General features: G+C 41.3%; 2 protein-coding genes across 4 annotated transcripts; both read right to left on the bottom strand.

Annotated features, from left to right (window-relative positions):
- Nucleotides 1-21,180: 21,180 nt before the first annotated feature.
- Nucleotides 21,181-72,927, bottom strand: LOC147890068 (uncharacterized). Of its 3 annotated transcripts, none has more exons than XM_087390591.1 (7): nt 72,601-72,927; nt 72,145-72,296; nt 47,232-47,302; nt 46,823-47,112; nt 45,388-45,465; nt 33,118-33,180; nt 21,181-21,250 (listed from the first exon to the last, which is right to left on the bottom strand). In XM_087390591.1, exons 1-7 carry the CDS (start codon nt 72,643-72,645, stop codon nt 21,200-21,202), a joined length of 750 nt encoding a protein of 249 aa, XP_087246717.1. In that variant the 5' UTR covers nt 72,646-72,927; the 3' UTR covers nt 21,181-21,199. The 3 variants fall into 3 exon arrangements, with proteins under 3 accessions (XP_087246717.1, XP_087246718.1, XP_087246719.1); XM_087390592.1 differs by having other exon boundaries at nt 72,145-72,451; nt 72,601-72,926; XM_087390593.1 differs by having other exon boundaries at nt 72,145-72,456; nt 72,601-72,617.
- A 20,278-nt stretch (nt 72,928-93,205) lies between these two features.
- LOC147890067 (uncharacterized) lies at nt 93,206-94,174 on the bottom strand. Its single transcript, XM_087390728.1, has 2 exons — nt 93,784-94,174; nt 93,206-93,640 (listed from the first exon to the last, which is right to left on the bottom strand). The coding sequence occupies exons 1-2, from the start codon at nt 94,052-94,054 to the stop codon at nt 93,327-93,329; spliced, it is 585 nt and encodes a 194-aa protein (XP_087246854.1). The 5' UTR covers nt 94,055-94,174; the 3' UTR covers nt 93,206-93,326.
- Nucleotides 94,175-107,854: the final 13,680 nt, after the last annotated feature.

The raw sequence follows: 107,854 nt of genomic DNA, 5'->3' as shown, positions 1-107,854 counted from the left end.
TAAAGACAGATGTTTTTCAATGTCTGTAGAAAACTTGTTCTTCAAAACAATGAAAATCTTAGTTCGACAAGTGTTATTGCCCACATGGAAGGGTAAAATGAGAGTTATGACACTCCAAGTAAAGATGCATTGCACTGCTTGACATACACATTGAGAAACTTTAGCAATCCCAAATTGGGTACTATGATAGCAATCTATGACTTCACCTACCTATGGACATCTGCAGACTACAAGCAAAGATTGAAAAAAAACCTCTTCGCCATGGCTAGATAGTAAGGTCCACCTGCTTTTTTTGTAGCATTCTCTATCATTGAAAACTTATGGCAACCATTGGTAGATTGTTTGTGTGCATTGCAGCCCACACCAAGTGTTGTTGAGTCGAGCAACCCTTCCATTGACACTCGTAGCATCATTCGCTCAGCTTTAGTTACAATAATGCAATACTATGTCGACAGAAACCAAGCTATCAACACCTTACTAAAGCATGACGCTACTATTTTGGGCGCCATTCTTGACATCTTTGTCATTGAGTTTCAAAACAAAGCCAGCCAGCACGGCCATGGGTTGCTTTGGGCTCAATACACACCTCTTCATGGAATGCCTTTGAACATATAGATAGATAAGTGTGTTGATCGATACATCACAATAAACAGTTGAACTCTTGTACAAAGAGTTGCAAACCCACAAGCACAAGAAGGCATGAAAGAAAAGGGGAGGAAGATCATGGGCTGGATCTTCAACAGGGACTTGTGAGGGGCTGCACAAGTTTGCGGATTCGGCTTTCCATTATCACCTATGTACAAAACACACATCTTGATCCATCTTAGCACTTCAGCAAACTTGCAAGTGTCACAAAGATAACTTGAACTGCATCTTTCTTTACTTTCACAACAATCAACTTTACTACTGGATTTTGACATGTTCTTCAAAAAACTTGGATTATCCGGAGAGCAATATGTACTAACTTTACGGACATTCACTACAAAGATGACATTGATCTTAAGGAGACACCCAAAAGACATGTTCACAAATAACTTCAACCCAGTTATATCAAAACTATGGGGAGCCAACACCTGCTCAACCCACACAAATCTACTTCTTACTACACTTCCTACATTATCAAGATTGACAAAGACACAATTGAAGCAATAAAAGCCGCCCTTCCCCAAAGCTTGCGAAGCAATGCCTCGCCAACGAACAGATAAAAAGAGTTGGCGACGCAATATTGAACACACAACACAGCAGCATACATCAAGCTATTTACCTGTCATTATTACTCCCACTTACAAGCACAACCAGAGAATTCATATACATCAATACAAGCCCTACATACAAATGCACTTTGCTATTGAAACATAAAGCACAGCTCAAGAAGATGGACCCATAAAGCACCAACAGGTCATTTGACAATATCGTTAGCAAATGCCTCCAACACAAACCAAGCTTGCAACATATGCCTTGCAACATTTGCTAGCCAGTACACAATAACAAACATAGAAGAGAGAGAAAGAAAGCATTATATGATTTAATAACTACAACAAACCCAAAGACCCTGAGAACCATTATAGAGAGCTTTGCTTGCTATTTTTTCCTTTTCTTTCTTGCAAGCATTCATTGATTCGGAATCTTTCACATGGAATGACATATACAACCACAAAAGGGACACAATATAGACAAATTATAAACACTTCAATCAAATCAATTCCTATCCTACTCTATCAACAAGCACTAGTACCAATGCTTCCACATCATCTAGCAACCCAGACATTGATATCGTTCATGCATTTGGCCTGGGAAGAGAATGAACTTACAAACCAAATCAAATCAATTCCATCAACCTCAACAACATACATACAAGTTCATGCCCAATGCAAAGTTCTATGCCATGCTCCAAAAACTCAGGGAAGCATATGTTCCTGGAGGACATAATGCTTAAAAAACATGTAGCTCCAAACCATCACATGCACTTGTTCTTGTCAAGAAATGCAAGCACAACAAAACTTTCACCCTATTTCTTATAGTGCTATTGTTGCTTCATCACTACACACACAAGCAAGCTTCAAATGTGGACTTGCCTAGGGCACTACAACAAGAAAAGTAGCACACAATATAAAAGGACAACCATACACTCAACCCTCCATTAGCCCCTCATGACATGGAATTACACAAGCCTTTTAGCAAATAAACTCCCAACACTATCTACATTGTACAAGCACTTAAGCCTTATTGCCCTCAATGAAGTCTCTTTGATAGCTCAAAAGACATTTTAGCCACCACAGCTATACATTTGGACAATCACTTAGACCCATTTGGAGGCGTTGATGTTATTCTAAACGGTGACTTTGTGCCAAACAAACCCCACAAAAGACTCATGGATTTTCTTGGAAATTTCTATGTACTTGGCAATGCTACCTTCTCTTTTGGAGGACCAATCTATGGTACTATGAGCTGAAAAAGTGCATGCACCAAAACAATGGCCTCTTCATCGACCTTTAAACAAAATTCAAGTGGGTGAAAATTTCACCAATAACCTCTCAACTAGTGACTTGTACATCCAAGAACCACCAGAAAAACATACAATGGCACACCTTTTTTAAACAAATGCTTCTAACAATGAACTCAATGATGACATCTTCAACTTGCTAGACACCCCTCCACACATACTCAAAGCAAAAGACATTTGATATAGAATGTGTAGCAAAATAATAAGCATACCAAATGAATCCAAAAACACCAATTTAGGGTTGCATGCCAAACTGAGTCTAGAACCAAGCATGATTGTCAAAATTTGCTCCAAGACTTTGGAGATCAACTATGGCCTTGTCAATGTTGCAAACTAGGATCTTCAAAGATTCCCACACAAATACCAAGCGTTGGGTTCTTTGGATTTGAGTTCAATGATAGAAAAAATAACAAGCTATGAAAAAATAATCGTTTACAAAAGAAGTTACACCTAGAATATGAACTCCAATCCTTCGAATTGCACATAGTTTTAAACCGGGAAGAAGCGCCTTAACACTATGTGCCACCACTAATTCCCCATCCAGCCCGTTGTAGCTAGAACCATATACCACTCACAAGGCCTCTCTCTAAACTATGGCACATGCGACCCTACAAACATCAAGGCTCATGGCCTAGTTTATATTGTCTCTCATACCCCTCAAAGCTTTACCTTCTCACAAAAATTGAAAAGAGATGCTCATTAGTCTTGCAAGAAATTGCATGCCTTAACTCTGATTATGTATGGCAACTAGACCAAGTTGACTTTAGATTGCAAAGGTACACCGCACCAACCTTGCAATCCTTGAACACGAGGTCATTTCCTTGTCATGCAAATGACTTCCTCTGTAGGACAAGCATTCTCAATGCAACAGTGCTTTGTCTCCCCAAGAAATCGACATGGGGTAGCCAAATAGTATATCATTGCCAAGATTCTATGGTGTGTCATAAAAGGAAGGCCTATGGATTGCCACTTGTTATTACAACTAAGAAATCAAGCTCCTAAAAGAAATCCAAGAAATCCACATTGGGTGGCCAGATAGTATATCATTGCCAAGATTTTACAATTTGTTAAAAAAGGAAGGGCTATGGATTGCCACTTGTTATTACAACCAACAACTCAAGCTCCTAAAAGGCATTTATTTGCACAAGCAAGGATATGCATTATTGCTCTCCATATTTCAGTCTGCAAACCTATACCATTTATAAAAAATTAATGTTTACAAGTTACCAAAATTACTTTTTGGTAAGCTGATTATATTATGTCCTTTTTAAGAGCTGCCTTTTAGGCAGCCCTCTATATGTTTTTTTGTAAAAAAGTGTCCCACCTTTCTAGTTGAAGTTACTTAGCTCGTCTGTGCCACATTGCCCATGCTTTACTGCCCTTCTCAAGGTAGTGCTCATGAATACTTGTACTCTCTTATTTTGAAATTATATCACAAAGCAAAGGTACCTTCAGCCTGTCCTTTGCAAATTATAACCCTGCTAAACCATGTCCCCTGCCCCCCAGCTCCCCTGCTTACCAGCACGCACATGAGCATGGAGGTGTGTACCTTCCCCACTATAACTATCTCTATGATATCCCAAATCAGCCAATCCCTAACCTATCACATATGCCACGCCCCACATCCTGCTAGTTAGGGAGTAGTAGCTTAGAGGAAGGGGCATGTAGTATAGAATGCATGTAGCTCTCATGGTGGTCTAGATCTCTAGCTCAAGGATGGCTTGAGGTATTGAGCTACAGAGGAGAGGTGAGCTACTAGCTTGATTCCTTATGCGATTTTATGGGATTACCTCATGGTACCTTGGACTCGATCTTTATTTTGAACCCTTCTAGGGTCAAAGAGTTACTTGACCAAGTTTGGGGCAAAATGAAACAACCCCAAACTTGTTCAAGTAACTATTTGACCTTAGAGGGGTTTTATTTTGAGCTAGAGTCCAGCAAATCACGAGATAATCTTGTAAAAAAAGCATAAGGGTTTGACCTATTAGCTCACCTCCTAGCCATAGGCTTAGTATGTTGAGCCACACCTGAGCCTTAGAATCATGATATTCAACAAGATATTGCATGAAACCTACTTGAACCTTAGATGGAATTGAGTAAGTGAGAAAGAAACAACACAAAACCTATTAAGTAGCTATCTAACCCTATTAAACTTCCAACCAGAGTCCAATGTACCATGGGACAATCCCACAAGCAACCCATAGGGGTTTGAGCTAGTAGTTCATCTTCGAGCTTAGTCTCAGTATGTTGAGCCGCCCCTAATCTTGAGCTCTAAACCCCTAGGCTCAATATGTTGAGCCACCCCTGAGCTTGAGGTCTACACCACCATGAGAGCTAGTCAAAACCTCAAGGTAAGGACATTGATCCCATATGCCCCAAAAATTTTGTATGTTTTTGTGCACATATGGCTATCGATAATGTATATCACGAGTGTTTTTGCATACCATCTTTGATATTTCATCCTTATCAATACATTTTTTCCCCACTTTGTCAATGTCTATATCATCCTTGTGTTTGATGATAAATTTCAAGCATTAAAAAGTGTATACATTTGACTTCTCTCTTTCTATCTTGGCACTTTCACATACTTCACGTTCTTTTGGACATTCACTATTTGGCTCCAAATAGTGCACACGTCATAATTTCTCGTGTTATCTTTTTGAAATTTAAAAGATCTCACAATCAAGTATCCAAGCTCAAAACCCAAATTGGATGGATATTTTCTTTTTTGAAAGAATTATAAAGTCATAGTCATCCTTCTTCTCATCAACATCATTCAAGGCCATGGAACCCTAGTTCTTTCCCATCTAAGGTTATAGTCTCTCCTTTATGAACATCATATCTCCTTGAAGTCATATAATAATATTCTTCCCATAGAAATATCTCACAAAAATATCACAAGTTGAAGGTAGCATGGCTACATGCTTTCCACTTTCCATTTCCATGTACAACCATCGTAAGAAAATAGGAAACGATGTGACATGCAAAATTCTATTTTAGTATGATAGAATATTCAAAAAGCCGAGTAGATTACATCCCTATTTTCAGAATATAATGGCAAGATACAATACATCTATACATTTTAAAATAGTTCATATTTGTTGTATTTTGCTACACGCCAAGATGTTTAGTTGCTATACATGTTGATATAATGATGACATCTTATGAACCAACATAGAGTTGTGATAAGGAAGATATGTGAGAGTTATAATGAATTTATGAGCACCTTAAAAACATGCAAACTTATAATATCATGGGCCCTTACAGTTTTAAGGTCATATATTACAACCTTCAACTTACTTTAAGTCACCTTGCAATTTCAAGGTCCGTTATTACAACCTTCAACTTATTTTAAGTCACCACTTCCAATGATGAAGTTTGTAACTAGCAAAGATAACTCCATTTGACTGCACCAAGTATTGTCTACCAAAGGAAGCTTTTAGTTAGTCTTTGACAAGTAGATTAAATCTAATGTTTCATTGACAAATCTATGATGATAGAGTTAGGACCTCACTAAGTGACATCCCTTAACAAACTACAAAAATGTAGAGGAAGAGTATGCATAAATGGACATGACCATTATGCACGGATGATGTCAAATTCATGCACACCTCTATAAATTGAGAGTGACTTTTTTGTAACAGTAGTCTATTATGTTGTGTGCCCACATGCACATCATGGCACTCTTATATAACATAAATATGGCCGAATTTGATCACTTATTGCATATAGATCACAGTTTACCTTGATGACTTAAAGGCAATGTCTTAGAAGTAAAGACAAGGTAATAGATGATATCATCACTGGCATACAAATCTACACAAAATTGCACCAACATTATGGGATTAACAGAGAACACTTTACGCTGTCTTGATTTTGTGTTATTATTTCATGTTAAAGTTTCCATTTAGCCAATGCTATTGTTTCATGCTACGATTTTGATTTAGTGTAGTATTACTAAATTTTTATTGGGGAAAAAATATTACTTATATAACTCTAATTTTATTTTGAGATATTATACGATTCTAAAAAAACAAAAGAGATTAATGAGATTAATATAATTAATGCTATCAAGTAGGTTTATAGCTTTCAAATTCTAGCACCTAAAGTACATGCAGAATAGATCTATCAATTCTTGTTTGTATTGCAAACATGATTAAGGAAGAAATTTGAGAAACTATAGTTTATTTTTCTCACCCTAAATTATCAATCCATAGGAAAAACATAACATAAAAAACGACCAATGAAAGCTTTATATGTAGTAGCTTTAAATATTTTACCACTATATCAACTAACACACGCATTGAAATCAATTCAAGACTACAATAAGGGAGAATGGAATTAGAACTTGTACTCAATTATGTAAATACATGTGTTTTTAGTATTCATTTCCCTTTAAAATCCTTACAAACTCGTGAGGAACTCAAAAGATAAGTAAAAGGAAGAGTAGTCATGTACATGTTAATAATATTCCAAGATTCAAGCCCTCAGCAAACTATGCTTGTAAGAAGTGTTGAGAAACCATCTCAACATCATGTGTTAAAATATTGTGCATAGCACTAACACATAGAGTGCCATAAAGGAAAGGGTTAGAAACCCTAACCCTAACCCTGACCCTAAAAGGGCTTGTATATATTCTACATTTTCAACTAAATCTAGTGTACAGTTAGTCATTTGTGGTGTGCTCTCTAGCTGTGCCCTCTTTCCTCATCTCCACTTTTCTCCTCTCCTCTCTTCATATTTTGTCATGGTATCAGAGCTCCCTTGCCTTCTGCTGAGGCATTATGATCCGTGTGAGAGAGTGTGATACATTGAGTGATCGAAAGATTGAGAGATTAAGTGTTCCATTCACTTCCATAGAGTGATAGAAAATTTATGTCCATTGAGAGAATTCCGTCCATTCTTTGTGAGAATTTCCGTTCATTGTTCATTATAAGATTTCATTCTTGTGAGAGAGAGACTTAATCCTCTTCTTCTTGCTTGAGAGATCCGAGAGAAAAAGAGCGAGTCCTTCAAAGTCTTCTATGTGAGGGAGAGAGAAGATAGTATCTACATTCTCCTTGTTCTAAGATAGAAAGAGAAACTATCTACAGCTATCTATCAAAGCAAGTAAGCTACGTCTGAGATATCCAAGGCATCTACAATCCAATCGACTCTACAAGGCACATGTTATCGACTCTACAAGGTGGCCAGCTCCGACTACATCTACAAGGCGCATGCAACAACAACTCTCAAGGCAAGGCGAAATCTCATAGCGTAGCTTTGTTGGCTACTGGCTCTAGCACAAACTTTGCAACAACAACATCGACTGGACCTTCAAATCCGCCACCTAATGACTTTAGATGCCTCTCCACCACCTGCAGTGTCTAAGGCTCACGGCCTACTATAGTGCTTCCTCACAACTCGGCTCACCAACAACGAACAACCTGCCAACATCCTCCAAAGCTATACAACATCCAGGCGGCTTCACCTTCCCTCAAGATCAAGATCATCAAGTAGGCCTCCCAACACTAGCAACCTACACCTCCATCGATCTGCTGCCAACAACCGCCATCAATGTATTCAATGACTAGCTACCAACGCTCATGGGTTGAGCAATAGAGGCTCAGCCATGCTCTCAACCTCCAGCCATGGAACATAAATGGCTTAGCTCAACCGCAAGGCAGCTAGCAACATTCACCACGGTGTTTGCAGATCTAGATGGATGGTTGATCTAAAGGTGACCATCGATCCAACGCAACATCTTAAATGCTGCAATCGATGAACCGCTCCAGTCACTCCTCAGCAACAATTCCTTCAGGCCATGGGTGGCTCTCCAAGGCACATCCAAAGATGGCTCAACGTCTAAGCCTCTCCAGCCATTGACTCTGTAAGACTTGCAATAGCACACGACTATTAGGTTGGACCTCCAGCAATAGCCGTCGCCAATGCTACACCAGCGGCCACCTCTAAGTTGCTCAAGTCGTTCAACGCCTCCTACAACGATTGAGGCAACTGCGTACTAGAGTGCCCTCCATACCTTGCCATCTACAAAGATCTCCTCCAAAGTCTTCAATGTCTACACATGGCATTGTAAAGCTTATTTGGCTATTTTTCGGCATTGTTTACACATTTGAGCCTTGTAAAGCCTCTTTGCTATTCCCGATATCATTTGCCACAAGCTTTGTAATATTTGGATTATATATTGCAGTTCTATCTTCACCGACAATTGAGATTTCACTTAATATAGTTAGTGTATTGCAATTGATTTGGACAGTGATGTTACATACACTTTGAGTACATTTCTTGCACCATGTCTACCACTGGCAACCTCAATTTGGAGGCATCTGCTATGCTAGACAACTCCAATTACGGCACATGGAAATACCAATGGAGACCATTCTTGTACTTCAAGAAAAATGCGAGTATGTCAATGGGTCTACTCCTAGACCAGTGATCACACGTGTAGTAGATCCTGCCATTGCCTGAGCGTAGGTAGAATGGGAGAAGAAAGACAAATATGCATATCATTTGATCAAGAAGAATGTGCAAGATGTCATGTTAGGACATCTCAACATAGTCAAGACATCAAAAGAAGCATGCAATATTTACAAGTCTAAGAACACTTCGAGGATTCTCACATTAAGAAACCAGATAAACGAGAGTTTCTGCAAAAGCAATAAAACTAGTCATGCCAGGATCAAGGATTACAACAATCAACTCGTAGCAGCAAGAGAGACCATGAATCCCGTAGAAATGGTTTAAGTCATCCTGAATGGACTAGGAGAGGGATATGGGAATCTAGTCCAGAGTATTGCCATTCAATGGAAAATTCCAACACTTGAAGAGCTCCAGTCTAGTTTTAGTTGGTGAAGAACTCAGGACTCATGCCATTCATGCATGCAAAGGTCATTCCAATGATCGAGCGTTCACAGCTTCATATAAAGCAAAGGAAGAGGCAGAGGTAGATCATTTCAACGAAGTGGTCATCATCAACAACAAAGTCATTAGCAAAGTCAGCATCATCCTCATCCTCAACAACATCAGCATCAGAATCCAAAAGGAAATCATTCCAACAGAGTAAGATTCCAAGGACGAGAGAATGCATCCACCAACATGTCAAAAATTCAGTGCAATTACTGTCATAAGTTTGGACACTATGAAAGAGATTGCCACAAGAAGTAGTATGACCAAGGTGGTCAATCCGACAGCAATCAAGGGAATTTTTAAGGAAGATAAAATCATTGCGGTGGACATTCAAATCACAGTCATTATGCCAATGAACCTAAGAATATGTTTCTTGCAAGTGAGAATATGCAGAAGACTGAAACAGTGTATCTTGACATTGACTGCAATTCAAAAGGGGAATGCAGTTATCAAGTTGATCAAGCAGATCAGGATTCTTGGTACATCAACAATGTTGCATCATCTCACATGACAAAACATTAGGAATGGTTCAGAGAGATGAAACCATTAGAAGGACAAAAGAATGTTATCTACACTACAGATAACACACTGAATCGAATTCAAGGGAAAGGCATTGTCCCTATGAACAATTTCACTAGTATGAAAGGATTGGTGAGAGATGTACTCTACGTTCCAAAGCTCAGCAAAAACCTCTTGTTAATTGGGCAAATGACAGAACACAACTATCGAGTCATCTTTGATGGAGATGAATGCCTGCTGATCAGAGATAAATCTAGAGGATATGAGCTAGTAGGAAAAGCATTCAAGGAAGGATGCTTGTTCATAATCCTAGCTTCAGTAACAGACTTGCATGCCATGTTAGCTCAATTGCAACAAATGCCACTTTTGACAGTATGGCACAAGAGATATGGACATGAGGTATTCTTGATTTGATTCATACAAATGTATGGGGTTATGCCCAGACCTGCAACATCAATGGTTCACTTTACTACTTGACTTTCATCAATGACCACAACAGATATTGTTGGGTCTACTTTTTGAAAGAGAAATATGAAGTCTTTTCCAAATTTCAAGAATTCAAAGCCACAATTGGCAACCAAACATGCAGAAAGATCAAAGTCATGAGATCAAACAGAGGAGGTGAATACACATCCTAAACATTCATGAACTTTTGCAAAAGTAATGGCATTCGAAGACAATTCACTTGTGCAGATACTCAGCAGAATGCAAGAGTTGAAAGGAAGAACGGTACTTTAGCAGACAGTGCTAGAGCAATGCTCAGTGAGAAGCATCTTTCAAATTAGTATTGGGCAGAAGCAATTGCCACTACAAACTACTTGCTTAATCAGCTTCTGACCGAGCCAATTCAAGGTATGACACCTTATGAAGCCTTCACTGGACACAAGCCATGCATCGGGCATCTCTGCATATTGGGTTGCATAGCATATGCCCACATATATGACAATCATCACAGAAAATTAGATGCGGTCACGTAAATGCATCATGGTTGGCTATAGTGAAGAAAGCAAAGCGTACAAGTTGTATGATCCCATCAACCAAAAGGTCATTATCTCTAGAGATGTAATCTTTGATGAGGAATCAGAATGAAAAACCTCAAATACACAAGAGATAGACACATCGATTACTCAGTCACCTATAGAGAAGCTTGACGAAGAAGAGCAAGAATTGCCAGAGACACCATGAGAAGAGCAACAACAACTCAGACAATCTACTAGGGAAAGTAGACCACCAGCTAAAGAAAAAGCACTTCAGGTTGAAACTACTAATTGTGCTCTTATGACTACCATCATGGCCACAGAAGAGCCAGTGTACTTTGAAGACGGAGTTGACAAGCCAGAATGGCAAACTGCTATGAATATGTTCTACATTTTAAAGTAAATCTAGTGTACAATTAGTCATTTGTGGTGTGGTCTCTAGCTGTGCCCTCTCTCCTCATTTACACTCTTCTCCTTTCCTCTTTTCATATTTTGTCAACAAGAAGACTAATTGCAGTGATGCATAGAGTCATGCTATCTAAAACCTAAAATGGCAATGACTATGCTACACATATTTGTTTGTCAAGCTCTAAGATTTACACATTAAAACAAGCTCTAAAGGAATTGTATATGATATGTTAATGGAGGAATCACACATTTACATATTTAATAGAGGAATCCTACATGATATGTTAATGTACCTTTGTCCATCCTTTGGTACATATTCAAGCTAGATAAGAAACCTTTTACCAATGGAACAACATCGAAAGGATTGGAGGCCCCCTGCTACTATAATACTATGAGCACTGATATTTTGTCAATGATCATTTCATATTATTGTAGCAATTGTGAGTGCATTGAAATAAGTACATTCACATCACTTCAAAGACAATGATTTGATTGCATCCAACTACATATCGTATGTCACAAAAGGTGGTAAATTTCTATGAGTAAGAGATTATTTACATGTGATAGAGAAGCTAGAGCCTCACCATTTTCCTTTTAACAATTTCCTTGGTTTGCAAAAGATCTTTATGTCTCAACTGGACAATGTCTTGTAACTAATCCATGGGTAATGGCTTCAGATTATTTTCTAGTAGGTTTGTTGTTGACTTAAAATGTTGTCTTTTGATTGATTTCAATGGTGCTCTATAAGAGAGATTTATACACCAAAATTGCATATTATGTTACTCTTCCATCAACTTGAAAATATTTTGATAAGGATGATCCAAAAGCCAGCATTATTATGGAAGAACTTTTGACTAGGTTGCATGCACATACACAACATCTAAGAGAATGCAGTGACGTGACCTATTCTTGAGATCTAGGCATGTTTTTTATAAATGAGTTCTGAACATATTTTCAAATTCTATACTATCCTTTATAAAATAAACACTGTATAACTATTAAATATATATATATATATTTATTTAAATTAAAAAATGTCTCCCTACAAAACATCCTCTATTAACTTGGATATCTTTAAAGGAAAAAGATTTTTTTAAAACTTATATTTCATGATTCCACAGAGAGAGAGAGAGAGAGAGAGAGAGAGAGAGAGAGAGAGAGAGAGAGAGAGAGAGAGAGAGAGCTTAATATATGATGTTAAAAACCATGTATAATATTAATGAAGTTATTATTATTATTTGCTTTCAATAGTCAAATTTTTAAAGCTAAGTGTTTCACATCCTAAAAAGTTTTTTTAAAATCACCCCCCTAAATTTACTTTTCTTAGCAATATGGATAACACAGTGACTCATTTACAAGAAAAAGATGACTCCAAATTTTTTTAAATCACACCTAAATTTAATTTTATTAGTAAATGTTAGCACTTAGCCCTGGTATGGCCTTGTAGGCTAGTATTAGGACTTAGTCAACCCTTAGGTTGACTTTATTGGTCAACCATATGGTTGAGTTCGGGGCCATATAGGCCACTACTTTGAACTTTTTTATTATCCATTTGCAAGTACTCACATTTACTTTAGCTTGTTCTTTGCTCCCTTGCATTCCACTCCATTTCCATTGCTTCCCGCACCCAATGGTGGTATCAGAGAGGGATCTCTTGTTCTTACCTGCCTCCCCCCTTTCTCATTACTTAACCTCCCATTGCTCCTACCTGCCATTTTGCTCTAGTTCAGTCATGTGCCTCATTTTATCGCCAAAAACTTGTTTTGGAGGAAAAAAACAATCCAGCGGTTGTTTTTTGACTTTATGAGGTCTGATTTTGACGCTTTTCGACATACAAACGACCCTGTCCCGCATTATTTGGGCCAAAATAAATCTTGTTCATACATGTGTACAGATGTCTGTATGGTCGTACAGACCTATATGGACACATGCATGATGTTGCCAGGAATCCATACGACTTGTCAAAAGTTGATTTCGAGAATTTTTCGGCTGTTTCTTGAGGTTTTTCACTCAGATCTGGACTCTTTCAGTAATTCAGGCCTTCCTCTAGCTGCTCCAACTTGCTCTAGCACCATTTCCAAATTTGGGGCTTTTGCTAGATTTGCTGATATTTGCAGCATTCTTTTCTTGACACAACCAGTTTGGGTTGCATTTGCATTTGCCCTTTCATTCAAGCCATTTTCTCTTTGACATTTGTGGCATTTAGCCATCATTTGGGACAGATTCAGCTCAGCTTTGCATTGGACAAATTTGCAAACATTTGCCCTTTGATTTGGGTTGGTCATTTATAGGACAACTATTTGCAAGGGGGATCCTTTTATTGGATAGATATTTTCTTGTAGGTCATTTTTTGGGGATAGCTTGTCAGTGTTTGAGTAGCCATCTTGGCATTGACACTTGCAGACATTTGTTGTCATATTTGGTCTGACATTTGTAGCCAACAATTAGATAGTTGGGCAGCCAGCTTTTTGCATTGTAGGCTTGGGGCTGTAACATTTGCAAGGCACTTTTATTTTTCATTTTTTGGACAAGTCACATAGCAAAGGCTACAAGCTATTTAAGCCTAGCACAGGCAAGGTGATTGTCTCAATAGGGACGTGGTTTTTGATGAGCATGCCCCTTTACCTTGCCTAGACTGTGTTTTTGAGTCTCATTATCATTATGTTCTACCATGAGCCAAGTTTAAGTCTTTTCAACATGCCTTACACTTGGCACCATTTGTTACGTGAGGATCTCCCTGTCATATCATCTTGGATGAATATGTGCAACCATGATATAGTTTCCAGGTCTACCTGAGATGTATCTAGGATACTTTAACCATACCATGGAGGGGGGTTTGTTAGCACTTAGCCTTGATATGGCCTTGTACGCTAGTCTTAGGACTCAGTAAACCCTTAGGTTAACTTCACTGGTAAACCATATGGTTGACTTTGGGCCCATATAGGCCACCCCTTTGTACTTTCTCATTATCCATTTGCAAGTACTCACGTTTGCTTCAGCTTGTTGTTTTCTCCCTTGCATTCCACTCCATTTTCATTGCTTCCTGCGCCCAACAACAATATGGATAACACCATGACTCATTTATAACAAAAAGATGATGCCAATTCTTTAAATCTAACCAAAATGGATAAAAGGGAAGTTGTAGAACTACAAGTCATAAAAATTAAAGGTATTGTTCCAAATATGCATAGTGTTGCTTTTGAAGGTATGATAATTAACCATTACAAGACATACAATTGAGGAAAATACAAATATCCAAATGTTAGAGTAAACATAATATAAGAAGATGGATTGACTACAAGTATGCTTAAATTAGACGGTATTGATCTGACTGAGAAACATGACAATGTATTCAAATGAGGTAATATTATGAGAATTGAGAACTTCATAATAAACACAAGAAAATCCATGTATGACAAGGGTGAACTAGACGTACTCATAAAGGTCAAACTGAATACGAAGATTACTATTCTTCCACCTCCACTATTAATGCATGTTTTTATGAACTATAATATCAAAAATCCTAAAATCTAATGATGATCATCTTATCACTAGATGGATTATCAATTGAGTATGCTTCAAATGTAAGGAGTCAAATATTTAAATTTCTAATACATCAACTATATAGATTAAATAATTAATACTTTTTTCTCCCATTTACATTTTACTCAATTGATGTTCTATGGTGAACATGAGGATATAAAAGATAATATGCTCAATACTTTTTGTCTAGCTACTTACACAATTAAAAATTAGACAACCTCAACAAAATCGATAAGCACACAACTATTATTTACAAGATTTTCAATAGTAGTTTGACCCAAAGACCCTGCTTCCATCAACAAGCCAAAAGAATTCCTAAAATAGCTTCAAGCAAAAGGGCATCACAAAATGTACTATATGTTCATTAATTTCCCTTTTCTTGATTGATGTACTATATTTCAAATTCTTGACAAATTTACATGATTTGATAATCTAATTTTTCAAAGCTTGATTGTCTTGATAGGTTTGTGAGTAAACTAAATTTTAATTTAACAATACTATGTTTGCTCAACTTGTAGAAATCAAATGACAATATGAAAAGGATTCCATCATACTTACATAATGTAAAAGAATATCATAGCGGAAATAATCGATTTGATGTTAGTCAAGTTATATAAACATGTGAAAGTGTCATTGGATCAAGCCAATACTACGAACAATGTAGCAGTAGATGAATTCAGCAAGAAGAAGGAGAGATGATTTCATTAAAACATCAGCAAGTTGCACGCAAAAGAAGAATTTATATCAAACAAAAATTATATAATGACTAGTTCTAGCTGCATTAACAAAAAGGGGAAACCAATATGATTTTGGTATCATCTAGCTTCTTCAATAGGAGTAAGTTTTCCAAAGTGGATATGGGATTCACAAGACATAATATATTGGAAACAAATGATTAAAACAATAAAGCATCATTGATTCAAGTTGTGAGAAGGCGTGTATTGACATCAGACAAACAACTTTGATTTGATTGACAATGTTCATAGGAATTGACAAGCTAGGGACTATGTTCAATTAATCACATTGAGAATGCACAACATAGAGAAGAAGATAATTCAAATTACGAAAGCAACTACAAGGGTTCATGTAGACTAGATAACAAAGATGCAAGCAAGTTTCAATGAAGAAGATTTTAAAAAAATGAGCCATCTTTTCTACAATCAAAACAAATTTCAAGACAAAATATAGCATACATATTTGAAAAAATAGTGATATATTGATTTCCACAAAAAGAAAGGATATTTCTTTCTATTTGAAGTAGCTATCAAGACACAATATATGGACAACATCGTATAGTAAAATTTGAAAAAGACATCAAGTTGTGAATACTTTCTTCAGTACTAAATGGATTAGAAAAAAGCACTCTCATCATAAGAGAGACAAGTTAGCAAATGAATTAGAAGCTTGGGAAAGTATCATGGAGAGTTTTTATCTATAATATGTATTGAAATTTGAGGCCACAGTTGAGCTCTAAAATAGGGATTCAATGTAGATAAACTCAAGAAATTTCCAACCATCTTGGACTGGGTGGCACTCCTAAGGTATGCTTGCCATTGGGCTACACATCCAAGACTGAAGAACGCTAAGAACAAAAATTGTAAGAACTTTCTAGGAAACTCATGACATAGGGGTGAGCGTGGTGGAGTTAGTACCCCTTTAGTTTGACAAAGACCACGTCATCCTTGAGGATTTAGTGGAGGATAAGTAAGTCCTAATCTTAGGACTACCCTCCTTTCTTCATGGAGCATACCATCGAGGAGATTAGCCTCATTGAATGACAACTCATGCTAAGGGGAAAATGATGTCAGCCCACACGAGGAGGATTATTCTAGACCAACCCTTATGCAAAAAGTGAACTTAGGCATTGAGGTAGAGCCAAGAATGGTTAATATTGAAACTCAGCTGAGCAATAGGAAAAGAGAAACTTACATAGAGTTCTTGACTGAGTTCTAGGATGTTTTAGCACAATCTTATAAGGATTCACTATAGATATTCACCAACATAGATTCTATCTTGAGCCCAATTCAAAGCAAGTTTGCCAACATCCCTATCATTTGAACCCCAAGTAGTCTTTGCTAGTCAAAGAAAAAATTGACAAGTTAACAACCGGCCTTGTATATCCAATATAAAACCATCGTCGTAATGCCCAAAAAGAGTGCAGAGCTCAGAGTTTGCATGAATTATCACCATCTAAGCCCAAGAGAATATTTGCTATTGAGTGGAACAGGTATGCATGTAGGGTCATGCCTTTTGAGATGTGTAATGCTCCACCCATGTTACATGAGTAGTTATTATCGCTTTCCAAGAATGTATGAGAGACTTTATGAAGATGCCCTTGGATGGCTTCTAGGTACCGTGTCACAAAAAGTGGATAAAACGATGCCACAAATTTCTAATTGCATTGAATCTCAAAAAGTGTGTTGTAGTTCCTTATGGGTGGTGCTATAGATAAAAATGACCAAGGTAAAGGGCATAAATATGTGTGTGTGCTTGTATGTGTGGCAAATATGGTGTGCATAGGGCTAAGGGTTGAGGTGGCAGGGCATGACCATGTGCCACCCTTCCACGTAAGACGACCCATAGGTGTGTTGTACATAATCCATGGTAGTTATATTATAAAATGTTGAGGTGGCATGGTTCCTTCATGTGCCACCCCTCCACCTAGGCGGCCCCATGTCTGCATTTAGTGAGACATGGTCTAAGGACCATGGCAAAAGTAATATAAAATAGGTGGAGATGGATATTATCTTAGATTATACTCTCCATATAGGATAGACTCATGTCGGGAGAGAAGGGGGGAGTGTAGATAGTCCAAGAATGCAAGTTAATAATGGGGAAAGTAGGATGAGGTGCAAGATTCCTTGTGCCAACCCTCCACTTGTTCTCCTAGATGTTTGTGTATATTATAATATAGGAAGAAGCCTTGTTTGTTACACTATAGAATATGGGGTTGAATTGAGTAGAAAAAGACTTGTCGCACACAATTAAGAGTGTGTATCCACCAAGCTCACATGGAAGAAACCTCCTCTCACACCATGCAAGCTTGGGATTTGCATATATTAGGAAAGGCCCCTCTTTTGGCTATAAAAGAAGAGGGCTATTTCATGATGGGACACACTCATCCTTGTATAGCTACCATTCTATTATTTTCATTTCCCCATCCTTCCTTTCAAATAAAGCACCACTCTCTTCCCTTGATGTCTCCATCTCTACATCCCCCCCCCCTCATCATGTACATGCTCTTCTTCCCCCTCTCCCTTCCCCCTTGTGCCATAGTCTCCTTCTTCATCCCCACCCCTCTTGGTTCCTTTCCCCCTCCCATGTTAACGCTTCCCCCCACACCTACCATTTCTCCCATGGCTCTTGAGCATTGCCATGTCCGACGTCTGGTCTCATGTGTTGGTTTCTTTTCTTGGTAACAGTGGTTATTATTTTATGCGATATCCAAGAAGAGATTGATAATGGCTAAGAAAGATCATCAAAGATATTAGGTCTTATGGTTCGTGAGTTGCACTAAGCTTCAATCTTTTGGGACATGTTAGATTCTATAAATTACTATGATGATACATCATTACATCTCACCAAGTGGCTAAAGAAGGATGCTAAATTTACATGAGACAACAAATGTGAGCAAACTTCCATCAACTCAAGCCATCTCTACCAATTCTTACTTCCTCTTGATTGAGAGAAGGACTTCCACATCCAACTAGATACATTAGCCTATGCTATTGGCAATGTGTTGTAACAAGCTAACCCAAAGGGTTAGTTCATCCTATCTGTTAGAAAGTACACAATTAACCACAACCAAGCATATTTATTCTACCACAGAGAGGAAAACATCTTAAATGAGGTTTTTAATGTAAAAGTATAGGCACTATGTATTAGCAAACTCATTCATGTTTTATGTTGATTATCAAGCCTTGATTCTAAAGCCCACATTACCAAGAAGGATTACCTAGTGATTGTTAATCATCTATGAGTTCCAACTTTGAGTAGGAAGGACTCATTTAAAAGCTATAGAACTAATTAACAAGATACTTCGTGATTTGTTGACTAAGACATGTAATCTACACTTGAACACTTAGGATAAGAGGCTACATAACTCGATGGGCTTACATAACAACTCATAAGGTTACCACGAATTCAACCCTATTCATGCTTGTTTATAGCCAAGACATAGTGCTACCCATGGGATTGGAGTCTTAATGGGTGGCAATACAACAAGGATTAGGGGCAGAGGACTCTATTAAGGAAAGGTAGTTTGGATGAGAGCAAATTGATGGATATGTAGACAAGAGAGATCATATAGAGATGTCAGGAGGAGTGGTATCATAGGCTCTTGAAGGACAAGAAGACCTTTAAGAGGGAATACTTGATACTATTGTATTGAGGCATTTTACCACATTTTTTGGCTCCCTAAAACCTCAATCATCCATTGAGATATAAAATTACATGGAGTGTTCCATGTGACAATTTGGGCACTCAATTTTCCATCATGAAAGCATGTAGCTCAATAACAACCTTAACTAAAAGATGATAATTCTGTTTTGCCAAAACAAAAATAAATAAAATCTTCTAGCAAAAAAAATTCAACCTTTTTTGGAAACCACCAAGGAATCCATAAGGCACTATACATCAAATGCCAACAAAATGTAACCCATCCAATAATATTCAAATAAGACAAAAAGCAAAGAGAATGCATCTCGATCTTAAGCATCACTAGGACCGACTCTTCACATTTGCAAGCATGGAGTTTTAAAAACCAATGAACTTATGGATCAGCTCTAGGGATATATGATCCCTTGGTATGCTAGAATCCCAATGGTGTGAAACAATACAATCACTATTATGATCAAAGCTTACATTAAAGTACAATTTGGTGTGAAATCTAATCGTCTTTTTGTGCACATCAAAAAGATATCTAATTATGAAAATGTGGCAAATATGTTTCCTCGTTGAAAGGAAAGCAATTTCAAGTGAAAGTATTCCCTAATTAGTTGGATACCTAGTCACTGATGCAGCCCCTTCTAATCATAACACACTTGTATTGTTTCATTACTCCCAAAAATGCATTACAAGTTCTTTTCCTTCGGGTCAATATATTATGTACTGTACTTCTCATAGATTATATATGTACTCATTATTCGTAAATAAATCAGTTCCATAGGCTCAATAAGTCCTCTCTTAGACAAGCTTTTTAGAGGTCCTGAAGTAAAATGTATTGATGTTTATTTTGAGCCTGTATGTAACATTCCATTAAATATTATCAACCTAATATATTCCAGCCGTAGGTTGTCATATTTGAATAACATAGATTTACAAACCATGAAAGGCATTCATACGTGTTTATTGTTTACTAGCGTACTATGGGAAAACAATGAGTCTTATTTTTAGCACGCACTTCTAGATTTAGTTACTAGATTGTAATAGATTTTCCAATACACAATTCCATATCATAGCACACTTCAAACTTATTTCTCTAAATCTCGTAAAAGATAATTCAAAAATACTATTTAGTAAAGGTACGCCACACACAAGAGACTTGGTCCAACAAAATACGGTCCTTGGATTGACTTAATATCCTTATTGGATAAGGCTATTGAGGTCCGAAAGATGCTTCTTTTTAGTCTGATAATTGTAGATTTGGCAATCCAAGACTCAAGATGTGTCATAGAGTATCATCAAGAAACCCAACCTTAAACCGTTCTATGACCAGGATGGGTGGGCTTCTGTGTACAGGGAGAAGGGGAAGAAAAGAGCGGCATATATATATATATATAGTGTGTGTGTGTGTGTGTGTGTGTGTGTGTGTGAGAGAGAGAGAGAGAGAGAGAGAGAGTCCATTGGATATGGACAGCTATTCAAGCTGGCAAACATGTCTGTGCTCTGGAGAGATGACTGAAATATAGAGCTGAGAGTAGTGCAAGCATTTGAATGCAACAGTGCAGTACACGAACAGGCAGTAATGTACAGTTCAACTACTGAAAACGGAAACCTATGGCAGAAGGCGAGCCATTAATACAACTTCTATATGGCACTTGGCAAGCCCAGTGTTAATTTTGTTACAAAACATATGCGCTCGCAGAAAATTGCACAGTCCATATCACACCTCTCAACTGCTAGGGACCATTTTTCACCCTAGACCCTTCCAATCAACTAAGAAAAAAGCTAACCTGGTATGTAGCTTGCATAACTTCCACACCTGTCCAGTCTAGGCTCAAAACTTTTGATCTGCATCCCTATGTTTCCTGATTTGTAATCCCAGGATTTTCAAGATTGTCTGCTCAGCACTTACAAGCCCCGGCCCCCCCCAAAAAAAAAAAAAACACCACAGCACCTCCTCCTAATGCTTGGATTGTGAAGCCAAAGCCAGAATTATCTTCTTTCTGGGTCCCTGCATCAAATGCAAGATTTGAGATCTGTTTATAGCTCCAATTCATTGTAGCACTACTGTAAAAACTGAGCAGTCACCAATCTGGTTAAACCCAGAATGTTCAAAATCTGACACAATTAAAGATTCAAGTGATCACAAGTCGATGCCTCTTAAAAATTGAAGTTTACAGATGCCAATGACAACCGATATCTGGACAATATATAGGATAATTCATTGATTATAATCTGCTTGCAAAGTTCATTGAAAGTCTTCTTCCTGATTATATTCTGCTTGTAAAGAATAAGAAGGCGATCCTTGAATGAAATTAGCACAGCCATCTGCTTACAATAAATGTCATACCTTCTTTCAAGCCTTGTGAAACTCTAATATTGCCAGGGGTATTCTGTTACTTTCAGTCTGTTCCAAGGTCGTAATCTGCTGGCGCCTAGCTACCCAGCCAACCCAAGTCAGGTCCGAGTGACGCGGCAAGGGTGATCATTGAGTTAACACCGAGAAGTTGAGGAGCGCGACCCCGAGCATCCAGGAAAATCCAACACAGAAAACGCCGTGGAGCCAATCCCTGGCAGCGGTTTTGCGGGTTCGGTTTTGCTGCTCTTAGTCAGTGTTGTGCCTCAAGCTGAGGCGAGAGAGCGTGAGAGCACACACCCTTTGTTGCAAGAGCACAGTTGCAGCTACAGCTCTTGTTGCCGGCTGCAGCCTATTTTATAATACCAGCATTGGGTTTGGTAACTCGGCTTGCTATTTGGTTTCTTGCAACGCTCATGTTTCCTTTGTGCATGCTCGTCTACCTGTCTTAATACGATTTCGCTCACGCAGCACAAACCATGTGATAGAACAGTCGACGTCTAACTCTTGCAACCGAGCACCAAGGAGGTTCTGCACACCAAGCATTCCCCAGACTGTAAAACCCGAGCGCTGCTTCTGGCCATGCACCTAGCACCTGCACGAGCACCAAACACTAGGTACACCTGTCACTGAGGGGTGAGGAGAAAAGACCGTCAACATTGGCGATCTGTTGGGGATAGACGTGCTGAAAGAACGAGTGCGGAATAAAGTGGAATGAGCATAGCAGTTGCTAGAAACGACATCGAGAGCAGCAATTGATGCAGCAACCAACAAGCTACAGCAATTGCATGGGATATATTATTTATCTCCGACTGTCCAAGGACTCTATCTGCGGTGTTTGAAGACCTATCCGACTACCAGTGTGTGGACAGAGGAGTCTTCCTAGGCAACCTAAAGGATTCTTCAAGCTTTGACCGATGTCTGACACACGGTAGGAAAGGCGCGGCTAGGGGAGAGGAGCACCTACGCTACCGAGGCGAAGGGAGTTGGAAAAATCTAGACATGGAAGCTGGAATGGAATCGGAACTAGCAATAGACGCTCAACGGCGACGAGTGGAGGTAGCCGAGGCCACTGAGCAGTAGAGAGCTCGAGAATGGAGCAGGCCTACCCACGCATCAGCAAGGCGGCTTCCGACTACTACTACAACACCAGGAGCGACTGAGCTTCATCCGAGACATCCAAAGGGGCTTGTCATGGGGAGTCCTTGAGGCGATGGCATGAAGATTCGGAACCAAGCCATAGATGGAATTTTTCAATCCGACCAGGTGCACTGAGGAGACTAGCACCGGTCGGTGGAAGGGGAGTCCATCTAGAAGATATATTGGAGTTTGAGCAAGCACCTGTGACTGTTGGGTGATGCAATGGCCAAGTATCAGCTCAAACACCCGGAGAGTTTCCGAATTGCCAAAACAGCTCGGCACTCGGGAGCAGTTTCCCTTATTTATGCATTGCTTTTGAGCACCTTGATGCGTTCCAACAATAATTTGCGCTCAGCCTTCGTATAAGCATCTTCTCCACAACAGTAGCATCTGATCTGTGCTGGTCTCTGGTTTTACCCTTTGTCACCGATTTTGCCTTTGCCTTTGCCTTGCTCGGACCACGGTGGGCATCCATGAGTTTGTTATCTTGTGTTACCTCGTGGACATCTGTAGTGCAGTTTTGTTGTACCAACACTTTTGAATCATCATGCCCAAACTGGGTACACCTGTTGTAGTGTCCGACTCACTCATACTCAAGTGTGGCCTGGCCGAGAACACTTGTTGCACCACTTTTCGTATGGACAAGGTTTACCTGGGTTTTGCCTTTGCATGTCCACTCTTCTCCAGGGCCACTGCTCGGTTCCGCAACTCTTCATACGTCTTAGTCAGATTGAGAATTTTTAGGGAACGCAGGTCTACTTGGGTGCAACCCATAATCAGCCAAGCATGAAGAGATTTGTCATTAACTAGTGTGCTCAATTGATTGATGAGGGCTCGCATTCATAAGATAAAATCTTGGATAGATTCACTCTTGTTTTGCTTAAATCCATCGAGCTTGGTATCGACATGCTCCTCTTTAATTTCTTGTCTAAACCTTCTAAGGAACGCCTCGGACATCTGATGCCAATCCATGAAGAAACCAATTGGAAATTGGTTGAACCATCATTGGGTTGTCTTTGCCAAAGTACAAGGGAAGTAATCATATACTCCTCCTTGGTCGTGGCACCATTACTATGATAAACTCGAAAGAAACATAGGGATCTTCTTCATCTGCACTTTTGAATTCCACTTTGATAGGTTGCAGCCTTCGTTTTGACGGGTGCCAGCTTGGGACTCTTTGGTTGTACTGGTACCATGTCGCCTAGGTCAAGATCCGGAGTCTTGGCCTTGGTTGCCCCAGTGCCCACTCTAGCCTCGGGACCAATAGGTATAAGAGTTTTGGGTCAAGGTCATCCTCTCTAGCCAAGGACAGCAGGGTCCGGCAAGTGTGGGAGTTTTTGGTCGGGCTGTCTCGTTCTAGCCTGGGTAGGGGCCAACTAGAGCTGGGTGTCCACTCAAAGACATCAATTGGAAGGAGTAGAAACAAGTGGCATCCAAGCTTGCCAAGGACGCACCTGTGGTGGAATTGGAACCCTCATTTGAGGAGCAAAACCTTCTTAAGGTACCAATTAACAAGTTGGGCTAGTATTTTGAGAGTGATGATACTAATGCAGTACTTCCCATCTCCTACCAAGACAAGAATGATACAAAAATCTTGGATGGAGTCGTCGGTGTAAGTATAGTCACTAAGTATTTCCGGGCCAAGTGGAGATGTCCTAAAATGGAAAGTACAATCCTTGTGGTCAAATTAGCTAATGGAGCTATAGCTCAACCGGTTGGAGTGCTAAGGGATATCAAGATCAAGACCTTTGGTATGTCCTACCAAGTGTGATTTGTGGTAATGGACTTACACTATAGTTGGATGGGTATTATATCATATTAGGAAGTCTTTTCATGCACACTGTAGGATTAGTCCATGATTGGAGCTCAAATAGAATATATTTATGTAAAGACGAGCAGGTCACCGGATCCACATTTGATCATACAATCGACCGCGCCAAGTGAATCTTCAACGAGCAAGTCCTAGGCTAAACCAAGTACCACCAAGTACCCGTCAAGCTCAAAGATAACCCAAACATGGGAAACCTTCTGTAATATAAAGATCAGCCTCACAATGGCTGAACTATTGAAGCAAGACCCGCATTGCCGATAATTCTTCCTCGCACCAACTTCGAGCCGACGAGAACCCACCCTAGGCCATAGATTCTCTCGTTACCACTCCCATGATTGACACACCCATAGTGGCTGGCGAGAGTTCCGATTATCACTATCAAACCATAGAAAGCAAAATGTACCGGGTGTGATCGTGGATGGTGACTCATGAGTTAATAGTATCTTAGAAGGCATGGCCAAGCAACTGAAACATTAAGATTTTGAAACCTTCTCCCTTCCGAGTGTGCATGGCAAACCAACGACAATCGATTGAGCCGCAAGGTATGCTCCAAGACGTCATTATCACTATCGAAGAAATATATTACACACTACGTTTAATTGTTATTTCTTTCAATATGAATGTCTATCCAATTTTATTGGGGAAAAAGTGCCAAGGTATTGCATGATTGGAATTTTGAGATTATGACAATCAAAACTGGGGATACCAAGGTGACAATCTCCACCAATCCAAGCAAGATATAGAGCAATTGCCAACCCAAGGACTTGGAAGTCAAAGATCAGTTTCCACAGGATGCTAAGTCTCAGCAGTGGAAATGCAAATCTTACCTATAGGAGGGATCGACACATTCCACCTAGTTGGCGACATTAAGCACAAGATGAATGATGAAAAGATGGCCGTGCAACAGAATCTATATCCAGGTCACTTCACTAAAGACGTGACTGGTGAACCAGAACTAGCTCAGCCCAAGATCACCATAACTTTTGCCAAGATCGCAGCGCCTTTATGTGAGACGACTAAGAAGGGTACCAAATTCCAATGGACCAAGGAATTCTCTACAGCGTTTCATGAATTGAAGAAATAAGAAATCGAGACACGATTCTTCGACAACCCAGGTGGGATGTGACTTTTCATGTCCATGTGGATGCATCAGGCTATCCAATTGGCATTATTTTGGCACAACCAATGGCAGACTGGACTACCGGTCTACTATACCAGTTGGTTGATGATGCCACCCTAGTGCAATTACAGCACTACCAAGCGTGAAGCCCTCGGAGTCGTCTACAATGTCCAAAAATTTAGACACTATTTGCTTGGCAAGCCATTCATCTTTTATGTGGATCACCAAGCTTTACTATATTTAATCAACAAAACAATTATTCAAGACATTTGGATGGTGTTGCTACATGAGTTCAAAGCCACATGTAGCTATGGTTGAAATAGAAATGAGGTTCTTGCGAATACCTGGAACATAAAGCACATTCTCTAGAGTGACAACACCACCAGAGACAGAAGTAAGAGCAACTTGCCCAATACCTTTCACAGTAAATGACGCATTATTGGCACATGTGGCACTGCCCCCCTGAGATGTATGCTCTAATGAGCTGAATGACTTCCTGCAGGAAGTGATGTGCTTGCTAGCACCCCTATCAAAGAACCAGGCATCATGAACATCTGAAACTGCCATGCACACATAATGAATATTAGGATTATATTGACATGTAACCAAGAAAGCCCAATGCTGGTCTTGAGAAAAATTAGCTGATTCATGTCGATCTTCTGCACTAGAAGAACTAGATACTGCAAGACCAGACTCTTTCTTCTTCTTTTCAGATGCAATCCGCTTTCTGCGTTCAGAAATATCATGCCCAGGTTTCTTGCAATAGTTACATCTCTCCGCTTTCTGCATTCAGAAATATCATGCCCAGGTTTCCTGCAATAGTTACATCTCTTCTTATTTTTGTTATCCCTCGAAGAAGAGGCACCACGAGAATGACCAGCATGTGAAGGAGAGGGTTTACCAGCTGAAACCTTGCCCTTACCTTTGTTTTTATGCTGGGCAGCAAAGCCTTGATCACTTGATCACTAGCCATAGAAGCATTGCGATTTGCACAACTTTGCTCCTCCTGAAGAAGAAGAAGAGCAACCAGCTGGTCAAATGAGTGATGGTTGGCATTGCCACCTGCAACCAACCTCAATGTAGTAGCAAAGCCTTGATGAGAATCAAGCAACCCATCAAGAGTATTAGAAACAAGCTGAGAATCATGAATAATCTCATCAATGTTGGCCAATTGCTCTTTCAAATCCTTCACATTAGTGAGATAGGCATCCATGTTACCACCCTCTTCAAGCTTCAAGTCTTTCAACTGCTTGCGGAGATAGGCAACCCTCGCCTCATTCTGCGCCTGATACAAAGATGCAAGCTAATCCCATGCTTGCTTAGCTGTCTTGCAAGACCCGTTTCATTGAAAGAGCAAATGTGCTTTGGCATCACGACCATCCCATTGAATTTGCTCCCGTGTAGAAGGAAAAGTACTTGTAAAAGTAGCTGCAGGTTTTCTGAAAGTAGCATTAGAACCATCACCTGAAGATCCATCAAGGCATGTGCTGAGGGATAATAACCTGTTTCATTGAAAAAGCAATCAAGGCATGTGCTTTGGCATCACGACCATCCCACTGAATTTGCTCCTGTGTAGGAGGCAAAGTACCTATAAAAGTAGCTGCAGGTGTTCTGAAAGTAGCATTAGAACCATCACCTAAAGTAGAACTAGAGGCAATAGGTGCAGCACCAGAAGCAACATTACGTGTAGGCCTAGCCTCAGAACCTGAAACAATATGCCATAGCTTCTTGGCAACCAAAACATGTCCCATCATGTATGACCACATGGAATAATTGGTGCCATCTAGCTTGTCATCAGCCCCAAGCATCCCAAACAAATCATTGTTGCTACTAGTCATGGTGCTGAAATTCAAGACAAATGCACCAACTAGCAAAGCAAATGAGAGGAAGGCAACCACTCAAAATGAAGTGACAAATTTTGCTCAAGCTTCAAAGCTTAATCCTGCAAGAGACTCTGCTGTCCCAAGGTGTACCTATTGCAAGAAAAATCCCCAAAAGACAACACGAGGCCTTCCAAGGCAACACGGGGCCTTTCCAAAATGCAAATGAAGCAAAAATTGGAAAGAACCAATTCTACACTTACCCAATGATGTAGCCCGAAAGGACAGCAGTGAAAAGCTCTAAATGCGAGCAGAGAGATTCACCTTTAAAGGAGAGGTAAAAATGAGAGCAAATGGCAATGAGAAATGCCAATAGAGGGCTGGAAATGAGAATTATAGCAAGAGAAAGTGCTCCCACGAGGAGGAGAGCACTTGGAAATGAGAGAAGAGTGATCCAATGGAGGGGTACTCGCAGCTCGAGACAAAGGGAAGCCAAAAGAGAAGGAATGGGCTCAAAGAGAGACCTCCGGATCGCTTCAAATATCTCCAAAGCCTTCAAACTCCGATATGCAGCATGAGAAAGCTCCAAAACACTTGCACAATTCACGAGGCAGTTCCAAATTGCTGGAAAGACTTCAAAATGGCTGACACAAATCCTGAGGTAGACCCCGTACAGCAATAAATGCTGGCACAGCAGTTCCGAACAGTAATTATGAGCCCGTATGACAGCTGTACTGCATTAAATGCAGCCCTGACAGGTCCGTACAGCTGCAGGACAGCAATAAATGCAGGTGAATTTCGTCTATACGACTGTACGGAATCCATACAACAGGCCCGTTTTCACACGTTCGAATCCGTACTACAAGAAAACAGGTCGAGAAAGGTGTGACTGCGTCGAAATGCAGTAATTGGATGAGAAAACAGCCGAAATGCACAGCTGGAGCACTAAAAACTCGATTTCCGACGATGGAACTCCTCCAAATGGCCTCGAATCACTCCAGCTTGCTGCAAATGCCTTAAAAATGAGTTGTCCAGCAGGAATGAGGGCTCAAGAGACTGCCAAACAGCTAGGAAAAGCTGTCAATGGCTGAGGGAATGGATTCCCGACCTGCTTTGATACCACTGTTGGCTATGGCAAGCAATGGAAGCTCAAAAATGGAGGTGAGAAGGAGAAAAACGAGATGTTGTAATGAATTGCTGCAAAACTGAGTGTGGAGGCTCAAGAGAGAGCCAACATAACAAAACCCTAGGGCTAAATGTCCTAACTAGACTAAGTGTCCTAATTGACCTAGGTGGTACATGTACTAACTGTACCAATAGTCCTAACTAGGCCTACAAGGCACATACCAAGGAATAAGTGGCACCTATTGTTAAAGTGTTGCACTTATTTAAGGGAAACTGTTTGAGACAACAAAATAAGGTCCCTTGACATCCCCAATCTCATCTCCCTTGCTTTCAACCTTGCCCTCCCTGCCCACCACCCCATTTCCGAACCCCCCCCCCCCCCCCCCCCCGCTTTTTCATCCGAGACAGTCCAAGGAATTCATCTTCATCAAGCTATAGCAAGTTTTAGGGAGATGTTTCTCCAAGTCTAGAACAATTTTCGCATTGGCAATCTCCACACAATGCACAAAATATCTTGGCTTTTGGTAATAGGGGCATTGATGCATGTCCTTCAGATCTTGCTAAGATTGCAAAGCAAGATATAAGAGAAAGTGCAAAACACTACAGTGGGCCTTGTACAACAACTATTGCCTTGCAAGAAGAGGATTTGTTGGGTCCTGACACTATCAACCTTGATGTTATGTACATTAATTCCAATAAAAACTAGTATGGGTTAGGATGCTCGCTTAGTAGCTCCACCCTTTTGCTCATTGTATCAAGTTTTTCTTCAATCTCATAGACCCATCGGTCTTTAGCATACTTTAATAATCTCTTTTTCTTTCTTTCTCATGCAAGGAAGAAGGCTAGGCAAGAGGGCACTACATATGCTACATCCTCACCATCACGCACTACAATGCCTACTCAAAACGAAGCAAGGGATTTTACCGGGTACATTTCCCACACAATCTTGGCAGAAAGACCGACAGCATATGGCAGATATTGAAATTGGGAGGATTGTGCTTGAATGCAATTTTTATTTCAACCACAATGGAAGAGAATGATTAAGGTGTGGCAGCTGTGGGACCTACACATGCACGGACGGAAGCGACCTATAGTGCAATGCGGACATCTCTCCTTGAGGATGAGATAGCAAGGATTAATAGAGCTCGTGATCCTATCAAGCAGGTGTGGAAGAAATTTGGTTGAAACATTCTCTATGATGGATGAAGTGATGTCAAGCAGAGAGGCATCATTAATATACCTTTGTACGACTAGAATATATCCAATCATACAAATTTAAACAATTTTTGTTGTTCTAAAGTCCAAAAATCTATACAAAAAATAAAAGAGAAAACGACAAGAGAAGAAAAAAGAGGTAACAATTTTTTTTTGAAAAACAAAAGGAAGACATACTTAGCAAGCAAAGCAACACTTATGTCGTCATCAGTGCCCAAGCATAAGCAGCTATACTGAGTTTCTAAAGACCCGCGGAGTCTCTTGGTATTCTCATGCCTTGGTACCTATATCTTAAAAGCTGTTGATATAGGTCGAGGAGCTGCTTCCACTACAGGTGAATTTTTAGCACACCCAAGTGGCTATCATTGAGATAGGACCTCAACATGTGGTCAGGACAGCAGACTTTAAGCCTCTCTTTCAAGGAGGACAAGGGCTGCTTGAATAGGGACAGGGGAAGCAAACTTTGTTGATTCATCTGGGATGAATTCACTGTATGATACAAAAGAAACAAGCAGTTTTGAGGATGCTCAAGACAATCAACATGGGATAAGGGCCATGCACGTAGAATTGGATTCTATCATGAAGAACAATATATGGGATCTGGTGGATTTGCCCATAGGGAAAAGAGCTATTGGGACAAAGAGGGTGTACAAGATTAAAAGAAGATCCGATGGTGCCATTTCCTACCTAACAAGGCAAGGTCGGTTGCTGAGGGCTATTCTCAGCAAAAGTGATTCCCGTATCACCACCATCACCTTTGTTGTTTCAGTGGCTGCTCATTTTGGTGGGAAAGTACATCAGTGGATATGAAAACAGCCTTTCTCAATGGGGACTTGTAGAAGAAGCGTATATGAGTCAACCTGTTCGTTTTCAGATGCTTGGTCAAGTACATAAAGTATGCAGGCTTCACAAGGCACTTCATGGACTGAGACAAGCCCCGTAGGCTTGGTGTGAGAAGATTCATACAATTTTGCACCAATCAGGGTCTACACAATAGTCCAACTGAGGATACCTTTCATGTCAAGAAAGATCATCATCTTGTATGTGGATGATATGCAGCTCACATGCACAGATGAAGAGAAAATTGCAGAATTCAAGAAGCATCTTAAAGGTTGATTTGAGATGAATGATTTGGTTTTATTACACTATTATTTGGGTATTTCAGTTTATGCAAATAGATGAAGCCTTGTGCTGAAACAGTCAAAATACATTCAGGGACTCTTGCAAAGGTTCGATTTCAGGACTACAAAGCCTATGTGAACTCCCATGGAGCCAACGTTGAGGCTGTCCATGCATGACGTAGGTAAACCTTTCGATGCTGTTGTATACAGTCAGGCTGTAGGATGCCTTTGAATTTATTTCTGCAATACCTATCTAGATATTCAGATCAGTGTATCCCAGTTGAGTAGGTATATGCACAGCCCAAAGACACAGCATTGGTGCACTGTAAAGCGTGTTTTCAGATATTTGCAGAGTACTCAGTCTCTTAGTCTGTTGTATGCAGGGATTGACTCTGACTTGCATGCTTTGAATGATTCAGATTGGGTCGACACTAGACATTCCACCAATGGAGATTGATGGCAGATCTTCGTGGTGGTTTGCAGCCATCTACTCCTATACTCAGGGACAGTGCACATACAAAACCCATTGAGATCTATTATCATTGTTTTAGAGAGCTACATGCAATTGATCTATTCTCCTACACAGCAGAACGTTGCAAATCTTATCACTTGAGCTGAGCTCCTTGTTTTTTAGCTCTCTCCATCTCCAAACTTTCACAGGTACAGCAGTAGGTACAGCAAGTACACAGTATGCATCAATGTGCAGCACCAGCAACAGCCAGTCTGGCTGTAGGGCAGGTACAGGTGTCATACAGCAGCAGCAATCATGATCTAGGACTGGCAGAGGACCTGCAACATAGGTGCCTCGTAAGCAGAGCATTATATAGGCAAGAGGGACCGTCTGGGTCGGCTGTCTGCCACAGACCCGGTCGGCAGACCCACAAACCTGATTGGCAGTTCTGTGGGCCATTGGTTGGCTGTAGACAAAGTTGGCTGACAGACTGGTAAGCCAGTCTGTCAGATTTGGCTGGCTGGTCTGTAAGGGCCAGTCAGCTAGTTTGCTGGGGGGGTTTTCCCCTATAAATAGGGCCCCTTATGTAGGGATCCAGATATCCTTGGAGCCTCACCTGCAGGTCACTATTCTGAGTGAGTAGCGAAAGGACAACCATGGATCTGCTTCACCATTACTTGCAGGGCAGAAGTCCAGCACATCTAGGTGCAGACCTACTCACAGTAAGAGAGCATAAGGGTGCAGCAAAGAGAGCTTTGTCTGCAGTACAACTTCGGAGCAAAGCTTTTGCTTGAGCAGCTACTGAAGCCTACCACAGAGACATGTGGCAGAGAGGAAGAGTTTCCTACAGAAACTGCAGCAAAAAAGAGCCGCGTTTTGGTACTTTACCTCAGAGATGGGTTCTAGAGGCATTGGTATATATTCGGGCAAGTTTTTGTACTTAAGATTCACCTATATATATCTTTCTGTTTTGGCTATACATCTGAGTACTCTTTTATCTGGATTGCCCTCTTACCTTTAAGTAAAGCACTGTGTTTCGCATAAGTATCTTGTAATCTCAGGGTGAATCTTCTGCTGCGGAGTAGTGTTGGCCTTAAGCAAGCAACCTACCTCTACTTTTCTAACAATGTATACAGCCTGTATTAATGTCCATGCTTTACTCCTATGGCAATGACGTTCATATTGTTTTGCTGCTCACGTAGGAACCTGTGTATGCGTGTAGATTTTTTCTGATGTGCTATGCTGATATGCCACTCTCAGGAAGACATGCATTTTCATGTGGATTTCATAATTTCCTGTCCTCCCATTTTTTTGGAAAACATTTTGAATGATGTTGATTCATGTAGCATTATTGAAATACCAGTTTGAACTTATCTCCCCTCTTCTAAGCTCCTTTAAAACAATAAATAAGAATCTAGTAACTTGCTCTGCATGTTTGTCAGTACGTATCACTCAAGAAAGCTATAAATATATCCAACCTTGCAGACCTTCTGTGACAAGGAAAAAAACAACCACCATGTGCCGATACAATCAAACAATGTTCGCAGATCGTAGTATTGATTTATGCAGAATCAGCATATTTGCATTGAGGGTAACAGATGACAGCCAAAAAAAATGATATGATATGAAATGTATGAGCTAATCAAAAGTGTCAAAGACACAGACAATGCACACAAAGCTGACCAGTGACTGTATATACCATGGGAATTCCTAGCTCCTTCAAATCATCATCCTTCATCAGTTGGAGAACAGCCATATCAATCTGCAACACAATGAAATCTAGGTTTACTTAACCAAATCTGCAACTCGTGAAATCCACAGCCCAAATAGGCCACAAAAATACAGCATCCTCTTGATGGTAGTAAAAAATTATGCTCAAAAGTACAGGAGCTTCCGACCGTGCATGAATGTAAGATGGGCACATAAGAAGAATCCTGGGATTGGGAGAAAGGGAGATTAAGAGTCGAACTCTTATGGAAAATAAAGTAAGAAATAGAGTTTTTTTAAGGCTGGTTCAAATAGATGGAGCTTACTTCATACTTATAAGTCCATATATGCCTCAATTACTATTTACATACATCATCATTTCAACAGCAAAAGAACAATGTAAGTCCATATATGCCTTAATTACTATTTACATACATCATCATTTCAACTATTTACATACATCATCATATAATAACCCACAATGTTGAAAAGTACCAATCCATCATGCCTAGCAGATACATACATATAAAGGCCTTCCTTTTCCAGCTTCAGGGGTGAAAAGAAGTAGCATAATCTTTATAGCTACATTGGGACTATGCACCTAACTAAGATTTTTCTCTCAAAGATTTGGAAGTCAAGGGAGCACTCATTCACAATAAATGGCAAGCATCTTCAGGGGCTATTCTATCAGTTTTCCGCTGTGCGTACCCTCTATTGGTCGATTTCTAACATGGTATCAGAGCCCAAATAGGAGGCTCAAAAGTGTGGGAGCTTGAAGGCAAGGACCTTGCTGAAGGAACGACCTTGATTCAAGACTCTTGGGGATCGACTTCCATGACTAGAGGATTGCGCTCTTGCGAGAAGGAGGGTGAGTCAAGTTCAATAGGGTGTGTAAAGAGTTATTATCTACAAACGGTGGTGTTTGCTTTTCAATTTTGCTGTGTGGTATAGCAACGGAGATGTCGATTTCAGAAGCAAAAGCCTCTTCAGCCACTGCTCTTCCTTCCTCCTCCTCCAATCAAGTTCCTTCTTTCACCATCCCTAACTTTGGAGAGTCCGGGAAACCGAATTGGACCAACAATCATATCTGGTAGGTGAAAATACGAAGTCATTTAGTGGCTCAAAAACTGTGAAAGCTGACAACGCGAGCGGAGGCGCAGCTGGAGGATGTGTTGGACAAACAAGGCGAGGATACTTGTACCGGTAGATAGTGATGAGCTCGAGGCTTGGGAGGTTAGAGATGCCCATGCCCTGGCCTTGATCATTGGAACAACAGCGGACTCGGTCATTCCTCATATCCACATGACTGACACATCAGTAGAGGCATGGACCATTATGAAGGATCTGTATGAGATAGATAATACATCTCGGACCTTGACTCTTCAGCATCAACTCTACAACATGGATATAAATGAGGGAGGTTCGGTTCATGACCACTTGACGAAGGTCAAGGTGGTGAGGGATCAACTAGCATCCGCTGGTTAGAAGGTAGACTCAAGCCAGTTAGCCTTGATGGTACTTGGGATGCTACCATGGAGTTTCAAGAGCTTTGTTACGACTGTGACAACAGAACAAAGGACCAAACCTCTGACTTTTGAGTTGGGTTCGTTACTGCTACAAGAGGAGGCTCGGGAGAAGCTCTATAACAAAGACGACGACGACAAGGCGTTGCTGGCAAAGGACAAAGCTGGCGAAGCACAAGGAAATCCTAGCGGTGGCAAGCCCAAGAAGTATGATTCTAGAGATGAAGATGACACTTCCAGTAAGCAAAAGAAGAAGTGCTTCTATTGTGACGAGCAAGGCCATTTTACGAAGGATTGTCGAAGGAAGAAGGCAGATCAAAAGAACAAGGAGTCCGACTCATATTCAAATGGTGAGACAAAAGCTAACGTGGTAATCGAAGAACTGTTCTTGGTGACATCTCCATGTGTTACTGAGGTCAGATATGCAGACCTTCAAGTCACAGTGAAGATGTCTGATCTTGGTGACATCTCCATGTGTTACTGAGGTCAGATATGCAGACCTAGACGTCACAGTGAAGATGTCTAATCATAGTTGCATCCGTATGCGTACGGACGTTTTTTCCGTATGCGTTCCGTACGGCCGTACGTATGGATGTCCATACGGCTTTCCGTACAAGGTTTTTTTCTTTCTTTCTTTCTTTCTTTTTTTCTTTTTTTTCTTTTTTTCTTTCTTTTTTTCAAGGTTTTGTTTTTTGGGCGTGGTTTGGTTTTTTTGTTGTGTGTGTGGGAGGGGGGCCTGGGGGGGGTTGTTTTGTTTGGGAGGGGGGATCAATTTTGTGCCTAGCCAAAACCTTGGAAAACACATTTTTAGCACTATTCTAATCCGTACGTTGCTAATCCGTACTCCGTACACTATTGGCCAACTTTGGCTATGGTTGGCCTCAAGAATGGTCTCAAGGAGGAGAAGGATGAGGAGGAGGAGGATGGCACTGATGTGGATGATGATGAGGATGAGGATGAGGATGAGGATGAGCAAGAGAATGAGGATGAGGATGAGGATGAGGATGAGGATGAGGATGAGGATGCAGGCTGCAACTTGAGGCTTGAGCCTCATCGGTTGTGAATCGTGATGCATTTCAATTTTCGGCTTTATTTCCGAGCTGTGGCAGCCTTTTCTTCCATGATGTTTTGCCTTTGATGTTTTGGTGTAGTACCTGTTGGGGTAAAGGCACATTGCCAACCCTTCATTAAAGATAGGACACCTATGACTGTCTTAAGACAGTCATAGGGTAAAACCTAATCCTAATAAAACTAAAGAGTTTGTGGTGTGGCTCATCACTTCACACCCGCACATTGGAGTCTTCTCCCTCTCTCACTCTCTCTCTCTTGCTCTTCTTCCCCCTTCATGCCCTTCAACTGGTATCAGAGCCACCTTTCCCTTCTACCCTTGACCCTTGACCAGCCACCTTACCCCTCAACCTCTACCTAGCCAGCGCCGTACGGACGTACGTCGTCCGTACAGCCGTACGGACGAACTTTGAGCGACGACTCGCATCGCGGGCGCGGGATACGAGCGTGGGCACGTGTCGGATCTGGGCGCAGAGGGCGGCAGCTCGTCGAGCAACCAGGGCGGCGGCACATTGCGCAGGTCAGGGCGGCGCAGCAGCGCGCCACTTTGCAAGGGAGCAGCGCATCGGCGCATCGCGCAGGAGCAGCCGCAGGCTCCCTTCGCGCGCCGTACATCCGTATGCTTGGCCGTACGTCCGTACATCCGTACGGACGGCCCTGTGCCGTACAGTACAGATTACCGTACTGTACGTTGACAGGTCCTTCAGCAGGGAGCTGCTTTCGATTTTTTGCAGCAGGGAGGTTTTTTTTTTTTGATCTGTGTCAGAGGAAACTTCTCTCCTTGGATCTGGCTTTTGCACAGGTACAGCAAGTCCGAAAGTACAACAGGTACTTTTTTTGTTTGGGGAAAGAGCACTCTGCTCTTCATTCCTCTTGATTAAGGATCATTTTTCAGTTCACAGAACTGTGTTTTTCTTGAAAGTACAGCAAGTACCTTCATTTACCTCGTGCTTGAGGAAAAGAGAACCACAGTATGTGGTTGATTGCACAGTTATTTTGTTCTGGGAAGGTAATGCCTTGATTTTGCAAGAGGACATATGCTTTTACTGGGTTTGAATCTCAGTTTACAGGTGAGCAGATCATAGGGCTTTTGCCTGGCAGTTGATGCTTTGTATGCCTTGAGGCAGTGTGGTGCCAGAGAGCACACATTTGTCTTGATTTCCGCAGTGTCGAGGTGACATTTTCTTGCAGGTCACATTTCTTGTGCAACACTCAGAGAACCTCAGTTGAGCCACGCTTGGCCAGGGCGCATCGAGTTTACTCGGTCCCTAACTGTCCATCGTTGACAGTGCTCAAAAGGTTCCTCATTGAGTGTTTGTACGTTGGGATCTGTGTATGTCATTTCTACACAGGGCAGTATATGCATTACACTGTTGGATGATTTTGTCAGAGAGACTTTCATATTGCATACTACCTCAGTGTTGAGGTGTTTTTCACTTGGTTCAGGTGTCAGATCAAGAGGCTTTTGCCCAGATTTTGTTTGATAGCACTTGGGTCACCGACAGAGATCTTCAGATGCATTTTATCCCCTTGGCAGAAGGGTGATTGCTTGGGATTTATCCCATTTACTGTTGCAGGTTTTGTGACAGGCTGAAGTGTCATTTTTTTTTGGGAGTTTACCAAGTGGTTTATGCATATTAACTCAGTGCAATACCTCATCTGAGGTGGGAGAAGTGATCAGTACAGTCAGTACAGCAGTGTTTACAGCAGTGTTTGTGCCTTGTCAGCTGATTATGCACTGTTAAGCACTTGTTGAGCAGCTGCAGCAGTCTGAAATTACTGTTTTTATGCCTCTTTGAGCACAGTACAGTGTGTCAGAAGGTACAGTTTTTTGCAGGGACATTTACTGTTTTGCTGCAGATTTTCCTGACAGTAAAAAACAGCACTATTGTGAGTGCTCCTGGCTCTTAATAGAGCAGGTTTTTTCTGAGAAATCAGAATTTTTATTCAGTCTTTTTACTTCCAGTAATCAGATACTTTCCTTATCTGATATGGCATCAGGGGGAAGTGATTCTTCAATTCTGAACATAAAGAAACTGGAAGGAGCACACGATTATGCATTATGGGCAGAACAGTGCTTGAATGTACTTCTATTAAAGAAGATTTCTAAGCCCATAAGGGTGAAGGGTGTCAAGCCATCTGACATGGCAGCTGATGACTGGGAAGAGCTTGATTTGTCCGCAAGGGCAGCTATCATGCTCACTATTTCTGACACTCTTGTGTTCAATGTTCAGGCTGAAAAGACCTCTTATGGTTTATGGCAAAGGCTAGAAGAATTGTATGCCCAAAAGAGCTCAGCCAGTAAGGTTTATTGGTTGAAGAAGCTGGTTGATCTTCGCATGAAGGAAGGTACAGCTATGACCTCACACTTGAGTGAGTTCAATGCCATCTTTACACAGCTGATTGCACAGGGATTGAATCTTGATGAGGAGTTCAAGGCTACTTTCTTGCTGTGTACCCTCCCTGAGAGTTGGGACACTTTCAAGACCACCCTGTCAAATTCGAATGTCACTCTTATTTATGCTGATGTAGAGAGCTCTCTTCTTATGGAGGAGATGAGCAGGAAGAATAATGCGAGCAGCAAGTCTTCAAATGCCTTGCAGGTACAGGAAAGAGGCAGAACTCAGCAGAAGGGGAGATCTGCTAGTAAGTCCAAATCCCGAAGTCAGTCCCGTGGTAAAAAGGATATTGAATGCTTTTATTGTGGCAAGAAGGGACATGTGAAGTCTAAGTGCTTCAAGTTCATACGGGATCAGAAAGCCAAGAAGGCTGAAACAAAGGATGCAGGAAATGCAAGCAAAGGCAAAGGCAAGGCCAAGGCAGATGACTTGGATGCAGTGAATGTTGCAGCAGAGGACAGTGACAGTGACATACATGATGTTTTATGCTCTTCTGCTGTAATAGCACATGCCTTGGTTATTGATGGTCATGACATGCACACCTGGCTCTTGGATTCAGGTGCTTCTTTTCATGTTACTCCTCATAGGGAGTGGTTTACTTCCTACACAGGTACTCATGGAGTTGTTCATCTTGGGAACAACTATGCATGTCAGATTGCAGGGATTGGCAGTATACAGATAGTATTTCCTGATGGACGCATATTCATGCTTGATGGTGTCCGCCATGTGCCGCAAATCAAGAAAAATCTGATTAGCACTGGCTTATTGGATGACAGTGGTTACCACACCACATTTGGGGATTCTAAATGGGTGATTACTGATGGCCAGGCTGTAGTGGCTGAGGGTTTTAAGAGTGATACCTTGTACCCTCTTTATGTTTCCAGTGTGGGTAATCATGTTGTTGCCATAACCGAGCTGCCAAAGGTTTCATTGTGGCATAGCCGGTTGGGACACATGTCTGTTAAAGGAATGCAAGAACTGTCATGTTTGGGTTATCTGCCGTCTCTTTCTTTTTCAGATTTGCCTATTTGTGATCATTGCATATTTGGCAAGCATTCTGTGACTCCTCATAAGAGGAGAACTCCCCAGAATAGAGCACCGCTTGATCTAGTGCACACTGATTTGTGTGAGATGCCACAGTTATCACTAGGGGGTGCAAAATATTTTATTACTTTCATTGATGATGCCACACGCAAAGTGTGGGTCTATTTCTTGAAGCATAAGGGCGATGCCTTAGATGCTTTCAAGAAGTTTGTCGCTCAGGTTGAGAATCGGACAGGTCGCAGGCTGAAATGCCTCAGATCCGATAATGGAGGTGAGTATGTGTCACATGCTTTTGTGCAGTTTTGCCAAGCTAAGGGCATCAAACAGGAACTCACAGCTCCTCATAATGCATCTCAAAATGGTGCAAGTGAGCGGATGAATCGAACTATTCAGGAGAAGGTTCGATGTATGTTGTCTTATGCTGCATTACCCCATGGCTTTTGGGCAGAAGCCGTGCAAACAGCAGTTCACATTATTAACAGGTCGCCAAACAAGGCTTTGGAGTTGAAAGTGCCAGAGGAAGTGTGGTCTGGCAAGCCACCTTCATATAAGCACTTACGTGTATTTGGCTGCGAGTGCTTTGCTCATGTACGCAAAGAACTGCGCACCAAACTGGATCCAAAGTCTATCAGATGCATCTTTATGGGTTATGGTGACGAAGGTGAAATGGGGTACAGGTTATGGGATCCCGTTAAACGGAAGATTATACGCAGCAATGATGTCATCTTTAAAGAGGATAGTGTACACAAGGAACCCGTGCAACCTGTGGAATACAGGAGGGTTATTTATGATGATGTTGGACAGCAAAGAATGCCCATTTATATGCAGCAGCAGCCTGCTGCAGATAACCCTGTTCAAGAGGGTATACAGGCTGAAAATCAGCCAGATAATTTTGCCAATGATGCACCACTGGATATGCCAGCAGATGAGGCTGTAGAACAGCCAGATATGGTGGTACAGCCACCCGTCATGCATGAAGAACAGGCTGGACAGCAGCCTAATCCGGAACATTTTGTTAGGAGGAGCACCCGTGTACAACGGCCTCCTGTCAGGTTTGTTCCAGGAGCCAATAATGTGGCTGATTTTATCATGCTGACAGATTGTGGTGAGCCTTCCAGCTTCAAGGAAGCTATGGGAAGAACAGAGAAAAAGAAGTAGGAGAAAGCCATGCAGTCAGAAATGGACTCCCTACTTCAGAATGATACATGGGACTTGGTGCAGTTACCTGCAGGCAGAAAGGTTTTGCCATGCAAGTGGGTTTACAAAGTCAAAGTGGATTCAAATGCTTTACCGAGGTGTAAGGCCAGATTGGTTGCCAAGGGATTTAAGCAGGAGAAGGGCATTGACTTTGATGAGATTTTTTCCCCTGTAGTCAAGATGACTACTTTGAGAGCAGTGTTAGCTCTTGTTGCTCATGACGACATGGATTTATGTCAGATGGATGTGAAGACAACTTTTCTTCACGGAGATCTCCATGATGAGATCTATATGAGTCAGCCAGAGGGATATGCTGTTAAAGGGAAAGAGCAGCTTGTGTGTAAGCTCAAGAGGAGCTTGTATGGACTAAAGCAAGCGCCAAGAGAATGGTACAAGAAGTTTGATGCCTTCATGCAGTCCCAAGGGTATCATAGGTGTGAGACCGATCATTGCTTGTACACCAAACGGGCAAAGGATGGCAGTTTGATGCTACTCATCCTATATGTGGATGACATGCTTATTGCCAGTAAATCTCAGCATGAGATTAGTGCTTTGAAGAAACAACTGCATAAGTCTTTTGACATGAAAGACTTGGGTGATGCAAATCATATTCTTGGCATGAGGATTACTCGTGACAGGTCCAAGGGACTTTTGTTTCTGTCACAGAAAGAGTACATTGACAAAGTACTGCAGCGCTTTAAAATGGAGGGGGGGAAGTCTATTAGTACCCCGTTACCTCCACATTTAAAACTCAGCAGTAAGGACAGCCCCAGATCAGATGATGATAAGGCTGAAATGGCCAAGGTTCCGTATGCATCTGCAATTGGATCTTTGATGTATGCCATGGTTGCCACTCGTCCGGATATTGCTTTTGCGGTGGGAGTCATCAGCAGGTATATGGCAAATCCAGGCAAGAGGCACTGGGAAGCAGTGAAAGGTGTCTTGAGGTATCTCAAGGGTACCAAAGACTTGTGCATATGCTATGGTAGGCAGGATGCATTAGTGCATGGTTTTACAGATTCAGACTATGCAGGGAATGCAGATAACCGGAAGTCTACTACCGGTTATATTTTCACATTTGCAGGAGGTGCTATATCATGGGTGTCTCGGTTGCAGAAATGCGTTGCACTGTCAACTACTGAAGCTGAATATGTTGCAGCCACTGAGGCTTGCAAGGAAGCAATATGGCTTACTCGGCTGGTGGGAGATTTGGGCATTACAGGAGATATGCCAGTTTTGCATTGTGATAGTCAGAGTGCTATCATGTTGGCAAAGAATCCGGTCTTTCATCAGAAGACCAAGCACATAGAAGTGAAATATCATTTCATCAGGGAGGTACTGGAAGACAAGCGACTTGAGCTTGTGAAAGTGCATATGATAATCCTGCAGATTTGCTCACTAAGAGCTTGCCTACAGAGCGGTTTGCACATTGCCGCCACATCATGGGATTAGGATGAGACCATTCTTATTATATGGTCTTGTATACAGTAACTGTATATTGCTGTAATTTTTATTCTTTTCTCCCCTTTAGGCACATTGGCCTTTAGGTGGGAGGTTGTTGGGGTAAAGGCACATTGCCAACCCTTCATTAAAGATAGGACACCTATGACTGTCTTAAGACAGTCATAGGGTAAAACCTAATCCTAATAAAACTAAAGAGTTTGTGGTGTGGCTCATCACTTCACACCCGCACATTGGAGTCTTCTCCCTCTCTCACTCTCTCTCTCTTGCTCTTCTTCCCCCTTCAGGCCCTTCAGTACCTACTTCCAAGTTTCTACTACCTACTACCTTTGATCATGATGTTTGGTGTAGTATTGATCTATCATTGACACTATGTATCAGAATCCAAATTCCAAATGACTCTGGTCTCTAGAGAAAGTTTGTAGCTCTATGTCAATGTAATTTGTACAATGTATATCTTTCTAAATGTTTTTGAGTAAAATTAGGATCACGTATGTTTCAACCCTAGGGGCTGAACCATACTCCAATCATACTTCCATACTCGTATGACGTATGCGTATGGTAACGTATGGAAAAAACTATGTGTCTAATACTGAGATGTGGGTCAATGGGGAGTCAGAGACCTGGTGAAGGACAACAAGGAGTGCTTATACTCTTCCAGGTGCGTGGCTGTTGATACTAACATGAGGGTGGATTCCAAGGGGACAACTAGAAGATGGTGGCATCTGGATTGCTCGAGTTTGAAGGCAAGAACGTGACTAGAGATGGTGGTGCCATCTGGTGCTACCTTGGATGGACCTGTGTACTGAGACAGTTTGCTTGTGCAGAACCGGACCTGGAGGTGTAGGAGCCATTGATTGAAAGGACAGGAATCGAAATCAACACCAAATTGTTCCAAAGGGTTTCATCACGGGAGCACAATCTGACTATCTGACACAACTTCATCAATGTTGGCCAATTGCTCTTTAATGTCCTTGACTTTAGTCAAATAGGAAACCACGCTTTTTCCCTCATCGATTTTCAAGACATCCAACTCCTTTTGCAAGTATGCAACCCTTGCTTCATTACTGTATTTGATACAAAGAGGCTAACTTACCCAAGCATTCTTTGCAGTCCTTCAAGACCTGATATAAGGATTATCATCCTTTTAACTAACAATGCAATTCAAGCATGAGCCTGAGCATCTCTTCCATATTGTTCTTGAGATGGAGACAAAGGAGCAACAGTGCTGGAAGATGAAGTTTCAGCAGCAGTTCCGTCACCTATAGTAACAAGTATGGTTGTAGATACTGACGGAGGCCTAGACTCAAATATATACCTAGATGATTCTAGGACCATGCCCAAACTCATCCTCCAAAAACACAACATAGTGCAGTTTCAATCTCATGATAGTCACTCATAAGGTTTAAACCATGCACTCCATCACACATAACAGGGACTAGCTACTATGACATCCCCACTAACATCATCAGCTCCCAACAGTGGGTGTAGACCATAGTATAAACATATGCTCTCACACATACAAATCCACACACCCACACATACTTGAGCATCCATTTATAGAAAGTCTTCGTACTGAATTTCTGTCGGCACTCCGAAACACTCCGGAAGTGAAGGGCAGACTCAGCCATGACGAAGGCTAGCCTAAACTCAAAGCCTACAATAATGTTCAACAGATTCTTAGTCATCAACCTTGTCTTCAGAAGCAAGCATGCCAAAGAGGTCATTGTTTGCCATTACAGCTAAGGAACAAATGCACAAATCCCCAAAGAAAATATCTCACTGATCCAAGCTCAAAGAGAAATGGTTTTGCACAAAACCTGAATGCCAATATCTGCTTCCTGCACAATGCTGAACTGAAATAACCAGAAATTAAACCCTGAGGAATGAGGGCCTAATGCAAAAACAGAGGGAGAAAAAGGCCCAATTTGCAGGACAAATGTATCAGAAAATAGGGCAAAGCAGGCCCAATTTCTTTGCAGAAAAGCCTGCACGGTCTCCGCAGCAAATGCAACAGAATGCACAACTCAGATAGAAACCTAACTGCAGTAAAAGTTCACTCCAACAAAAAGTGACTGCATAGCTCCTCTTACAAGGCTCCAAACTGACAGGTAAACAACAACAACCTATAGAGAGCTCACAACAGGGCTGAGGCTTGGCCCAGAATAGAATTGTAACGTACAGCAACGAGTTGGCTGCTAGGCTGCAGAGAAGAGAGCAGCCAGTACAAAAAGGGCTAACAGCAAGAACTCTGGTGGCACACTGAACAGCAGCAGGAAGGAGAGGCTGTAGTAAAGCAGATGGCGACGAGCTGGAGAGGCTATGGCGGGACAACAAAGACTCACGACCAACCGACCAGCAACCGCAAATTGTGGCGATCAACTAGCAGCAGAGCAGGGCTCTGATGGGCAGCTGCTATCTGAGCAGCAGATAGGAGAGCTTCAGCAACAAAGGAGTGGCAACTGAAGAAGATGCTGTCAACCAGCCACAACAAAGGATCGTGACAATCAGTTGACCACTGAGAAAGCTATGGCAGAAGCACGCGGTGGCAGCAGATGCAGCCAACGCTCGGCAAGAGCACGAACCTGCTCTAATACCACAGAAGGGTTGTGTGAGAGCAAGGGAGCAAGGACGCTGATGTATGCAAGTGCAAAAAGTACAAGATGAATGAGACTACAAGCCTATAAAGACTAACTTTTTTTTTAGTAAATCCAGTGCAATATATTTATAATATCAAAACTTTACAAGACTAACCCTAAACCCTCATCTGGTCAACTGATGTTATAAGACTTGACTTAGTTCCAAATGAAATAATAATAAGTAAAACTAACTAGTACTAGCCTACAAGTCCATTCCAGGAGACTAAACCTAACAACAGAAACATATCCATATGTATCTGTGTAAGTACTATGTAAGCATGTGTGTATGTATGTGTACACACACACATACATACATATGTGAGTTAGTATGTATGTACTTCTGGATATATGTATGTATGTATGTATGTAAGTGAGTATGCATGCGGGCATATATGTGTGTCTGCATGCATGCATGCATGCAAGTATGCATATATGTATGTATGAATACATTAAAATAACAATATAGGAGTACATGTCTAAGCATTTACAGTTTCTATTTTCCTGCATTTTTGCTAGGAACATTTCTTGTAACAAGGCTTGGTTGCATCTAAAGGACTTACTAGCATCATTAAAGCCCTTCCAACTCTTTCACACGTTTTGAGAAAAGTCCTTCCAATGTAAAATTTTCCAAAGCACAAGTTCTTGATATCTAGTCATTAGACATAGAGCTTTAGCAGGCTTTTGATTCTACATCAGATCATGCACAACTTGCCCACTCAAGTGTGTCTTAGCTGTAACCTTTGCAAGTGAAGTCTGTCTAGAAGTTCACAAATCTTCCTCGTTTTGATTCACAGGGTACCATTCACAAAATGTCCACTACTAATAAATGAGACGCTCATAAAATAGCAATCAACAAATTTTCATAATAACTAGTTATTGAGCTAAATACAGAATGTGATTATCTTGAGACTTGTACAAGGAAACTAGATACCTCTTCTGCTTGAAAAGTTATCAAGTACTTGCTCAACCCCAGTGACTGCAAAAAACTGGATACTGTGATGCCTTCGGCCTGATCCAAACATACAAATAAATATAAACAATGAGATGTTTCCAACGTTCCAAAATTATGTCTCACACATATGAGTTGAAGGACAGAATCCTCCAGAAAAAGTTAAAAGCCTATTTCTGTTGAAAACTGGCAACAATCAGGATCTTATTCATTCTACCTTTGCTTTTTCTTGCCTTAGTTTTCAGTAGCAAAGACTATTTATCACAGACATGCTAGTTGAGTATGCACAGCATTTACTATGCAAGAAACTACTTTCTAGCCCAAAGTAAATCAAACCCAAAAGCTTGACTTAACCTATACTGTCTGATAGTACCTTATTGCAATGTCTACATTACGTTTCTCAACCCAGTACCTTGACTTTTGAACTGGCTCTTTATTCATGCAACTATGCCCTATTCTTCAAACAACATCATTTTTGTTCATAATGAAAATATATGGATTAGCATAGTGGATTGCCTTAGATTACTGTCATCATGACCTTACACTTTTAGCTCATCCTGGCTTCTTAAAATCACAATTACAAGTGCCCTTACATCCCTAGAACAAGGAAAATCAACCCAAAAGTGTCTAGCATAGAATCTTGTGAGGGTCCAAAAGGATTTGCAAACCATGTTTCCAACACAACCATGGCAGCCTGCATAACCATTATAGGATATGGATTTGCAAACTTGGACACAGCTTCAGAATCATGTCGGCATGGATGTATGATAACATGTGAATGGAATTTGCAATACACTCTCTCCTAGTCTTGCAATTGTAGACTTTAATACACAGCATCAACACTTACCCAAGTGGCATGCACACATGATAGTAATAAACTTTCTGATATCTTACGAAGTTAAACAAGAAATGTGTGGCCTTGAATTCAGCAGAGATTAAATTATATCCTCACTCAAGCTATGTTGCTTCCTCAGAAGAGGATCTTTTTGGTGAGAATTGGAGCATATCCTTTCACTATCAATCCATTTTTTGCACAATGATCATTAATAATTAAGCAACCACCCTGCTAACCCATGTGAAACATTTACCTAGTTATCCTTCAATAACAAAAAGGGTGTGATACCATCTACCCAAAAACATAATTATGACAAAAAAACATTGTGTAGAGTGTGAAACAGAGACAAAAAAATAATGCAAAAAATATTCAAACAAGAAGGCTTGCAAACAACAAAGTACCCACTCTGACAAATGATCGAATGGAGATGGACAGAAATGCTTTGTGTCGATAAAATTGCAAGTCTAACAGTTTAACAATAACTCAATTCCCATGATTCAAAATAAGGTAGTGGGTGGCCAGTGAAAGACATAAAGAGATGGCTCTTCAAGTCTGTTGTTTTTCTAAAGGGGGAAGCCTTACCCCAGTTGGTTTCTGTACACCAGAAGGCTTGACAGTAGTCAGCTTGCTACCAGATATAGTAGGTGTCACAACCTTTGCAGATGCCTTTGCAGTAGATGCTTTTGCAGTAGAAGAGCTACGCTGGGGTGGCGCAGAAACTGTTTGAGTCTGAGTTTGAGTGGGTGGTGCTGCTCCAGAAAGCTTCTCTCGCAAATCCTTAACACCACCAGATGCATCATTTCCACCTTCAGTCCCTCGACTGAAGCTCTTTTTCAGTTTTGATCGCAAATCCTGGGAACTTATTTGCTCACCTGATTAAAGATCAGAATTTTGATTGAGATGCTAAATAGAAGCAAAGTTTACTGATGTATTCACCAGTTTTCATATTCTACCCTTTAAAAGCAAATCTGAAATAGACAGCACATAATACATTTTGCAATTGAGCCATTGTCAACATCCTCGTACATATCATGTTGCCATTTCTCATCATACCCACACAACCTGCTCATATCCAAGCTTGAAGTTAGTCATCTCTCTCTCTCTCTCTCTCTCTCTCTCTCTCTCTCCCCCTCTTATCAACCCCGAATATTGGGCTACTTATACAGGAAGAGAAACAGCGCAGAAGTACATTTGCACACCTATGGCAATACATAAGCGAAGAGCTTTGGCCTCACTTCGCACCCGATCACACCAGTTGCAGATTGAAATAGGAGGATGGAAAGATATGCCAAAAGAGAGCAGAATATGCCAATTATGTTTGACCAGGGAATGGCAGAAACTGAAGAACACATGGTAATGATATGCCCTTACTGTACTCACATCCGGAAAGCATTTAGCTCTCTTCTCGAGGGACATAACAGACTGGCTGATATGCTACATAGCGGGTCACCCCTAGCTTTAGGAACGTTTGTCTATAAGCTTTTCAAGCACAAGAACTCACCTAAGACATAAAGGTAGTTTCTCTTAATACCCTCCCCTCCAAGGGAGGAGTCTTTGTGTACGAGGATTTTGTATTGCTCAGGTCCCATAGGCCGATTTTTGGTCTTCAGAGGACAATAATATATTCTTCTTCTTCTTCTTCTTCTCTCTCTCTATATATATGTGTGTGTGTGTGTGTGTGTGTGTGTGCGTGCGCGGGCGAGGAATCCCTTCATTCCTGCTCTTTTGTACTTCTGCAAATCAGCACTGATCAAGAAAGGGATCAAATGGGAACAATGGGCAGCCCACAGGACCAAAAAACAAGAGGTGAAAAGGAGCGCAAGTATAGTGTCATTTGGACCAAAGCAGAGAAAATAGAAGACAAGAATATCAAAGGTTGCATATCAACAATCAAGGAGGTGTGCAAATTTCAGGATGCTGAGCTTGAATGCATACAAAAGAAATTAGGGGAAAACAGGAATGATGAGCTCTCCAACCTACATGCTCAATTACAAGATGACATGAAGAAATGGCAAGGGGAAATGCAAACGAAATGGGCAAAAGAGGTAGCTCAAATGCTGGATGAGAAAATCAGGTCTCTTGCCTCCCAAATTGAGATGCTAGAAGTCCAAGTCGCCACTCTCAAAGATGAGAATGAGAAGTTGAAGGCAGGTGCACATTGGGAGGAAGGGGAGCTTCAGCCACCTATCCAAGAAGAACTTAACCTTATCAAAGAGCAAATGAAGCAGTTCAAGGACACAAAGGGGACCTCAAAAGAGGGATGTAAGCTCCTTGATGAGCTGAGATCTGAGAATGAGCAGCTCAAGAAGGACATGGCAGCCTTAGATGCTACTATGCTGGGGAAACATGCTAAGTTCGCACAACAAATCACGAAGGGGAAGGCAGATATGCTTGCATGGAAGGATGTACTGAAAAAAGGCACAACAGCCCCCAAAACGTTTCTGAAACTTTGGACGAAGAAAAGAGCCGTAACAGCAAGGCTATGAATGTACTAGTAAGAGGCCTAACAGTGGGGGATACCCCCATGTCAGATGCCAAGGATTTATTTGAAAAGATGGGCGTCAACCTCACCTGTAAATCAGCTTGGAGAGTGGGTAAGGAAGATGCACCGACAAGGCTCATGGTAATTAAATTGCGGACAGCAAATGATAGATTCGCCCTCATGGACATGAGGACCAAACTGAAGGGCACCAAAATCTTTGGATGATGATCTCACTCCTACAAGAGGGAGGGGATGGTGCGAGTTATGGCAGCAAGGCAAGAAGGGAAATGGGCAGCCTACAAAGACGGGAAGGTGATTATCCAAGAGAGGGCAGAAAGAGGGGAGCGGGAAGAAGGTGCAGTCAACAACACATGACGGTGTCAGACCCATGACATGAGAGGCTGAAGATAGCGGTGTGGAATTGCAATGGCACCCTCTGGTCAACCCTGGGGGCTTCTCAAAGACATACACTAAAGAGACCTGATCTTCTACACTAAGACACATGAAAGCCCTCAGAGAGGGCTGCCTACAATGACAGGATATACTTGGGAGTCAGCCCACAGGAGGGAATTGAGGAGAGATAGCGGAGTACGAGGCTCCGGGGGGTGGCTGTAGTCTTCAAATCACATCTGAGACCACTCATATCTGTGGTTCAGAGCGAGGAGCATGCACGACACATGTGGATACAAATTCAGCTTCCAAATGCTAGACCTATCTTCATTGCGCTAATCCCAATCCTGCCCCAGCTCTAGCAGTAGCTCCCACCTGACTTTTGAGGGCCACCTGACTTTTGAGGGGCTTCTACCCTATTCAATTAGGCTTCCACTAGGAAGGGATGGTCACACCCACTTCGCCAGCTCCAGCAACACCCATCTCACCCAGCGATGCCTATTTTGCCCAAGTCCACTTCGCCAATCTGCAACAATGCCCTTTGTGGAAACTCCATCAATGTTTATGCATTTCTAGACCATGGCTAGAATTTCATCATATTCTTGGACAAATCTGGAAGTGATTTCTGAGCATATTTTGCAGCTGCCTATCTGCTCACCCAAATCCAGCTCAAATCTATTGTTCTTTGGCGGCCATCAAAAAACATTGTTCCAGCCCTAGTCGACACACACAAATCTACAGATCTATTGGGCTGTTTTTCATTGCTGCTCTGCCCATCATATCTCCCTCATGTTGTTGCTTTCCAAACCCATCATGTTTCTACAACAGGAACTCATTTTCTGCTGGGCTCATTTTTTGCTGGACGTTTTCCTTTTGGAGCAGCTCCAGGTTGGCCGTCCATATTCTTTTTGTTCATTGTTGTAGGTTAGGGGTTGCGTTTGAGGTCGCTCACCTCTTGAGCAAAGCAACGGGCAGCCTCTGTCAACAGTTGGTCGTCTACTGCTACCTTGTAAAAATGACCTAAACCACGACTTACACAGTTGTTGTTGCTGCCCCTTTACTACGCCTCTATCTACAACAGTGCATCTTCATTTCTATTAGATTCGTCACCCAAAACTGAACAAAAACTGGGGCTGTATTTTAGAGGAGTTGTGATTGGCATCGGCATTGCCTGCAGTTGGGTTTTTCAACGTAGCTTGCATTCAAGCACAGAACCAGGGAGTTTCAGTAAACTCAAAGGTCATTCCAACACTACCATGTTGATGTGTCTCTACTCTGCATCTCCTTCAGCCTCATCAACGCTCCTGAGACATTCAGCATTTTCCAAACGTCGACCTATAGCCTGTCTCATTCCTGAATTTGACCCCTTTTTTCTTTAGGCCACAAAATCGTCATTCAGGACAAAACCAATGCCTCAAAATTTTGATCTTTCTCTGATTTTCCTTCTCCTTGATCAGAATTGAAGCCTCCAGCATGTAAAACTTGGGGCTTTCTTGAAATTTGTGTATATTCACCTTTAATTTACACATTAAATTGGGAATTTTGCTAAATTAGGCACAATTGCCCCAAATTTGAGCTTCCTTTTCGACATTTGTGACTTTTAGCCCAACATTTTGTTGGGAGTGGGGAGCAATGGAATGGAGATGGAATGCAAGGGAGCAAACAACAAGCTGAGAGAACTTGAAGTACTTGCAAATGGCTGATGAGAAACTAGACAATATAAGCCCCAAAGTTAACCACGAGTGTTGACCAATGAAGTCAACCTAAGGGTTGACTGATACTAACTAGCCTACAAGACCATACCAGGGCTAAGTGCTACTTGAGTCGTGGTATAGCCTTCATGAAGAGATCTGCTAAGTTATCCTCTGTGGGAACGTAGGACAACTGAATATCTCCAGCTGACAAGTGCTCTCAAACATTATGAAAGTACACCTCAATGTGCTTCGTACGCATATGAAACACCATATTACGCACAACGGCTAAAGCACGCTAGCTGTTAGTGTAGATAATCGTAGAAGTGTCATGACTGACATGAAGGTCTGAGAGTAACTTACGGAGCCAAACAACACTCTATTGTAGCTGTGAAGGCTGCCCTATACTCAGCTTCACAACTGGAAGTAGCCACTGTAGGCTGCTTCTTGCTGAACCAAGAGATGCATGAAAAGCCAAGCATGAAATAGTTGCCTTTGTGAGACACCCTCGTCTCTTTGAAAGACAAGTATCTTCTGCGTTCATCCGCATATTTCTTTTGCTTGGCTTGGGTATCCTGCATATTCTTTTTTGCCAACTGCAGAAGGGTATCCATCCTCTCCAAGTCATTCCGTGCTTGTGCGTCCATTTGCCCTCCAGAATGGGTAATGGCTGCAAGAGACTTGCGGGTAATTTGCTGTCCACTTTATTCTATTGGCAAGGCAAGCATTCAGCCACGTATTTAACCACATCTCTCCACATGCCTTCTGAGGTAAAGCTTTGCTTGATTCTTTCATATGTTTTAGTGATACCCGCATGTCCAGCCATGGGAGAGGAGTGGCACTAAATAAATCCTGTCCTAGCACCACAACAGCCCATTATGCAATTTGAATTTTGGATGACCCTGACTGGACGACTTTTGCAAATCTGAAAATATGGGAGCTGCCTTAGAATTCTGCATATACTGCCATGAATCCACTCTTGAGATAGATGACAAATTGCAAGCCCACATCTTGGACACGGCATCTGCAACCCCATTTTCCTTCCCTTTTGTGTACTCAATGTCAAAATCATAGGATTGGACTGCAGCCAACCACCTCTTCTACTTATATGACAAATTTGGTTGGGTGAGGAAGAATCTGAGTGTCCTATGATCTGTTTTCACCTTAATTTTACTCCCGTACAGATAATGGTGCTATTTCTTGAAAGCATGCAAGATAGCCACATCTCCTTATCATAAACATGGTAATTGAGTTCTTTGGCATCAAACTTCTTGTTTTCAAAGGCTATTACCCCGTGTTCCTGCCTCAGAACAGCCCCTAATCCTTTGCCACTGGCATTTGCCTCCACAATGAAAGGACGCAAAAAATCAGGGCATACCAAGACAGGTGCATGCGTGAGAGCAAATTTCAGGTCTTCAAAGCTGCATTGTACTTCCTTTGACCACCAAAAAGCATCCTTCTTCAAGCGGTCAGTAAGAGGAGCTGCCCTCTTGGCAAATTTGCGAATAAACCGCTTGTAGAAGGAAGCAAGACCTAAAAATCCTCTCAACTGGGTGGGATTTTGTGGCCGTGGCCAATCTTTGATGCATTTCACCTTCAAAGCTGTGTTGTACTTCCTTTGATTACCGAAAAGCATCCTTCTTCAAGAGGTTAGTAAGAAGAGCTGCCCTCTTGGCAAATTTGCGAATAAAGAGCTTGTAGAAGGAAGCAAGACCTATAAATCCTCTCAATTGGGTGGGATTTTGTGGCTGTGGCCAATCTTTGATGCATTTCACCTTTGCAGGATCCACCCGAACACCACGCCTACTCACAATATGCCCCAGGTACTCAACCTCCTTTGCCATAAAAGTGCATTTGCTGGCTTTTGCATAAAGTTGATGCATCCTCAAAATTTCCAGCACTTGCTTCACATGCTTAATATGCTTCCGTCTATCCTTGCTGTAAATGAGGATATCATCAAAGAAAACCAGCATGCATCTGAAAAGAAGTGGCTGCAACATCTTGTTCATCAGCGCCTGGAAGGTGGCCGGTGCATTAGTCAATCCAAAAGGCATCACCTTGAGTTCTTACAAGCCCCGTTCTATGCGGAAGGCTGTCTTGTGCTGATCTCCTTCATTCACCCTGATTTGATGGTAACCGGACCTCAAATCTATCTTCGTGAAAAATTGAGCACCTTTGAGTTCATCCAACAGGTCATCTATCCTGGGGATTGGAAACTTGTTCTTCATAGTGGCCTTATTTAGATCCTCGTAATCAATGCACATGCGATACGATCCATCTTTCTTCACCAGAAGCACCGGGGAGGTAAAAGGAGAAGTGCTATGAGAGATGAAGTCTTTCTCAAGCAATTCCCACACCTGTACTGCCACTTCCTCTTGCTCAACCTTAGAGAGATGATATGGGGCTTTGTTTATGGGCTTAGTGCCAGGCTCTAGAACAATGGCATGATCCACATCCCTCTTGGGAGGCAATTGGGATGACATATCGGTAAATACATCAGCAAACTCCGAGAGCAACTGCTGCGTATCACAATCCTCAACACAGGGAATGCTAACCCCCTGAGATATTGACACATTCAATGCATAGAGGGCATGCTCCTTCTTGAGCTCTCTGTCCAACTGCCTTGCTGAAATGACCTGCAATTTAGGGTCAATGCCATGCAATGCTATAGCTATACCCTTGTGGGCAAAGCTAAGCGATAGGGCATTTAAATCCATGCTGATTTCTCCCAAAGATTTTAGCCAATCGCAGCCCAAGACAGCATCTATTGGGCCCATGTCCAGTGCCAAGAGATCCCTAGCAAATTCATAATCCTCAGAGAGCTTGATCCTTCCATCTTGGCAACAAAATTTACTGATCAAATGCTGCCCATTTGCCACCTCTTCTCTCAGTAGCAATCAATTATCAGTCCCACCCTGTAAGGTCTTAGAATTGATGACACTATGAGTGCTACCACTGTCCACAAGCATGTGAACATGCCTGCCATTAATTTGCCCTTTCAATTTAATAGTTTCAACACTTTTGGCACCCATCAAGGCATGAAAAGAGATATCATAAATTGTTTGCTGTGCATCCCAACAGATCTCCTTCTCGTCCACAAGAGCATTTCCACTTGCATCGTCTCGTGCATGAAAAGGCATAGCAACCTGATGCTCCACATGAAAGGCTATCTGCCAACGGCCTCGCATGCCAAAGGTGGGCTAAGTGTCATTGGATTGTATACCATGCATTACGGTCCTTACAATCTTTGCTGCACTTTTTGGACAGCCATGCTGTGAAATTTTGAGGGCAAAATTCAAGGGGAAGGGATGGCTGTAATGAAGGGGGAAAGGGAACAATTTAGAGGACCTTTAGAGGCCTCTTAGGTGGGAAATGTGGGAGTATATATGTCCCCATCCACCCCTATTTGTACACCTTTTGATGTGACATCTAATCCTATCTACTTCCCCTCCTCCTTCCTGCTACCTGCTGCCTACACTCACTCTCTTCTCCCTCCTCGCTCTCTCTCTCTCTATCTCTCTCTTTCTCTAACTCTCCTCCTCTTGGGAATGTCTCCAAGCATGGCAGCCCTAAGATGCCTAGCTAGAGAGACTCTTTTTTTGTCTCTAGTGGGGCAGTGAAATTGTGGATTTGCACGTGGCAACTAAATTGGTGACTAGTGAGAAACTATATGAGCTCTAGGTTGCTAAATAATATGATAAGGTGATGGCAATAGACAGGTGTTAGAAGAAGTGCTACAGTTGATTCGGGCACAGATCTAATTGAATGTCACCACTCACAATCCATCCTTTCTAAAGAGTAGTTAAGCATGTGGATAGATGTAGAAGGATCAGTGGATCCAATGACAATTGCATGACCTTTGGTTTTATTTGGATGAATTCTACTCAAATATGAAGTGAGTACTTAGAAAGATGAGAAGAGGGTAGCATGGTACATCAAGGCACCAATTGTGGATGTTGTTGCGGATGTGTTATTTTTCACTTTAGCAAGTTAATACAACCATATTGGTAGCTAGAACTTGATGTTGGCCTTTAGTTGAATTGAGAAACCAGTGTGCCCAGAACTAGGGACCAAGGTTGCATCCATCATCTACCTAAGTGGTGAGGATATGCAAGAGTGCTCCCTTCTTCCTCTCTCTCACTCCCTTCTGCTATTCTATCCCCCTTCCTCTAAATCTGCCCCTATCTCCTGTTCTACATACTATGAGATTCGCGGCCGCTACCACAGTCTCTATAGGGACGGCTTTGAGTCCCTCTCTAGACTTCTCTCATACCTAGATCAGAGGTGTTTGGCCGCCTGCATTCATGAGATGGTCCGACATAGGGAGCACCTAATCAGGACGAGGAGACAGGCCTCAGGCACACAGCCCGATTCATATCAAAGCAAGATCACGGAGTTCTTCCAGTCAGACCATGGGGACCACCTTATGGATAGCAGACGCAACAAAGATCCAGAGGCCGACGTTTGGCACACCAGACGGAGGACGGATACGCAAATCACCTTAGGGGACCTCCTTCCATGTTTAGGCCTAGAACACGTCCCACAAGGGTCACCGTGGCCCTTGTCCGGAGCAGAGACAGCATCAGGTAACCAAGACAGACTTCACCTATAGATAGTAGCCAGCGCTCCATTACAGGTTACGTCTCAGTACAACCTCACCTATACCCGAGTCTCCCATGAGACCCTCATTGTACTTTACCCTGGTCAGATGATGAGGATCATGAGCTCACGAGGATGACACCTCATCACTGATGATGATGATATGACTATGTACTTCCTAGGACTTAGCTTTCAGCACGAGTGATGATGCTCATTTAGTAGCTCCACCCTTTCTGCCCATTGTATCAGGTTTTTATCAGTCTCATAGACCCATCGGTCTTTCGTAGCCTTCAATAAACTCTCTCTCTCTCTCTCTCTCTCTCTCTCTCTCTCTCTCAATAATTGGGGTTGCTTTTGCACTCCTTGGGAGCTGCCATGTGCCCTCCCTAAAGCAGATGTACTAGATGGTTTTTTGCTGTCCCATAGACCTGTTGGTCTCCCGTGGACATTAATAGACTCTCTCTCTCTCTCTCTCTCTCTCTCTCTCTCTCTCTCTCTCTCTCTCTGTGGAGCACACAGGGTCGGCAAGAAAAAGGAAGAGAAAGACTACTACCGGGCAATTGTATGCACGATGATGGATGCAAGGAAAAGAACAATTATATTAGATAACAGCAGGATATACCTACGAGGAACCTCTTACTTCATCACTGAAGATAGAACGCCCAAGCAACAAGCCGAAAGATGCCAATCCTACGAAGCACGCAAGAAGAGACAAGAGGCAAAAGAGGACACCACCCTCTAGGGATACGCAGCTCATGGGACCCAGAAGGAAATCAAAGTAGTGTTTTGGAATTGCATAGGCTTCCCCTGGCAGAAGGGGGCAGGCCTTAATGATGTGCTTGAGGATGCAGATGTAGTCTTTCTTGTAGAGACATGGGAGAGGGATACGCACAGACTACCTCCAATCAATGGATACGTAACACATTCAATATGCCAAACACACACTGGTACAAGAGGGCAAGGAGGAGTTGCATGCCTATACAAAGAACACTTACGAGATAATATAAGCATATGCAAAGATGACCCTCATAAACGGTTCATCTGGATCATGGTGAAAGCAGAGCCCCTACCACTTTACATAGTTGGGTGCTACATACCGCACTTAGGGACGTACTATCAACACTATGATAGAGATGCATCAGATCCATACGGAGACTTGTGCTCAGATTTGGTGGAATTCAATGCCAAGGGGAGAGTATTGATTCTAGGAGACATGAATGCACGCATTGGGGACACCTAGTTTCAGTCACTTACAGGGCATGAATATGACAAAGACAAAGAAATTGAGATAGACCCCAAGTGGCACAGACACTCGGAGGACAAGGAAGTAAATGCACATGGAGAGGCATTGACAAGCCTAGTGAATGGGCTTCATATGATTGTGCTGAATGGATCAGACCTCTTTCCACATACAAGAGCTCCCACATGCTTTCCAGCTAGTGGAGGATCAAGTGTGGTAGACTATGCTTTAATTTCACTTGATGCAGTAAATTTGGTACATGATTATATAATTGGCCCAAAGTATCCAGAATCAGATCATACTCCCCTCTATCTCAAAATGCACATACCCCATTTGGCAGAAACTCCAGTCCATGCAGCAAAGAATTGGTCTTTTTGTATGGACATAGACAAGAGGGAGAAGTATGCGGACACTACCGATGCTCTTATTAAGGAGGTTTGCAGGCTGAACTGGAGCGAGATGAAAGAGACTTTACTCTCAGCTGCACATACAGTCATGGGTCAAAAAAAGATCAAGAGAGTATGCACGAAGGGCTTACCACAAAACAAATGGTTTGATGATGAATGCATAAAAGCCAGGCTGAAAATTAAACAGATGCCAAATGACATGCAATGTAAAGAGGCTGAAAAACACTTCCATGCGCTCACTCGGAGAAAAAAGAGGAAATATCAGCTAGAGAAAGAGTGGAAAGATGCCATTGAGTTTGCTAAGAACCCGAGAGGAACGTGGAGGCAAACTAAAGGGAGATCAAAAGAAATCATGGGAGATTTCACAGATGAAGAAATGCTCCAATATGCCAAGCAACTCTACACCCACCCACATGCCTTACCTATGTCCACAGACATAGCTCACTACAATGGCCCACATATTTTCTCTGTGGACGATGTGAATGAGGGCCTGAAGAAAATGGCCAATGGAAAAGCAGATGACACATTGCATATAAAGGCTGAGCTACTAAAATGGGCAGGTGACTACACACGAATTTGCCTAGTTTCTTTGCTTAATGATGCAATTGCTAATGGTTTCCCCCCAGAGTGGCAAGAAAATTGGGTGAAACCAATACATAAAGGTGGGGATCGTAACCAGCTTTCCAACTATAGAACCATTATGGTGGGATCCACCATGGCCAAGCTCTTTAGCACAATCGTTGAGACAGAACTTAGTCTATGGGCAGAACTGAATGGAAAGAGGGCCATTGGACAAGCTGGTTTTCGAAGAAACCATAGCATTGTGGATCACTTGGTCACATTACGGGTTCTAATGGAAGAGAGCCGGCTACAAGGAAAGCCTCTCTATTGCTGCTTCATAGATTTTAAGAAGGCATTTGACACAGTGCCTAGAAACAATTTGTGGGAAAGAATGGGCTACTTAAGAGTGCCAAATCACTTGAAAATAGCAGTCTTCAGATTATATGAGAGAGTAACTTGCCAACTCAAAAATAGAAACGGATTGTCAACTACATTCCATAGTAATATGGGGGTTAAACACGGTTGCCCTCTGTCACCAACATTATTTGGACTATGTATTGACAGATTGGAGGAGTTGGTCAAAGAAATGATGCAAGAGCAGCAACTAGAGAGCCCCCAAATCTGTGCATGCATCGTACTACTGTTGTTATATGCAGATGATGTTGTCTTTTTCTCATACACAGCAGAAAATATGCAGCGGATGATGCACATTCTACACAAGTTTTGTGCAGAGAGCGGCCTCATGGTAAATGTCACCAAAACTAAAATGATGATAGTAAAAACAAAGCAGCCTGCAAACACCCCAAGTATTATGTACAATGAGCAGGAAATCGAGAGAGTAAACACATGCAAATACCTGGGAATAGATGTGCCAGCAAATCATAGATGGAATGATTGTGTCCACAGAAGGATTGATGCCGTCACGCAAATGCATCATGGTTGGCTACAGTGAAGAAAGCAAAGCATACAAATTGTATGATCCCATCAACCGCAAAGTCATTATCTCCAGAGATGTAATCTTTGATGAGGAATCAGAATGGAAAACCTCACCTACACAGGAGATAGAAGCATCGACTTCACAGTCATCTACAGAACAGGTTGATGAAGAAGAGCAAGAATTGCCAGCAACACCCCAAGCAGCGCCACAACAGCTCAAATGGTCTACTAGGGAAAGCAGACCACCAGCCAGATTGACATTGCTCAGAAAGGCAAAGCAATTCAAGTGGAAACAACCAACTATGCTCTTATGACTACCATCATGGCTACAGAAGAGCCAGTGTACTTCGAAGACGCAGTAGACAAGCCAGAATGGCAAACTACTATGAATGAAGAAATGGATGCTTTGTATAAAAATAACACTTGGGAATTATGTGACCTTCCTCCAGGAAAGAAGGCCATAGCAAACAAATGGGTATACAAAGTGAAGTACAATCCAGATGGCAGTATTCAGAGATACAAAGCCAGATTAGTTGCAAAAGGATTTGCACAACAATATGGTCAGGACTATGATGAGACTTATGCTCCAGTAGCAAAGATGGATTCCATACGGTTCTTGATATCACTAGCGACACTCAGTAAATGAAATGTGTATCAGCTCGATGTCAAGAATGCATTTCTCAATGGTTATCTAGACGAGGAAGTCTACATGCAACAACTAGCAGGTTATGTTGAACCAGGAAAGGAGAAAAAGGTTTGCCATATGGCTTAAGGCAAGCACCCAGAAGTTGGTACAGCAGAATTGACAAGTATTTTGCTGATCTAAAATACATGAAGTCCAATGCAGATCATACTCTCTACTACAAAGTTCAAGGGGAAGACATTACTATTGCACTTTTGTACGTAGACGATCTGATTGTGACATGAAGCAAGGATAGCTTCATCAGAAAATTAAAACAAGACTTATCTGCAGAGTTCGATATGAAAGATCTTGGACTTATGTACTATTGTCTTGGAATTGAGTTTTGGAGAGATTCAGATAGCACATTCATGAGTCAGCTCAAGTATGTTGACAGTCTCCTGAAGAAGTTTCATATGGCAGATTGCAAGATTGCAGCCACTCCCATGGAACAGAGTTTGAAACTTACTAAAGATTCAGAAAAGCCTACAGTCAATGACAGATACTACAGACAACTCATCGGATCTCTTATATATCTGACAATCACACGGCCAGATATTTGTTATGCAGTAAGCTCACTAGCAGAGTTTATGGCAAATCCAAAACAGTCTCATTGGAATGCAGCCAAAAGAGTCTTGAGATACATCAGAGGTACAAGACAGTTTGGGATAGAATACAAAGGAAGTCATCCACGGTTGCATGGATACTGTGACAGTGACTATGCCGAAGATCATGAGACCAGGAGATCGACACAGGGATATGCATTTTTCCTTGGTCAAGGTGCTATATCACGGTTGTCAAACAAACAACCAACTGTTTCTGTCTTCGACTGAAGCAGAATATAGGGCACTCACTACAGGTGCATGTGAGGCTATATGGCTCAGAAGACTATTGTCAGAAACAGATTACTTTGATGAGTCAAAGCCAACAACAATATACTGTGATAATCAATCGGCTCAAGCATTGGCAAAAAATCCAGTATATCACTCTAGGACAAAGTACATTGATGTCAGAGAGCACTTCATCAGAGAAAGAGTGTTACTTGGTGACATCACACTGCAGAATTGTGATAGCAAAGAAAATGTTGCAGACATCTTTACCAAACCACTCGGTAAAGAGCTATTGGCGAAACATCGACTAGCTCTTGGTTTGATGTAGAGGAAGGACATTCCTGCATAGCACCATCACGTGATCATATGTGCATAGCACTAACCTTATAGAGTGCTATAAAGGAAAGGGTTAGATCCCCTAACCCTAACCCTAAAAGGGTTTGTATATATTCTATTTTTTCAACTAAATCTAGTGTATAGTTAGTCATTTGTGGTGTGCTCTCTAGCTGTGCCCTCTCTCCTCATCTCCACTCTTCTCCTCTCCCCTCTTCATATTTTGTCAAGCACGGCATTGAGGAATTAGTGCATCCATTTCAAGGTCTTGGTGTGAGGGACTACATCTTGTAGATGAGGCTCCTTCGGCACTCTGGTGGGGTAATTTTCTTGGTTTGGAGTCATGTTAAGAGTCTCCTATAATGCTCGCACTTGGTGGTAGTCAAGCCGTGTGTCTTAACAAGAGTTACCACACCAGTTACCACCTTAACGACGAGGCGACCATGCAATTGAAGGAAACACTCCACTGTCAAAGCCTCCTTACTAGGTTTCCTTCACTTAACATGAGGAAATTAAAAGACAAGTAATGGATTTACTTGACAAAGTTCACATTTGGTTCTCCAGTGCTACTTGTGGAAAAAATGAATAATTTTATGCGCCTCTGCATGGACTACAGAGCTTTTAGTAAGCTCACAATCAAGAACAAGTACCCAATGCCTCGCATTGATGACCTTCTTGGTCAACTCTTACATGCAACACTCTTCTCCAAGATTGATCTCCGTTCACGTTATCATCAAATCCACATACGAGAAGGTGATGAGTACGAGACAACTTTTCACACAAAATATGGACACTATGAGTGTTTGGTCATGCCATTTGGTATAAACAATGCCCCGGACACATTCTTGACTCTTATGAATGACATCTTCTGGCCATACCTTGATAAGTTTCTCATCATCTACTTAGATGACATTTTGATTTTGAATAGATCCTTGATTGAGCACAAGCAACGCCTTCGACAAGGTTTTGAAGTTCTATGTGCAAATTCTCCTACGCCAATGTTGAGAAAGCGAGTTCTTCTATACCAAGCTAGAATATTTGGGACATGTCATGTGATCACAAGGCATCTCAGTTGACACCAAAAAGATCGAGGTAATTCGTAATTGGCCTACTTTAAGTAATGTTCATGATGTACACTCTTTTCTCGGCTTGGCAAATTTCTACCACATGAAAGTCTATTGGTTCTCCGAGATGGAGCCCCTATGTTCGAACTTTTGAAAAGTAATACAGTTTTTCAGTGGCTTCCTGAAATAGAGTATAGTTTTCAACAACTTAAGCAATGTGACACTGACCCAAATCTTCCATTTGAGGTCATAACCGATGCTTCCAATATAGTTACTAGAGCATTCTTGATGCAAGTACGTAGAGTTATTGTTTTTGACAGCCATAAACATTTTGATATCCAAATCGGTACTTGGTTATGATAAAGAGTTCCTTGCTATTGTGCATGCCTACCGCATATGGAAACATCATGTGAGCTGACTCTGTAGTGATGACATATCATCACTCATTGAATAATATTTTTACTCAGCCAGTTATGAATGCTCATCAAGAATGTGGGGTGGAGTTTTTAGCCAACTTCCATATGACCATTGAGTACATTCCAAGATTATGCAATGTGGTTGCAAATGCTCTTAGTAAGTTACCTCTAGCCTTTGCTATGGTAATCACTACGTTGATATCCTAGATTCTTTCAAAGGCAAATATGTGCAAGATAATGACTTCGGCATAGCAGTACAAGTTCTTCTTAAAGATCAACCTTCTTCTTCAGAACATAGGATTTTATCGTCCTATTCTTACGCAAATGACCTTCTATGTTACCAAGATTGTATTTGTGTTCCTCATGTAAAAGATTTTTGGTCCATGTCTTTCTTTGAAACAGCATCATGTAGTTCCCTATGCTGCACATCTTGGCATGAACAAAGCTTAGAGGCTACTTGGTGCAACTTAGTGTTGAACTCACAGGCTATGGAGGCTCAAACTTGTGTGCCATGGTAGATAGATAGATAGATAAAGAGAGAGAGAGAGAGAGAGAGAGAGAGAGAGAGAGAGAGAAGAAGAAGAAGAAGAATGTATTACCGTCCCCTGGGGGCCGAAATACCGATCCATGGGACCCATAAAAGTCATGATACAAGTGTCTCCTTCCTTTTATGGAAGGGGGGGAGAACAATTATTTTGAAATACATTGAGTAATACAACATTCACGATATTTAAGAACCTTGGCAATATAGTTACCCAGAGTGGCTATATGGCTATGTGAGAGCAAGCTTGCTAGGGTGTCGTGTTCCTCTGTAATATTGTTAAAGTCCCTCCTTATGTAGGCATACCGTGTGCATGTAAGGAGGACATGTGCTTCTGTCTCTACTTGTTCTTGGTCACACAGCTTGCAAAATCTTTGTTCCCTTGAGACATCTCCCCAAGCACCTTTCTCTGTCTCCAGAGTGTGTGATCGGGTGCGGATGAGTGCGATGCTTCTCCTTGCATTTGCAGGTATGGGCATAGTTATGTATTTTTGTGCATTTTCTTCCTCCTTGGAGTAGGTCTCCCAATAAATGGGATTGACATGCGTACAATAGTACTCATACTTAGCCCTTTTTTCAGCTGATTGCCATTTTTGCTGCAATATTCCCAACAAAGCTTTATGAAATGCCTTCTCATCCATTTCCCCGGATGACATCTCCAGGTAGGATGTTACTCTCCATCTTTGGAACCATCTCTGAATGTCTTGCCACCAACCAGATGATAGCGTCTTGCTTTTGTTTGTCTTTTGAGGCCTTTTACTTGCTTCCCATGCTTTCATTGGTAATCTCTGCGACCCCATGGACTTGACCTTCTTTATGTATTTGAAAACCCTTCGTAGTGCTCTCAGTTCAATGGGCCTTGTACCAGTCTCAATAAGCATGATTGAGTATGGTGTAGTAATTTTAACTCCCAGATGCCGTCTTAGAAATGATTTCTGTATTTTTTCAATATCATTCCATTTTGATGCTGAGATGGTACCTCCCCATACTTCTACTGCATATAGGACTGTTTGCACCACATAAGCATCAAATAAAATCCGTCTGATGCTCCATCTCTTAGTGTCACTATTCCTGCAATCATTTTCAAAATGATAATATTTTCCCCACCGCTTCATAGGGAGTCATACCCTGTATCGGTTCGGTAGGAAGCCGATTAAGCAAATAGTTAGCTGTAGCTATTGCTTCTGCCCAATACTGATTCGGAAGATGCTTTTCACTAAGCATTGCTCTAGCACTGTCTACTAAAATCCCATTCTTCCTTTCAGCTCTTGCATTCTGCTGAGGAGTATCTGCACATGTGAATTGTCTTCGAATGCCGTGATTTTTGCAAAAGTTCATGAATGCTGAAGACATGTATTCACCTCCTCTGTCTGATCTCATGACCTTGATCTTTCTACCTGTCTGGTTTTCTACCATGGCTTTGAATTCTTAAAATCTGAAAAACACTTCAGATTTCTCTTTCAGAAAGTAGACCCAACAATATCTGCTGTAGTCGTCAATGAAGGTCAAGTAGTAAAGCGAACCATTGATGCTGCGGGTCTGGGCATAACCCCATACATCTGTCTGTATCAAATCAAGAATACCTCGTGCACGAGAGGTACTTCTGACAAAGTTGGTTCGCTTTTGTTTGCCGAAACAGCATGCTTCGCAAACCTTTCCAAGAAACTGTAGCTTCGGAATCCCAATTACCATATTCTGATTCCTGAGATCTAGCAAGTACTTGAAGTTGACATGACCATATCTCTTGTGCCATTTTGCAGATAGTGACATCTGTTGCATTTGAGCTGACATAGCATGCTTATCTGGTACTGTAGCTAGCATTCTGTATAAGCGTCCTTCCTTGACACCTTTTGCTACTAGCTGACATCTTTTGGATTTGTCTCTAATAGTGCATTCATCACCGTTGAAGATGACTTTGTAGTTGTGTTCCGTCATTTGACCTACTGACAAAAGGTTCTTGCTGAGCTTCGGAACATAGAGCACATCTTTGACTAATCCTTTTGTACCAGTGAAATTGTTCATAGGGATAACACCTATCCCTTGAACTGGATTCGGTGTATTATCAGCTGTGTAGATGACATTTTTCTGTCCTTCTAATGGCTTCATTTCTGTGAACCATTCCTGATGATTTGTCATATGAGATGATGCACCGCTGTCGATGTACCAAGGATCCTGTTCCACTTGGTCGACTTGATAGCTGTAATCCTCTTTGGGATTGAAATCAGTGTCTAGGTGCATTGTATCAGTCTGATGCAATTCCTCGCTTGCAAGAAACATATTTCCATGTTCATTTGCAAAATGACTGTGACTAGAACGTCCACCACGATGATTTCCTCTTCCTCGGGAATTCCCTCGATTACTGTTGGATTGACCACCTTGGTCGTACTGCTTCTTGCGGCAATCTCTTTCATAGTGTCCAAACTTGTGACAGTAGTTACACTGAATGTTTGACACATTGGTGGATGCATTCCCTCGTCCTTGGAATCTTCCTTGATTGGAATGATTTCCTCTTTGCTGATTTTGATGTTGCTGAGGATGATGTTGATGCTGATTCTGACTTTGATTTTGTTGATGATGACCACTTTTCTGATATGATCGACCTCTATTTCTGCCTTTGCCTCTGCTTTTGTCTGAAGCTGTGAATGCCTGATCATTAGAATGACCTTTACGTGCTTGAATGGCCTGAGTCCTGAGTTCTTCACCAAGTAGAACTGACTAAAGTTCTTCCAGTGTTGGAATTTGCCGTTGGATGGCAATACTCTGGACTAGATTCTCATATTCTTCTCCTAGTCCATTCAGGATTACTTGAACCATTTCTGCGGGATTCATAGTCTCTCCTGCTGCTACAAGTTGATTGTTGTAGTCTTTGATGCGGAGTACATAAGCATGACCGGTTTCACTGCTGTTGCGGAAACTCTGGTTGATCTGGTTTCTCAGGGTGAGAATCCTGGATGTGTTCTTGGACTCGTAGAGAGCTGCAAACATATCCCATGCTTCTTTTGATGTCTTAAGTATGTTGAGCTGTCCCAGCATGACATCTTGCACATTCTGCTTAATCAAGTGATAGGCATACTTGTCTTTCTTATCCCATTCTGCTTGAGCTCGGGCAATGGCAGGATCTACTACTGGTGCGGAAACTGTTTGTGTAGATGTAGATCCCGTTGCTGGTGCTGTGACAACAGATGGAGTAGAGCTACTGGTGGCTGGATCGGCCAATGATCTAGGTGTAGACCCATCGACATACTCCCATTTGTCCTAAAGCACAAGAATGGTCTCCATTCGGTATTTCCATGTACTGTAATTGGAGTTGTCTAACTTAGCAGATGCCTCCAGATTGAGGTTGCTAGTCGACATGGTGCAAAAAAATGTACTCAAAAAGTATCCTGAAAAATCTGTATGAATCAACTGCAAATACACTGAAGATGCCAAGTGAAATCTCTGTACCGTCGGTGAAGATAGAACTGCAGTATATAAGATCTGATCTGTGTTACAAGGCTTGTGGCAATGATGCCGGGAATAGCCAAGAGGCTTTACAAGGCTGAAAATGATATGCACGATGCCGTGAGATAGCCGAATAGGCTTTACAATGGTGGCATGTGTGTGTGAAATCAAATGCTATCTGCCCACTGAATCAATCTTGAACTGACGAACGTAAGATTTCAGGTAATGTAATGATGTGAAATCGGATGTGAGCGTATGGACTGACTCGTAGGTACTAGTCGGGAATTTCGGGCATGGCTTAGATTGGCAACTTGGCCCCTCTATGGCGATTTAGTCTACTCTGATCTAGATCTAAACCAACCGTCGATCGATGAAAGAACAGCAAATAATTCCTTTTCTTTTGTTCTTTTTAAGTGCTGGGTCAAATGCATCGATGTAGAGGCAAATGTGCGTGAAGGAAGTGGTTTTGTCGACGAGGCTCAAATGTGAGTGTAACTTGCGCTGAAATGTGCGCGTGATGTGACGAGCGCATAGAGCACGAAAAAACGAGCGACTTTCCTTTTTGAAGCACCCTCAAATTCTTCCTGGATCAAGAGATATGACTTGATCTAGGTGGAGGGGCAAAAGGAGTGCAAATGGTGCTCAATGATGATGTGTCACTGTGAGTCACATGCAGTGATGATGTGGCACTGTGCCTAGCAAGAGGTGTGCCAGTGAAGCTCTGTGCTGAGGTGGCAACTGTGTGCACATGCAGTGTGTGCACAGTGTGCTTGACAAGGGACTGTGCCTGCAGAGGGTCAGTGCTGAGGTGGCACAGATGATGTCAACAGGGTGACGTGGCAATGCTGACGTGGCGCTAATGACGTGTCCCTAATGACATGGCACAGGTGACGTGGCAGTCGATGATCACGTGTCACTGATGACGTGACAGGATGACGTGGCAGTCGGTGATGACGTGTCAGTTGAGCTGGGCTGCTGACGTGGCAGTTACTGATGTGGCAGTCGATTGCCACGTGTCAACTGGATGACGTGGCAGTTAAGCGACAGGGTGACGTGGCAGTCTCACAGGGCTGCTGATGTGTCAGATAAGGATTACCACGTGGCAAAATTTGAGACGCTTATCTACCATGTGGCAGATAAGATGACGTGGCGCACGGGCCACGTGTCACTTTCTGGGAAGCCGAAATCTACCAAGATTCTGACGAAATCTTTTGGATTCCGTCGTCTTTTCCGTCGATGGAGCTCTGCGATGAGACGTTGATGGCGATGGTTGTCGATGGAGCGGCCCGTTCGTTGTTGGAGATGCTTGTAGATGCTGTTGGAGGAGAACGTGTCGCTGTAGGAGCAGCCGTTAGAGCTTGCCCGTTGCAGAAGTCCGTCGAAGATGCGGATGCCATCACGGAGGAGCGGCCATCCGATAGTGCTATGGAGCTGCCTCAGGAGCCGCGCTTTGTTGCAGAGATGGAGGCGTTCGAGTTTGGTCGAGAGATCTCGTGCTGGCTGAGCGAGTTCTTGGAGGGCGTTAGTCATTGCAGTCCGAGAAGGAGTCCGTGGAGGTGCCGTCAGCTTTTCTTACCTGCGCTATTGTTGTTGAAGGTTGGGCTAGCGAGGGAGCCCATATGCACAGTGGTCTCCAGCAGCCGTTTGGAGTACCGAATGGAGCTCGTCTGTCACTTAGCTGTGCATACTCGTCGGTCGAGAGAGCCGATGAGACTTTGTCTTGGCTCGTCCTCAGGAGCTCTTGGTCATGAGCCAAGCTTTGGAGTCAAGTCATTGTAGAGGTCATCTGTGAGTTCCATCTTTGGACTAGCCGAGTCAAGGGCTTTGCTTGAAGGTTGCAGGTCGTCTTTGTCGCGCAGATCGATGTGGATAGTTGAAGCTGTCTATTGGCACTGAAGAAGACCGAGTTGATAAAGGTCATAGAAGCCTCTTTGCTTTGGTGTTGCACTCAAAGGTCTCCTCTCACCAAGAACAGAGAATAGTCTCTCTCTCTCTCTCTAATCAATACAAAGAACTAAACAAAAAATGGATTCTCACAATGGATTTCTTTCTCTCAAAGGAATGAACACTCAAAGGATTCTCCCTATCTCTTTCAATCTAAATCTCTCTCTCTTTCAATAGATCTCTCACAAACTATCAAAAGAGATGAACGGAAATTCCTCTCAAATGGACGGAAATTTCTCTCAACGGAAGTGAAGGGAAGAATCTCACAATCACTCAAGAGAACTCTCAATCTCACAATCTCTCTCACACTCTCAAGAATCTCAATGTCTCAGCGGAAGACAAGGATGCTCTGATACCACGACAAAATGAAGAGGGGAGAGGAGAAGAGTGGAGATGAGGAGAGAGGGCACAGCTAGAGAGCACACCACAAATGACTAACTATACACTAGATTTAGTTGAAAAAATAGAATATATACAAACCCTTTTAGGGTTAGGGTTAGGGTTAGGGGATCTAACCCTTTCCTTTATAGCACTCTATAAGGTTAGTGCTATGCACATATGATCACGTGATGGTGCTATGCACACATGATCACATGATGTTGAGCGTGAACTCTCAACAGTGCTATGCCCCTCTAGGGTTCAATTTCCTTCCTCTTAGGCAGCTTTGCTAAACAGATCCAAGACCTAAGGAGCAGGCAGGACTGCTCTCTACGGCGCCACCCAATGTACATCTTTGATCCCATTCCTATACTATTATCACATCTCTGCATCATCAGAGAGCCCTTCCCAATCATGGGGACCAAAGAAAATATTTTATGAGAAGGCTGCCAAGGTTGCCCCCTCCTTTTTTTAAGTTCCCCCATTTTGTGAAGTATCCTGTGAGTGCAGACTTGTAGAAGAGATTCTAGGGCTCTGAGCCTAAAGTGAAGCCCTAGACAATCAACTCTGTCTACGAGGGCCCTCCTTTGTATATTAAGGCCAATGATGCCCAGTCCCCCCTCTTAGTGTGAAAGAATCACTATATGCTAGGGCACTCGAGCTTTAGTATCCCTTGCACCTTCAAGTTCCACCAAAAGAAAGTTGAGGACAAGCCGCCAAGGCTGTCTGATGCACCCTTTATAGAAGCATCAGCAAGACTATACTCTCGCACAATCATACTGAGCTGGCAGCTATGGGGAGCCTGGCTGTTGCTCCTTGAATCTCTCATAAGAAGCAAGGTCATGTTGGAGTGCTTGGTCCTCCTCTAAGAGAGACTAGTCCCGACTATGTACGTGCTCCTGTAGCGTTGAATTACTATAAATGGCATTTGGCCATCTATCCTCTAGGGGTTGTCCTCAATGTATGATAATCTCCCAAACCTCCTCATCCTAGTCCAGAATCCTTGCACCATGCTGAGGTACTCCAAATGGAAAACTATGGGGGAATGGCCTGACACACTATCTCGGCCAAGATCCATAGCCGGTCACTTTTCCAAATCTGATTCAATCTCTCTAGAAGGCCATCATGTCTACATTATCTGAAGAAATAGCTGAGGCTACTTGACTCCCACGAGGGATCCCTACCTCTAATGGAGAAATGAACTCTCCCAAGAACCTTTCGAACATATCTCTAAAAAGAGCACCCTCAACTTTCATCTTTTGCAAACTCTAAATCATTGAAGTCACCTCCAACATATCCAGGAGTCTTAAGTCAAGTAAGAACTTGTGAGCTAGCACCAAAAGGATCCCGTCACAGCTGGAGCATACACATTCAAGAGTCCAAGCTCGTAATCACATCCAAATTGCTCTCCCAACAAGGAGCTCTCCTTGATAGAGAACATCAAGAGCTAAAGTCTGACTACTTGAGATGTGTACTCCCCCACTCCAATCCACTACTAGAGACTTTAGAAGAAGGCACCCACACCTATGAATATCGGCCGCAAAAGTATGTGCTCTTGAAGCATCAAAACATCCACCTGGTTGCCAACTAAGGCTCTCCGCAACTCCCACCTAATTATCCATCTCCATGGTTATTGCCTCATAAAATCATAAAAACAGTGCGCAACTCATGGGGATGGGGTGGGATGGTAAACAAGCCCTTCCCGAAACTCAGGGCCTGTGTGGAGATTTCAATATGCTAGCTTTCACAGGGGTTTGACGGGTGTGTAGTCCAAGCTGCACGCTAAAGGCATCACTGGCTCCAAACCCACCTTGTTCACCCAAGTCATCAATAGCAAGGCTTTAAATCCAAGCCTCTAGTGTCACGATCTGTGACGTATTCCTTTCTTTATACCTTAGACTTATGGATGGTTTGATGAATGGACACTTGTGGAAGGGTATGCCCTTTTGACGGGACACTTCCTATGAGGCACAACCCTACACAAGAGACATTCTATTGAAGAGACACTACCATTGTAATGTACCCTCTCATCAAGGGTCACACCCTTCACAAGGGGTACACACCTCTTCATGCACATACACTTTGGAGTACACACCTTTTCATGTGTGACTCTTCACTCTCTAGATAAGAGAGGCCCAACTGTATGGATGACAAGAAAAATTCACCTTTAAGTTACAAATTGGAATTACCACCATCATGGGGTAAAATCCACCCAACATTTCATATTTCTTGGCTAAAGATGTACATTCCAGGCAATGAAGCAGTTCCTCCTGCAGGTGATTATGTCCCAAAAATCGAAGACGATTATGTCTCCTTATTCCTGAGCGTATTCTGGACCATTGACAATGAGAGACTCGACATCGACTTATCACGGAATTCCTTGTTCTTTGGCGAGATCTGGACGACTCCGACGCTACTTGGCAATCTGATGAAGACTTACAGCAGTACCTAACATTTTACAGCAGTATTTTCAGAATTTACCGTGATATTTTCTACACCAGTTCATAATCTCCACCAGGGTCTTATTTTGAGTGGGAGGGGATGTCACGATCTATGACGTATTCCTTTCTCTATACCTTAGACTTATGGATGGTTTGATGAATGGACACTTGTGGAAGGGTATGCCCTTTCGACGGGACACTTCCTATGAGGCACAACCCTTCACAAGAGACATTCTATTGAAGAGACACTACCATTGTAATGTACCCTCTCATCAAGGGTCACACCCTTCACAAGGGGTGCACACCTCTTCATGCACATGCACTTTGGAGTACACACCTTTTCATGTGTGACTCTTCACTCTCTATATAAGAGAGGCCCAACTGTATGGATGACACTACAGACACTCAAGCAATACAAATATTCCTTGTTCTCTAATATTTCAGTCTCCTTTCTGTTCCTTAGCACATTTCTAAATATAGTAAATCTAGGATTTCTTACATCTAGATAGTATGGTTTGAGGTCCAATATGTGAGAGCTCTCTATGCGTAGTTCTCACCCCTCCGACCAAAACCAATAATCTCCCAGCTGCTGGTGTAGATGTTGAGAACACAAGCTCTAACCAATCCCTAGCATCTGCAACAGCATTGGAGATCATAGACAAGCGGGGTCCAAACTCCGTCGTCGAGGTCACACATATGAAGCCCCAAACTCATCAAGCCACCTTTCCTCGAAGAAAGAAAGATCATCCTGACACCCAGTGCGTGTGGACAGTTCTATGGGTCTACACACCAAAACTCAACTATGAGTTGCTGGCCTAGATGGGAAACTAACAGGCCTTTGGAACATAATCTACTATGTCAACCCGAACATATCGTAGGTGTAGTGATAGTGAAGCAGCCTTGCACTCCGATGCTGCCTCATGTGGGGTGACAGCTTAATGTCTCTTTTCCAACCTTCTGCTGATCTATCTAGAGTGTAGGCTCAGGATCTCCAGAGAGATACATAGAGACAAACAGAGAGAGAAAGAGAGAAAGAAGGAAAGAAAGATGTACTTGCATCTTCGAGAGGCCTCGCGGGCCTACGAGACAAAGTACAATCAAAAGAGCAACTCATATAAGCGACTGCGGGCTGAGGCAAAGGGCCCTTCTTGTGTGCTATTCTAAAAAGCTCAAAATGCAAAATAACGTGCCATGGTGGCTCTCACGTGGGATGCAAGGATATCTCATATCTATATCTAGAGAGAGAGAGAGAGAGAGAGAGAAGACCATAAGCATCTTTAAAACACCAAGTACTTGATTGATGAATCAAACACTCATCTCGTCCAGCTGCATTGACAAAAACCTAAAATCGTATGGAATTGTCCATATCTTAGTCCATAACATTCCTTGACTTCTAAAAAAGTTGGTCATTTCCCAGGGCTTTTTTTGTAAGCTCAACCAATTCGCCCATCACGGGCCTCCCCCTTGTCAGCTCCTCTTAGTTAACGATGAGAGGGTATGCTATAATTGGACTGTGAGAGGATACCCTTACCGCTTGCTAAAGTCCTGCCGAGACCGATCCTCCAGATTCTCCACGTTCCCACCAAGTCTCTCTTTCACAGACCTTTTTCTGTTTCCTGCCCCACCTGAACTAATTCGATCCGAATACATCTCACTGAAAGGTGGAATTCCCTGTTGCACGAACTGAAATGCATCCGTCAAACAGCAATAAATACTTTTTGTGAGAGAGATCCCTTTGACCAACCATACAAGCTATGGATAGGGAACACCCTCTGCTTCGTATCGGCACGTGAACAAAGCTCCAAAGCAAACCAGTAAGGAATAGGCAGGCCAAGCATCTGCACTTTTTTGGGCGATCCAGAAAATGTCAATTACCCGAGACAGGATTGCACAATGTCATTTATCTAAAATCAGATTGCACACTTTCTGGTGAAGTCCGCTAGCAATGTGAGGTAACGAAGGAAGAGGGGAGAGAATATGGGCTAACCGTATGTTTGCGTTGGGGAGTTCCAATAACTCGAGTCCGAGACATCAACCAGCTAAAAAACGTGTTTTGGCTTCAACTCGCAATTCAATTCAGTGCGATGAGACAACTGGAAGGGACAGAAACCGCAAGGGGTAAGAGGATCCGGCCTGCAGCAACTCAGGATGGAGAAGAAAAACCATGGTAGACCCAGAAAGCAGGTGGAGGTCGAGAATGAGCATGTGTTTGTATTTTGTGTTTGTGTTGTTTGAAACAGAAACCTGACCCCCTTTTAAATTTAAAAGCCAGAACTTTCTTGGCCCCTATCCAGAAAAAAAATGACAATCATGAGTGGGAATCCGGATGTATGCCACACACCAATCAGCATGTGCTTGTGTTTGTGTTTTGGGTTTGTCTTTTTGAGTTTGCATTTGTATTTGGTTTTGTGTTAGCATTAGTACTTATCATTTGCTGTTGGCTTTTCTGGATCTTTTGTAAGTTTCAAACTGTGCTCCATAGGAGTGGCTCCAATCTTGCAATCTGCCATATGGAACTTCTTTAGGAGACTATCAACATATTTGTACTAGTTCATGGGGGTGTCTTCTAAGTCTCTCCAGAACTCCATCCCAAGACAATAGTGCATAAGTTCAAGATCTTTCATGTTGAACTTTGTAGATAAGTCTTGTATATTCTTGAATAGGATGCAATCCCTTCTCAGCAAACTACATGATTTAGGGTCGGGTGTTGAAGCAGACAACAAGAAAGCAATTCTCTTGAAGTCCCCACCTCCAAAGTAAGGAGGCTATTGTGAATGCAAAGAATTAGAATGATGGTGCAACATCTCCATTTGTTTTGCATGTTGGTGCCATAGCAACGATAATCCAATGTGAACCATTCTCATGTGACAATTTTTCTTTATTGAGAAAGGTCTTAGCTAGTTTCTACTAGAAACCTCTTCTCCCTTGAGTGTAGCTAGCCCTTCAATTGAGCTTGCAATCATTAGCTTTGCTATTAAGAGCATCAATGTTGGGATGCTTGAGCAACAAAAAATAGTTTATGGCCTTTGCCTGCTAATAGGACTTCGCAACTACCTTTTCTCTTTAATTAGTTTAAAGTACTTCTGTTCTTTCTCTCCATTGATTGCATGTTGTCCTTTGTCTATTGTAGCTGTCATTTGTGCATGAGCATCATCTTGAATACTGCCTTGAAGGCTCAAATAAAGAGAGGGAATTATGTTGCCTTCATGTAGACTTATAGAGAAAGATCATTGCCACATCAATTGCTACCACAACTGCTACTGGAAGAACCCAAACCACCATGCAATTCAACACTGATTCCATGCAAACTACAAACGTCAACCACACATTGGTTTACTGCCATGAACAACGTGTTTAACCAATCATAGTTGACTATGTGTATGGTCTAATCAAAACCTAGCAACCACAACATATCAGTGTTGCCCACCAATTAGGATCCACACTAATGAGTCCTTCAACCCTTAGGACCCAAAACACCTTGCCCATGAGGTACATATTCAAAAAATCCCCCTCTCAACCAAAATGAGAAATAAGACCTAAAAGAAAACCATGGCTGCTACACTTAAAAACAAGGACCGATAACCAACTCAAAACCGGTGCACTACAAAGCACTATAAGAGCTAGAAAACCAAAACTAACTCATAACAAGTGCAATACTATAAGCATCTTAAAATCACGAGGTTTAAGACAAGTACAAGACAAACACGCACCAGAAGAGTCCTTATAATGTCCAATTGTCTTTGGCAACAAAATCTACATGGTATTCTGAGGTGGATGACTCGTAACCTTTTAATTATTTTTCAAGTCACTTACTTTCTGATCTTTCTACTTGTACCAGTAATGTTCCTCATCATGCCCTCCCTTGCTGCAGTACTGTGACATGAAGTTGGGGGTAATAAACTTCATGCACCTCTTCACTTCCTGCTACTTTTGAACTGAGTGACAAAGATATTTATCATTGAGAAAGGGACATTAAAAAGAAGCTTTTATGCCAAGATACCACACCATACTTTCCTCCCTTAGATGAGAATGAAGATGGTAACATCCCAAGTGATGTTGTACTCAAGCATAGGGAGAAGGAAAGGATCAGCAGAGGCCATAATCTCAACAAGCCGGTCTGCACCAAAGAGAAGAGTGATACATTGTTAAAAGAAGATCTTGCGGCTCAACATGACATGAACTGATATATATCGAGGAGTTTGAATGGTCTGATTGGGGGATGGGTAGGTTCTAAGGAAAAATTGCACCTCCTTCATAGACACCTTTACACAGCTCAAAACACTCTACAAACTGTCATTAGACACAGAGGCCTATAACTTTCAGTAGAGACATGATACCAAAGATTCAAACACATATAGACATGCGCTTGAGATGGGCTTCGTGATGATATACATTTCATAAGAAACAAAGAAGCGGCCAAAAAGTTATGGGCGGTTTACTAGACGGGGGTAAAAACTGTCATGAAAATAGACTGCCAAACATAGAGACTCATAACTTTTTGCTATAATATTCCATTCAAGGTCTAATAACACAAGACATGCACTTTGAAGAGAGCTTCGCGGTGATATAAGTTTCATCAAAATCGGATTAACGAGCAAAAAGTTATGAGCAAAACACTAACAGGGGGTCAAGACATAGAGGCCTATAACTTTCAGTAAAGACATGATACCAAAGATTCAAACACATATAGAGATGCGCCTTGAGATGGGCTTTGCGCTGAAATACATTTTGTAAGAAACAAAGAAGCGGCCAGAAAGTTATGGGCGGTTTACTAGAGACCGGAGTAAAAACTATTATGAAAACAGATTGTCAAACACAGGGACTCATAACTTTTTACTGTAGTATTTTATTCAAGGTCTAATAACATATAAACATGCGCCTTGAAGAGGGCTTCGCGCTAGTATAAGTTTCATCAAAATCAGACTAACGAGCGGAAAGTTATGAGAAAGACACTAACAGGGGGTCAAACTGTCATGAAAACTACCCTCCACCCATGCTAATTTCGCCTGAGCAGGATGCTCCCTCAAGACTCCACCTTCATCAACGATCCACTACTCATAGATCTTGCTTAGAAGAGAGTAACTTCCTTGGTGGCTCGAGAAATGGATGGACCATGTGTGTGCAATGAGCGACCGAATAGAAAGAACTTTTAAGGCTTTGAAAGAAAGAAAAGGGAAGAGAGACTCAAGAGAGGGAATATGAAGTGATTTTCATTATAAATAGAGTCAGGCTCCACTATAATGTAACTCAAAATACTACAAACACAAGGGAGAAGAAGAGGTTTCATACGTACAAGAGAGAGCAGAAGTTCCAAGACTACTCATAGAGAGAGCATCAACTAGAGAGAGATGGACTCAAGAGTCTACATAAGAAAATATCTACAAGAGGGAGAGAAGGCTCATGGAAGAGGCTTGAGGAGACTAGAGCTACAGCAACATGAGGCCTAATGGTGCAAGAGATGTTGAACACGGGAGAGGAGGGCTCCTTTTATAGAGATTTTGTCACACTCCTTCACCCATTTATAATTGCTGCCTGTAGATTCTTTTCCCCATCAATCACATAAGCCCGTATGTCACCATCCATGTCCTTTTTGGCTACTCTTGCCATGTGTCCCATCAAATGATGTTCAACAAGACTCTTAAATTCAAGAGTCTCCCCACATGGAGCCCATAGGGACCCTCTCTTTTCCATATGTCCACATCCTCCTTATTCCATATAGGAATTCTAGAAGGATTTCTCTTGACTCCACACTCCTCCACATGCTTGGCATGTGGCCTCTCTTATATTATTGGAACACATGGACATGAGCCCACCTCTTTATATGACTCACTCTTCCTATTTTCTAAAAACCCCATAATATCCCATACACAAATAACTCTCACCCCATACCAAGGTATTTATAATTCATACCTATGGTATTTACAATGATCCATTCCACTCATCCTCTCAATCCCATACAATATCTTAAAAAATAGAGATTAGTGAGAGCCGCTAGGCTATCACTTCATACTCAAACTCTTATCAAACATAAAAGAAAACAATACCAATGCCAAGTAAAAAATATCAATTTTTGGCGTCACATCTTTCCCCCCCCAGCAGATCCTCTCTAGTAACAGAGAGGGTCTGTTGGCCCTTAAGTTGGTCGAGCATAGAAGAATTTAAGGCGATACTCATTGGTGTGTCTAGGTATCACCGTGCATTGGCCTCTGCCCACCGAGTCGGATAATTTGTGGCCATCAATAAATAATGCTTGCCCTGATATGAGGTCAAAGTCTAACCCCCACCTCTCAAATGTTCCATACGCTGGAATAGGCTTCAAGGGCCCAGGAATCAACTATCTCCTTCCAAACTTTTGGCATACTTTACAACTTCGACACCATTCATAAACATCCTTATGGAGGCGTGGCCAAAAGTAACCTGCATTAAGAATTCTCCTAGCTATGCTCATTGAAGCAAAATGACCGAAGCATTCATGACACATTTCTAGGATTCTCCTAGTCTCCATGGGATGGACCACCCGACGAAGCACCTTGTCTTTTCCCAATTTATAAAGAATGTCATCAACAATAGTATAGGGACAAGCCTTCCTTACCAATCTATGATTTTGTTATGGAGTTAACCCTCGAGGAAACATGCCTTCTTCCACATATTGCTGAACATCTTGCAGTTCTGGCATCTAGTGTCTACCAAAGAAACCACCCCCCGGTCTTGTACTACAATGGCTTGAGTAGCTAACTCGTTTGCCCTTTGATTTTCTTTTCTGTTTATATGAACAAACTTGCAAAAATCAAACTGACTACATAGTGCCATAGCCTTTTGATTAAGCTCCTTCAAATGAGGACTTCTTGTCTTATAATGCCCTTGCATTTGCTTTATAATAAGCTGAGAATCTCCTCTTACTTCCAATTCTTTAACTTGACTTTGAAGACAACCCTCCAAACCAAGAATCAAAGCATTATACTCAACTGCGTTGTTAGTTGTGATACCTGGAAGCTCTTGTCCTCTTGCCCACACCTCTTGACATTTAGAATTCATCAAGACTATCCCCCCGGCTCCTTGTTGGCATGAGGACTAAAAGCCTCATCAAAATACAAGACAAAAGCTGTTGGTGGTGTCTCCCTTTCATCATTAATGTCCTCCTTATATTTCTTTTCTTCTCTTAGATCCTGCCATCCTGTGAGCAAATCTACCATAGTGGACCTAGTGGTATTTTTAGTGACAAAAGAGAAAGAGAACTCTTGAAGATCTGACAAACCATTTTGCAAATCTCCCCCTAGGATTAGGCTTGTGAACTAGATATGCTAATAGAGACTGAGAGGTAAGGAAGAAAAATGGTCGAGGTAATAAATAGGAGCGAAACTTTCTAACTCTGAAAACACCAAAGAGAGGACTTGCTGCTCCATTTCTTCATACCTTGTTTCCACCTCTATGAGCTATCGGCGGCTGGCATAATAGATGGGTTGCATTCTACCTGCATCTCCTTTTTGTAGCAATATAGCACCAACTGAATGCAAATATACATTTGGATTTACATAAAAGTCTTGAGACCAATCAGGGTGCTTCAATATTGGGCCCTTACTCATGGCCTCCTTAAGTTGCTGAAATGACTCTTGTTGCTTCACACCCCATTGGAAAGAAACTCCTTTTCTTGTCAACAAGTTCATGGGATGCACTATCTCTATGAAATCATCACAAAAGCATTGATAATACTTGCTCTTTCCTAGAATTCTGCGAACACCATTGACATCTATATCTACCTTTTGAACAACAGGAATGGCACTTTTCTTCTTTTTCTTCTTTGACTTTGTTGTGCTTGCTAGCTTTCCCCATTCCTTCCATAGTTTTGAAGATAAAGCAAGTAATTGACCAAAGGTGATATGAGCTTCCTTTTCTTTAAGGTCAGACAACAAGTCATAGCTTCCAATGCCTTGTCCTAAAGGAAAGTCTGACTGGCTAATTCTCCTTCTAGATGCCCTCTTTTTCTTACTACAATGTTCCTTATCCACTTCTTCCTTGCTTTCTTCTTCTTCTTTTGCTTTACCACGGCTGCATTTAGCCATCATTACCTCTCTTTCCTCATCCCTTGAAGAAAACTCTAACAAGGATACTTGTTTTTCTTCTTTCTTTCTCAATCTAGGACACTTGGGGTGATAGTGACCTTTTTCATTACATTCATTGTAAGTGACCCCACTCTTATCTCGAGGCCTATCTTCACTCTTTGGTGCTCTAGGTTGTCGTGCATTAACCAAATGCAATTTCAAATCAGCTAACTCTGCCATCAATTGGGAGATATTATGATCTAACTGAGAGGACTTTGGTACCTGAGGAGTGCCCATTACCTCCACCTTAGAAGTTGAAGTTGTTGAAGACACAAAAGAGGATTCAATCTTTAGAGAAGCTTCTTTCTTAGTCACAATGCAAAGTGCCTCCATGTATGTTGTTGGATCTTTACTCATTACTTTTGAGCAAAGATGAGGCTCCAAAGCCATAACAAATTTGCTCATCTTTAAGTGCTCCATCCCTAAGAGACTTTGAGGGGTCGATGATGAAGATGCCACAGCTCGCAAAGCGGCCCTTTCATACTTTGTCCATAAAGTTTCATATCGGATTGCCAACGCAGAGACCATCTCACCCTCTCTTTGATAGAACTGGTCCAACTACAACATCAAAGCATTTGGCGACTCCACTTCCCCAAATCTCTGCTTCATTGCATCCACCACTTGGTCCCAGTCCTCCTTGGTAGAGTCCAGTAAGGCCTCATGCCAACTCAAGACTATACTTCAAGAAAATCAGGCAAAATCTCTACGCGATCTTTCATGGACCATCTAGAAAACCGGTATCCTCGAACAAAATCTAGAAGATAAGACTCCGGGTCTTCCCCTTGGGTCCCTTGAAACATTGGAATCTTCACCATGATGAAACACAAAAAGGAAACACCAAGATCTAACTAATATCCCAAATGGGATCCCACAGAGCCTTAGTATACCAAGACCAACTTATTATGCATAACCACTTGTTGAAACCCCTCCACAATGTGATCCTCAACAAAATCTTCAAAAATAAGTGACAACCAGCACCATGAAAACAATGTGTATGCATGCATTCAAGAATCACCCTTCTCACATTTGGAAGTGTGCATAATAGCTTCAAGATATTGTACTCTTCATCATTTGCATAGCAAAAGAAGTGGAAAGCATTGAGAATCAACACTCCACTGTTATAGTCAAAAACTACCCAAAGACTCAACTCTTCTTCACACCAAGCTTTACTAGTGCATGAAACAATCCCCAATCTATCATTGTGCCTACTGCCGATGTTGTCAATTCACCAACATATTCAAGAGTGCAAACATAAAGGATATGATCATGATGACCATGCGAATAGCTTGAGCATCACCTTCACAATCTTCTAGTTCTCTTAAACGGGATGCAATGTCTTCTAACGGAGTTCTTCCAGGCATCTTCTTTATCACATCAGAAAACACATGCCTATACTAGGCATAACATGCAATCAAGTACACCTGAGACCATTTAGTAAGGTGGGATGAATCCATTACCAAACGTACCTGGCGTCTCCACCAAAAGAATGTGACATGAAGTTGGGGGTAATAAACTTCATGCACCTCTTCACTTCCTGCTGCTTTTGAACTAAGTGACAAAGATATTTATCATTGAGAAAGAGACATTAAAAAGAAGCTTTTATGCCAAGATACCATACTATACTTTCCTCCCTTAGATGAGAATGAAGATGGTAACATCCCAAGTGATGTTGTACTCAAGCATAGGGAGAAGGAAAGGATTAGCAGAGCAGAGGCCATGATCTTAGTAAGCCGCGGTCTGTGCCAAAGAGAAGAGTGATACGTTGTTGAAAGAGGCTCAACATGGCATGAACTGATATATATCGAGGAGTTTGAAGGGGCAGATTGGGTCAGATGGGTGGGTTCCGAGGAAACTTTCCACCGCCTTCATAAACACCTTTACACTTAGCTCAAAACACTCTGCAAACTGTCATAATGACCTATAACTTTCAGTAGAGACATGATACCAAAGATTCAAACACATATAGAGATGCACTAGAGATGGGCTTCGTGATGATATACATTTCCTAAGAAACAAAGAAGTGGCCAAAAGTTATGGGTGGTTCACTAGACGGGGGTAAAAACTATCATGAAAATAGACTATCAAACAGAGAGACTCATAACTTTTTGCTGTAACATCTGATTCAAGGTCTAATAACACAAGACACGCGCTCTAAAGAGAGCTTTGCGCTGATATAAGTTTCATCAAAATCGGACTAACGAGCAAAAAGTTATGAGCAAAACACTAACAGAGGGTCAAATTGTCATGAAAATTGCCCTCCACCCATGCTAATTTCATGTGAGCGGGATGCTCCCTCAAGACTCCACCTTCATCCGATCCACCACTCATAGATTTTGCCTAGAAGAGAGTAAGTAACTCCCTTGGTGGCTCGAGAAATGGATGGACCATGTGTGTGCAATGAGCAACCGAATAGAAAGAACTTTTAAGGCTTTAAAAGAAGGGGTAGATGCCCTAACCCTAACCCTAACCCTAAGCATGAATGGGTTTGTGTATATTCTACATTTTCAACTAAATCTAGTGTAACGTTAGTCATTTGTGGTGTGCTCTCTAGTTGTGCCCTCTCACCTAATCTCCACTCTTTTCCTCTCCCCTCTTCATATTTTGTCATGGTATCAGAGCATCCTTGCCTTCCGCTACAATCCATCTATGAGAGTATGAGAGAGTGTGATAGATTGAGAGATTGAGAGTTCCTTCACTTCCGATGAGTGATAGAAAATTTTTGTTCATTGAGAGAAAATTCTGTCCATTGGAAAAAGATTTCCATTCATTGTGATTTGAGAGATTTCATTAAGTGTGAGAGAGATATTTCCTTCTCGAGTGATTTCCATTTTTCATAGATTTCTTGAGTGAGACCTTGTGAGTTCATTCCTTCTCTTCCTGAGAGAAATTTTCATCATTTATGTGAAAAAGATCAATTTCTAGTGTGTCTCACAGATTTCGTGAGAGAAAGAAAGAGACTATTTTGATTTATGGTCTTGGATTTCTGAGGAGCTTATTGCTTGATCTTTCATGCTCTTATTTGATTGCAAAGCAAAACATTGCATTGATTGGCTTCATCAACCGACTGACTTGAGCCTCCACGCCTCCTAGCTAAGGCTTAAGCAACTACCTCTCCTATGACAAAGCCACAACCTCGAACAATGAAGCAGCCGATTCAGACAGAGCTTTTCACGACACTTTGAGTACATTTCTTGCACCATGTCTACGACTAGCAACCTCAATCTGGAGGCATCTGCTAAGCTAGAAAACTCCAATTACGAGACATGGAAATACCAAATGGAGACCATTCTTATACTTCAGTTCATATGGGAGTATGTTAATGGATCTACACCTAGACCATTGGACGATCCAGCCAGCACTAGCTCTACTCCACCTATTGTCACAGCACCAGTAGCGGGATCTACAACTACACAAATAGCTCGCGAACTTATAGTAGATCCTGCCATTGCCCAGGCTCAAGCAGAATGGGATAAGAAAGATAAGTACACATATCATTTGATCAAGCATAATGTGCAAGATGTCATGCTAGGACAACTCAACACCATCAAGACATCAAAAGAAGCATGGGATATGTTCCCAGCTCTCTACAAGTCTAAGAACACTTTCAAGATTCTCACACTCAGAAACCAAATCAACCAGAGTTTTTGCAACAATAGCGAAACTGGTCATGCTTACGTACTCAGGATCAAAGACTACAACAATCAACGCGTAGCAGCAGGAGAGACCATGAATCCAGCAAAAATGGTTCAAAGTCATCTTGAATGGACTAGGAGAGGGATACGAGAATCTAGTTCAGAGTACTGCCATCCAATGGCAAGTTCCAACACTGGAAGAACTTCAGTTAGACCTACTTGGTGAAGAACTAAGGATGCAAGCCATTCAAGCACACAAAGGTCATTCTAATGATCAAGCATTCATAGCTTTAGAGAAAAGCAGAGGTAGAGGTAGAGGCAGAGGTAGATCATTATAGAAAAGTGGTCATCATTAGCAACAACAAAATCAGCAAAGTTAGAATTAGCATCGGCATCATCCTCAGCAACATTAGAATCAGCAAAGAGGAAATCATTCCAATCAAGGAAGATTCCAAGGATGAGGGAATGCATCCACCAGTGTGTCAAACATCCAATGCAACTACTATCACAAGTTTGGATACTATGAAAAAGATTGCTGCAAGAAGTAGTACGACCAAGGCGGTCAATCCAATAGCCAATAGCAATTGAGGGAATTTCCGTGGTAGAGAAAATCATTGTGGTGGTGGACATTCTAGTCACAGTCATTTTGCAAATGAACATGGAAACATGTTTCTTGCAAATCAGGAAATGCAACAAACAGATGTAGTGTACCTAGCCATTGATTTCAATCAAAAAGAGGATTTCAGCTATCAAGTCGACCAAGCAAAATAGGATCCTTGGTATATTGATAGCGGTGCATCATCTCACATGACAAATCATTAGGAATGGTTCACAGAGATGAAACCATTAGAAGTTGAAAAGAATGTCATCTACACATCAAATAATATACCGAATCCAATTCAAGGGACAGGTGTTATCCCTATGAACAATTTCACTGGTACGAAAGGATTAGTGAAAGATGTACTCTATGTTTCGAAGATCAGCAAGAACCTCTTGTCTCAATAGGTCAAATGACGGAACACAACTATCGAGTCATCTTCAATGGAGATGAATGCACTATTAGAGACAAATCCAAAAGATGTTAACTAGTAGCAAAAGGTGTCAAGGAAGGATGATTGTATAAAATGCTAGCTACAGTACCGGCGGATAAGCATGCCATGTCAACTCAACCACAATAGATGCCACTATCTATAAAATGGCACAAGAGATATGGTCATGTTAATTTCAAGTACTTGTTAGATCTCACGAATCAGAATATGGTAATCGGGATTCCGATATGCTGCTTTGGCAAACAAAAGCGAACCAACTTCGGTAGAAGCACCTCTCAAGCATGAGGTATTCTTGATTTGATACATACAGATGTATGGGGTTATGCCCAGACCCACAGCATCAATGGTTCACTTTACTACTAAACTTTTATTAATGACAATAGCAGATAATGTTGGGTCTATTTTTTGAAAGAGAAAGCTGAAGTGTTTTCCAGATTTCAAGAATTCAAAGCCATGGTAGAAAACCAGATAGGCAGAAAGATCAAAGTCATGAGATCAAATAAAGGAGGTGAATACATATCTTCAGCATTCATGAACTTTTGTAGAAGTTGCGGCATTCGAAGACAATTCACATGTGCGGATACTCCTCAGCAGAATTCAAGAGCTGAAAGGAAGAATGGAACTTTAGTAGACAATGCTAGATGCTTAGTAAAAAGCATCTTCTGAATCAGTATTGGGCAGAAGCAATAGCCACTACAAACTACTTGCTTAATCAGCTTCCTACCAAACCGATACAGGGTATGACACCTTATGAAGCATTCATTGGACACAAGCCACACATTGGGCATCTCCGCATATTTGGTTGCATGGCTTATGCCGACATACATGATGATCATCATTTGTAGGAAATTGGATGCAAATTCATGCAAATGCATCATGGTTGGCTACAGTGAAGAAAGCAAAGCATACAAGTTATATGATCCCATCAACCACAAGGTCATTATCTCCAAAGATGTAATCTTTGATGAAGAATCAAAATGGAAAACCTCAAATACACAGCAGATAGACATGCCAATTACACAGTCATCTATAGAAATGGTTGATGAAGAAGAGCAAGAATTGCGAGAAACACCCCAAGCAGAGCCATAGTAGCTTAGATGGTCTACTAGGGAAAGTAGACCACCAGCCAGATTGACATATGCTCAGAAAGGCAAAGCAATTCAAGTTGAAAACACCAACTATACTCTTATGACTACCATCATGGCTACAAAAGAGACTGTGTACTTCCAAGATGCAGTTGACAAGCCAGAATGGCAAACTGCTATGAATGAAGAAATGGATGCTTTGTATAAGAATAATACTTGGGAATTATGCAACCTTCCACTAGGAAAGAAGGCCATAGAAAACAAATGGGTATACAAAGTAAAGTATGATCCAGATGGAAGTATTCACAGATACAAAGCCAGACTAGTTGCAAAAGGATTTGCACAACAATATGGTTAGGATTATGATGAGACTTATGTTCCAATAGCAAAGATGGATTCCATATAGTTCTTGATATCACTAGCGACACTCAGCAGATGGAATGTGCATTAGCTCGATGTCAAGAATGCATTTGGTTACCTAGACGAGGAAGTCTACATGCAACAACCATCAGGTTATGTTGAACTAGGACAGGAGAATAAGGTTTGAAATCTCAAGAAGAGTCTCTACATCTTAAAGCAAGCACCTAGAAGTTGGTACAGTAGAATCGACAAGTATTTTGCTAATCTGGGATACATGAAGTTCGATGCAAATCATACTCTCTACTACAACATTCAAGGGGAAGACATTGCCATTGCACTTTTATACGTAGATGATCTGATTGTGATCGAAAGTAAGGATAGCTTCTTTAGAAAACTAAAACAAGTATTATATGTAGAGTTCGACATGAAAGATCTTGGACTTATGCACTATTGTCTTGGTATTGAGTTCTGGAGAGATTCAGATAGCACATTCATGAGTTAGCTCAAGTATGTTGATAGTCTCCTGAAGAAGTTTCATATGGCAGATTGCAAGATTGCAACCACTCCCATGGAATAGAGTTTGAAACTTACAAAAGATTCAAAAAAGCCTACAGTCAATGATAGGTATTACAGGCAGCTCAACGGATCTCTTATCTATCTGAGTATCACACGGCCAGATATTTGTTATGAAGTAAGGTCACTTGCATAGTTTATGGCAAATCCAAAGTAGTCTCATTGGAATGCAGTCAAAAGAGTCTTGAGATACATCAGAGGTATAAGATAGTTTGGAATAGAATTCAGAGGAAGTCATCCATGGTTGCATGGATATTGTGACAGTGATTGTGCCAGAGATCATGAGACCAAGAGATCGACATAGGGATATGCATTTTTCCTAGGTCAAGGTGATATATCATGGTTGTCAAACAAAAAACCAGCTGTTTCTTTATCTTCAACTGAAGCAAAATATAGAGCACTCACTACAGGTGCATGTGAGGCTATATGGCACAAAAGACTATTGTTAAAAATATATTATTTTGATGAATCTAAGCCAACAACAATATACTATGATAACCAATCGGCTCAAGCATTGGCCAAAAATCCAATATATCACTCCTAAACAAAGCACATTGATGTCAGAGAGCACTTCATCACAGAAAGAGTGTTACTTGGTGACATCACACTACCGCATTGTGATAGCAAAGAAAATGTTGCAGACATCTTTTCCAAACCACTTGGTAAAGAGCTTTTTGAGAAACACCGACTAGCTCTTGGTTTGACGTAGAGGAAGGACATTCCCATTAAAGGGGTGTGAAGGAATGTAATGTTCAGTCCTTCTTCAATTCCCCAGAATCATCATCTTGAGGGAAGGCCTACTTCATGATGTTGATCTTGAGGGAAGGTGTTGAGAGTTCACGCTCAACATCATGTGATCATATGTGCATAGTACCATCATGTGATCATATGTGCATAGCACTAACCCAATAGAGTGCTATAAAGGAAAGGGTTAGATGCCCTAACCCTAACCCTAAATGGGTTTGTATATATTCTACATTTTCAACTAAATCTAGTGTACTGTTAGTCATTTGTGGTGTGCTCTCCCTCTCTCCTCATCTCCACTCTTCTCCTCTCCCCTCTTCATATTTTGTCAATTATGTGTAGTACCTTACTTTTACCCCTTAGTATTAACATGCATCCTTATTAAATCATGAGGACCAAATTGGGCAACCACCTTATCGAAGATAGGCAATCCATATGGGTGCTATTCTCAAAGTAGACCTCTACTTTTGTGTAATTTTCAGGATCTTTAAGTGGTAACACTTGCACTTGCATGTGCTTGGTTTGGTTGAGCTTTATTTGGGGCTTTAGTCCTCGCCTTTTGATTTCTTAGGAAATTCCAAGAAGAAGAATTTCTTTGCTTAGACATTTAAAGAAAATATTTTTTCCTTAGCCTTTTAATAATGCTCTTTTTGCAAAATGGATAATTTTGAGTTTGAAGCTTCTTGGGGTGTGCATGAGAAACTCCCTTTTTGAATAGCCCCTTTCTTTTTGAATTAGAAAATCTATAGAATTTGCGATTTGTTTGATCCAAAGTTCTTGATGTTACCTTCATATTGTGTTATCGTAAATGTAGGAAATTTGGGATTACTTTGATTTAGAGTTCTACCTTTAGAACTTCTTACAGTGTCATCATAGATCTAGGCATACTTGATAGCCACTTCAAAGTCTTTTCATCTCCATGTTATAATCTCCTAACAAATCCCCTTATTCTTTGAAAATCATCTACGCCTTTTAATTTGAGCACTACCTCTCTATACTTAGCTATATATTGCACATGATTTTTTGCCTATACTACAACTATCCAATGCTCCCCATGTCCTCTCAATTCATTTCACATGAAAATTCCTTTACGAATGCTTGCTCAACTTCAAGTTAATATCTTGGAATTTTATTGCTCTCTTTAAGGCTCATCTGCCATTTTACCGAGGGAGATATTGTCTTCCACAATTTGATTTTTGAGAGGAGTATTTCTAAGTCTATGAAAATCTTGGCATTTATTAGAATGTATTAATAACATCCTTATTTATTTCTTTTTCTTCCCATTATAAATTGGAGGCTTTATGTCTTTTTGGACATTAGAATTTTCCCTATGTCGAGAGGTACATCAATCTAAATTGATGTGGAGTAGCATGCTTTAGTAAGAGCTTTTAATGAATTATTGATAATATACATCTAGGCTTCTAAAATGATAGTATTATTTTCTAGTTTCCTAAATTCCAAATAAGGAATTCTAGAGTCACCCAAATCGGTTTCGTCCTCCAAATTCATAGATTCTTCATACGTGTCCTCTTTGATTATTGTTTTTCCTTTCTGTCTTTGGATTTTAAAAATAAGCAAAGCAAAATCTTTATCAAAGAGAGTGCAACAAAGTATGTTCTTCCTTGCTATTTGTTTAAGGCTGAATTCGTTGATGAGTAATTGCTAGATCACCCTTTGAATCTCTTGATGAGTAAACTCATAACCAACAAGGAAAGTAAAAGTCTGTACTGTTCTCTCCATTATTTTGTAGCCAATTGTTTGAATGTCTATTGATAGTCATTGCCACCTTCTATTTTATATTGTAGTTAGTGCTATCAACATGAAGTTGGGAGACTCACATGGTTCTATAGCTATAGCCAGTCTTATATTCAGTAGCCAAATGTTAATTTTTCCATTGATGTCATTTGACAACACACACACTTTTGTTAATTTCCTAATTGATCTCGTTTGACAGCACACACACTTTTGAGTATTATAACTCATTTGTTTGTGCTCCATAGAGGGGTTGGAAAATCACCAAGGTAAGACAAACATATGAGGGATTGATAAAATACTGAAACGGTGTTGATATACATAAGAGGGTTAGGACATGAATATGCTGATCTTGTAGACCATGTTAATATATTTTTCAATTTGTAGAGAATAATCTCTTCTTCATTAGGCTTAAGCGCAAGTTGCAACGATCGCACAGTAGTAGAGCTTCCTCATCACTGTGGGGAAAAGAGCCCTAACTTATCTTTTGAGCTTCATCTGTGCCTCTTAACAAATTATGAGATGCATTGCAAAAATGCAAGCCCTGTGAAAGAAGACATTACCATTGAGAACTAGGTTGGCATTAATGATAAACGAATGAGATTTACCAACATGGAGATCAATGTTTTGTTTGAATTTTTGTCAGTTGAAGTATGAGCATGACTAGGATCCTTTTTGCAATAATTTAACAATTCATACAGAACATTGATCTCCTCAAAGGACAAATTTCATCGGTTGATGATCAATGCCAATCCAGTTCTCAGTGATAATGTCATCTTCCACAAGGCCTACATCTTCCAGAAAGGATTGTTGCAATTGCCCTTAAGCCTCTGGAAGCAAAGATTATTCTCTACAATTTTAAATTAGTCCTTTCTTTCAAAATTTGCTTAGAGCATGGGAAAGTGAGCGAAGTGCCTTGAGCGTTGTGCTGCCATCCAAGAGAAAGCAACTCTTGAGACAATCCCCACTACCAACACCTATGAATAGTGCCCACAACCACAATCTTACTACGAAGAGATATTGAAAAGCCACTAGTAGCAATTATTATTTGACCACTTGGATACATAATATAATGCCATTTTCCAATGAGAGAAATGTTTTGGGTAATGAAGGTAGTGTGTTGTACGATCAACATGATCAATCACATCAAAATCACGAAAGCAATTAAAGGAAACAAAAAGCCACTTACCAGATCCAAACTTTATTGAGCTGTCAATAGATGACTTTTTTCAAAGGAGAGCCTTGCAAGAAGTTGAGCTTCACGTTTGTTCTACACATTCTAGATGAAGGACCTAGTCGGCACTTAGGCTCCAGAGGTACTCAGTCATTTTGAGTACCTCTAGAGCCTATGTGCTGGTTGGTCTTTCTTTTGGAATGCAATGAACAAAAGAAAGACCGTCTATTGTTAGCTCAATAAAGTTCTTTATTATGTGGCCTTTTATTTTGTACAAGTTCTTTGGTGATTGTGCTTCGATTGATCGTGTCCATCATACAATGCATTACTTCCATTACACAAAACCTATACCTCGTTGGAAAATGGCATCATATTGTGTATCCAAGTGATCATATCATGTCGATCGTAGAATGCACTACTTCCATTGTTGAATGAGAGTTCGTCTTAGATGTAGTGTCTGTCATTCTGTTGTGCTTATCGTACTAAATGAGAGTACGTCTTAGTAGTGTGATTGTGCCTGCAGCAGTATTCAAAGCTAAGTTGAGCTCTCTTTGGAACCCTCCTCCATGCCCAATGTTTGCCACTTGGGTTTCCTCTTTGGTGAGATATGTCCCACAAAGGACCCTTCTATAAAAGCCCCCTTCACAGGCTTCCCTTTGCACTTCATTCACCTTACTATAACCGACCTGCAGGATTCCATCATTACATAGTCGAAATTATATCCTCCTTTCAAACGACTGCAAATTCTAATAGCATGCAGAAAAGGCCATGTATCTCCTATTTTAGAATAAAGATAGAAGTATCCTAGGATTGAACAAAAAATCCTAGTGAGGGGAGGCAGCCTTCTTCACACCCCTTGTCGTAGTTATGGAATTACTGCTATGATGGAATTTTGATGGAGTTTAACATTAAAAATTATTGAGTAATTAATCTTAAGTGGAATTTAATTGAGAACTAATATGGCAATACACTAATTTGCACAACTCTCTATGATAAGGATCCTTACAGGGTGTAACATTCAGCCTTTAGATTAAAAGGGGGGCACTGAAACAGGGCTAACCTTGCTCCCAACTCTACTCTACCCTAAATGGTTGGTCTTGGAAGAAAATACAGTTCTCCTTTGGCAGAGCATGTTGGGCTCAAGAAGATGACGATGGAAACGGTTATGGAAGCATCTACAAACCCTTCAAAACAGAACACATAATAATTTCCCCGTCTCGGCACTTATGCAACCTCAACCTACCCCTGAGAGTTAATGGAGGCATATAAGCTTGGATTTTTTTCTACAATGAAGGGATTATACAGTATATTTGTAATGGACACATGACTAGGCCAGCAAATTTTATACCAAATAAGATCTCTGCTTCCACAGTTCTAGGTTGGTTTATGAAGCTTGTTTTTAAGCTGCTCGCAATTCCCACATGTACCTGTGAAGTACACTTTGAATGTACACATGGCAGCCGGTCAAAGCTTCAAGTATTACAGCCTATACCTAGATGAATCCAAGAACATTCCCAAACTCATCCTCTAAAAACACAACATAATCTCATGATAGTCACTCACAAGGTTGAAAACCATACTCCATCATGCATAGCAGGGACTAGCTACTATGACATCCCCACTGACGTCATCAACGCCTAAGAGTGAGTGTAGACCATAGCATAAAAATATGCTCTCACACATACAAATCCACACACCCACACATACTTGAGCATCCATTTATACAAAGTCTTCGTACTGAGTTTCTGTTGACGCTCCGGAGGTGAAGGGCAGACTCAACCATGACGAAGGCTAGCACTAAAGGATAAGGCTAATCAAAAGGTAGTCCAAAATCTCTTCATTCAAGCTACAACTGCTTGTGAAGTCTATAACCGTTTTCATTTTAGTCTCTCCCCAACGAGCATCTAAATCTAAGATAGGGCAATGCACCATTTAAGATAGAAAGAATTATCACAATACCAACAGGCCGCAACTTGGACGAAAACTTCACGAGGTGAAATTTGCATGTCCGCTAATACGGCAAAAGCATATACCTAGATGAATCCAAGAACATTCCCAAACTCATCCTCTAAAAACACAACATAGTGCAGTTTCAATCTCATGATACTCACAAGGTTGAAAACCATAAACTCCATTGTGCATAGCAAGGACTAGCTACTATGACATCCCCATTGACATCATCAACGCCCAATAGTGGGTGTAGACCATAGTATAAAAATATGCTCTCACACATACAAATCCACACACCCACACATACTTGAAGAGCATCCATTTATACAAGGTCTTCGTACTGAGTTTCTATCGGCACTCCGGAGGTGAAGGGCAGACTCAACGATGACAAAGGCTAGCACTTAAGGAGAAGGCTAATCAAAAGGTAGTCCAAAATCTCTTCATTCAAGCTACAACTGCTTGTGAAGTCTATAAACGTTTTCATTTTAGTCTCTCCCCAACGAGCATCTAAATCTAAATCTAGCTGATAGGGCAATGCACCATTTAAGATAGAAAGAATTATCACAATACCAGCAGGCTGCAACTTGGACGAAAACTTCACAAGGTGAAATTTACATGTCCGCTAATACGGCATATACCTAGATGAATCCAGAAACATTCTCAAACTCATCCTCTAAAAACACAACATAGTGCAGTTTCAATCTCATGATAGTCACTCACAAGGTTGAAAACCATAAACTCCATCATGCATAGCAGGGACTAGCTACTATGACATCCCCACTGACGTCATCAACGCCCAAGAGTGAGTGTAGACCATAGCATAAAAATATGCTCTCACACATACAAATCCACACACCCACACATACTTGAGCATCCATTTATACAAAGTTTTCGTACTGAGTTTCTGTTGACGCTCCGGAGGTGAAGGGCAGACTCAACCATGACGAAGGCTAGCACTAAAGGAGAAGGCTAATCAAAAGGTAGTCCAAAATCTCTTCATTCAAGCTACAACTGCTTGTGAAGTCTATAAACGTTTTCATTTTAGTCTCTCCCCGATGAGCATCTAAATCTAAATCTAGCTGATAGGGCAATGCACCATTTAAGATAGAAAGAATTATCACAATACCAGCAGGCCGCAACTTCAAGTATTACAGCCTAACTAAATAGCTACACATATAAAACAGACTGTGCTACCTTTCTCCCTAAGCCTTAGAAAGTGCATAAATACAGCTCAGAAAACCTATCTAGTGAGCTTCTGTTACAACGAACACTAGCCCTTCGGACATGCATGATTGCTAGCAACTTTGCTGTGTACTAGGACAGAGGCAAGTAGTGGTCTCCAAGAGAGCAAAGCGTAGACAGCAGGGCACAATAAAAAAGCTCAAAGCCAAAAAAAAATCTCGAGCCTGTGAGAGAAGATAGGTAATGGGGGGGGACGTTTAAAGCTCAGGTTAGGCACTCATTTGGAAACCACTTCCAATCCTTTAAAAAAATCATTTTTATTATTCATAAGTCACCAAGAGGTAAGCATCACCCTGCATGTACAAAAATTTAAAAAAAAATAGCGAGCTCGGGAAACTGGACATTTCTGTTGGGGCAAAACGCAATTGCTTGGAGCATGTGGTAAGAAGCTGAACAAGGGAAACCCCAATAGGGACCGGCAACAGCTGCCACAAGCCCTTGATGCAATAGAGATGTTGCTTGCCAAGAACCCATACAAACAATGCAAACCAGTATGAATTTAGAGGTTTATATGTGAGCAAAAGTGCTCTAACTTTATCTGTTCTGTGCAAAAGCGAGAATATCAAACTCTGAGCTGTGTAAGTAGAAGCGTGGCAGCAAAAGAAATGTGCCCCCAGCACTAAGCCCTAAGTGTTGACAAAAAAATCAAGTTTTTTGTAAAAGCCATCAGAACAGCTAGCATGAGCAATAGAATAGATAGCAGCCTAAAACTCATGCTAACAAAGGGTCATTGCTGTCCAGAGCCTAATTAACAATGGGGATTACAAAAATTACTGGTCTAAATCTGCACATCTTAAGGTAAGAACAACTCCAGAATATAGACAATATCTGAAAACGGAACATAAAAATAGGATTCTTGTTTGCCCTACACTAAGACATGTAGCCTTCCTTCAGCTAAGGACACCTAGCATTAATTAAAAAACACAACACAGTTGAAACAATCAAGAACTTGACATTTCTAAAACTAAGCCCGTGGGCTTTAAGTCATAGTCAAAGCAATACAAAGGGAGGATTTGTAAACTCCCAATCTACATGCGTTTTTGAATCTGCCTCCTAGAGCCTCTCAGCTATCTTCCCCAAAGCATCTGCAAGCTTTCCAAGGACACTGACTAAGCTCTCTGCATGCTCTTTTCTCTGGTTTCTATCCAACTGACGATTAAGATTATGCGACTCCACATGGGCTGTCAAGACCCGGCTACTGCTTTCCAGCATGGAATATAACTGTGACTTGAAGTCATCGCTTTCTTCAATTGAGGGAGTTATTGAGGGATGTTTTCTCTTTTTCCGTGGAGTCGAATGAACAGCAGGCTTCTCTTCACATGGGATATAAGTGAAGTTTCCATCGTTGAATTTCATTTCGCAGGTACCTGCATTACAAATCAAATCTAATCTCATCCACATTTCCAAAATTTCTGTTATGCTAAAACGATAGTGGGAATGTGCCTGGATTTCAAAGCCCTGACAGATGACAACCATTCACCCACGCCAAAATTTCAAAATAGATGAGTACCTGGGGTAGGGATGGGACTTTCCATGGGAGGACTCTCCATAGGAATTGAACCCTCTGTAGGTTCCTTTTCGGAAGTCGCTGGAATCTCGTTTCCTAAAGGATGCTCAATATCAGAGAAGAGCCCGCCGTCCTCAGTACCAGCACGGCCACTGTCAAAAATAATATCGTTTGCAGAATAAAGATTCTTTGCAAGGCATTTGTCCAACGAATCAAACAACGCTCTATCAAAGCATCCCCGAAATGTCTGCTCCTCCTTCACCTCGTTACTCATCAGCTAAAACAATTCTTGCCCTTGGACTCTGCAAATCCTGAATCAGTTTATAATCTGCCAATCCAAATCCTTTATAATCAGCATTAAGTACACTACAGTGAGAAGATTATTTGATTACACCAAGAGATATGAATAGCTCCTTAGGGTGACTATTTGCATGGGTTGCAGTCTCAATTATCACGTCAGAACACTTGACCTTCCTACAAGCCGCAATCTGCATGCAGGAGAAGTCACCCTGACCAGTACTAAAATCATTTCCTCTAAAGACATGTCTAAGTTACGTAAGTGCCATCTCAGGCTGCGTCCTTTTCCTCCACCTGACAAAAAGCGATGCTCCACTGTCCTCACCTGAAACAACAAATGCGCCAAAACCCACACATAGACACACCCCGGGTCCCTCAACTGTCAGCTAGCATGCAGAGCACTGAAATACAGTCTTCTGCAAGGCCCTCGCGTGTTAAGGATTTCCCTCCGTGACCTTAATATCTCTTTCTTTACTTCTATATATCCTCCTTGCTGAGTTTTAACCCGAGTTGCTCGCCCATTTCCCAACTTCCACACCCCTACTGCTGTGAGGCGCGCAAGATGCTCTGGGCGCAGAGTCCTATTGTGTTCGAAAACGATCAGGAAAATCAAGTAGCAAAATGATGAAAAACACACGCAGACCTACCTGATGTCAAAAGTTCGCTTGCAGAGTAAACAGATTAATGAACCATGATGTTCTTTCTTTCTTTCTTCGAGAGCAAAAAAGAAAGCAAGAACGAAAGAAAGAAAGAGAAAGAATGAGGGAAACGGCCAGCAAGGGCATATTCCGGGGCATCTTTCTACATTCCGGCCGTTCGGTAGATGCAACGACACGTCATTTTCTATACCAAGTAATGACATGGACAATCTCAATAGGACGTTCCCGCTCGACAATGCTCGGCGCTCCACAATGCTCAGACAGCTTACTCAGCACGTTTTGGAGCCGTCGTTCCCACGAGTGGCCTGCTCGCTAGTCCTTGCCTGCCCTTGAGAGAAATCCCTGCAAGAGGCCCAGATCAACCCTAAACCAGTGCCTTGCAAATAAAGCTGGCCCTGAAATGCCCGCTAGGAGACTCATTTTCCCAGTCTCCCGTGGGATGCTCCTTTGGAGACCTCCTTTGATCAAAAACTGTACGGAGACCTCCTTTGATCAAGAACTGTACGGAATGCTTGCAAAGGCAATGAAAATGTAGTAAAGGTGGTGCATGTGAGTGCAATAATTCTAAATGAAAGTCCATTTGAAAGACGGAAACAATAGAAAGTATCCTTATTTATCGAGCTAGTTTTTTTATTTTCACCATATCGACAAAATATAGCATGATTTTATATATTTTCGAATTTGAAAGAAAAGATATAAAATTTAGCTACTTTTAATATTTTTAGCATACAAGTTTCTCCTAGTGAATGTTCAAACCTTTGATGTTATTGGTGCATACAAACTTTCGATGCCGACATAAAAGTTTCACTTCTTAATGAAACTGACATAAAAAAATCATCCTTGGATATGTACCTGGAGGCATCAAAGTGGTTGCAACAGATGTTGCCTTTGTGCAGGGGAGTTGGTGGGGCCAGCATGCCTTGAATCTGCCCTGGCAAGAGGATTCTGATGAGCAGCAAGATGGCAGGGTATCCCGTGGTACAAAAGCCTACATGGAGAGCTATTGGGCGAGGTTTGTGGGCAGGCACATGGCCTGCAACATGCTCTGGATATGGCGCAATGAAGGTAGGTGTGCAACAGCAGGGTTGGCCTATGTGTAGATAGACTACTTGGGCTGGGTATAGCCAACCAACCAGGCCTGGTTATGGGCTGGCCAATGGACTCTGGCCCCTGCATAAGCAAATAAGGCAGTACCCTGCCCTTTATATAGGGCTAGTAGGTTGGTCGGTTGGCCAACCAAAGTCGGCCAACACAGCCCCAAAAGGGCAGCCTGCAGCCCCGTAAACGAGGAGTTGTGGGGTAGGTTAGTGGATAGACAAAGTCGGCCAGGAGGCCCCTTCAAAGGCGGTCAGTTTTGATTGGGGGCCATAAAAGGAGAGGCCCAAGGCCTCATTTCATCATCCAGCAGCCAATACGCTTGGGAGCAGTAGGAGCAGCAACATACACTCCCTGAGGCCTACATTCAAGAGGTAGAGGAGAACAAGAAGAGCTGCACAATGAGCTCACAGAGGGCTGAGTTTTTTGGCTATCTTCTAGGCCATCAGATAAAATAATTTCCAAAGCAAGAAATATTGGAAATATAATTCCGTAACAAGATCCATCATGCATCGATAAAAAAAGATTATCACTAGATACTGGAGGATTAGATGAGAAATTGCATTCCACATCGTACGTGTTTTAAATATCCTACAAGGTTTCAATGGTTAGATGTCATTTGCACTTGGATTGGAGGTTGTGATACCCATGGAATTCATGGATCCAAGTTTACATATCACAATTGAGGATAAGATCAACTTAGAGAATTCAAATGAGTATCAACTATGACAAAAGCTTACCTTGGAAGAGAAAGTCTTTCCCATTACTTTATGCAGCCACTAGCTCATTTGATTTTTTAAGAATGACTTGCTAATGATGGCTTTCTCACTATTTAGTGAGATATAGAATGAGGAGTTAGTTTGGGTGAGTATATAGTTGTAAAGAGAGGTTAATAGCCTTGTAAAATGTGGAATTCCTTCGACATGCAAAAACAACGTGGCCACAAGTAACCTTAGTGAGCCACAAGGATTTACGTGTTGGAAGGCAATCGCCACCTTCTCCACCAACTATAGCTCTATTGTGTTGCTTTGAAGATTTTTAAAGCATTTCTCAAGTGGAGTGAAGCTCAGTTGAGTGTTTCTCAAAGGAGTGAGAGCAAATGTGAATTTGTTTGTTGAAGTCTAGAACCTAAAATCAATAAGTTTGAGTGTCCTACGGCTGAGGAGAGTGAGCTAAATGAGTTGAAATGTGAGCAGTTGAGCTTGTTGAGAATTTGAGGCATTGCTAGTGTGAGCATGAGACAGTATGAGTATTGGTTCTCTACATCTACAAAATCATTTGAGAAAAACTATTTTAGAGAAAGGTTCTTGTGCTAATGGCTTAGCTCTATGCCAAGTTTGAGACTAGAATTTTGCTTCATTGAAGAGAGAGAAAATTTTAAATTGCAAGAGAGTGACAACTAGCAATTCTTGCTATTTCTTAAAAGCATCTTGGTTCAAGAAATGCTTTGGCAGGCATATTAGCCTATCATAGAACAATGTTTCAATAAAGTTTGGTCACTAATTTTGGTCACTAATGGAGCTTGACCTGTGAAGTTATGCTCATTTTTCCATTTCAAGACTTTTTACTCTAAGAAGTGCTATAACTTTTATTCAAGAAAGAGTCCTAAGAGAATGGTTGGGTGGCTAAATAGATCGCATTGATGAGAATCCTTGTATAAGTTTCTAGCTTGAATGGTTTCAAGTTCGAATAGTTTCAGTAATTGTGTGTTTTCAAGAACTTTTATTCCTTTAAGAGAGTCTTTATTGCAATTGTGGGAGTACCTTCTCTCACCCCACTTAATTTATCTATCAATGCATCCCATTTACTCTTCCTTCTTGTCTTGAGAAGCATAACAACCTTGAACTGAAGAGAATCAGATTGGCAATAAAGCAAATAAGGTGGTCTATTGTGTAAGCATCTATAGATCTCCTTTTGTTCTGTGTAAGCATCTATAGATCTCCTTTTGTACTTCAATCATTATCATAGTTTTCTTCAAGTAGTATCAAAGTTTTCTTCTCTTCTACAATTAGTTTTCTTATTCTCTTCCATTGATATTAGAGTTTTCTTTTTCCACATCAATCGGTGTCATAGCCTCATTCAGATCTAGATTTTTTAAAGATTGTTGAAGGATTTGTGGTTTGCATATTAAGCTAAGAATGGATCCAAAGAAGGCTACACAAAAGCAACAAATAAATGACTTAAAGGGCAAATGATCTAACATGTTGAAAATACATGAAATGTTTGCACGCCTAATGGGAGAAAGGTAGAAGGTGAATCTTTCATAGAGTAACTTGATGAATGGCTACAACCAAAAAAAGGAGCTACAAAAATGGATTAAAAAAGCTCTTTAGAAGCATGAGATGCATGTGGAAGCTAGCTCAGCTTCAACTCCCAAAGATGCAAGCAAAGGCCTCATGGTAAATACAAAAGTGGGAATTGCAAATTATGATGGTTCTTTGGATGTGTCACCTTAATGAATTGATTGCTCAAGCTAGAGAAATGCTTTAAAGATAAAGACTTAAATGATTTTGACAGAATTTAGTTTGCAACTCTGAAAGTGAAAGGACATGCTACCATGTGGTGGCAACATGCACAACAACAAAGAAGGTTATCTCTTGAATCATTAGTATCTCAATGGAGAGAGTTTACAAAAATGGTGAACAAAAGAATTGTTTAGTTGATCATTAGATGCAACTTTGTAAACCTTACAAAAAATCCAAGGCAAGGGTGGGATCAAAGTGACAAAGCTACGTGAAGACTTTTTATACAAGCTACCAATCAATTTGGATGGGCTGAAACATATGCAAGCTTCAACAAGAAGGTGAGAATATATGCAAGCTATGAAATTCATAAATGGGTTGAAATAGTCTATTCAAAGGGAGTTAATATTGGAGATTGATACTCTTGTAAGGTGTTATCAAATGGCATTAAGAATAGAGGAAATGAATCAGATGAAGCAAATGATAGTGATAGGATACTATGCATGGAATAGGTAGACAATATGCTCAAGCAAGAAGCAAAAAAGAAAGTGGAAAAGGTGGTAATATGTAGGAAAAGCATGATTGAGAATAGCCTATGCAAAGATATCAAGGATGTCAAAGAGGAAGAGGAAGATATGCAATAGAGGTCAAGGAAGAGGAAAAGATAGCAAGATGGAAGCAAGGTTGAGTCGACCAATTTTTGTGCCAGATAGAAAAAAAAAACTGCACTCATTTAATATTATGATTTGAAGCATATATTCATTGCTATTTGTAATCAATATGCTATCATTACATGTGATGAAGTAATATTATTTTTCCTATTTGCAAAGATTTGCCTTTATGTTGTTTCATTTTTACATTCAAATAATTTGCTTCTTGAATAGGTTATAAGGTCTCCTAGACCTTAACACGATCATCTATTGTTGCTCAAGTCATCTATGAACTATCATCATCACTTACATATTGTATTTGCTAATGATCTATTTTTGAGGCTGATGTACTTTGCTACAATGATGTAAAGACTATTCATTAAATCTAACTATGAGTTTGGGTGACTACCACTTCATATTTCAAGCATATGTTATCAACAGCCACATAGAGCTAACTGTGAGTTTGGGTGACTACCACTTCCTTTGATCCAAGCCATAAATCTTTTAGAGCTTGTCCAAAAGCCATGACAATTCATTTTTTGATTTTTTAGGATTTACTAATAGCAACGATGGGTGTTTGTCGAACCTTAAATTCTTAATGCCTTCAATGGTGAATTTTTTGAGCTTTATTAAGCTTCAACGATGGATGTTGTCTAACTTTAAAGTCTTACTGTCTTCAATGGTGATTCTTAAGATTTATTGAGCTTCAATTGACTTGAGAAACTTAATCATTGTTTCCATGCTTCTAGATTATTGGATAAGTTAATCCCATGAAACAAATTCTTAACCATAGGAGCCATATTAAAAAGCCATGCATGTTTTAATTCTCACAAGAGTCCCAACCTTCCTATAATCTCCATTGCCAATATCTAACTTCTTTGATATATGCTAAATTTATAGTCCACAATATATTCAATGCAAGTCTTAAACTTTATGCACGAGTTTCAACACTCACATGAACTTTGGGAGGTTTTAGACTCATGTAAGGTTTTTTGTGAATATCGAAGGGGACCCCCTACCACATCATCTCAACCTTGAGTCAACGTCAAGCTAAACTCCTAATTGCAATCCAATTATAATCAAGGAAACCTAATCCAAAGTTTAGGTCTAATTTGTTAAGGATGGTGTAAATTGCACCATACCTATAGGGCAATAGGGGCAAACCCTAAGGGGTTCACATGTATATCTTCATGTTCATGTTCAATACAACGTAGTGTATAGGTAACTATATCATGTGCACTCTTGTCTCTCTCCCTCTCTCACTTTCGCTACTATCATGGTGGACCCCCTACCACATCATCTCAACCTTGAGTCAACCTTAGCCAACTTCTAATGCAATCCCATTATAATCAAGGAAACCTAACCCATTATAATGCAATCCCATTATAATCAAGGAAATCTAATGCAATCCCATCATAATCAAGGAAACCTGACCCAAAGTTCAGGTCTAATTTGTTAAGGATGGTGTAAATTGCACCATACCTATAGGGAAATAGGGAAAAACCCTAACCCTAACCCTAACCCTAATCCTAACCCTAAGGGGTTCACATGTATATCTTCATGTTCATGTTCAATATAATGTAGTGTACATGTAGCTATATCGTGTGCACTCCTCTCTCTCTCTCTCTCTCTCTCTCTCTCTCTCTCTCTCTCTCTCTCTCACACTTTTGCCTATCATGGCATCTTATCCACTACACGGTGAGTGGTTGCCACCTGGCAACTTATCTCCCACATTAGCACCATGGCCACATCACACAGATTGACTATCCTACCAGCCACATGGCATTTTTGCCATGTCAAACAATTGCCACGTAAGCATTGACAAGTCACTCAGTCACGTCAGCACCTTGATGCCTTCTGCCATGTCAGCTTGTAGCCATGTTAGCACCGAGCCTCATGTGCCACGTCAACAATGGTACCCATAGTGCCACATCACCTAGCCATGTGTCATGCCAAGTCATCAATAGCCCACAGTCACATCAGTGCACAGTCACTAGTGCCGTGTTAGCATGTACAGTCTATGTGGCAATGCTACATCATCATGGCCATGTCAGCACACAGCCCTTGTTAGGCACACCTAGCCTATGCATGTGAGCACAAGGTGCCACATTAGCAATGCCACACAAGAACACCTTTGCACACAGCATGTGACCCCCAAGCTACCAAATCATCATTTTTTATCACCCTCTTGGGATCAAAGTTTGGCCACTAATAGTGAATTTGATCAACTTCAATGTCAAAGATCTCATTTATCAAAGAAATGAAATTTGTTTCAATAATGCTAATAGAATTATACACAAAGATATGTCTATACTATCTTACTAGGCACTCGACTAACATCCATTGGTCAAGAAGTTAAAATGTGAAGATTGGTTCATATGGAACATAATGGCACCAATAAAGAGTCTGAGCAATTTCAATAGCTATGGTAATGTGTTTCTGTAAAACAATGAATAGAGAGAGATCTATACTACTAAAGTGACATAGAAGACTTACACATTAATAATGTGCCTCTAGCCTACAAATGAATTTTTGTCTGTAAAAGTGTCGCAAAATATGCCAGAGCATGACTGAAGGCACATGGTGGAGAAGGGAGAGAGAAAGGGTAGGCTAGGGAGAGAGATAGTGATACTCTCAAAGAGAGACATAATGAACTGGAAATGAAATGACTAAGCAATGAACAAAATGAGAGTACTACATGTAGACTAAAGAGCTTGTACCTTAATACTTGATTGATTTGACACTAGAGAAGTACAACTATGATAGAAGAGCACACACATACATATGAATGCATATGCATATGGGATAACTCTCAATGTGACACGTGGCATCCATAGGACACACTAGACTAGAACTCACATTAGAACACACCAAACTAACTCATCTTGGCTTCATGTTCTAACACCCCCCCATGAAGGCAAGGTGAGAGACTACTGGGGAATAGAACCAAGGATAGAACATGACAGTGATAGGACTACTAAATTGTGCAATGCCTGAACTAGACATTGCTCCCATGCCAACTTAGACGCTAAAGTCTAAGCGTGTTCAGAGGTTGATCCAAGCGCTCTCATGGCTTGAGAATCAACATGCTAAGAGACTCACGCTATAGCATGGATGCATGAAGAACTCAAAGGTCTAGAAGCCCAATGCACCAACATCCTAGAACTCATTCACCCTAAAATGGAAGAAGTTGAAAAATTGCAATTTGTGCAGTGCAAAGATATTTCAATAAGTCCAATACTATTTACAATTTTGAATTGTTTCTTTTTCTATGCACTTGCTTGCTATATGGCTCATAAGCATGCCAAAGGTCATTTCATTTAATAATACATAGCATCAAACTTGATAGCATGCCCTTTGGCCTATTTGTGTTTTGAAGCATTTTAGGCCACATTGCACTTGTTTAGGATATCCAAGTTTGCTGACGTGTATCGTCGGAGGGGGAAAAACTGGTAGTTGAAATTTTTATACTCCTATGAATTTTGAATTTTCACACCTCTCGCCCATTAAATTTTGGAAGATTAAGTACCGGCAACCTGCCCCCGCCCCCTGCAGCCCACACACACCTTGACATGACCTTGCAGAGACTTTGGTTTGCCATTGTCTTCTTTCAGGTAAGTTGTCTATCCTTTGCTTGCCTCACTAGCTAGCTTCTCTGGGTCTATTTTGGACTGATTGTGGCCATGGCGTCAATGGCAACATGCACCTCACCATGGCTTGCAAGAGAAGTAGATAGAGGCTGCGAGACAGGAAAGCCAAAAAGCTAGGTCAAGGCATAAGGAATAGAGTGCAGGTCGAGGAAAGCACTGGCATGGTATTGAATCGGCAACGGAAGACACTTTTGCAACATCTGCAAAGGGAGAAACAATGAGAAGAAAGAAGACTCCTTGCAGAGAAGCAGCAAGAAGCGGTTGTAGATGCACGCGTTCGATCATTGCTATCAGAGCGACGAACATGAGTTGTGGTGTCATGATTGGTGGGAGAATTTGAAGTAGCAACATCAGGCCATTCAGGTGATTACCAGTCTCGAGTCTTTACAAACTTTAGCCTGCACCCTAAAGTTCATAGAGTAACAACCCTACCAACACCTCGTGAGATACATGCCCAAGAGGCGATGCTCTCTAACCTGAGAAATGGCCTATAGAAAGTGAAAGGGGTGCACAACTTAGATCAACTAGCTACAAAGAAGGCGACATTAGAAATTTTGGTGTCCCTGAAACAAAGGAGAAACAGCTTGGGCACACAATGTCGAATATGTTGTCAATCAGAAGGACCAATGTGGCTCTAGTAGGGTTGAATGTAGAGTAGAAGCAATGCACGATCAACACACATTATTTATTGCATTCTTTTTTAAGAAACATCCTCTAGCAGAGTACCCAAATATTCCTAACCATTATCTATCACATCAGATAGGTCATGTAAAACAATAGACATAGGTCGTTGGTCAGGTCCAGTAGATGTAGCATGAAGATTCTCAAGTTTGGCTTTGATCTCCGTGGTGGAAGTAGTGAGGTCAAAGTGATGGAGCAATCTGTTGTCCAACCTCACACCAATGAGGCAAGTACTTTCTCCTGAGATGAGGTGAATTCTCTAGGAGGATGAGGTTCCATGGTATCAACACTTAGAGAGGTAGGGTCAATGGCAGTAGTCAACTGCAAATGGTGCTTCAAGCGAGGGCAAAGGGGCAGCTGTAAAAGATGTGACAAAGACGGCAAAGACAGCAAAGAATGCAAGTGGGTTTATACGTGCATTTTAAGGTAGGAAAGTACAAGCAAAAAAGAGGGCTAGTATGACTGGTCGTACAATTGTACGACAGATCTGTACGAAGGTGCAATTTGGTATAGTATGGTAGTAAGGTGGATCAATGGACTCTTAAATGGCAAATCTGTATGGTGGTGCAGCACCTGTCAGTAGCAGCAGTGTAATATTGGTATGGTGTTAGACAATCAGCAGAAGCAACAGTAGTATGGTGGAACCAGTACAAAATAGTACATAAAGCCAGTACGGACTGTACAGTTGGTTGCACGGCCTATACAATAGGCTTAACAATAGCCAAATTCAATGCATCCAAGGTTGATGGAGATGCTTATGGTGAGGCTATAGAGTCGCCTTGATGTAGCTCCATCAGCTCCTGAGGCGAGGCTAAGGATTGTTGGAAGGGAGCTCTATCTTTGAGGAGACGGGAGCTTCCATTTGCAGGCTTCTTTCATCCTCTAGGTAGAGTGAGAAGAAGGGGAAAGTGGAAACGAGGCTCTAATACCACATGAAGGCACATGATGGAGAAGGGAGAGAGAAGGGGTAGGCTAGGGAGAGAGATAGTGATAGTCAAAGACAGACATAATGAGCTGGAAATTAAATGACTAAGCAATGAATAGAATGAGAGTACTCACATGTAGACCAAAAAGTTTATACCTTGATATTTGATTGATTTGACACTAGACAAGTACAGCTTTTATATAAGAGCACACACACACACATGAACACCTATACACATGTGATAGCTCCCAATGTGACATGTGGCATCCATAGGACACACTAGGCTAGAACTCACACTAGAACACACAAAACTGATTCATCTTGGCTTCATGTTCTAACGATGAAAATGTAGAAAGGACCATGAGGCTTGATATCATAGCACCCAGAAATATTCCACAAGCCTAGAATAGAAAGCAAGATTTAATGACCTACATAATTTTAAGACATTTAATATCCATTATAAAAATTTGGACTAAAAAAGGCACCTTGTAAGAGAGCCCTTGTTGTTGCATTAAGCTTCAAATGGCTCAGAGTCTCACGTGACTAGTGCCTTGACTTTCCCAATCATGTTATTGAAATGTAACCAAGATTGCAAACCATATTTTTGAACCAAACTTAAACTAGATATCTTAAATCCAAACCCTCACATCTGGCTATACCTTTCTTCCATCTCCCACATTTTTCCCTTTCCTCTCCCTCATTTTGGGGCACCCTTTCACCTGCTTCTCTCCAAAACCTTGATTTCAAACATCTTCTTTCTTTTGAGTGAGAAACTTCTTTCTTTTTCCTTCCTCACTGTTGGGTAGGATTTCCTTGAATTTCCCACCATGATCTTACCATTCTTCATCATTGTAGTGATTTCCATCTTCTCCACCTTCATTCTTTAGAAAAATGTAAAAATTTGAGATATGACCCACTTTTATCTATTTGCTCATCAGTATCACTGTCTAGAACCACTAGCCATGGTCGTTTTGGTGCTTACCTTTGGGTTGGTGATTCTAGATCATGTCCTTCTTTGGGTTGGTGATTTGAGGAGGGCTGTTGAGGTTGAGGCTTGGGCCGTTTGGCATGGTGTTGCTTTAAAGGTCAATGGCATTGTAGGCCTTTTTTCCATCTTATTGGACTATCTTCACCCTGGCATTGCACACATGAATTAGGTCCCAGTTTGACAGTGCCAATATAGTGCCATGTGCTAAGAGTGCCTGTTTCTTTTGTGAGTGGCTAATGCATTTTACTCTTTTTGTGATGAGGGTGCCATGTGTGTGGATCAAAGAAAGTATCTCTTGGGGCTTTTATATGTGCAATTTATTCGTGGTGCCCGAAACGTGTGGGTGCACTATGCATGACTAGTGAGGTAGGCATTCCTCCTATATGCTTAATTTGCTAAGGGAATCATAAGGTAGCTAGGACTCAGTCATCATCACCTTTGAGCCCTAGGTTAAAATCAATTGAAACTACCTATGTGTGCAAAGTCATACATATACTAGTGAGTGCTTGTGATACAATCTAGTCCTAACTATGGAAGACTTGGGCCCCCAAATATTCATTATTTTTGGGATGGCTTGCATGTTGATTTAATAGTGCTTCAGTCGGCTCTTGTTTAGTATTCCAGTATTTCTAGAAGCACAGCTTCGATGGGGTTCATTTTTTAAACTCTATAAGGTCCTTGACCTAGAAATTTGAGCTTTCCCTTATGGGATTTGGTATTGTATAACAAAACCAGGTCACCTTCCTTGATGTCTTTGTCTTTGAGGTTTCTATCAAACCATGCCTTCCTTCTTTGTTTTTCTATTGTCATGGCATGGTAGGCAACTAAATTGGTCTTTGTATGCTTCTCTAATTGGTAGAGTCTTTCTTTCAGTGATGCATGATCTCCCATATGTTCTTGTACTACTATGCATAGACTAGGTATTACAAATTCCAGTGGGACCATAGCTTCAAGGCCGTACACCAATTGAAAAAATTCCTGTACTGACCTTGAGTGTGGTTTCGTATGCCCATAAGGATGCATTTAGTTTATCTGCCCAATCAGAATGCTTTGGTTTTACTACCTTGGTGAGGACAGTGCATAATATTTTCTTGGTGGATTCGGCTTGTCCATTTTCTTGGGGGTAGTAAGGTGTGCTCTTTCTATGGATCACCATAAAGCCAGACAAGAGTTCTTGGATGACCTCATTGACAAAATGTGTGCCTCTATCTGACACAATTTCAATGGGGCATCCAAATCACGTGATCACATTCTCATACAAGAACCTTGCTATGCTTCTGGCATTTGCCTTTTTGACTGCTTTAGCTTTAGCCCATTTGGTAAATTAGTGGCCACAATGATGTAGCGTGCCTATGTTCCCTTTGCTATTGGATGGATGGGACCCATAAAATCAATCCCTCGATTTTTGTGCAACGAGTGCTATTAGGGAATTGAAGTCTTTGTGTTGTGGTTTAGTAGTTCGTTGGCATACATCACAACTTTTGACATATTCATAGGCGTCTGACCAAAGGTTGGCCACCAGTATCCTGCGAGAAGGAATTTTCTTACTGTTGCTTCCCCTTGGAAATGTCCACTTGGAATGCCTTCATGGGCTTCATTGAGGATTGGCATGGAAACCTACCTTGACCATCTTGTACAATTGCCCTACAATGAATTGATAGGGTGTAGCTTTTAGAATTAGTTTCCTAGCATCCACGGCTTTCATTTCAAGAGGTGGTCTTTTTGCCATTAAGTATCCAATGATGTCTGCACACCAATTAGGCACAACGTATATTTGAAATAATGTGGCATCTAGTAGGTCATCTTCTATTCCTTCCGGCTCTTCTCCTATCCTCAATCGTGACATGTGATTGGCAATGAAATGTTGAGCTCCTTTTCTCACCACGATTTTGAAATTGAATTCTTGTAGAAGATAAAGTCAGTAGCTAATAGATAGTGTTGAAATTTCTTCACACTGTAGATCATTGCAAAGGCTTCTCTTTCTATTGTGGTGTAATTCACCTTCGCATCATTCAGCTGTTTGCTTGCAAAGTATACTGGGTAGTCTTTGTTGTGTTTTCTAGGTTGACATAACACACTCCTTACTGCATAATTGGAGCCGTCAGTATGTAAATGAAATTCTACGTCCCAATTCGGTGCCATTAGAATAGGGGTTGTGATCAATATCCACTCGAGATTTTCGAATGCTTGTTTGCATTCATCTATCCAAATGAAGTTGACTAGGAGCTTATATAGGGGCCTTGCAATCATGGCATACCTCAGTATAAACCTTCTATAGTATCCAGCATGCCCCATGAAGACTTGGACTCCCTTGGCATTTAGTGGGGGGGAAAGTTCCATGATGATCTTTATTTTGTCCATGTCAATTGTTGCAATCCCATGTCGAGAGACTGTGTCCCAAGACTACTTCGTGTGTGACCAGGAATTGGCATTTTAGAGGATTTAAAGAGATTCCATACTCCCTACATTTTTTTAGCACATCTTCAAGGCATTTCAAGTGATCCTTTTTTTCTAAGTGTACGCACAAGTCGTCGAGGAAGACTTGTAGGAACTTGTTGAGAAATTCCTTGAAGGCAGTGTACACTACCCTTTGAAAAGTAGATGGGGCATTGCATAAGCTGAATGGCATGACTCTATATGCAAAAATGCCCCATTCTGTGGTAAACA

This window comes from Dipteris shenzhenensis, chromosome 19 (assembly GCF_047967505.1).
Source record: "Dipteris shenzhenensis isolate YYH24624 ecotype China chromosome 19, Dip_SZ_1.0, whole genome shotgun sequence".
NCBI classification, from domain to species: domain Eukaryota; kingdom Viridiplantae; phylum Streptophyta; class Polypodiopsida; order Gleicheniales; family Dipteridaceae; genus Dipteris; species Dipteris shenzhenensis.
Note: the sequence above shows the minus strand (reverse complement) of the source record. Positions and strands in the feature narration are given on the sequence as shown.

Coding starts and splice junctions, on each gene's coding strand:
- LOC147890068 (XM_087390591.1), bottom strand. CDS start 72,645: ATGTCTCGGACTCGAGTTATTGGAACTCCCCAACGCAAACATACG. Junction 47,113..47,231: donor CAATGGCTCAATTGCAAAAT/GTATTATGTGCT, acceptor ATCTTTAATCAG/GTGAGCAAATAAGTTCCCAG. Junction 45,466..46,822: donor GTGTACAGAAACCAACTGGG/GTAAGGCTTCCC, acceptor TGTTTGGATCAG/GCCGAAGGCATCACAGTATC.
- LOC147890067 (XM_087390728.1), bottom strand. CDS start 94,054: ATGAGTAACGAGGTGAAGGAGGAGCAGACATTTCGGGGATGCTTTGAT. Junction 93,641..93,783: donor AAGTCCCATCCCTACCCCAG/GTACTCATCTAT, acceptor TTTGTAATGCAG/GTACCTGCGAAATGAAATTC.